The sequence below is a fragment of the Chroicocephalus ridibundus genome, chromosome 3 (assembly GCF_963924245.1).
Source record: "Chroicocephalus ridibundus chromosome 3, bChrRid1.1, whole genome shotgun sequence".
NCBI lineage: Eukaryota > Metazoa > Chordata > Aves > Charadriiformes > Laridae > Chroicocephalus > Chroicocephalus ridibundus.
The window spans coordinates 79,149,611-79,273,921 of NC_086286.1; the positions used below are offsets into that span (position 1 = coordinate 79,149,611).

At 46.9% G+C, this 124,311-nt stretch overlaps 1 protein-coding gene across 2 annotated transcripts; it reads right to left on the reverse strand.

The window, feature by feature from the left end:
• Nucleotides 1–4,222: 4,222 nt before the first annotated feature.
• FOXO3 (forkhead box O3) lies at nucleotides 4,223–100,703 on the reverse strand. 2 transcript variants are annotated; one of them, XM_063329834.1, is made up of 3 exons: nucleotides 99,906–100,703; nucleotides 20,954–22,388; nucleotides 8,325–8,462 (listed from the first exon to the last, which is right to left on the reverse strand). In XM_063329834.1, the coding sequence occupies exons 1-2, from the start codon at nucleotides 100,491–100,493 to the stop codon at nucleotides 20,988–20,990; spliced, it is 1,989 nt and encodes a 662-aa protein (XP_063185904.1). In that variant the 5' UTR covers nucleotides 100,494–100,703; the 3' UTR covers nucleotides 8,325–8,462; nucleotides 20,954–20,987. The 2 variants fall into 2 exon arrangements, with proteins under 2 accessions (XP_063185905.1, XP_063185904.1); XM_063329835.1 differs by lacking the exon at nucleotides 20,954–22,388 and having other exon boundaries at nucleotides 4,223–8,462; nucleotides 99,906–100,637.
• Nucleotides 100,704–124,311: the final 23,608 nt, after the last annotated feature.

Here is a 124,311-nt window from a genome sequence, read left to right on the forward strand (position 1 = left end):
TCTAACTGATGCTGCCCTTTTCCAAGGTGGTTACAAACAGTAGAAGGGGTCAGTACTGGGTCCAGTCCTCTTCAATATATTCATCAATGACCTGGACGAGGGGATAGAGTGCACCCTCAGCAAGTTCGCCGATGACACAAAGCTGGGGGGGGTGGCTGACACACCAGAAGGCTGTGCCGCCGTACAGAGAGACCTGGACAGGCCGGAGAGTTGGGCAAAGAGGAACCTTATGAAATTCAACAAGGGCAAGTGTAGGGTGCTGCACCTGGGGAGGAACAACCCCATGCACCAGTACAGGTTGGGGGCTGACCTGCTGGAGGGCAGCTCTGTGGAAAGAGACCTGGGAGTCCTGGTGGACAACAGGGTGACCATGAGCCAGCAATGTGCCCTCGTGGCCAAGAAGGCCAATGGCATCCTGGGGTGCATCAAGAAGAGTGTGGCCAGCAGGTTGAGGGAGGTCATCCTCCCCCTCTACTCTGCCTTGGTGAGGCCGCACCTGGAGTACTGTGTCCAGCTCTGGGCTCCCCCATTCAAGAGGGACAGGGAACTGCTGGAGAGGGTACAGCAAAGGGCTACAAAGATGATTAGGGGACTGGAACACCTCTCTTATGGAGAAAGGCTGAGGGATTTGGGTCTCTTCAGTCTGGAAAAAAGACGACTGAGGGGGGACCTTATCAACACTTATAAATACTTAAAGGGTGGGTGTCAGGAGGATGGGGCCAGGCTCTTTTCAGTGGAGCCCAGCGACAGGACAAGAGGTAACAGGCGCAAACTTGAGCATAGGAAGTTCCACCTAAACGTGAGGAGGAACTTCTTTACTTTGAGGGTGGCAGAGCACTGGCACAGGCTGCCCAGAGAGGTGGTGGAGTCTCCAACTCTGGAGACATTCCAAACCCGCCTGGACGCGTTCCTGTGCAACCTGCTCTGGGTGACCCTGCTCTGGCAGGGGGGTTGGACTAGATGATCTCCAGAGGTCCCTTCCAACCCTATGGTTCTATGATTCTAAGGATCCATGGTCCAATGCAGCAGATGAAGCTTCAGAGAGGTCTCGTGTGACACATGAATACCAGAGCTGCTGGCATCTGCCATGCTTCGCTCCCACTGACGTCCTCCCCATCCTCCTTCCTCGGCACCTCCCTGCACCAGCTGCGGGGGCTTACAGTGGCCCCCAGGGCATGAAACAGAGCTGAAGCCTGAACTCCATGTGGTGGCACATGCCACCGGTGCTGGCGGCGGCCTCGATGCTCATCAGGGCGTGCGCAGCAGGGTGGCGTGCACAGCCATTGGCACCGCCAATCCCCGGGGAACGGCGGCACTTGGGAATTGCCTTGTGCTTTGAATTTCAGCAAAACCAAAGTTTTAAGGTACCACGTAAAAAAGACTGAAAATTGTGTGTGCGCGTAATCCTGATCAGGATCATATTTGTCTTGGAAGTTGGAAAGATTTTCATGAGACGTCATATATTTTTACTGTTTTCCCCCATTTCACCACATGTCCTTCACAGGATACAGATACCTCTAAACCTGCCTGGCAAAATGCAACATTAAAAGAATGTTACAACAGTTACCTTCATTTAGGCCAATTGTTCCTACTGAATCGAGACATTTTATCTCATTTTCTAGATTAAATCGGTTTCTTGGTATGTCATCAAAGCATCAAACAATAAAAGCAGGAGACGCTTTGTTCTAATAAGTAAATGTTGTGGCACATGCAAAGCTACTGGTGTCATTAGTATGAAAAGAAAATCCAAGTGCAAAAATAAAAAAAATCCAAAATGGAGTTTCTGAATTTTGTCAGACAGTTCCAAGGTTTTGTAAAGATTTAAATAGCAGTTAAAAAAAAAAAAGCAAGCTTTTTTTTTTTCCTAATGGAATTTTCTATGTTTTGTGTTTACACGATAAAAGTATTTTCATTTTAAAAAAATTCCACAGGCAGAGCCAGTGGGAAAAAAGCTCTGTGGGCTGGGTCGGGCAAACAGAGAAGCGATGAGACACTGCAGAAGTTGCTGGCAGCGGGATGAATCTGTGCGCCAGCGAGAGCCGTATCTACTCCATCTGGCTTGGGCTTCACTTCACCCAAGAAGTCCTCCTTTTGAACGGGGAGATACCAGTCAGGATGACTCCACCAGAAAAAGAGGTAGCCTCCCAGGTTTGCTTATCTCAATCTTCTTGAAAGCAGCAACCCTAACTTCCTTGGCAGCGGTAGCCAAACAAGAGCTGTAAAATACTGTTTTCCCTGGTCTGGTTGAACTCGCAACTCAGCATATGTGGCGGGGAGCTCCCGAAATAGCTCTCGGTTGCCTCACCAGTCTCGGCAGCAGCAGCTCGAAAAGCCTTTTGTCTTCTGGGACAACTCGGAGAAGTTTAAAATGTTTGGAACTTATTTTGAAAGTACTCTGAAAGATAAGAACGATCTATTCCAAGGCCGGGTGAACTGAAGGTCACAGCTACAGGCGTTGCACAACACAACCCAGTAGGTTCAGCACAAAACTCGCCCAGGGTTTGATCAGCTCAACGTCGCTGCCACTGCCCCTGCCAAAATGCAGGTCAAAGCCGAGGTTCTTCCACCTGACACCTCACCAGGACAAACGCTCCCATCATTTGTCCTAAATACCAGTGGGGCGATGCCAACGAGGTGGAGGACATGGGTCTGGCTCCCTGCCAGAGCACTGTTGGAGGAGCCTTCAGAAAAATCAAGCAAACCAGCTCCATTTCCGAGGAGAAGCTGGAATTGCTGCAGGACGAGCGCGCTCTCACTCTGGGAAGGCGAACGCACACTTCATCCTGGCCAAAAGCTATTTTCTGGTGGGATCTTGCAATATTTCAGGCTATCTCTAGTTAGGACAAAGCCTGAATAGCTCTTGCTGTGCTAAACAAGGGATATCCCCAAGCTGCTCTTCATACTGCAGTACTTCAGCTCCCGTGGGCTTTGCACGGACAACACGGCCCTTGTCCCCGCAGAGTCATGGGAAACCCCTCCCTGCTGCGCAAAAAGGCTCCTCTTCCTCAAAAATTATCATTTACTCTTGCAAAATTACTCCGAAAACCCATATACATCTGTGGCTCCCCGTCAGTTTTTTGTCGACATGGCTCATGTTTCTGAGCACGCTCTCCTGTGCCTTGGCCAGAGCCCTCGGTATAACTTTCCGCAGAGTCAGGCTGCTGGTTTTCTTATCCCAAATCCCAAACGGGTGGTTTCAAGTACTCCAGGCATTTTTCAAAGACAGTTTGAAACCCAGCCAAGCCCACAGTGGGGGAGTGTAACTCTTCTTGCAGTTGGGCTGCTTGTCTCTCAGGACGGGCTAGCTGGGCTGCAGCTGCCGGGTGACGCCGCCATCCCAAGGGACAACCTCCCACTCCCCCATCAAGTGAACTTTGTGATTTTTAGAAGCAGTAAATCATAGAATCACAGAATGATTTGGGTTGGAAGGGACCTTAAAGATCATGTAGTTCCAACCACTCTGCCATGGGCAGGGACGCCTCCCACTAGACCAGGCTGCTCAAAGCCCCATCCAGCCTGGCCTTGAACACTTCCAGGGATGGGGCATCCACAGCTTCTCTGGGCAACCTGTTCCAGTGCCTCACCACGCTCATAGTAAAGAATTTTTTCCTGACATTTAATATAAATCTCCCCTCTCTCAGTTTAAAACTGTTACCCCTTGTCCTATCACTGCACTCCCTGATAGAGAGTCCCTTCACACCTTTTGTGTAGGCCCCCTTCAGGTACTGGAAGGCCGCTATAAGGTCTTCCTAGAGCCTTCTCTTCTCCAAGCAGAACAACCTCAACTCGCTCAGCCTGTACTCATAGGAGAGGTGCTCCAGCCCTCTGCTCATCTTTGTGGCCCTCCTCTGGACCCATTCCAACAGTTTCATGTCCTTCTTATGCTGGGGCCCCCAGAGCTGGATGCAGTACTCCAGGTGGGGTCTCATGAGAGCAGAGTAGAGGCACAGAATCACCTCCCTTGACCTGCTGGCCACGCTTCTTTCGATCCTGCTGGGAGTTATTTGACCACCAAAACTACGTTGACTTGGCTGAAGGGTTGCAGTGCAGAGGCCCACATAAATATGCATTGAGAGACTCCAGAGGATGCAGGACAAGGCCCCCTCCCCAGCCCCACACTCCCCACCAGCTGGTTTCACCCACTGCTTGGAAGTCACCCCTTCTCCAGGTCCTGTGTATAGATGTCTGTCTGCTACACAATAAACCAGAGCAAAGGCAAATGTGCAATGTAGAGATCCATTATGCTTTATTTACATGCGTCACCATCTCTTTTACAAACTAGATTACAATTTAAAATGGAATACACAAGGCAATATCTACTAACACCAAGTGGAGTAAGCACTGCGTCTCTACTTCCTTTGGAAAGGGGCAGGTTTTGCTCCAAAACAAACTTCCTTCCAACCTCTGTGTAGTAAGGTAGTATATTCCTCCAGGGCAGCATCTTTTTTCTTTTTTTTTTAATATAAAATCCTCAGTAAGACTGCAACATGAGAGTGTCTGCTTTCAAATGAAAGTACAAGATAGCCCAAATGAAAAGTATAAACTGTTCAGCTCTTCGGTATGTAAAGACGGCCATGCGCGATAAGGCTGTGGATTTAATATTCTTCCAATTTACATGGCTTGAAACAAAAACAGATAAAACAGTTTTACAGATACTGTATACATATTTTTTCCAATCATGCAACTTTTTTTAAAAAAAAGTTAAACATGTGAAGCCAAATGTACAATCCATTTTTTCCAACCCATAGTAACGAAATGTATCTGGTCCCCCTTCGCATCTGTTGGCAATTCCTAAGGTATACCGTGTACTAGAAACACTTACAGGACACCGATTGCCAAGCAATGACATCATTTTAGAGAAATACATGACCTAAAAGGTTAACTTTTTGAAGCGGTGGCACAAACATTTCTGGAGTTAAGCAGTGGTCAACTATCCAATGATTCTCAAGAGAAAATTTTTTTACAAAATCATTAAATCAAGCCCCAAACCTGTGACTAGGAACTGCATGAATGTCACCTTTTTAGATCTTTTGTTTAGACCAAGTGTTTAAAAGATAACTACATAATTCTTCCGGACCTTTATCTGTTTTACACAGTTTCAGAAGAAAAATGTCTAGGCATAAACATGTTCAAAGAGTTAACGGCCATATTTTCCAAAGGTAGGTTCCCAAAATCAGCCTGTATTTTGACACCTAAGTAAGTGACCCTTTGAATTCAGGGAGATTTATTTAGCACCTCTGGAGAGGAGCGTGTTTGCTGGGCACCTTGGCAGGCGTAGAGGGTGCTGACCTTCTCCTGGGACTGAGGGAACCTGGCACCTCTCCCTCCTTCGAGAAGCGGCGAGGGCAGAACAGCTCGCTCCGTGCCACCATGCTGGAGTCCCCCACGTTCGCTGCCTGACACCAGGCACTTCCGTTTGAAAATTTTGGCCCCAAAAATGAGCAAGAGAAACCAAATCAAAATGAAGAGGCTGGCCCAGTCCACCCCTCTTCCGCAAGTGTTGGGATGTTCTCCAAAGCAAGGCGCCCGAGGTGTCCCAGCCACACCAATGGAAATATTTTCCTTAACGTTGGTGGGAGGCAGGTTAAGCCTTTCAGCTGCTAATGCTTTTAATTTTTTTATTCTTGTTTTAAAAGAACTTCTCTGCCATTGACAGGCTGTCTCCAAATCAAAAGTGTTTTTTCTCCATTTTATGAACAGAGGGGACCATAGTTTTCTCTCTCATTTCTGCCAGGGGGAGCTAGCTCCGTTGGACTCCGGGGGCTAGGCTGCCGTAGCAGACCACAAGTTGCCCCCATTTGGTTAAAGCTAACGGGCCTTCTCTTGCCTTTGACAAGAACTGCATCCCTACCAAGAAAAAAAAAATAAAATGATGGATTTTGGTCACCTTGGCCATACCATCAAGTCAGGCCTTACTGGTTGCTGTCAGTGGCCTGGTTAGTGGTCTTTGGGCAGGTACCTCGGGTCTCACTGGAGGCTCACTTGTTCAGGGGACAAATTCTGTGCCCTGGCACAGGGAGCCACTGAGTGAGCTCTGCCGGTGGCCAAAACCAAGGGGCAGGGGCACAAGCCCAGCCATAGGATGGCAACCGTGGAGGAACCTCGGGGAAAAGAGCACCTGAGGGATGTCCTTCAGCATACACTCGCATTTCGGGGTGTGCCGGGAAGCTGAGAGCTAATGCTACGCACTCAGGGGAGGCTGGTGATAAAGTGCTCGACCAACCTTAGTAAAAGGTGCCTGCAACTGGACTCCAATAAGCAAAGCGACCTCTAGCCCAGGTGACCACTGTGCTACTTGAGCGTCCTGGGTAGCTGGCTGCTGACAGAGAGGGGCAATGAGCATCAGTTAACTCCAATAAATGTAATAAACTGGTCCCCACGCTGTCAAATGGACCACCTCAGTGTAAAAAGAAAAGAGAAGTTTTTTTAAAAGGCAAATGATAAACCCTTGGCTGCTTGGAAGAGTTGATATGCTACAGGGCTACGATAACCACAACGGCACGGAGGCTACACAGTCATAACTGCGGGGAGAAACCAAGAGGTGCATCTTTACGAGAGAACAGCGTGGGGGTTACGATACAAAAAACAAAACTTCCATCACACTAGGAGCTGTTGTTTCACTAACATCACCTCGGGGACCTGGAAAGTAATGAGCGAGGAAGGGCCCACGAATGCGTGCGTGCGTGCGTGTGTGTGTGTGTGTGTGTGTTTGTGTGTGCAAGACTGTGCGTGTGCGGTGGCAGTGGCGAGAGGGAGTCACTCCACATTGCATGGGACACGGGTCGGTGGGAACTCATGCACTGAGACTTCGGGTTAAAATGCTAGTTTGGGGTTGTTTTTTTTCCTAACATCCATGCATAATGATCCATTTCTGTACATAATAAAATATATTTATATATTTATATGCATAATGCTTTTATGCAAAGAAAAAAAAAATTCATATATCGCTTTGGAGAATTATGTATACACTGTCCTATTCAGAACCTCTTCATACCGAGTTCCTATGTACCATTGGTGTTTTCCCCTCTTTTTTTGTATCCCTCCCCCCCAAAGATACTAATAAAAAGTAATCAAACTTCCCAGATTATAGAGAGGATCTATACAGCACCATACCTTTTATTCATTATTATTATTAATTATTATTCATTTTACAAAAGAAAATCTTAGAAGCAAAATATATAAAACTGCCTTGTCTTTCAGTGTCATTTATCCTGTTACAATCTATACCCATACGAAAAGCCATTTGTATGATACTGTCACCTTGCCATTCCCTCTCCTGCTTCTTCTGCCACAACAGATTATACATAATGAGAAGGAAAAAAATAATCAAGGATATGTCCAAAACAAAACAAAAAAAACAACAAGGAAGGATCACTGATGCAGTAACACACCCTGCAATGACCTGTGCCTCAGCTCCCGGCGTCGCCACTGCAAGTCACCTGCCGATGCCCAGCCTCTACACTTAGCTTTTCTGCGAAGTGGCGTTATTTCCCTTAATTTTCGCTTTTTCAAACACAGCTTTACAGGTGGCTATGTTCCACTTGTCTGCCAGCTCAGCTTTTTACCTCCTTACTAGCCTGCTGTGGCAGTAGGGGGCTAACAGAAGGCAGGAGGGGGGAGCCCGCTCTGGCGGGTGGCAAAAGGGGCTCCTGCCTCAGCGCCCGTGGGGGCCACGGCACCCGCCATCAGTCCATCCTCACGAGCCAAGTGGCAAACTCGCCAGTTTCCCTCGGCTTGCAATGAACCCTGGTCTGACGCTTACGGAAAACAGGGGTGTACCATGCAATTTAAGGGAAGGATAAGAAAGAAACAAACAAACCAACCCAACAAACAAACAGACCACACTCATCACCTCTCTCTGGAATTCAGACGGTTGATTGGTAAAACAAACGCTGTATATTCAGAAAACCCTGACGTCTGAGCAGTGTTGGGTTACGATCATCTCCTTGCGCGGGCACGGTACTTTAGATTCCCCAGGGAGAGAAAGCAAATACGGTCAAAAATCTAAGGAAATCAAACTGGAGGTTGTAGGGGGGAGGGTGGGCAGATGGGAAAAACCTCCAAAAAGAAAAGCCAACTTAAAAACATCCCATAAACCATTAATATATTGAAACACCACATACTCATTGACAAGTAACTACTGTAAAGGCTACACAGTGTGTTCTCAACAGGATGGTGCTGAACATTGTCTCCACAGCAGGTGCTTGGCCATCCCAGAAAAGGAAGATTTTGCATACTTCAGAATGAGTTCAATTCCCAAAAAAAAGAGAAGGAAAAAAAAAAAAAGAAAAAAATAAAAAGAGGATCTTCACTCCGGTAAGGGGCCTATTAACAGTCTGCTTCGTTAGGAAAATAATGCAGGGTTCACAAAGGTCGTAAGCTGTAAACAGTATCACTGTCCACTTGCTGACAGCAGATTTGGCAAAGGGTTCTCTTTCTACATCTCGTGTCAGTTTGAGGGCCTGGAGAAGAAGAAGAAAAAGAAGAAAAGACAGTGAGACTGCTGCATGTAGGAAGAAAACACAACAAAAAAAGGCAACCGAGCAAACCTCCAAACCCAACAACAGCTTACACTGACAATCAATTTTGATTTGTTTGCACCCAGAAGCTTCACACTTGTAGCAAGGAATAAGCCGTGCTGTGGCCCTGCCTGAAGATGCTTCTCCCTTGCCATGGTTTGAGTGTGCTTCCTTGCTGGCTCAGCTGCTCCCAAGCAGGAAAGAAAAACCCTCTTTCCAAAAAAAAAAACAATGGCCAAGTCTGATTTACAGAAATCCAGTGCATCATCTATTTGCTAAGCGTATTTCCAGGTGAAGCATGGAAGGATCCTCCATCTTTTCTCCATTTTTCTTGATCACCCTTTCTCAGCATCACCAAAACGCTGGACAAATCTTCCATCAGTGTTAGACATTGACCAGTGCCCTTGAAGGACAGCCAAAGGAGGCTGCTCAAGAGAAGCAGGGAAGAGCTTTTGCTTCGGACTTTGGAGTTCTCCGTTTTCCTGCTCATGCAACACACCGTCAACAGACAGAGTCCACTCGACTTTAAAAATGGGGTTAGGGTCCAGCTTATTCTGTAGCCACAAAACTTCTCTGCAGACGGAAAAACACTGGGAAGACACCTTGGATGCAGCATGAAGATGACTACGAAGGGACATGGCAAGTAGGTAAACACTGAAAACAGATGAACATTTCAACCAAGGGGGCCAAGGGGACAGGTTTTTAAAGTTACTCAGTGGCTTAAAGACACAGGCAGGCACCAAGTAAAGTTTTGGAAAAGTATATACATTTAAATATTCCCATGAAATCCTTTCAGAAGGCCTACTCAGTAGCCATCCGCGTTGCTGGGCATTTAACTTCTGGCTATGAAATGGCTTCTGAAACCAGGGCCTAGTCCCCCATACCACTTAGAACCTGTTAAGGATTTTCCACAGGATGACTCATTGGTGACTTCTTTATATAGTGCAAGAACAAGGGGACACTTGTTGAAACCAAAAAGCCATTTGAGTTGATTACAGGAATGTCTTTGCCATCGAAAGATCCTGGTATCAGTCACCCTCATGAAAAATGATGGACTTAAGAGGGACTGCTGGATTAATCTGGACCCGCATCTCCTGCAAGGGGGATCACTCAACGGCTGTCACGAGATGACTCTCTACCACTACCCCTCTCCTTTCTAAGGTGCCAGGCACTGATCCTATGATAACATTTTATTTAAATGACCTATTCTGATAATGCTAAATGATTGATGGAAATTTAATCATTTTTTGTCTCATGGTTATTAGAGCAACAGCGTGACAGCTGCTCCCTGCACCATTAGGGGAGAACTTCATTCAGCAGAGCTTAGGGAGCAGACAGATTGCATGTTTTCACCCAAACAAAATTTGGCTTTAGCCTTAATTATGTGGAGGGGCTTGGGGTAGACTGTTTTGTGAATAAAGGGATTTCTGACTGGATCAACATATTGATTTCTTCATTTTCAAAGGGCAAATTAATGCTAGCCGTTCGTTAACGTGACTGCCTGGCAACGATTCCATTTGGTAAGTGTGTCCTGATGCCCGTAACAAGGTCAGCAGAAGACAGACAGACAAGCCTGGTAGGCCCCAGTAAAACCTGGCTAGTGGCTCGTATGCAACTCAAAGGACTGCATGCCCTTTTCTCTACTTCTCCCTAAAGCCTCAGCGCCAGGGGGGCTGGGAACAGGTGACTTCCCAAAGCACAACCTCATCCGAAGGCAAGGCTCGGGTCCCGCACGCCGCAGCCCGGCAAGCCGGCTCGCTCTCCTGCAGCCACCACTTATGCTGAGCGTAGCCTCAACTTCAGCATGTGTGAGAAGTCTTGCTGACTTTGAACGGAGCTATTAATTAAAAGTCAACGAGTACAGAAACTCCTGAGGAAGTACCAGAGTCGTGTTTAACGTTTAAATTAAAAAATGTATGTTAAACATTATACTATGAAACAAAGTGACAAGAGAAAAAAACTGGAGGACGGATGATGATGAGCATCATTTGTGGAAGTGGCATTGCCTGACATTTTTTCCTGGGGACACCCATCCTTCAGACAGTGCCAACATTTAGGAGACAGACACACAGCTGCGGTGAAATTTGCTCATAGCAGAACCAAACCACGCTCCCTTTTCACAGCTCTGTTTACATGGACTCTGCAAATGGATCAAAAACCGAAAAGTAGTAGATCAAAGTCTTAACCTGCCTGCCTTCAAATTACCCCATTAAAGTCTGTAATAGACCCACACACTCTCGCTTTCTGCCTCGCCACAAAACGCCTCTGTTAAGCCTGAGCTAGCAGCCTGCTGCTTCACAGCAATGAAAACTGTATCGGGCAGGGAAGCAAGGACTCCAGTTTATCAATGGTCCTCAACCACAACTCCCCAGTGTTCCTCTCTTCCTGCCCCCAAAATCTCCAGCTGCATCCTGAGCCACCACGAGATTTTCTCCCATTCCTGACGGCCACGGGTAAAGTTCATGCTCTGGAGCGTCACCCTGAATTTGCAGAGGCAGATGGGGTTTCTCCTCTGGTGAGCCAGGATGATGCTGTCCTCTAAGGGCAACATGCAGCTCTCCAGGTTAAGTACTCCAGACTCCACTTTATCCTTTTTCCTGGCCTTTACTATTGTGTTCTGTTTTGGGGGTAAGAGCCATAGAAGTATGAGCACAGCGAGTGATGAAAGAAATACATAGAAAAGAGGTGAAGGAGGGATACAAGAAAGGTGAGGTCTAGCAGGGCTGGTGGGCTAGAGCAGCGCTTGCTAACTTGCCACAACAAAGGCATAGAGCCCCCCTCTCAGGTGTGGTATGGTTTGCTGTTTCTTAGGCTGGAGTGCCCCAAAAAGGGCACTGCTGGAAAACATCATCTGCCTGTACCTCTTAAGCCACTCCCTGGAAAATTCAGTTCTCCCTTGAAAAGCTCCTCTGCCAAACCTGAAGCCCATTTTCAGTCCTCAGGGAGTGGAAAGGAAGGAGGAATTTTAGACTTTCTCCTGAAGTTTCTTAGACTTCCTTTTCTTGAGACTTTCTTCTGAAGAGGGTGAAGGCTTTATTTTGGAGTGCGGTCTTCACAACTGCATTGATACCCGGGCTCTGTCCCACACACATGCACGCACTGAAAGCAGAGGCAATTCCAGGACGGATGTTTTGCCCCCCTGGGTACAGAAGGCTGGAACAAGATACCTCTGCTGGACATTAGAAGAATCCATAGTATATATCAAGCTATAGCTTATGCAAGTATTATGCATGTGGTTGGTGAAAATAATGACTTTAAAACAGAAACAGAAAAAGTATTAAGTAAGGGGTGAGGATGAACTCCTGCTTTGTCATGTCCCACAGACATTTTGAATGCCAGATGCTAAATCTGTTTATCCTGTTTGGTGGAAGAGTGTAGAACAAAAAGCAAGTGTTTCTGTATTTTATAATTCTTCAGCTTGCAAGCAGTTATGTGGGAAATTAGATGCCCCTCTCTTCTGTCATTTTCCCTGCCCTCCCATCCTCTACCTTGCTACTGACGAGTTACAACTGCTACTCTTGCTTTACTCTGTGGCTGAGCTGTTGGTTGTGATTTCCCTCCAGCAACATTTCCTCACCTCCGTCTCCCATCATTCCACCACTTCACCGGGTGGCCTTCTCCCAAGCCCCACGCCAGCGTGGGCACCATCAGATCAGCTCTGAAGGATCATCTGCTGCCTGTTGCCTTCTCCCTTTGATTACCAACACTGCCAATTATGCAGCACTGGGAATTTCTTCAGAATAGAAAGGTGACACATCAATGGTCCCCAGAGCACAACACAGATAACATGCAGTGGTGTTAAGTTTATCAGTAAGCTAATGTAACAATCAGCACATACAGTCTTCTGTTAAAAGAAATCCTATGTGCTCCTTTACGTAATTATGGCATGAGAAACTGCACTAGCAACACACAGCTCCTCTGTACGGCAACCTACCAAGGACCTCCTGATTTGCTGAGTGGATCACATCTTGAAAAATACCACCGCTTAGAGGTCTGTAAAACAAGTGTTTTCCCTGGGTACCACTCTGTAACAACTCCCCAGGGACAGGAAACCCCAATAATTACTTTTACTGTCCAGAGACAAACATTTTGAAGGAAACTTGCGTCCTTTAGTGACAGATGTGCATTCATTCTGCTGCCTCTGCCCCTTCATGTGTCATCGACACCAGCAGTATAGCTTCTAGTCCAAAATAGGGGTAGGCTTAAAAAGCAAGACTTGATTACGTGTGGTTACAAGTTAATGTTCTGCCTGAGGTTTCACAGCTCAAGACTGAAGAATACACCGTATTTGTTTAGAAACAAGTAAGGAAGATAACTACTGTGGCCAATCCTTCTATAATGACAAAATTGCAGCATGAGATTTTTTGTTCAAGCAGAATAAAAATGAGGAATCCCGATGCCATGGCAGGTATGCCACAGCGACACCCTAGAGGCTTAGCGTTGGCTGCACGAGGAAGGTTCTGTGCTGAGAGCCAACGCTGAGGTCCGGGTGTGAAGCCCAATGGGAAAAAAACGGCTGGCGACTTAATGCGGTTTCTTTCATGAACTTTCAGGCATGTTGCAACTTCACTTTTTAAGTTCTACTCATAAAAATAGATTTTTTTTCCAGCTCAGAATCGGGGGCAGCGAGTGAGGGAGAAGGGTGGAAAGAGGAAGAACGCCGGCCCAGAACTAAGCCTTATGGGAGCTAAAAAGCTGCTGTGCTGGTACTTGCACAGGCACGTAAAGCAGGAAAGTGTCTCTTTTCCTTCTGTTGCTGCTCTTCCACTCTAAGAAACATTGTAAACGATAGCAGATAACCAAGTATTTTGAAAGTAAATGTATCCAAAGACAGCAGATCATTCTCTCACCCTGTATCAGCTCCCTGGGACAAAAGGCTTGCCCAGAACTGTAGTCAGGTGCCACAACTATTGACAGGCGTGTTATTCTGATGTCCCACTTGCCTACAGAATCATCGAGAAGTCCAGGCTGGAAGGGACTCAGCATCACCTGGCCCAACCTTCTGTTTGAAGGCAGGGCCTTCGGTTAGGTTATTCAAGGCCCTGCCAAGCCAAGTCTGAAATATTTCCAGCAAGGGAGAGTCCAACACTATTCTGGGCAGTTCATTTTACCCTCAAAGGTGGATAAGGTCCCTTCTACCCACTTTGCAGATGAAAAGGAGACATCCAGAGAGAAACTGGTCCACCCATACTCACACGTTTAAAAGGAAAAGCAGATCGGGGTTTTGCTAATGTATCAGGACCCAATACTGAATACTCAAATTCACAGGAAATTCTGCACTTGCTCGCAAGAGGAGCAGGCACATGCAGACTCCACCACATGTGTCACTGCCTTGTTGCCGATACAAGAAGGCCGTATGCTGACACACTTGTTTTTACACCTACAGACATGTCAGTGTGCAGTTACGCCGTCTTTCCAGCACAAGCACTGCTGACACCCAATTGCTGTTGAGAGCCATCATATCTGGCTGGGTTCAATCTTCTGCCAATCCTGGCCAACAGAGAAGAGTTTAGGTACAGGACATCTCTCTACAAAGTCTCCAGGCTTCTTACATGACATTTTTATGGTAAATTCTACCCCTTCCCTGTCTTTCAGGGGCCTGAGGAGGGAGGTGGAACTCATGGGAAATTATGGGCCATTGACTGAGAGACATCAGCCTGGAAGTCCAACACAGCAGTTTTTAGGCAGGATACTGCTGGATTAGAGGAAGCAGGCCAAAAATATTTGCAAAATACAACTTCTGTTAGGGGTAAAGTGCATCAGCTGGAATAACAGTGCTTTTTTTAGGCATCCAGGAGCTTTAGGAAGGAGACCTCTACCACGGATCAGAAAAGGATGGGTAACTACTGCACCTGAGCAAAAACACAGAAGGATTGTGGTCACACTTTTGAATCTGAAGAATAAGAGCCACTGTTTAGAGCAAAAGGTACCTGCATGGCTGGAAACATCCTGAATTATGCGTTTACAGCACTATGGAAACATGCTACGTACGCTTTATTCTGAATGTCCCCACAGAGTTTCTTTTTCTCTGCCAGGTACCAAGCCTGTTTTAAAACCACCCTCCCTGCTAAGGAGTCTTCTCATTTTCCTCTGCAGTAAAATGACAGGCCAATCGTGCTCACACAGGTCACACAAAAGGACTTCCACCATGTTGATATAAGGCAGGACATCCTCCATCATGACTTCCAAGTGGTAGAAAAGGCAAGAGAGAGAAGGTCCTTCCTCAAAACCAGATTTTCTCTATATTTGTATGAAAGAAATTACCTACGAAAGCCAGGAGAAGCAGGCAGTACAAGGGAAAAACAATGGGCAAGATATTCAGCTCAGCTGTAAAAGTGCATAAATGCAAGCCATTTGCCACGGCATCATCTGGGAAAAGTGGCTTTTTTCCTGGTGAAATGGCAGACAACCGCGGCTACACAGTGGCCTCCGTTAGCTGAGCTGCGTCTCCGTCCGATTACTGCTCAGCAGATGTCCGCTCTGCCAGACTCCAACAACTGCCACCCTGCGTGGTAATCTGAGTGGAAAAGCTGATTAAATAGCCCCCGTAGACCGGACCAGAGCGGAGCATTCCCACCACCCAGCCGCAGGTACCTGATTTAATGGGGTCAGTGTCCCCATGCACTGTGTGGGACTCGGTCAGGGGCAGCGCTGATGGGAGCATCCTGCTGGAGACTCTCCACCAGCAGCGCTGGGTGCCCAGGGTGGTGGTGTGTGAGCATCCTTCCTTTATCCTCCCTCCCCAGGCCAGGAAAGAAAGGCCACCTATTTACGTACGATACTACTCAAATATGTGCACTCCTGCTGCCTACGCTATACCTGTGCTCTTTGGCTGTCATCAACACAAGACTTAAACCTCCCCAGCTGTCAGTTCATCACCTTGGCTGAGTGCTGAATTGCTATGAAAAAAGATCTCGACCTTTCCTCAGCCGCATGACGTTATGTTTCTAAAAAGGATCTCTTATTATGCGCTTCTTCAAGAAAATATGTTTTTAGGGGGGCTATTTAAAAGTCTAGCCCAAAAGAAGGAAAGAAAAAAGAAAAACCACCTGTAACCATCCCAGCTATCAGGCAACAGCACATCTGGGGACCAACACTGATCTGCAGCTCTAAACAATCATTACGGCTCATTCACATGAAAAAGACAATTTGTGAAGACTCATTCTGTAATAAAACCTGCCTGCTGCTGATCCAGGGAGGAAAGCACTGGGGAGACCAGTTGATGCAGGCTGTTCTAAAAATATCAGTTTGTGCTGTCATCTGGTGAGAGTATGTCATCCTGTAATCTTGGCATCTGCAGGGACAGCAAGTTTCTCCCTAATTATTGCTGCTGAATCACATGACAAAGCATGAGGTACTAAAAAATATATCTATATAAAACACCAACAGAAGAACACCCAAACCACAGGATCAGACCACTGTCCTGGCTTCAGCTGCTCTATACTCACAACACAAGCCTGCGGAGGCAATCCTAGTTTTTATATATCTTTTTCCTGGGTTAATAAAACCCCAAAGTATAATCCCAGATTAAAAAAAACAAAACACCAAAACCAAAAAGCCCTACTCCCAGAGGGAGTAAACAATTCATTGTGTTTGTGTGTCAGCTCCTGCTGCCTTCATGCAGCAAAAGCCACAGCATCCCTGCACGCGTAGGGCTGAAAGTGTAAGGCCCTGTGTCGAGGGCCTTCGAGGGCCACCGTGGCCAGCGGGACCACACGGCGGGCAACCCCAGCAGGGTTTGCTGGGCTTTCCCCTCTCCTCCTCCCCAGTGGCCACAAGCAGCAAGTTTGCTCCCGTGCCACTGGTGTGTGCCTAGGGAGCCAGAAGCCTGCTCGGGGCAGGCCCTCCTTGGAGTTAATGGGATCCCTGTTCCCAGCGAAATACGCTTTCTACATAGATGGTTTTGTTCAAAGACTAAACTTGGCGTGCCTGATGTTCAGCTAGTCACAAAACCACCTTTCAAAACTTGGGCTGGCTAAAACAACACTTAAATGTTAGAAGCGCGCCACCGCCTTAACCACTAACCTGTTAGAAATGGAGCAGAAGAATTTGCTGCTCCTGAATTTCCTTTAGATTTTTTAAAGGCAGACAGCCCCATCTTGGCTCCATGTAAGAAACCTGCCAGCCCTACCCCTAAGACCTCATTTTTGAAAATAAGAGATGAGGAAAAGCAGCTACAGTCCTGAGGCTGTCGGCATCCTCAGGCAAGAGGTCCATCGATTCTGGTTTCCACATTTCAGCTTTAATGAGCAGAAAACAAGGCTTCTGGTAAAGAATAAAAATCGTCTTCCTTGTGGTATATTGTCCAGAGGTCTCTGATTCGAAACTCCACCCAAATGGAGATCTTTTCTCTATCTACTTCAACTTTTAAGATGGTGTTGTAGTGAACAGTAAGTCATCCACAGACCTATGCATTCGTATTTGGTACAAATTTCACCCACAAACAGGTTGAACACCAATTAACAAATTGGCAAGCAGCCCAAACTGGTAGGGACTAACGAAATACCAACAGGCATTTCGTTACGTTTCCTAGGATTTTGCTTTATCAGAAATGTTAATCATCAAATTGTGTGAATGTTACATGACGTGGCTATCAGTCGCTTGTGCACTCTCCTGCTACAGTAAGATGACGTGGGGACCCAGACGATGCTAGGGGAAAATGAGTGACACTAACTGATCTGTGAAGTATTTTAATTGTAATTTTCGAAAAGGTCAACCTGACTCCAGCACTGTTCTGTTACAGAGCCCACAGGCATCCTGCTAAATGGCACACTGAAATCTCTCTCAGAAGACGCAGCTAGATGAGTTTTTCAGATGGTGAAACCAGCTCAAGTTCCTGCCCTGCTCGCGCTGAGCCGTCCCTCCAGCCCCCACCCAAGCCCTGCCAGCATCGCCACTGTAAACTGGATCACTGAAACAACCAAGGTTAAATCAACTTTTTAGATGGGTCTTGATACCTGAGGAAATGTTTGCCCAAGCGGTAGTTTATCACCAGGCTCCTGACCTTCCAGGCAGCAGTAAATGTCCCGAATAGTCTCCCCTGCCAGTTTGCTTGGGACTACTCTTTGGTGAATGCCAAGTCCCTTGGGACTTGCTGTCTGAGGACCACAGAGGGTGCAGAGTTGTGGGAACCCCAGGCTGAGCGAGGACCCATTAAGTTCAAAATAAAAGGTATTCTAGAAACAGGCAAGGGAATAGCGATGTCTTTATTTATTGATAAACAAGCTGAAAAACCAAGCTGGTCATAATCTGAGGGGGTGGAGTGCTCTTGGGAAGCAGGCAGAGACAGAGGAACAGAGGCCCCAGCCAGCTTAAGAGGGGAAAATTATGGCTGAGTAAAGCAAGAAAAAAGCATATTGATTTTCTCCTTTCCTTCTTGTAAGAGAAAAAAAAAAAAAAAGAAAGAAAAAAAACCCAAACTCGTTTATATGCCTCAATTAGGGCCCTCTAAAAGGCTGGGCATGGCCAGCCTCACAGGCATAGGGCCAGCGTGGTGGGACCAGGCAAGGTTTTCTCCATGGACTGTGCACAGGCTTATTGCAGTGCAGCAAACGTGCACAGCCACGAAACCCACAATGGTGGGTTTTTTCACTACCCCTATGAAGAAATTGTAGTTGATTCTCTCCCAAAGTAAATGCCCCTCTATACCTAAAGTATGTATAAACTAAATACCTATGTAATTGGGTTCATTCTTTTCTTCCCGAAAACTGACACCAACGTTTCTCTTCTTTTTCATAGAAAACACATAGAAAAAACTATTCCCAGGTATGCCAATAACCCACTGTAACTGCTTCTGCCTGCCTGCAAAATGCACCTGGCTGCCTTCGTGAAACGGATTTAGCGTGAACAAGCGCCAGGCTGCTCTGCTGAAAGCATTCCCCAGTCTTCAAGCCTGTAAAGATTCGTTATTGGGAACATGACCACGGCGAAGTGAGTTATTTTAATTCAGGGGTCTCTGTTGCTACGGCAAAGCAGAGAAGTAACCGAGAAAGCAATTCGGAACGATCGCATCCGATGTCATGAGAGGCGTCCCTATGAAAATACGAGATGCTCATAGGGAGGCAAACTCTGAAACAGCGCTGCTTAACAGATGACGAAGGGTGCATGATGAACCACCTCAGCAGAAATCATCTGCGCTTGCACCTGATACCAGAGGCACCCCGCAGCAGCCGGTCCGCTTGTCAGAGAGAGGGAAAGAGGCTTCCACAGATGACTGGACAGTAATCCACCGTGGAGAGCTGTCTCGTTAATAAATCTGTCCTCTGCAATGAGACTCCGCTCACACAGATGTGTCAGTTCCTTTATTCAGAGGGAGCAGCCTGAAAAAGATCGCGGTGGCTATGCTTTCCATGAACGGCACAGGCCGGGGTGAAGGGGCAGCAGCGAGCATCGGTAAGGAGGTGGCATGGTGAGCCTCCTCCACACCGCCCAGGCAGGTCTCCCCGCAGGCATCTTCTACCTACACACAGCAAATGAAGACAGGAAAGCAGGAGGCTGCCCTATTTGGCTGTGTCAAGCAAAGCTGTCAATAGCATCTATTTTTTAGGCCCCATTTGGCAGATCGTACTGTTGGATGTTTCACAGCGATAACGTTCCTACAGCCTTTTTTTTTCACCTCATGCAAAAAGGGTTTATAAATCCAAACAGCTCATGAACTGGAGGAAGAGAGAACTGGTCAGCAAGTGTGACCTTCTGCCAAGTTTTTGCTTTCTGGTTCATGAGTCAATTCTTTTTTTCCTCTTTCCTTTGTTAAGTTCTCCAGCACTGGAACTGAAGGAAAACTGGAATTCGGCTGTGGCCCTGGCCTTGCCAAGCTGCTGTCCCATGCAGGGTCAGCAGGACGTGGTGTCCTCTACAGCCCACCTCTGCAGCCTGTCTCCTGGCCATGCACTGCAACACTCTTGCTTTGAGCGAGAAGATGTGAAAGAACCAGAGGAAATCCTCCCACCGACAGAGAAAGGACTGCGCAAACCAACCGCTCCACTGGAGCGAAGCAGCTTTGCAGAACGACTGAAAGGAGGACTCCGGGGCAGTCTTGTTCTCCTTCACAGACATCAGACCACAGCACACGTTTCCTGTGGTACTCCATACACACAAGAAGACATTCAGCAGGTTCACCACTGCTGTTCGCCTACCACAAAACTTCCCCTTGAACACCTAACTGTGAAATAGAGAATGAAAACTCAATTAAAGATGAAAGGGGCAAATTATGCACCATAAAGTCAAACGACACTGACTCCTTTCCATCCTTCATCCAGGAAATAAGAAAGCTGGAAGTAAGCTGAAAACTGAATGAATACTTCATTTAACCTCACCGCCGGGATACTCTACATACTATTCTGAAGTTAAGAGAACACGTTCAATAATTTATAGCTAACCTTTTATCCTACTATATTTTGAAATCTACTCCCTTATACTAATAAATAAACAAAGGAGAAAGGGCACTTTGTGTGGCACCTACCCTATGAGTCAGTGAATATGTACGGGTGAGCAGGCAGAGGCATGGGCAGGAGCCTGCAGAATGACAAAAGGATGACAGAAACAATGTTTAAAAGTTCAGATGCCCCCAGTTATGGAAAGGAAGCAAATGGAAAAAAAAACACATCAATGTGGAAAAAATTAACCTGAAGAAACTAACATTTGAAAAGCACCTATGTCAGAACCCAAACCTACGGATATTCTCTTGATGGAGTCCAAAAGAAAATGACACCCACCTCAGTCCTGGGGGGGCCCAACAAGTTTTGCATATTTAAAACATTAAACCCAGGATGTTCCTGGGACCAGGATCCCACCTTTGCTATTTCAAGATATAATTCCTCGATTTGCTATTATTTTTTTTTTGCCAAGAAACACGGTTGAAAAAAAAAAAAAAAATTTTGCTAGCATTGCTGTACCGCAGCAGCAGTACAACCCTAATTCATTCCCGATCTGTCCCGCACACCCGATCCTCGGTGTGTTCACTGATCTTGCAAAGATGCTCTTCCCCCTCCCCTGCAGTACTACTGCTCCACTGACCGCAAAGCCCCTTGCCCCATCCCTACGTAACACAGCTTGGCTACGTGTGGCATCGGCTGCAGAGAAGAATCCATCTGTTGTGACTTCAAAGAAGAGAAGTTGGAGCTCTGTGATTCCTAAAAGCCACAAATATTCCACCTTGGTCTGCCTGATTTGTCATTAACATTTCTCATGCCTAAATTAAGAAGGACGCATAGCATCAGGTGCGTGCTGACAGTGTTGCAGCCGAACAGCTTTTATAGCTTAGCCTCGTTTCCCTCCACACCTCCAAACGTTTCTTGGTTGTGCCTGTTGCATACCAACACACAGCAAGCCATCGCAAATTAATATTATTAGTGTGCACTAACTATTAAGGGCTTGGTGCAAACTCCAATAAAACTATGGAACCAAGTATTTTACCACATCTATGGGGCACTGACCTGTTTGCCCATTTTCCCTGTTCTCAAAGATCCTTCAGCCTGGTACCCAACTCTGTGATGAAGCCTGTTTAGCACCAGTGAAGTTCCCCACATTCAGACTGACAACGTTCTGAGCTGAGATGAGGGAATCAAAGTTAAAATCCAGCCCATCTGCATCCATGAGTTCACTGCGGATAATGGACTCCATGTCACACTCCAAGCTCCCATTGAAAATATCCAAGTCCAAGTCACTTGGGAATTTCTCGTGTCCCATGACCGGGAGGTTCACGCTAGAGGAGTACAAAGAGGAGCCTGAGAGCGGGTCAGAAAGTGTTTGCATAGACTGATTGACAGGTGACTGCTGATGTTTGGTAGATCCCAAGCTGTTCGAGTCACTCAAGCCTATGTTACTGATGGAATTGGACAAGGCACGGCTGCCACTAAGAGAGGAGTTGTGGGACTGGTGCTGGTGATGAGGCAGGCTCTGATTGACCAGACCGCCCTGGCTGGACTGTGCGGCAAACGACATCATGGGGTCGTTGCGGAGCATTATATTCCTGCGGGAATTCTGGGCGGACACAGCTGTGCTGGCTTGTGACATGAGTGGGTCAGACTGTGTCATCATGACATCGCTGTGACTAAGTGCATCAGAGGCGAGGAGATCCTGCAGCGTCTGGTTGTTGTAATGAGAAATGGAAGAGAAGGTGGCTTGCTTGTTCTCCTGAATGGTCTGCATGGGCGACTGGCGGAGGGAATTCAGGGACGACGGCCCAAACACGGCGTTATTGAAACTACTCGATGGGGAACCCAGCCCTGAACCTTTGGAACCATACGGAAAACTGGAGCTTCTCTGCATTATCCCTCCTGTGGGCGACTGCTGGGAGGGAGGGAGTGTTATATTGTCCAAGAGATCATCCATGAGGTTATCTGTCAGTCCATCGTTCAAATTCATTGTCCCAGCCATATCAGTCAACCTAGGCAACTCCACAGTACACGGTTTGTTTACCGATGGGGACAAGCTCGATGGACTACTGTACAGCATGGGAGAAAGCGGAGCGTCGTCGTCTTGAACATCATCTAGTTCGGTGCTTGCCAAAATTGGTGACAAGCGGCCACTGATCGTACTGGCGTTGGAATTTGTACGGGAGCGAAAATCTGTCCATGCATCCAGCTCGTCGCTGCTGCGGGAGGTGGGACTCCCTGGCCACTTGGAGAGCTGAGAAGGGCTGTCCTCGCTCGTCTCCGGGGCGGTCTGCAGGGCTGCCTTTTTCTTAGCCGCCCGCCCTCTGCTCTTCGTGTACTTGTTGCTATTGTCCATCGACACAGCGCGTCTCCGGGGCGCCTTGCCACCTTTTCCACCATCGGGATTGATCATCCACCAAGAGCTTTTCCCGGTGCCTTCGTTCTGCACCCTGACGAATCGGCTGTGGAGTGACAAGTTGTGCCGGATCGAATTCTGCAGGAAAGGAACAAAACAAAATGTCAAGACCCTGCACCCTACTTCTTTTGCTACCCAAATCTCAATCATTAAACCAACATCACATGAAAACAGCAACATGAATAAAAGCACTGGGCCCTCCTGGGCATCACCACGGGTTTCTCGGGTGGTGCGTACGGGAGGGCTGCAGTGTGGCTGCAGGGCGCCAGCGTGCTGCTGTAAAGCAAGCCTCGTGCTTGCGCTAGCTGTGTATTCCTGGTGCCCACCTCCACACCCCCGAAAGCTGCGTCCTAAGGAAAGGAGCGTGACGCAGCTCCATTCCTGCTAGCAAGAAGCAAGATGGTTCTCCCTTACTTTTGACTCAGGACAAACCTCTACACTATCGGCAATCTTGCCATCAGTTCCTTGAAATAAAAACTGCAAAGGCACTGCAAAAATCTGACTCGGAGGGGTAGTCACACTCATCGCAGCCTCTGCAAATGTCTTTTTAATTCTTCACGGGCATGTGTGTTGTGTGTTTGTTATAATAATCCTTGATAAAACTGCAAGTGCTGTTGCTCCTCTCCCACAGGCACCCTGTGCATGACTGAGCTGTACTTTCTCTCCTGATTAGAGGCACCAGAATTACTCCCATACCACAGTAGCTGGCCCGCCGTCCCCTCACCATAGTATCCTCACAGTCATCAAAACGTGATGTGACACAGTACACGACGATATCCCTGTCCCTGTAAGCTGCTGGATACGGAGTTGTATAAAGCTGCTGTACACAGTCAGGTACCCGTTGCTGTACAGGACGCCACGAAATACAGTGTTTAGAGGGGACCCTGAGCACTGTCTGCTGTTGTGTATTACCCGCTTGCACTAGTCAGCAACATCTGTTGTTCAAAAACCATGTTGGCTCAAATTGATGATAATCACCCCAGAACGAGAAAGAGGCAGAGAAAACCAGCCCATGGTAGCCCTAGTGAAATGACTCCAGATTTAAACCAAATAACGGAGATGAAAATCCCTCTCCACTCATCCTGCTGATCTTGGGCTTAAAATAAGGCTCAAAGAAAGGACAAGCAAGTAGTATTTGTCAGTGAGAATGGTTCCAAGTTTCGTTGTTGTTTTTTTTTTTCCATGTGCAAGTCAAGATTTTTGGAGCTATTCCATATTCCTTTAGAAAACAGTGCGCTATTCCTCTAGGTTAAAGATGATCAAGTTTAAAAAGTCGCACAAGTTCTTTTTTCTTAAACTTTGGCAATTACCAGCTATATCTATAAAGAGGATAAAATCACATTTGTTCTACCAGTATGCTTTAAAAACACAAAGTCAACAGGATCATAGCATAATCACACCGTCCAAGATAAGTGTCCTTCATTTACAAAGCACTGAAGAAAATTCCAGATTTAAATGGGCAAAGAATGAACCAATCAACAAATCAATTCACGAGCATCTTGACATTTGCATCGTTAGGATAAATGGACGTTTGACATAAGTGAACTGCTGACACATTGGATGCATAAAGAGATACAGCCCAGCTTTTCTCAAACAATCCTTTTCAGTATAAAAGGCCTTTTTTTCCCCCTGTAAGTGTTGTGGTTTTTGTCAGATCGTGAAATGGAAAACACGCCTGAAGTTCTTCTCGCATGCAGACAGCAGACGCGGTTGTGATTATCACTTAATGAAAAGAGAAATCATATGGACCATGGTTCAAAATAGCAACTGTTATGTTTTAAACAATTCGCACAAAACAGCAGACCAGACTTCGCAGACATACTTCAAGAGAAGTTTGGGTCAGTGCCTCAGCTATAAACTTGTCCATTTCTAGGGGACTATCATGCCTTCAAAATATGGTGGATTGAGTTGCAGCATAATAGTTCTTCAGTGTAAGGAAGGAAAGAGCTTTTTATTATTTAACTGATGACATTTTAACTATATTTTGAGTCTGGCAACAGTCTGTTTCTAGCTTCTAATAACTAGGCACCACTGCTTACTTCCTCAGGTTTCTACCAACTGGCTGGAGAACTGCTGTTTTTTTGAAAAATAACCTTTTTTGATATTCCAGCTTGTACTGCATCAATGCAGGTAGCTCTCACATTCATTCCCTGTGACCTTCATGGGCAACTGTATGTGAGAACATCTGCACGGGGATCTCTCCTCGCAAAGAGCCAGCGGCAGGACGAGGACAACCACAGCTAGACCAGTACACCAAGCCAGGCTACAAGAGCCGTACAAACCATGCTGTTCCCCACCTAAAAATGCTGGGTATGAGAATACACACCACCATGACTCTTGCTAATGAAAAAAAAATCTTAGAAAACACAGAAAAGAAACACCCAGGGTAGTATAGGCAGCATGCCACATAGCTTCAGATATAAAACCACTCAGCCAAAGTGCCAGTAGCTAACAGTTTTCAACCTGTGGTATGCCCATAAAATGGCTTATTTCTGCTGGTGGTAGCTGTAGTATGACACTAACTGTACTAAAACCACCAAAAATCCTCAATGATAAAACTGTGAGAGTGAAGCACCTTTCAGGATGAGGGCTGCTCCTGCATGTATGGATATGTGTGCACATGTGTAATTTTCTTCTTATTATATCTTTTTTCTCAGTGTTGGTATTACACAAATAATAAAAGAATGTAATAACACTTTTGCATTGAAAATTGGCGGTTATAAAAAATCCAAGCAGTTTGTTTTCCTTTACATTACGCAATATGCCACTTATGCTCTGGCTTCTGTTTTTCTTTACTTTTCTGCTGTAGGAAGACTGTTTTCTTAAGCATAATTACGGGCCAATTTATTTTTGTGTACCCCATCTCCACCCTCTGTTCAAACACCGCCTTAAAACCCACTTCTTTCACGTAACCTCCCCCGCTAACCTCTTCAGCAACAGTATCTGAGTTTCTTGGTTTCTCCTCGTGTTGGATGCTCTGCCAAATCAAATTAGGGCTGGATTCCATTATCCCTTCATGTGCAAGTTTTGCTACAGAAGTCACCAGGATTGACAACTCACATCAGTAAAGGCTGTTGCGCTGTGCTACCAGGCTGTAATCTGGGTGGAAATAACACTATTTTCTACCTGGTTTCTGAGCTGTCACAGAATGTTCCCGTCTGCTTAAAATACTGGAAAATATCGTGGGACAATCTTTGCACACGACCATGTGCGTTGTTAGTAAGATATGACCATGCGACAAACCGCAAAGGAGGTGGGGAAGCAAAGAAAATACAGTTTATGATTTGAGCCTGCTGCTGTTCATGATGATGGAAACATAACACATTTTTCCACGCCAAAATGCAACGAGAAACTTTACAAGATCTATAAAGGAACTTCCACCAATCTGTCCTGGAGACCATATGTAGATGGGACAGATGCTAGCCAGGCTGCAGACACCTTGGAAAGAGCTCAGACACCACCGATGGGTACAACATACGGACGGTACAAGAGCAGAGTAGAAAAGAAATATGATGAGCTCCTCCCTTTATTAGTGTTACTATTTATACCGGACTTGAACGCTGTGCACTCTGCTAAAAGGCAGAAGGACTGAGGTTCCTGCAGATAAGATCAAGAGCATCCCGTATGGCATTGAGCCCAGTCCCGGTCCCCTGGGGAATTGGTGCTGCAGGGAAGAATGACCAGCCCTGGAGAGGAGGAAGGTCCACCAAGGGCAGAGGAACACACAAAGGGCGGGCAGATGCGGTGCGAGCAGAGGGCGATGCAGTGCCACAGGCAAGTAGCACTGCTGCCCTACCTTGGCTCAGGCTGATGGCACCAGGAGAAGAGGTGCAGCTGGCTGTCACCAGGGCAGCAACACGTGTGGTGACAGCACTTTCCCCAAAACCAGGGCCACGCTGCACCACATTTTGTCCAGTTAACACACCTTGAGGGAACCCAGCCACATTTTGCTTGCAAAAAAAAAAAAAAAAAAAGGAGAATATTAAATCAGCTTCGACGTCCTAGTTACGTGTCTCTCTTGATATTTTGATAAGACTGCAAATGGGTAACCTCCCAGAGAGGACACTCGAGCATTTCCAAAGTGCCGTACACCTGATTTGACGTGAACAACTGAACAAGTCTCCCAGGGCAGCTGGGACTGCGTATGATTTCGACACTTGGCCCCGGTCAGCCAACAGCAGCAAATGCTTGAGCCTTTAGAACGGAGAAAATTTCCCCTCCCTGTGCCTGTTTCTGCCTCTTCCAACCCGTGTTTACCTTGTGGAGCCCGTCCATTAACTCAGACACCAGCTGCAAGTGCTTCCACTGCAGTACAGAGTCTTTTTTGTCTGGAAGCAACATGTGGTATCAATTTATCATCCTCAACAACGCAACAAGGAATCCACTCACTTTAAAAATAAAAGGAGAGTTGTGTAACTTAACTCTTAAAAGCCCCCGCTATTTAAAAAAAAAAAAAAAAAAAAGGCTAAAGATTAGCAAGATGAGGTGCAGCTGGTGGCTGCCGCGTCCAAGTTACACACTGGTCTGTTTTTATTTCAGTGTTTTGTAGTGAGTGGCTAATTCGTTATTTCAGATACAGGCTCCTAAACTGCACACTTACAGCTACAAATCAAAAGCAGTTGTTTATTTTAACAATTGGGGGGATACTAGGACACCATGGGAGAAAAACAAATGTTATCTGCAGACCCATAAACGCTGCTAATGCTCACTTGGGAGAATTATACTTTATTTTATACGGTACTAACATATTTAATGTTCTAACTTCACCATGTGAAGTTGTCTGGTAGCCACGCAGTAGGGAAAGGCATCAGGTCTAACACCAGTGAAAAGAACCCATGAAAATAACCAACTTATCAGCCTCCAGCTGACTGGAGGGAGCTCCGCTTCTCCGTGGCTCTGCGTGCTCCCTTGAATTTCAGTTTCCAGCCCATGCCACCTTGCTCAAAATGCTGTAGCATAAATCTCCTTTGGCATGAACACCCCTACAGCGGGCCTCCACCAAAAATTAAACAAAAAATGAAACAAACTACTTTCTTTGCATTCAGTTGTCGCTGAAAGAGGTGGTTGCGAATAATCCAACACATTTTGCCCGCCCATCCAGACCGTTATCTGTGCCTTCTTATGAAGTAACTCAAAATTTGCTTCAACTACCAGTTTTACATTTTGTTCCCAATGAGATTCAATTGCAAGAAAACAGATATAGTGACTCCAAAATTACAAATAATTAAAGTTGCCAATTACGTGTACGTACGTAGGAATTTCTGCTGAAAGGGATTTCCGAGTCTAGGCAAGGAGATCTTTAGGAAGATCCAATCTCTTGGTTCCATACAGTCATTTTCTGCCTTGCTCTGTAAGACTGCAATGCTGCACTTCCCAAGGAACTCAGAAACCACCAACCCAAAGAGGTCTCTATTCCTCTATTCCTCCAAAAAGGGATCTACTCCTCTTTCCCACAAGTTCTTGCAAACCAGAAAAATATATGTAATTTAATAAAGTAGTGAGGGTGAAGAAGCAGAAAAAGCAAGAACTAAAACATAAGGAAAGTCCTCCCACAGTATCTATCCAGTTGTACCGATATACAACTTTTTCCATATAAAACCAAATCTTATGTATTCCAGATTGTTGTATTTGCCCTAAATTATGGAAGTTGCGGGGGGAAAAAAAGCATTAAGCATATTACACACCCAAAGAAAAATCTTTCCTGACACCCAAATGTTTTCAATGCTCGATGTTTGGTATCAGCTGCAAGTTCATAAGGCAGCTCCCGCAAACCCCACCAGATGTTCAGCAGAAGTAGGCGGTGAGAGCGCACCAAGGTCCCACGGGGGACAACATCCCCTTTGCACCCGGCTGGCAAAGGCCACCGTCCTCACAGCCTGGAAAGGATAAGTGGGATGACACAGGCTCAGCCCCACCAGCCAAGCATGCCCTCCTGCAGGAAAAAAAGGGGAAAAAAAACCCCCACAGATTTAGGGGGAAAAAGTCAGCTCGGCGTCTGAAGGGTGTCTCTGTGGATTCCCTTCCTCGTCCTCTCTTCAAAGGAGCATTTCTGACCTTGGTGGTAGGGGAACGGCTAGAAGAGGCCCCCGCTGTAATTAGCACTCTGCCCGCGTCTCCGCCTGTCGTCCCCCACCCCTGGGAAGAGGGGAAAGCCTTGGGGGTTATTAAAGCCCCTTGGGAGAGAACATTAAGTCCGGCGAAGATTTATCCTCCGAAATGTGCTGGCTCAGATAGGAGTGCAGTGCACGGATCTGCCTCCGTCCCGCACGCAGGGCGCCACGCTGTGCCAAATTACGACAGGGGAAGGTGATTAGCGCAGGGAAAACAAACCCTCCCTAACGACGCGCGCCTCGCTCCCCACCGCCCCAGCTGCTCCTTGCTACAAGGGCAGGCGGCAAGCGTCGTGCCCGCCAAGGAGGTTTATGCCCTCCCTTTTAAAAAGAAAAACATCTCAATGCACGGAGCTATGGGAACCGAGTCGCTACTTAATCAAAAGTTTTTCCTATTAAAAATAAATTAAAAAGTTAATTCTAGCTAAAACAACTGCTGCCTCACTCTTTGCAAACAGTGATACGGCAAATCACTAAGCTGACGTAAATAAAACTTAGCTGAAAATGCACACTGCCTGGAAATTGTCTCAGAGCATCACGCTTCCAGTTAGCAGAAAAATCTCCAGTTATTTTACAGTCAGATGTCCTCTGACCACAGGAGTACTCTAATAAATAACATTTGTTTTGCTGCGAGTAGAGCATGCCAGTTGCCGTTTATTTTTTTTCCGCTGGGTGTTGGGAGATGGGAAGCAGAGAGCGAGGAAAATGCTGATACTTTAACTAATGCAGCTGCGGAGCAAGAAAAGGCTGCGCTCTCCAGCAACTCTTCCCAGCGTCGGGAGCCACATAACCCAGCACCCTTTGCTATAGGAAGCCCCCTAAAAAGTAATGCGTTAGCCTCTGCCTGCTATGCCAACACTTTTCCACGTTAAAATGGGATTTGGGAACCAGGAGGCAGGCACCGTCATCGAGAGGTTAGTAAAGGCACCTTGTCAAGAGCTGCCTTTTTCACTACCTTCCACGTGCTATGTACCATGGCTGCCCAAAATTCAAGAACACTACTCATTTCAACCAAAGGATTTAACTTAATTACGAGCACGCAAAAAGAGCCGCGTACAAAAAAGCTACAATGGATGCACACGGCTGGGTCTTTGCCGAGCCAGATCAAAACAGTTCTAATTTATGTTAAGGAGTAGTGTCACCAGCAGATAACATCTTTTTTTTTTATTACTCTTTTTTTTCATAATGGCAAGCCCCAGCACTTAAAGCGTTTCCACTGTAGGAACTTTGGAAATGACACCACGCTGTATTTGTGGAGCCCCTTCAGCACAGCATCACTGTGTTTCTCCTCCTCCATGCCACGGAGCCCCGAGAGAAGTGCAAGCACACACAATTAATCAACCCCAATATTATACGTACAGTAACTTTTGTAGAAATAGCTACCACTGTCAGCACAGCCCCAATCCACCAGCTGCCGAAGCTACTGGGAGAGTCCTCACAAACCTCAGTGGTCACCCAGTGAGACCTCAATGAAAACCACGCAATTTTACTGCGAGGCTGACTTTCACCCTGAAGGCTTTGGGTTTGTTTTGCTAGAAAGAAGAACTAGAAGGAAAAAAAAAATAATAAAAAAATTTCCCTCTGTTTTCTCTTTCTTAGATGCAAAGATCCCAGCACAACCCTCACGCAGCGCTGTGGAAACCAGAATGCTCAATTCTATTTTTGCTTATTCTCAGCATATGGCCGTTACTATACATCGACTATTTAGAAACACGTATGGGCGTTCTTTCATGCCTTTATAAATAAATGTGAGTGATGCTACTGCTTATAATAATTCACTAAAAATAGTAGCTCCCATGGAAGATCACAAAAGCCTCTCATTGCTGAATCACCTATTATAAACCTTTATTTCTTGAAATTCTTTTGTGATCGTGTTGATTCATTTTAACACTTCCCAAGCCTGTGCAATGCAACTAAACCAGCAACAACTTAACACCCCACAGTGGCAGGGAAAGAGTAAAATGCATGTGCATGAAGAAAGCCTTCCAGGGCTCCTGCCCGACCGAAGTGCAAGGCTGCCTTGCACGTGGCTCTGTAAAGCGCTAGCTCTGAAATGATAGATTGTTAAATACCCGGGCCGGATTAATTGGAACTGTTGAGCTGCGCACATTAAATTGCAAATCCGGTGACAGTTACGGCTGACATGTGACTGATGAGGGGAACAGATCTGATACGCTGTCGCCTGACCGAGTTTGATCAGGCCTGAGCAAGCCCTTCAAAAGCCAGCCCAGGCACCCGAGACCTTCTCGCGAGAAACCCTTCGAGCCACCTCCGAAACAGCCCCCGGCATTTCTGCGACGTAGACTAATCTGAAACAGGACCCCTCGCCTGTGCTATTTTAAGCACGTAATTAGTTTATTATTGAACCAGAAGATACTATCTGATTTTTTTAAAAAATAATAAAATTAAAATACGATGTGCTTCAGTCGTCAGCTGACAAAGGAAGACCACAGACCTGAGCACTGTGGGAAGCCAGGGATGAACCTAAGCATAACTCTCAGTGGGTCTGACCCGCTGGCTTTTAGGGGCAAAAAAGCCCTTGGGAGCCCCACGGAAAGGGGAGCCGGTGTGGGAATGCTCAACCGCAACTCCAGATATTCACCGAGTTACTGCAGTGCCGGCACAGACGGGGTGTGAATTAGGAGACAAGGGATGAGCGAACAGAACAACTTGAAAAACAGGTATCTCCTCCTTCACTCGGGACTGGGTAGCTATGGCACTACCAATAAATACCTGCGCACTCTTCAAAACGTAATGGCAGCTGTAAAATATTAATGCCTTCTGAAAGTAGAAAGTGATCAGTTTGCCTTTTGATGTATTCTGATGCACATTCTGCTCTTGTCCTGAGAATAACACCCGGGTCCTCCCTAGCCTCTCGGTTTCTTACGGTTTCCTACATTTTCCTTCTGCATTGGGGAACATACTTTAAACGCTGTGTTTAGGAACATATTTAAAAAAATGTACAGACTTGCTTTCTGTATACACAAACCAAGCTCATGCTCATGCCATGCCAGATGACATGGCATCTCTTCACTGTTTTAATCCATCTCCTCCTCACTGTTTTAATACGAACAGTAGTGAGGTGGGTTTACTTCAGGAGTCTTTCCCCAGCCTGTTTGTTAATCTGACTTCCATGGGTGCATCGCACGGGGTCACCCAGCCCCAGAACCAGCCTGCCCACAAACTCACCACCAAGGCACGTGGCTTTAGTTTCCATGATGCGATGCCCCAGCTGCAATCTCCAAGTTGACAGCATTTGATTTGGTTTTGGTTTGTTTGGGTTTTTTTTCCTATGGAGAAAAGCTTTTTTACGGCCTTAAAATTTAGCTCTCCTTACCCAGCCTGGGCAGCTCCAAATCAGACCTTGACGTCCAAGCTAGTGGCGTTGGTCCTCCTTGGCACTCGGTGGGGAGAAATGGGCACCTCCAACAACGGAGCCCACCAGCCCATCTTCCCATTTTCCTCTGCAAGTGCCTGACCATCTCTACTGGTGGATCTCACCCTTCCCACAGGGAGGCTTTGGGACTGCGGATGCTTTGGGACATTGCTCCCAGCACCTCCCAGGGCATGGCAGCTTTAGAGAGCTTGCCCTCACCCAAACCAAGCTCTCCCTCTACCCCTATGGATTCATCCCAGCCTGACCCAACCCCACTTACGAACTGTTTTAGTTTTCATCGAACCTCACCTCACTCGGATGACTTGCATGTTACTGGTTTTACTGGATTTTTTAAAATTTGTTTTCTGTTCACTGCAGGGGTAAAATACACCCGAGGAGCTGACAAAAGGGAAGATGACACCTATTACGCTGCCAATGAATCAGCCCTTTGCTAGAGCAAGCAGGACATTCCTGTTTCACATGCAACTGGCAGCAGCACCATCCCAGAAACCTCACAACCCGGGTAAATGCACAGGTATGACGATCATCTCTTTTTTTTTTTAAAGCTATTTACTTAATCTGAGAAACTAAGATCACCGTCATTGATACAATCACAATCACAAGTGCTAAATGTTGAGCCTAAAGCTAGGCTGTGTCAAAATGCTCCAGCACTTCCCGGTGCTTTGTTCGCACCCCACCCTGACACCGGAGCCTGAATAGCAGAAGGATGAGTGGAGGAGCCCTTTCATGTTCCCGGTTTGAACCTGTATATGTGAGTAATCCCTCCTGAAGCCAACACTCGGGCCATGCTGGGGCCCTTGTATCACTCAGTACACAGGCCAGGACATTTTTTAGAGGCAGCTGCGGAGCCACAGGGTGATGGGTTTCAGGACCTTGACTGTGTCCACAGCCAAGGTCGTCACCAGGTACAAGGACAAGTATTACCTACCCTGTAGGTTGCAGTCTGGTTGACCTCCCATTGTGGGAAGGACTGCACAGGTAGAAGACGTTTGCATCTGGAAGTTTACAGCCTTAGAAGCGTTAATTCGATAAATATGCTACAGAACATAAAACAGAAAGGCTCACTTTGGTTTCATTTGCTAGCACAAAGCAACCTTGCCTTACCTGTCCTTCAGCACACGCATTGAGGCAACCTCTCAGCACCCTGAGATGGTGTCACTTCAGACACCATCCCCTGCTCTGGAAAATTGTATGTATTGACTTGCTGGATCAAAATCTATGTGTCTTGTGGTTGCAGTAGCTTTATGTATTCCGAGAAGGCCCCACAATCCCTCCAGACAGGTGCTCTCTCACAGTGCCCGACAGGCGGATGAATTTCTGCTTCTCAGAGAAACTGGTTCCAGACCCCAGGTGGGCTGGGTGGACACATGTCACATCCCGCTTTTAGGGGGAAAACTTTGAGTTCTGTTAGTGGAACTACACTGTGTGAAATAAGCCCTTTTTCAACACCTACATGTTCAAGACACAGGGCAAATTTTAAAGGACAATGCTAAGAATGATGGTGCTGTTGTACATCATGGGTTTTTTACGACACTGATCACAGTATTCATAGCTCAAGAATGCAAGGCCTCCTCAGTATGCCAGGTATCATTTTCATAACAAAAGTACACAAGAAACAAGCACCTTCAAGTTGCAGCGGAACAGTTGAGGACTGGAAGAGTGAGCATTGGCAAATGCTTATGGGGATATTTTTCCTCCTTCTGGGAAAGAGAAGGGACCCACTACCAAGCACCCTGAGCAACATCAACATGCACACATTATGACAGGTCTGCTAATACTTTCGTAATACGAGCTGATATGGAAAATACAAAATGAGCTAACACAAACTAGCTTTGTGCTTTTTTTTCTTCTTCCCCTCGCCCCCGGCCCTGCCCCATGATTAAAGTTTAGAGGAGATGGGCTATCTAGAAAAACAGAAATTAACCAGGCGACTTTTTGGTTAAGATCTGCAATGTGGGGAATGAAAAAAATTAAGGAGATGGAAGAGACCACGCTTGTCTCTAGTCAGACTATTTTCAGAGCTGCTGGAAACTCGTTCTTGTGCATAGGACCTGACCACGTGCCCTGTTGCAAAGTGAAATTCCCACCTACAAAGGCTTTTGCACGTACCTAAATGCATACCCTGTGAGCTGCTTTGTGGACTTGAACAGGAATGCCCTCAATGTGTAGGGTTAGATATGCACCCGTCTTTGCCTTGTTGACAAGGACAAACAAGAGGAGACACAGAAATTTCCAATTTTGTTCACAGGCAAGTTTCAAAGCTTGCAAAAGTTGACGAAAAGCTTCTTCTAGTTTTGTATCAGGCTCTTTTTGAGGTGAAAATGCACCATATTAATTATTTTCAGCAGAAATGGGTTCTTGGTGCCATCCAATCACAGCTATAACCCCAGCGGCCCTTCCTAAGCAGAGTGACAGCTGAGTCACTAATGTTAAAACAGGGATGAGAAAAGGAAAATGAAAAAGAAACTAGGCTACTTCCCCCGAGGAGCTAAATACAGCATTTAATGGCATCTTTTTATAAGGTTAACAAATCAAATGCTTCAGCTATGAATTGTCGCCATCATCATAACTACAACAGGATGACCCTGCACAACCTATCTCCGTCTAGGTTTTTTCCTCCTGTGACACATAAATAAGGAGGAAGAGGCTGGGAGGCAGCCCAGCCCTTCACCATACTCTGGGCCGCTGGGAAGACGGGTAGTGGTAGCCACATAAGGATTCGGCAGGACAAACAGCAATTCTGTCAGCGGAGGGGGAAGACAGTGGGAGGCAGCAGACGGGCACTTGTCTTTTCCTGCATCTGCAGCAGCTGCCGTCTTCGTCAGCTGTTGCCCCCGTGGCACTCTGCCTGTACAGGCAGGAGTCGGCAGCACTCGGGTTCCTCTTGTTTAACTCACACTGAAGAGTTGCCCCCCCCCCCGACCCACTGCCCTTAAATTAGAGTGTCAAAAGCAACTGAAGTCAGGACGGCGAGACGCCTTAATGCTATATGCATAGAAGAGCATCTTATCTTTTTCCCAGCGCTGCAGAAGTGGACTTTGGACTCCATGTCGCTCATAAGTTGTATTTTAATTAGTGAAGTAGCTTGATATGGGAATATGACAGAAAATATCTGTCCAGCAGAACAGTAAGGACTGAAGCTGATTTTCCAGGAAACCAAGTGCAGCTACCTGAGAGGTCTTCTGTATTAGGAGACCCTAAATATACTCAGAAGGCATTATGGCACAACAGGGTGACATTTCTGCTCATTTTCAGCTCCCTCCTGCTGCTCCAGTGCCACGCTTGTAAGCAACGGGGCTTGGGCGAGCTGCTCTGCGGCTCCAGGCCCCAAGAAATGGTTCCCACTGCAAGAGCCAACAACGTAATCACTAACGCCAACGGGAGTACAGGGTGGTTCGAAGCGCTGCCTCCTGATCTGATAAGCAGTGCCAAACATGGGAGTGCACAAGGTACCGACCGGCACACAGGGAACTGGGACACCTGGGCAGATCATTCCTGGAAAGATCACGTGTGCCTGGACTAACCTTCCTCCTCGGGGCTGACGCCAGGGAGTGCATATTGGACACTGGTGGCACTGCATTTACATGTTCTTTTTAGGGAGTCACTTTCTCCGAGTTCCAGAGTTTGGCCCAACTCAGCCCTGCTTGCCAAACAAACAAAATTTCTGTTTAATTAATCCCACACATGTCTTCAGCAGCCTCTCTGTTCAGTTGGCTTAAAGCACCCCATCCATGCCTTATCACAAACTCTGGCCCATGTTATTAAGATTCCTTTAAACATAATCCAAGCATGATGCTGAATAGCAAGTAATCGCCATTCGTGCAAAAAGTCTGGCTGACCTCTGCAGGACTCTTCATGGGAGAAAAAGTTTGCAGGATTAGGAGGGAAGCCTGGAGACAGGGTCATCTCTTCCCTCTCCTCACCCCGCCTCCCTTGGCTCTAACATCCAGTACATGCTGTGCTCTTTGCTACTTCGACGCAGTCCTTAAGGCTTTAGACCTGAATGAAGAAAAGCGGAATGAGCAAGCGCTGTGATTCAGGGGTATTTAAAAGAGGAAAAAAAGGGCAACTGTTAGGCAGAATCTGCCAGGAGGAGAAGGAATCGGTCTGTGTGCCAAGAGGCAAGAGTCCATAGTCGTTGAATTTCAAAGGCTTTCAGGAAAGACGTCCACAAGATACTTTCACAAGCTACTTTGAACGAGTCACAGTTTGGTACTCTGCCGGTTTTTTCCTCCTCTCCTTTTTTTCCAGCTAGATAACTTTGGTTTTTTCACTTGGTGAAAGGCAAAATAGCTTTAGTAACTTTGCATAACTTCACTCCACCACTTATGGGCACTTACATGTCAATTAGCTCTCGACTGCTGCTATATATTGGGACGGTACACATTATAACACTGTAAAATGCCTTAGTGCTCAACCCTACCCCATCACTCTGGTACGCCGGCCAGTGAACACAGTGCTTTTCTTCTCCTGTGTCCCTTCTCCGTACCCGGCTCCCTCCCCAGAATTAGGACGCTGCTGGAACTGGGTACAATGCTGTTTGCAACCATGCACGTTTAAAATAAAAAAGGAAGTCCTGTAGAAAACCAGGATCGTATCTCAGGCTGCCTGCAATCCAGCACCTTTACGCTGCCCAGAAACACAAAGACAGAGCTTGCATGTTTAGATAACTGCTGGAGCAAAATGAAGACAAAAACTGCAGGCAATCCCTTTTAAATGCAGAGAGGGCAGGGAGCGGCTGCCAAGACACGCTGGCGCTAACTGGGGCCTTATGAACGTTTGACTTGTTCTCTCCCTGGTTTCCGCCCTGAGTCCTGGGTGGGTGGAAGTCATCTGGGGACACAGGCGGGCACGGGAGAGCCCCGCACCTGCAGCTCCCCTCCCGCTGGGGAAGGGGCCAGCTGGCAGAGAGAGAGGAGGGCACAACGCTGGGTGCCTCCAGGCCAACAACCCGGCCAACGCAGGGAGGGTAAGGCCAGGCGTGTCTGCTTGGTCCCAGGCATGGACCGAGAGAGGTCAGCCTGATGCTGGGCGTGATGGAGACGTCTCTGCAAACCCAGGGCTCTGCCTTGCTGAGGAGCAGCGCCAGAGCCCGACTCCTGTGAGTATTAATAGTCGTCACATGGTCGTCAGGAGGAGCATCTACCCTTTCATGAGCGCACGCTGCCAGTAAGAAGTCTTACCAGCAGCAGATCTGGGACACCCCAACAGCCAGCATGATTTTCTAGGAGAGCACAAGAAAAAAAATAAATCCACAACTCTAGTCATGTTGAAAACCGGTCCCTGCAATGTGCTGAACGTCACCTGCCAGGTACTGAATGCCCCAGTTCATGCTGACTCTTACTGGAGAGAAAAGCAACCTGCTACATCACCTACCTACCACTAACAACAGGACTGGGTTCACTACTGAAGAACTTCTGGAGACCCACGTGTCAAGTGACAGCGGGCCCTGCTGCTTTGGTGGGGTTTTTGATGTTTTGGAAGTACCCGGAGAAAAGCTGGGGGGGAGAGTCCCACCATCAGCTAAGTTTGCAGGGGTGCTACTGAGAAAAGGAAATAAACTGGCTGCGAAACGCCATGGTGTCATGCCATTGTCCTGATGCACGGATTTTTCGGACATTGCCACACAGGCTGCAGCGAGGTCTCCACCCCAGAGCCCAAGCACTGCGATACAGGCACTTCACGGGCTACATCATATCAGTCCTCCAGACCGGCAGTGGTTTGGGGAAATGGTCGTCTTCAGCAACAGGAGAAATTCAAAGCATCCTACAAGACACGATCCTTGTTCCTCCGTGGCTATCCCAACAAGTAAGGGTAAAATGAAAAGGCTGGGACAGACGTCAGCAGCTCTCGGGGGCCTGAGAAGCGCTGGAAAGGAGTGCTTTCCAGCACCGAGAAAAGGCTGGGAGTATCACCTTCCCCTGGGTACATAGCAACTGTTGCTAGTTTTGGCAGGCAGAGAGATGCAGCGCAAGACGTGAGGGTGACATCATTTGATTATCACCTCGCTCCTCTCGGATTCAATTGGATTCCAATAAGAAATTATTTTTAGTATCACTACAGACAAAAGACTCGAAAACTAATTTATTACAGATTTGGGTAGAGGAGGCTGGGGACTGTATTACTAGCAGACAAAGCCTCAACAAGGCCCAAGTATTTGGAAACCGAAACCACAGCAGAAATAATCATGTACATATTAACAGTGAAGGTAATTAACCTTCTGAAAAAACACATTTGAAGGCGATGTGGATTCTCCACTGCTTTAAGTTTTTACATTTAAGGGTAGATATTCTTGCAAAAGGTGGGATGAAGCTGAAACTGAATTTGGGATTTGCTGCTGAAAGAACTGGTGGGAGCTCTGAAGCTTTTATCCAGAAAGCCTGCCCTTAAAACATTAAAGTTTGCCTGCTGCCTGTATTTGGGAAGTTCAACTGCGCTTTACTAATGCAGGCATTTGCAGTTGCGAAGAAAATTAAGAATTACTAGACGATATCATGACATATGACATAAATACTCCAGGGAAAGCAGGGAAAAAAAAAGCTCTCCAAAATGTTAAGCCAGAGGTCCATTGCTTCTGCCCCGGACACAAGACGTCTTGTTACTCCGTGCCACTGAGAGCTTGAAAGTAATTGATCTTGCCTCCGATTTCAGGTTGGCTGTGGTGTTTGTTTAGGAGAAGAGGTTCACATGACAGGCTGCAGCTCCTGAAGGAGACCTTTCGCTGAAGTGGTAGCAGCTCTCTGGAAATAAATAACTGCAGGGATTCCCGGGCAGCCACGGGTTTGTCAGCAGCGGTCCGCTGCTTGGCGGTGCACAGCACTTCTTCATTATGTTTATGCAACTACAGGTATTAGTATTTACAGCAAACATCTTCTTTTTACATCCCTTACTTTGAATATTTGATATCCTTTATGAATTTTAATGGACCGTTGTACTGTCTTGTGTTTTTTAGCTTGTCATTTAATAGGCTTGTACAGTGACAGACTAATGAACTACTGAGTGATGTGAGGAACCGCGTGGTATGTCACAACAACGTGTTTTATAAAATAACAGGGCAAAGCTTTATCTACTTTTATAGGAAGGACAGATTCTCTGCTCTGCTCGCCCCAAATGACAGCGAGAAAAAAAACATTTTGAGCAAGAAAGAAGGAGAAAAAAAAAAAAAAACTAAGACAGAAACAAAACTGCACTGTCAGGTTTTCATTTTGTTACAGCCCTCATAATCAAACGCGGGGACGCTACCCAGCGAGGGGCCCTGGACTATCACATCATTCCCAGTGCAAAACTTCTGACTGACGTAAGCAATTGACTTGTCTGCTAATTTGATTTCTACAACTCACTGCGCCGGGACGTGACCGATAAGAGCTGACTAGCAATTCCCACAGATAGGGATTTTGCAGAGCCTTGCACGCCGTACAGTGCAGCCAACTCCACCCATTTCTTTCTGCACATGCCACCGTCACCCGCAAATCTGAGGCAGACACACAGGACTCTCTATCAGCAGGACCATATGCGTCTGCAGAGATAGCAAAAGCCAGAGACTGCCATCATCTAGCCAAATAAACAACTTCACATACAAGAAATGACACGTGGCAGGAGAGATCCAGGAAAGGACACGGTTTAAGCCTCCTAAATTCAGAGACTGTTGCTTCAAGTAACGCCTCTAGCAGATGGAGGGGGCAACTCAATAGCCACAGATTCCTCCACGACACAGGTTCCTATTATGGAGAAGTCAAAGTCAAGAGGGACAAACCATACCCAAAGCAGAGGAGATGGACTTCTTTCAAGATTTTTACGTGTGTGGAAGGCCTCGGATAAATACTTTGCTAGAAGGGAAAGAAGAGGAGAATGGGCAGTAAAAGGCAGGCCAGCAAGTAACATGAGTAATTTGAAAATATTTGGTGGGGTAGGTGGGCAATAAATTACAAACCATCAGGCCCACAGAGATTTATGAGAGGCTGTCTGCCAGTGAGGCCAAGCAACTCCTTTTTCTGGAGTGGGATAGGCAAGGAAGTGCAAGGGGAAAGACTGAGACTCTTGTTTACTGGAAAAGTGGATTTTTAAAACCCTCAGAGAAGGCAGGACAGACTGAAAAGGAGACTGCTGAAGAAGCTCAGGCTTCCTGAAGCTACACGCCTTGAACTGAAGGCTGTGCTGGTACCCATAGCCATAACTGCCTCCCGCAAAGGATGCGGCACTGCTGCTGGAGGGCCAGGAGGTGCCTGACCTTCCCTGCCCAAGGCCCATCACACCCTCCTCCCCAAGGGACAGCAAGGATTTACGGCTTCCCCTGCAGTGTGCAGGGTGCACAACAGAGCGGTGAGCAGATTCAGATGCGCTCCCCAGCACGGCTGCATCCCTTCTCCCTCTCCAAAAGCGCCCACCGGGGCTCAGGGACCGCAGCTCTGCGGGGTGGCACTCGGGACCCCCAGGGCCCAATGGCCGCTGCTGCCAGCAGCCCCACGAAATGGCTTTCTCAAATCAAAATACGGTTTACGACTAACAGAAGGTAGGCAGCATAATGTTTTCTAAAATCGATACAAAAGGGGACATATGTCTCTCCCAGCTCGGTCCCGCGCCACCGCATGTTTCAAGAGCTGCTGAGAAGCGGAGATTCCTGCAAACTCGAAGGCAGGTGTCTGCTCCCAGTGAGCAGCTCCCAAACAACTGCCTCCTTTCTGCCTGGAGAGGGTTTTTTTTTTAACTGTTTATAGTTCCTTCCTTTGATCTGTTCCTCCTTAACACTGGCAAAACAAACTGGAGCTGAGGAGGTAGGATCTTCCCAGTTACAGCTTCGGCATTGTATCTTAATCCCCCCTGAGGCATCTTCCCAGAGTCATTTTACCAGCAGCCACTGTCTTGCCTGCCTGGTTGTTTTTAAAACTACTTTGCTCTTAAACCAACCCCACTCAGCCCTACAGTAAACATCCCAATACTGGGGCGTACGCCCTCTCCATCCCTGGCAGGAGATGCGCACCACAACGGGGACAGAGGAAGAGCTAGGAAGAGCGGGATGAGCCACGCTGCCACCTTTGGGCATCATCTTGGATGTCCAAGCTGGGAGTTGAGGCTCCTGAGGCATCCTTGGACCTGAGGCTTGTTTCAGAGCCGTGGAGATCAAAACTGCCCCACCGCTCATGTGCGGCACAAAGGCACCTCAAATCACACCATGACGATTTTCTCCCCTCTCTCTCCCCAAAGTCATTTTTTCCTTTAGCTCCTCCCTTCCCCTCGCTAAGACTGCAAGCTCTGCGCAAGCTGTTCTCATCTTTGCACGCCCAGAGAAATAAACCAAATGATAATAATAGCATATGAAAAAGGAGAAATTAGTCTAAAGACCGTGGTGTTTCTACAAAGTGACCGGAAGCACAACACACATGCCCCAAATGAGGGGGGAGGCAGGCAGGCAGGCACAGAGGTATAGAAAGAGGAATTAGTGCTAGTGACACACGCGATAATTCATCCAAACCAACGGAAAGGGGCTACAGACTTTCTTCTTGCACTTCTCAAGTAAATGACTTGTAACAAACAATAAAGGTTTTTCTACCAATAAAACAGACAAAACACTTAATACCTGTAATTTTAGCCTCAGAGCAGAAACTATTTAATCCTTGATTTTTTAATTTCTTTTACTTCTGAAAAGATCACTAGCTCCTCACTCTGGTGCTTCCACAGCAATTTAACAGGCATCAAATGACAAGATAACAAACTAATAAACCTCAGTCCAAAGGAGAAATCTCTCTGCTCTCATATAGAGCAGGAACTTTCCTATTCAGCTCCCCCTGAGAAAATCCAGCACAAGTAAATACAGTGCTTTTCCTACCCTCTTCATTTAGAAAAAACCCACCACCGTGTGACACAGCCTCAAGGCCACGGCTTTCTAGAAAGAAAGGCCAAGTGAAACAGTTGTTCCTGAAGAGTTTGCCTGACTGCAAAAACAGGGTAACACCAAGCAACGAGCAGCTGGACAAGTGCCTTAAATCACACACCACAAATGCTTCTCGGTCTTCCATGAAGCTAACATAAGGAAGCACAACAAGTGCTATGGCCGGCGAAGGAGAGTGGGGAGGTGGGTGAGGAAATGAAGGGAGGTTGCCACAATTTTTACGCTGACCGTACTTCTGCCTGACAGCTCCTCGAAAAGGCAAGACCGCCTGGCCACCAACCACGGTCAGGCGATGGGTCAGGCAAACAAAATCCCTGTACCTCCTTTCTGTGGAGGTGGTGGCGTGACTGGGTGGCAGAGCAGGCGGGAAGCAATGTATCAAGTGGAAAACTACCATGAATGAAAACCCAAACCTTACCACAAAAACACGAAAACCTTGCGGGGGGAGGGGGGGAGGGAAGTTTCTGTGAATATACTGTTAATAGGTCACCTTTATGTGGATGACTCTTCACGCTCGCCTAGACTGAGTCACTCTGTGAACTGCCTCGCGGTTCATCTGTCTGCCAACTCCTGGCTAAACTTGAACATCCTGTGGCTGAAATGAATGCATCAAAGGCTAAAGCACCGCAAGGTAACAAGGTTTTCTTTGTCCAGCACTTCCAGATGCACCAGCATTCCCCCTACGCTAGGTCTTACGTATCCTCTGGGTCTGTATTTGGTGTGTTTCTAACTTTCAAGGCCTGCAAAAAAATGGTAGACTCGGACTCTGCCTTTCACCCTACTTTTACAGACCTCCTCAATCCATCCCTCCCCACGTACCGGCGACATCCCCCCGCAGCCCGCTCAGCCCCAGCACCACGCTGCCGCCATTTGCAGAACGCGCAGGGCCAAAAACTATTGCACGCCGTGACTTGCCCTCTCACTGTTTTGAGCGCTTTTGGTGCAGACCTTACCCAAGCACGGCTGACAAAACCTGCCCTCTTCGCTTGCAAAGCGACGCAACGACATGCACCGTGTCTGCTGCCCCCCTCCCGCCGTGATCTCCACAGCCCCTGGTTCCACCTCCCTGCACCGGTCAGCACGCACCTTCACCAGGGCCAAGTCTCCCTGGAAGGAGGCTTGCGGTATTTCACGCAAGAGACACTACAGGGGAACAAAAAGTACGTTTTCTGACGTGCACCTGTTTTCTATTTTTTCGTTGCTTCGGCCTGCAAATTTTGCTGCCGCCGATGTAAGCAATTTCCAAATACTGGAGGACACAATTGCCGCAGACGAATGCGGGCGCAGAAGTCACTCCGACATCATTTCTTACAGAAAGCAATCCTGCATCACTGATTCTGCACTTCCACTGTCTGCCTTTCAATCTGCTTGCAGTTGTGGTGGAAGGGAAAAAAATAAAAAGAAGTATTACTTACATTCCCAGCTTTCCTCCCCAAATCAGGAACACCCTCCTATCTCTTGGCTGACTATATAAATTTAAATCATTTTTCCTGCCCTCACTATAACCATTTTAAAACCAGTAGTCAGGAACAAAACAAACGTCCCAGCTAATGTAATGTGTATTACTCAGTGATGATAAACACTATACACCCACCTAGACTTTTCACTTGATGTGGTTGGAAACTGCTATGTAAGGTGGAAAAAGTAAGGTAGGCTGCTTTTATTTTTGGCATTTGTTTAAGAGTTTAGGCTTACTGCAGCGGTATATTTACTCTGGCTCCTCGTGCTGCTCGCAGCCAACTGTGTAAAGGTATTTTGTGGGCTAATTCGTGGGGGGGGGGGGAAGAGGTATCACCCGCCTGTGTCTCATACTCCACCGCGCTGCCAGGCTGCAAGATGGGAGCGCAGTGGGGAGGGGACCTCCTCTTCCTCACCCGTCAGAGCAGAGCTCTGCAAGGTAAAGCTCTGTCTAGCCAACAAAGCTCTTTACCACGAATATCCTTATTAAACACAGCCTTATCAGAGACCAGTTTCTGCAGTATGAAGCAGTCAGGAATTAACTCTGTCAATATTTAAAATTTCAAGCCAGGATTAGTGCCCAGACCCAAGGGGATGCGAGCAGGCGTGTGAGCCACAACACCGGCACCCAACCATGCTCGGGGGCTGCCCGAGTGGCTGGGGCTCAGGCTCTGTACCCACCACCTTGGTGGTACCCCAGCCCCCCGAAGGGCTCTCTCCTGGGGGCTGCTGCGGCAGGGGGAGAGGGATGCTGGGAACTCTCCTCTCTCATGCTTGCCGAGGCAGGGACAGGTAAATGCCACTAAGCGTTGAGGCTGTGATGGCATGGGGGCTAAAATGAGCCATCGTGGCTTCCTCAGAGGATGTGCTGTCTAATGCACAAAGGGTCGGGCTGGGGAAAGACCCCAGGTCCAGCGGCATCAGCTGTGTGCAGAGGGCAGGGAAAGCCATCCTGGAGGTGGGCAGACAGCACCCCACAGGCGTAGCCCAGGACTGTCAGGATGGGAGGCTCACCAGCGCTTCCCAAAAGGGTGCCACTGGCCAGCAAGGTGCCCAGTCGGGATATAAACTGATTCAGTATGCTCCTTCGGCAGCCTCTGGCTGTAATCCCCACCCACGGGATCAGGCTATGTCTCCTGCCTTATCCACAAGACAAAGCCGTCTGTCCCTGACACAGCCCTCGGGGCAGGGCTGGCAAGACCAACGCCGTCTGTCTTCCCTCCAGGGTGAGCCTCCACTGGCACGGCACGGCTGCCCAGCATGGAGAAGGTGTGAGCTTCACCCCACCGCCTCGTGAGTCAAGGTCTTAATGGAGACCTTGCTCCTCCTGCTACATATGGAAAGCTGGCAACGCTATTGACGGAGGCTCCATTAAACACGTTCTTAATACTGTGCTAATAAGGCAGCGGCCAGGCTATTGCGCCCTGTCATTAGCAATCCCGGTGAAGAGCCTTCACGCTGCCCTTTCCAACAGAAAGAAATCTCTGCAAAAAAAAAAAAAAAATCAGCGTTGCTCCACTGTTTTTGTCAGACCTACCAAGCTTGGCACAGAGTCCTCAGGTGTAGGTGCTGGGCTTTTGCCAGAAAAAGTCAGCCTGGGTAAGCAGTGAAAATAAACAGTACGTTACGGGAAACACTGCAGTCTGCATTTTTTCTTTTCCCCTCAGATAATCTATTCTCCCAACCCAATACGCTGCTCCTTACATTTAGTGCAACAGAGGATGCTCGCAGTGACTGGCACTGCAAAATAATAATTCACATGTCATGACATTAATCTTAATACTCATGATTGTAATAAGGGGTATTCCAAGCCTGTAATACACTCTGTAGTATTGCATTGCCCTCTCAACTGAAAAATGGAACCACCTTTCCTGGGACTCACAGTATTGCTCTTAGCACCTTTCCACTGAAGACATATAGAACTGGTAAAAAAAACCCAGATATAAATAGGTGGAATGACATGAAAATCAGAGGTTATGCCTACTAGCTTTTTATATTTTTCCACCGGCATTGTTAGGGAGCCCAACAAATAACTGGAAGAAATGTTAGAAAAGCTGCAGGAATAAAGGAGAAGAGAGCCAGTTTTGATCTTACCTTCATTTGTACTGTATCAAGCCTCTTAGCTGAATTATACCCTTGGCTCAAAAACCAGAACATGTATTATTTCTTGTATATTAATCTACATATCAAAATCATCCACGCTAATGACTGCCTAAGATTTCACTGCGAGTTCCCCTGTATTTCTTACTGCCCAGAATATCTGCACCTCCCAGTAAAGGTGAAGTAAATATATTTCAGTACACGCCTGAACTACAACCATTTCTAAAAGCTTCTCCTTCCCCTGAGCTTGCTCTACAAGAGGAATTAAATGGTTAAACTCATTACTGAGTCCAGTTACGGACATGGGGAAAATACTTCCATTGCTTTTGGCATAAAGCAAGTGAGAAAAGTTGCCTTTCTGCTTGACTAAAAGCCTGAAAAACAAACAATGCACACAGCATACATTGTTCAAGAAGTGAGTGCAAACAAGCTTACAGGCAGAAGAACTTCGTCGGTGTCCTGGGGGAGCAAAGCGGGCAGAACCTCCTGTTCCCACCCCACCACCCTGGGCAGCGGGTGCCGAAACGGCCACTCAGCGCCAATTGGGATCCTGACCATTAACCTCGGTGTCAACTCTGGGAAATCCAAACTTGGATCTCAGAAAATAAGCAACTATAAAAAAAAACAACCAACCAAACAAAACCAACCCCCCCAAAAACCCCAAACCAACCAAAAAAGGCATAATCCTGGTCTCTCCTGCAGCTCTAACAGGCCCTCTGTCTCACACTGGCGGGAGCCTGGCAAGCGGAGCGAGAGCAGAACGTGCCCCATGATGTGGAGGACTCCTGTAAATGCCTGGGTGTTAAACCCAGCCGCAGACAGCAAAACAGAAACGCAATTATACTGCATGCGCAATTTTAAATTATTAAATGTCTTAACTTACTCTGATTTAAACATAACAGCACCCAGGGAAAATTAAGTTTTTATGGTTTTTTTACGCTATATCAAGGACTGGCTACTATAAAGAGACAGGAAAAGATTTGAGATAGAAAGTACAGATTGCACTACGCGAGATGTTTTTGCTTTCCTTCAAAGTGCTTCCCCGTTTAAAAACAGGCTTTGGTGAGAGCTTTTGAAACCTACTAACTATGCAAAACCTGCTATTACCTGTGTGGTGTTATTCCTCCAGCGCTTGCAAACTCCTCGTGCATCTAACAGTCCGTGCCCCCCCCCGCCCTCCGATGAATAGAATAACCAGGCTAAACTCCATTAATCAAAACAAAAAGTAACTGAGAAACTGCACTTTGGTGTTGCAGGAGATGACCTGGGAAAAGGCGTGAGGCTCAGAAAGAGATCCCAAGGAACAGCCATCACACAGAGAGCACAGGTACGACCCAGCTTTGAGTCCCCCTATGTAAAATCCTGACCGTAAGCCTCTCTCCCCAGGCTCTGGTGAACCCACACTAGAAGCCAGCCTGGTGTAGCAGCCCAGTGGAGACACAGTCCACCATCACCAAAATTTAACAAAAGAAGGAGCCAGGCAGGGCAGCAGAAAGTCCTGGCCGTCAGCCTCGCTCCCTGCCGTGGGAATATGTGACTAAAAAAAAATATCACGTAACGAAGCTGCTACTAGCCCAAGCATTTAAGGCTTCATTCTCTTCAGCTTGCATACTGAGAGCTTTAACAAGACAAGGCCTTCCCCCCCAACGAGCACGCACTCCGTATTTAAAGACTTATTCATCCTTTTCCAAACAAAATGAAGAAGCTTTCAGGGAGCCAAAACCTGTGGGAAGATTTTCAGTCACCAGAGGCAGCAGTAGGTGCCTTGATTCCTACTCAAGTCAGCAGAAATCAGGTGCCTAACCCATCCGTGCACCCAAAATCCCCTCAGTAATAGCTTAATGCACCAGAAGGGAGAAGCAAACGGGTTTTGTCTATAGGCTGCTTCTCAAACAAAGAATACAAATTGCCTGTGACAGGCTGCTGTGTGAGTTTGACTCTACGTGTCTACGTGCGAGTGGAAGAGCGAATGGAGAAGTATGCCAACTTTAGAAGGGCATATTGCTGCCAGTCATTTTTAATAAAAACAAAATAAAATAAAAGGTATCCCAGAGATCCTGTAGGCCCCGTTATGCAAGACCCCTTGATTTGAGCAACCTGCAATTTGGGAGTAGCATGTGCCACTGCCTACCCACGGCCACAGACCCCACGGGCCACACAGCTCAAGCATCAGGGCTGGCTGCCCTTGTTGGGCGCGTCACGCTAATGAGGCTCCCGTCCTACTGTCCTAAGAGCCAGCCACCCCCAAACCTTCCTCTTTCTCTTTAAAGGCATTCATCTTCATGTCCCAATGCATCTGTTTGCAGCAGCCTCGCATCTCTGCTGCTACAGCCACAAAACACGTACCTGCCAAGCAGGGCGAAAGCCACGCTTTGAGGAACACGTTCTTCGGAGGCAACGCTGCCTCAAGCAGGTCTCTTCTCCCACTGCCCAGGCCTGTCCCTGCACTGGCCCTCGGGAATTTTTGGAGATGCTTAGGTGGTTGCATGAGTGGGTAACCAGTCCAATGTAAAAATACTCTTGATTTTCCCCTGGTGTATCGCTTTCCACCCCTGTCTAGAAAGCTGACTGCCTACACACAGCTCCACCATCACAACGCGAGTGCAGGCTCATGTTGGCTGCTACTGGTCCAAACAGGGTGCCCACAGTCCTCTTTTTTTTTTTCTTCTTCTTCCTGACAGATTTTGGCCAGATCAGCTCGCTGGACTGGCCTGCTAAACAGCAGAATAATTGACGTTGGTGGAGAAAGGGAGGAAAGAGAAAACCATGGGGAACGTGGGGAGAAGAGGGAGGACGCAGGACAACCAAAGCCCTTCTTAGGGTCAGCATACATTGCTGTGGAAGATGTGGCTGTCAGAAGCAGTGCTCCTCTCTGTGCCCTGAGATGAAGCCAGCCTCAGTGCGCACGGGAACATCCCCAGGGAAGTTGTGGCCATTGCCTCAGATGGAATCAGGGTGACCAAGCACCTCAAGCTCAAGGACTTTCTTTAAAGTTTTGGTTGATCTTTCAAAAGTGGAGAGAGAGGAAAACACAAAATTTAGATGCAAATTTTCCTGTGTAGGATGCCGGGACTAAGGTAGGGGGCCAGGTCAGGCACCTATTAATTAAAAATCACACCTTGACCCTGCTGGCTTCCAAAAGGCTCTTCTGCTCATAACTTCAGAGAACTGCAATTGAATCATACATACACACCCCCCACCTTTATCTTCCTCAATTCTTCCTGGGTGATAAATAAGTTTGTAAACACACTGGGATTTTCATGTGGTTTTTTAGTTCATAAAAACATTTGAAGGATCACTAGTATTTGGCAATACTGGAGGAACCATAGACAGAGAGTTACGTTCTCACACTGAGCATCTGGGGAGAAACACCCAGCAAGGTGTTGGTGTGCTAATGTGAAATCAGATCATAAGAGCCAGCACCTCCCTCAGTTGTTAGCATTTAAAAGAGGTCGAGGCTTTCAGAGGGACCCAAGACAATTAGATGCTCCAGACTCACTGAATTTCAATTAGGTTTGTGCACCTAACTTCCTTCAGGTTCTTCTAAAATCATATCCATCACTTACACCTATAATCATACTTAAGTTTTGAAGCGCCTTTCTCCCTTTGTGTGTATGCAAGTCTTTATTGGGGAAAATCTTTTCTGTGGATGATTAACTTCAAACCTCATTAAGCATTTCTTGAAGTAAACACAACTTAAGCACATTTAGATTTAAGCAGGTGCTTACCTGCTTTTCTGAAGAAAGATGAACTTCATCACATGTCTACCCATTTTTCTAAACAGGGGCCCTCAACACATCTAGTATGACTTTTTGCATGTTTGAGGGTTTTTTTTAAACAAGATATTCACACCACACTACAGAGTTTAGAAACTCAGTTCTTTTTAGATCCCAATAATACTCTCAGACTGGGATGTGTGAGTACAGAATATACTTACTTATTTTGAATATATTAATTTTCATCTGAACAAAACCATTTACTCATACCCAGTTTCACTACAAACTTAAGCAGTATACGATTAGCACTAATTGTTGGATATGCCATAATACTGTGTAATATGCTGATCTTCTAAAACCTTGAGTTGTAATCTTTAATAATCTGTCCCTAAACAGCGCTCTAAACTCGGCTTCTCCACATATTTTGTGTTACTTATTTGACTTGTTAATAATCTTCCCAAAAGCTGCACTCAAAAGGCAGTAAAATGTAAAGATCTACGTTAAGATAGACAGATTTGGAATCACCTCGTTAGAAATCAGTAATGCTAACTTTCATATTCTAAGTAATGCTTAGATGAAAGACGGGCACTAAAGTATTTCCTAATGAAAAGTGGGAAGTCCTCGGCAGTGCCTTAAGCAAGATTTAAAAAAAAAAAAAAAAAAAAAAAGAGAGAGAGAGAAAAACAAAGCACAAGCACCGCAGACACCGAATGACCACCCTCATATACATCTACGTCTAACTTCTAGTCTGAGGAACCTGTACATTGAATCTTTCCAAGCACGGAGCTTGGCCAGAGCACTGCTGGGAGAACCCAGGACGGGGGTAAGGCAGGGACACCGGCTGAGGTCAGCTCGCCTGCTCGCACACTCCATGAAAATTCCAGCCGCACCAGAGTGGAGGTTTTATGCAGAAATCAAAGTGACTCTGCCCTTCTGCACATCTGTGACGCAATGCACTATTAAGCAAAATTAACTGATTATGTAGCAAACATGGCAAAATGAAGCACTGACTCCTCTGACAGTGCCATCTCCTTTTTAATGAGGCACAGAACAATCTGTTACCAGGACTAGCACTACAGGCGGTGTTTATGGTAATGGGTCCCAGCTCATCTATTTTTTTAGAGTTGAGTACGTACCTCAGATGCCAGAAGTATCATACATTAACTGCTGAGCCTACAGGGGCACAATATCTGGCCGTGTCACTGGAGTATTAACAAACTTGTACAAAGGACTTCCAACAGTTTAATACGTTTAATGACATCTACTCTAGTCCTGACGGTCTGTTCCAGAGGCCTCCACCTTGCCTTACAAACACTCGGTCCAACCCATTCCTGCCTGTAGGGCTCATCCTCCTCTGTTACCTTGAACTTTCCTTAACTCCAGTATGTTGTGCTGGCCATGCTTAACTTATTGGCCTTTTCTAAGCCAAGGAGCGGCTGAGGAACATTGCTAGGAAACCCTACAGGCAACTGCAGAATCAGCTAAACTGTGCACAAAATAGGTCACTTCCGCATTATCGACTGTACTTAGTGCAATTACAATCACAGAGAACCATTTTAAACTGAAAAAAATATGGTAAGGAACAGAGGAGAAGGGAAAGCCAGCAACAGCAAATGGTAAGTCCTATTCCTTCACAGGACAATGCCATCCACAGGTCACCTTGTCTAGAAAAATAATAGGCTTTTATCACATAATTAAAGGCTGCAAGAGGACACATTTAGGTTTTCTAGTACCATGATAAACACTGTAAGCAAGAGCATGGAATAAAACATCAAAAATCTGTAACAGCAGCCTCTAGAAAGGAACCGGATGGGAGCTGCTACCCATGCAAGAATCTGGGTGGGAAGCCATTCCTTCCCAAGAACTCCACTGTCTTTCCACAAAGCCTCCTCGGTGCTTGAAACTTCTCAGAAGAGCAGGTTGGAAAGCAAAATAACATGCTTTGCAGGGCTTTTAGCTTGTAAGATAGAGTAAGAAACAGTTTTCCATTCCCAGTTCTTGAGGGGCCATGCATCTTTGTAAGAAGATCTCTGGAATCTGCTCCCCAGTGGCCATCGACACCAACTCTTCCGCCTGGATATCCTGCTTAAAATTCACACCCAACCAACTCTGGTGAACAACTCTCACTAAAGTGAGGCTCTTCCCCCAGGGAGCCAGAAAAGTCTTGTATTAAACATATCCTGACATGTGAGTGCCTTGCATTAACGAAGCATGTTGGCAGAGAATGTGAAGATGACAAGTGCATTAGTGAGCATCCCTTCTTGCACAAAGCAATCCACAAGCTGCACTTCTTCCCCTTGCAGCCAGACTGCCTTGCAATCCATTACAGGCTTGAGTGTTTCCTTATGTGAAAACACAAATGCGACTTAATGCCTTTAAAAGTAGTAAGGGCTCACCTTGGAAGTTGGGACTTAGACCGTTTTGACCGAGACAACCAAGCGAAGGTGTGCCATGATGAGTACAAGTCTTGCAGTGTAGCATGCAGACTGACAGGAATGCATCGTGAGGTACAGGGTATTTCATGTCAATCAAATTTTTTCATGTTAATTACTTCATGTCAATCAAAATCACTCTCCACTCCGTTCTTAAGACACTCTCTAAACAGGCCATAAGCACTACTGAAAACAAGACTCCTTCGTTTTCTTTGCAGCATGGTTTCTTGTGCAGGATGAACGTTTTCATCATCTCAACAAGTGGGTTTTGTAATTGAAAAAAATGTGTGAAAACAAAACTATTCTGATTTCTTGTTTGGTTTTAGTACTTCACTTGAGAAATACAGGTCTAAAGATTTCATACAGGATAGCACTGATGTAGAAAGGGCCTGTGACACCACACAAAATCATAACGAGACTAATTCTTCCATCTCCTCCTAATCCCTCTGAGAATACAGAATATTTACTTTCATCATCACCATCGTTCGACTTCCCAGCCCTGACTGCTGGTTACAGTAGTACAGTATGTACTGTTCAGAGTTGCTGAGTCAAAGAAAAAATAGCCCAAGTAATTAGAAAGCAAACAAACAAAAATAGACTTTTCTTTCTCTCCCTCCCCTCCTCCTCAAACAAAGCAACATCACAGACTGTGAATCACACCGTGACCACCATTTGTCCGTATCAAAAGCCTCGTACTTGCTGTTTCTTTTGCTGTGCATGGAGACAAGAGAAAAATATTTCACTGAGAGTTAGTCATCATAAGGTACCTGCTGAGTCAAACATTTAACTTTGCAATGCAGGGTATCTCAAGAGATCTGTTTCTGGAGTGCAAATTTTTGGAGGAAGGAATATTAATTCAGGAGAGGTCACGTCGTATGTTTGATCCTAATAATTGTTAGCTTAGGAGTGGCATGGTTTTGTGTGACTTGTTCAGTTTTAAAATGTACCTGCTGACACTGAAAGTAATTTTATTTTTACAAGAAAATCCATATGTATAATATACTGTTTCATATACACACTCTTTCTCTCTCTGTGCCTCAGTTTGGACCACATATATTGCTGACACATAAGCTGGACCCCTATAAGCTTCTCTAGGACTGAAACTGAAAATTAGCAACGTGCAAGCATCCCAAACAGCAGGCGAGCAACAGTCACCATTAGAAGAACACCAGAAAAACTGGCATCAATTGACAGTAAGTTTTCCAAACCAGCATTTAGCGCAGCCATAAAGCCTCTAAGCGACATGAGGATGTCCACTTCCAGGTAGAGATATGCTCCGGCACCGTCAGAATGGAGAATGTACTCACTTCAGCCAACTGCTGCCAGTGTATTTCTCTCTAAAGAAAGCAAATGGCTGAATAATCAACTGCAAATGACTTCTGGGTCACAGAAGGAGGCGGAGAGGTTGAAACCTTGAACTACTGCTGCTGATGTATAGTATCTTTATCTCCCTGCTCCCTATGGCGTGTAGTTGCTGGTTATCTCAAAGGATGAATGACCTGCCTGCAATGAATTATGCCTGCTTATCTTCCAGACGGGGTATACACTAAGTCATTAAGTCATCTAAGAGTATAACCCCAAGGGAATTACTAAATGAATGCAAAATCCTGTCCTTCTCTTAGCCGTTGTGTCAGACTTCTGCATGCTTCTAGGCACCGGGGCCGGGGGGGGGGGGGGGGGGGGGGGAGAGAGGAGGGGCTGGAATGTCTCTCACCTGTTGGCTACCTGATTTTTGCTATTGACGTTTTCCTGCTTCTGCCGTCGCAAAGTTAGATGATGAGAGAGTAATAACAGTAGCCACTGGCTTCAGAGGAAAGGAAAAAGCAGCCCCCTTTTGACTACCAAGATTTCCAAACCACAAATGCAACAGCCGAGACTAGCAGAGAGCTCACGGCTACTGTTAGTGCGTTGGGATATAATGGGTTTTGTCCAGATGAAAGGGTGCGCCACTTCTGAAAAGCAGAGCATTTTTTTTAATTAAAAGAAATTGATTTAGTGACAGGCTTTACAATAGGGTATCTGACAGGCCCACTGACCTTCACACATACATACAGATGACTGAGGCTTGATGCGTTCAGAGAAGCGGATCCTTGTTTGAAACAATAAAACTGCTCAACACCGAGACCACCAACTCCTGCAGAAACCGAGGAACCCCCCTAGAGCAACGTATATAGGGTAAAGACTGATCTGCACAGTGAGCCTTTCCAGATAACACCTCATGAAGTCTGGGGGGATTAATAGCATCTTTAAATAGAGAGGAAAGAGCATGTTTGGCAAAGGGTCACCCATGCTTTATTACAGCCTGGCAAAGCTTTAGCTCACCATTTGCCTGGGATGCTCTACTTACTGTTCCTGCTCCCATTGCTTCTCGTACTCAGTCGCGCAGTAGTTAAATAAATATCTCCTTTCAAGTATTTTCGGTACCCGCAAAAGAAAGAAGCTCAGCAGCACCCTTAATGAGAAGGGATCGCCCCAGCACCTCCAGACAGCGCTAAACTGTTTGGCACCCAGCCTCTAAAGCAGTTTTCAAGGGGCTGTTGCTCAGGTGAGGTTTCAGTTTCCCATCCTCTGCAGCCAGGGTGTTGAGGACCCTCAGAAGTGTTTCCTTGGAAGTGGTGGTGTGGCAGCCTCCATGCTGCACCCTGGCTGAACAGCAACTGGACCTGAGCTTTACGAGGAAGGAAAATAAGGAGACTCCTCTGGGAAAGGAAGCAAGCCTGTCCGAATGGAAATCTGTGCCTTTACCAAAGGGCAACAACAATCTCTAACCTTCTGCCTGGCAATACCTACACCATACACGAAGAAATGATGCTTAGCATCATTTCAGCACCCTCTCCTAAATTTAAAATGATAGAATAAAAAATAATAAGAATTTAAAAAAAAAAAAAAAGCTCAGTTTTCTTCTTGGCTTACAGGCTTTACTAAATGAACGCCCCTCCCAGCCTGGTCACTCTGATAGGTTTCCCTGAATGTTACCAGATAAAAAATAAAACTTAATCCTTGCTTCAATGTTCCTGGGACAGGGCCAGGATATTTATATCTTTCCAGGGCAAAACTCAAACTAGGCCTTGTGCTGTCACTTGTGCCAAGAAAAGTCTTGCTAGGACATGGAAAGAGGAAATTGCTCCCGTTTCCATGTGGACATCAGAAAACTTTGTCTGGAAACAGAAGATGCCACACAGACGGTCAGAGAGCAACCAGATTTCCTTTAGAAAGCTCCATGCACCACACTTCTCAAAATTTTTTGGAGGACGGTTCAGGCTTGTTGTTCTCTGTGTGGGTTTTTTTGGGTTTTTTTTTTTTATTCAGGACTTTCTACATGAATAAAAAGCCTTAAGTAATCCATGTTCCTTTTTCAAACAGTACTTCGCACGCAGAGACATACCGGGCACCTCCGGAAGCGTGATTTTAATCTTATCTTCCTATGCATAGTGGTTTATATAAGGACTTAATTTTCGTTCTCTTATATAACGCCTATTTTTTCACACTGTGCCTCCAGCCACTACCATAAAGGAGGAGTTAAACTGCACGATGGTGAAAAGATTTCATTAATAGACTAGCTTCTAAGCTTGCGAGCAGTCTGCTAAAAGAAAAATAAAAGCAACAGATTTTCAGTTTTAGTGGACAAGGACAGCAAGGGCTCCCTTGTTAGCTTCTATTTATGGTCCCACAGCAGATGACCTGAATCTCCTCCATACTCATCCCCCTCTACAGAGCCTATAGCTTAGATTATTCACTTCTTAATGAAAACACCACCTGCCAGATGGACAAGAGAATAATTACATTACACTTACATTAATAAAATACATACGAGTCCCGTTTGCTGTGCACAGAGCGGTGCTTTACATCTGGATCTGTGTACAGTAGAAAGACTCTCAGAAATGGGATTTTCCTTGCCGTATTTTATGGTAATGAAGATCAAGATCTGATTCATGCAATTGCCTGATGCAAATCTACTTGATGTGGGAAAGGCAGCTCTTGGAGTAATAAACTGTCTTTCCTTATCATCTGAGCTCGCCGGGTTTTGTAGGCCAGGGTTGCGCTATTGCATCCGCAATGCACTGCCATTCCCACCTGAAACACCAAGGAGATGGAAAGAGACACCACCAGGAGCTACACAGAAGGACAGAGCTCTAATGGGAGTCAACTAGAGGTAGGGACCTTATCTGAACTTGATAAAAAAGCTTTGGATTTAATTTGAGGGGTGATCAAAAGTTCAAGCCAATTATGCCCCCGTATCCCTAATATTATCCACAGTGTCGACCGACAGCATGTCCTACCCTGGCGGTGTGTCTCAGGGAGCATTTCCACCTCTCTGCTAAAAGCCTCATTGTTCATGTTCCTGGGAACCAAGGGAAGAGAAACAGAAAACAAAATGCCTGAATGGGCGATGTAGCACATAATAGTTTCATCACTAAAAAGATGGCCACAGAATGATTCACTCACTGTATGGCCACAGCTGCATCTGCGTTGCATTGAGGAGTGCAGAAAATTGATTTCCCTCCCCAGGAATGTCCCGAACTGTTACGGTTTTTATCCAGGAGGACGAGAAGACCAGCAGGCGCTTTCTGCTGGTTGAATCCATTTCTCTCTTCCCCCAAGAGAGGCTACATCTTTAACAAAGAAGGCTATGCTTTTAAAGTTTAACCTCCAAAAATTCTGCCAACATAAAAATTGTGTTGATACAGTTTCTTTCTGTCTGTCCCACTACTCCAAACAGAAACACTCTCTGGGCCTAGTGCAGCTTTTCCAACCTATTTCTACTTTCTTGGCTCTTGTTCCCTAGATGAAGCAGAACTGCAGAAGACACTCCCTTTGGGGACTTACTTGCTTGCTGACACTTGAGGAAACTACTGTTTGCTTTGAATGAAGACTTAAACTCTGCCATTCAGTTCAATGGTACCAGAAATGCAGGACGTTTGCATCTCCTGGATGGCAGTTGTCCTCACAAGGAGAAAGAACAGGAACACAGCCTTCAGTTTACAGCTGGTACGCTCCCTCTGCTGTAAATAGTAAAGTTTCCCCTTAAAAGGACTATCGTGATTTGGGCAACAAAACAAGATGGAAGAAGCCCAGGGCTAACACTACGCAGTGCTGCAAAAGCTTTGCACACAAGCCATCCTGTCTTTCTGGCTGACAATTAAACGCAGACTTCCTTGAGGGAAGAAAACATCTCCATCAGTTTGCCTGAGACCCGAACACCAGTCCTAGCCAGACGGCAGTCCTAGTTTTACCAGGAGCCAGACTCCAGCCCTGGATGGTTTCCATCAGGATCCCATTAAGCCTGTGCATGTGCAGCTCACTCAGAATTTGCAAGAGCCACGTGCGTATTCAAGAGCAGATCTGGATGTTGTGTTTGTTTCTGGCTTCGTAATGGTTCTCATGTCCCTTAAATAACAGCCTGTTTTCTGGAAATTCAGTAATTTCTTAAACATGTTCACAAGTTCATCCCTCTTACCTGGCAAACAATATTGAAGCTATCAAATGTCTGTAGCTTTTGCTTTTACATTTGAAGACAAAACACTCTGAGAAAGATGTTGGTTAGACCACGTACGACAGTGCTCAAGAACCGTCTTCCCTTACCATACCAATGCCTGCAGAGGTCCTGCTATGTACAGCTCCTGCTTTGTCTCCTAGGTTTCGCTGAGTTAGTCTAAGCAGATGCGAGGTGTCACAGAATTGGACTAACGCCTGTGTCACGAAACCAAAAATTACCTCATAACACGAAATATGGAAAGAAGAAAAACTTTGCGCAGAGAGCAGAGTTTAGGTAGCCCCTGCTGCAGATCATCTGTGATCCCAAGCAATTCCCAATGTTCTTGGCAAAAGCAGCGTATAGATCTAAATTCCCGAACGCAGCACTGTTTATTGCACTAGGTCGGTGATTCACTAAGTACAGGATGTGCCCAATTATTCTGTGTATTTTTCCAATCCTATTTCATAAACTTCAGTTGCACAAGTACGGCAATACATTCTTTCCTGCTTGTCCATTAAAATTCATTTTAAGAAAGGCCATCCGACTCGAACAATAAAGTTACCAACTGGCTATATGCGTGGTTTTTTTGGTTTTGTTGTTGTAACCATGGAATCAAAAAAGCTCAGCTGTTAAGCACATACATTCTGTGATACAATCACTTTCCTTTTTGTCTCAACCTGCTGAGAAAAGTTTTGCTTTTAACTTAGGATGCTGGGTTTGTTCCAAATCCAAAAATTAAAAACAGCAGTTCTGAGGGACACAGATATCTAAGCCAACAACATTTGGCTGCCTAACATAAAAATTAGCAGAATTGTTATTACTAAAAACAAACCATTAGATCTTTCCAAGATAAATAAAAACTTAGAATTTTGACTATCAGTCCACAAACAAAGCTCCTAATTTAGTTTGTTTGAACACCGCACCATGGATAAAATAGATACAACTTCAATTTCTCTATCTCTAAAGCTAATTTCACTACCTTAAGCAAGCTGGCTGGAAACTGAAGCTTCATCTTTTTTTCCTTCTATGATGAGTTACTACACGTAAACACACATCTTTCTATTGCTGTTGAAACGTCATCGAGGTAGCATGCCTGACAGTAAACCATACCTTGACAAGCATGTCCCATACTCGGGGCTACGTGTTCGAGATTTTATGAATGAAGTGTAGGTTTTGTTGTGAAAGCAGCAAAGATAACAATGTGAAAGATGAATGTGGTGCAGGGTCCCCATCTGCCACGACAGCACGCGTGCAATAACGACAGTAGTTTATAAATAATGAACCAGATTTCACCTGGAGAGCACACACCACCCGGCTTGAAGCAGACGGGGCAGTCTGAGGTGCAGTGGTCCCACCAGCCACACAGCACCCATCGGTGCCAGAGATGCAAAGGAAACCTGGACTTCCTAAGCCTCCAGCTACGATCACCCTGGCTGTGTCCACATGAGTGGGTGGGCCAGAGCAGTTCTGAGGCAAACCCCTCTGGCCGTCCCTCCTATTGCATCCTGGCTTCATCCACAAAGTGGCTCTGCTGAGCTCAAACCAGATTTCTTTCAGAGAAAACCAAATGGGCAAGTTCAGCTCTGGGGATGCACCAAACACCCTCCTGTCTTTTAACAGAGATTGAAGGATCTGAACCAAGTGGTTGCTTGGACAGGTTAGAGTAAAGTAGAATAGACTATTTGAGTTGGAAGGGACCTACAACAATCATCCAGCCCAACTGCCTGGCCAATTCAGGGCTGACCAAAAGTTAAAGCATGTTGTTAAGGGCATTGTCCAAGTGTCACCTGAACACAGACAGCCTTGGGGCATTTGACCACCTTTCTAGGAAGCCTGTCCCAGTGCTTGACCACCCTCTTGGTAAAGAAATGCTTTCTAATATCCAGTCTAAACTCCCCTGGTGCAGCTTTGAGCCATTCCCACGCATCCTAGCACTGGATACCAGCGAGAAGAGCTTGGCACCTCCCTCTCCACTTCCCCTCCTCAGGAAGATTCAACATACATATGGCAGTGGGGACATTTGGTCCAAAGGACCAGACTAAATCTAGTCTGGAATAAAACGGTCGGTTTGAATATGGTGTAGACACCGGAACCTCTGCACCTGCTGCTTTGATCTACTCATCCTCTCCCACTGTGCCAAACAGCACGATAAAGGCCCAGTCTCTCTCGCGCAGAGAGCTGCCAGGCCAGCCAGTGCCTCTTGTCATTTGTGCAGGACAGACGCCTACTGTATTTTTCCTGGACAGCCACGTATTGCACTAACAAGTCATTTTATGCACTAGATTTGATGAAGAAGGTACAACTGACCTTCTTCAAATTCCAGATGCCAAATTCACAAGGCAGACCGGACTTCTGGTTTAACGGTGTTGAAAATGCGGGGAGATTTTATCCCCTGGTCCCGCTCAGCAGTTCCCTCCTACAAACCTACGGCATCTACATCGCCGAGCGACACCTGAAAGGGAACTGCTGTCATTTGATGTGACCCTTTAATTAGGCCACCCGCTCTCTCCACAGAAGACAGAAGGCAGAGACCGAGCTGCTTTGAGACAGCAGGATCTGACAAACCAATGCCATCTAAAACTGGCTGGCCAGTTTGAAGCAAGCCCCGCTCCCTCTCCGCCTCTCAGCAGACGTTTACCTCCGGCAGCCGCCCAGCACTTCAAGGAAATTAGTGTCACCTCACCACTTGGTGTGAGCACCCAGCAGTCACTGGTCAGGCTTTGCAGCCTCACTGGAGAGAGAGACGAGCGTACGACAGGCCAAATTAAAACCCTAAGCCCATTAATCACACCCTCATGAATCCAGATAATGCAACGTGCAACGTGCACCATATGCTTATGTAGGTCTTGCCTTCGGCCATAATCTAGATTATGGAATAAAGTAGGAGCGGGGCTGCGGTGAGAAAAAGAAACGACACAAGTGAGGAGGGACAGGCCAGGGTCACGTGAATTCACTCCCTCGACGAAAGGCAGTTATGCAAAGAGTTCATACCTGAACTCAAATGGCTCGATTAACATTCCTGAAATGAAACTCATCAATTCTCCACATAAAATGAGGCCAAAACTGATGGCACGTACCCACTCTTTGACACGCTCAACGCTTGAAGTGGAGTTCAAATGGATCACTGCAGCTTCACAAAGTTCTCTGTGAAGAAGTGCCAAAGGAGCAAAATTATGTGAAATACCACTTCATCATTCCTACGGTGGAAGCAATGCGCAATCACAGAAATGGCAGCAGAAGAATGCAGCTGAAGTAGTTCTTCTGACCTGCTGCAAGGCACTGACAAAGCTCTTCAGCCTCGCCGGCGAATTGCAGGGAGCTCAGCAGCACAGTCATTTCATGCCTGTATTTGCAGACAATGTTGCATGGTATTTTAAGATCTGCATTAATAGAAATCCTTTAAATAAAAAAAAAATCCAATGAAAATTAGACGTACTCAAATTACATTATTTCCATGCTATGTTAAATATGGATTCTGTTTGGTATAACTGCAGAATATCTCACGTGGAAAAAAAAATAATTTTGAGGGGGAAATGAGCCATGTGGAGATTTACGAAGATTTAAAATCAAATGCATCAGAAAATGAGTAATCCTATTAGACCAATTGTTCGAAGTCCATGTCTTTCTAAAAAATGCGCTGCATTTCCAACAGATTCCAACCTGATACAGGAAGGTTTGGATAAATTGATATGGTACACAGCTACATGGTTCTGACCCTCACATCTGTCTCTGCTAACAGCTAAGCTAGAACACACCTAGCCTGTTTCCATCTCCCTTGCACCAACAGAGAGCTTTCTTAGGGAGTTTCATGAACGCAAGCTGCTGAAGGAGCTTGTTACCTCCCGCGGCAGTGGCCGTGGAAGACGCAGCCTCCAAAAAACCACCGGTGGGTCCTCTTAGTGTTGGGGCAATGTTGCGGGCTGCCCACTGTGTCAGGTCTGGGACAGAGAGGTGTCAGAAGAGGGGTCTATTTCTCACTTGGCTTCCAATCGCTGCTGTGACTTTCAATCCTATTACTCGGTGAGAGAAACGTCAAAAGATAGATACGCACTAGCAGAAATTGCAAAATTTGTTCCACTTACACGTGGAAACAAATCTGCAACAGACCCAGATCGCTGTGGAGTCCCTGACAATGGACACAAACAGAAGGTGAGGTCGAGAAGAGGAAGAACTGATACCAAATATGCGTGTTTTCTGGATGTGTGCTCCTCCCCAGCTCCCCCAACCGACTCACTGATGTCTATGCCCAAATCTTTGCAGAGCAGGGTTTACACTGGGGAGAGGACAAGTCCCACAGGGAAGCTGTCCCCATGATCTTTTAATGCTTAACATGTTCTCTTAACAGCCTTAGTCTCCACACACAAAGCATCTGAGTTTCTATTCTATCTCCAAGAATCGTTTTTTGCCTGCAGATGAGAAAGATTGTTTCTAGGTGATAAAACTGTGTTAAATCCCGCAGCTCCACCTGGCAAAAACAGCAGGACACTTCAAACTATGGGGTTTGCGTGGAAGACATTTACCTTACATGGGGCTTTAATGAACACAACAGCAAATGTCTTTATCTTCATCAAAGACCTGCTATCAGCTCAAAATCCCATTAGCTTAATAAAATAGAAAAAGAGAAAAAAAAAACTGGGGAGGGGGGAAGTTGAGGAAGGTGGGACAGGAACTGCCCAGAACCTCTTGTGTATTTATAATCTCATTCAGCCCATCTGAAAGAGCTTGTTTATACCCTGGTGGAAAGCTGAGACTGATGCTAAGATTGGGAAGAAGTCTTTTTCTGACCTAAAGAGACCAGATTTAGATACCTGTGGTACCTAAGTGGTACCTAAGTGCCAGAATGGGAAAGGTGGGGAGCGGAGCAAGTTTTCTCGAGAGCACGATTCAACCCAGTGGAGATGTGAGCTGTGATGTGGAGGACCCTCTCTTCTCTCACCCAGAGCGAGGGCCTTGAGCACACACAGCTCTTGTTGGGTGCCCACATGTCAGGGGATACAGCATCGCCCGGAGAAGCTGATGGGGGAGAGGCAGCTCCAGGTGACACCGCTTCCCCCCAGTGAGTCCAGGAGTGCAGAGGAGATGACAGGGAAAATTGCGGAGGAGACTGTGTTTGCCTGAGCTCTTTCAGTTAGAGTAATCGTAGATAATATGAGTGACAATAGTAGGTAATAAACAAATACATAAATATCCAACCCTAAGCCTCCTGAGCTCCTTTGATCATGTTGAGCCACACCATTAGACCCTTGCGACGCTGCAAACCCTGCCAGGAGGCTGCGAGGAGACACCAAAAACACACCACCAAGCATACCATGCCGTATGTCAGTGAAAACCAATCTGTGCTAGCTGCTCTGCTGAAAAGCAAGCCACGGAGCGGGGGAAAGGAGAGCTCGCCCTCCAGAGCCAGTGCTCTGCCTGGGGACAGACAGCAGCCAGCCGGCATTCCTGTGTCCCACACACATCCCAGCTGCCACCACACAGTGTGGGTGGGCGTCCCACCTGCCCGGCCGGAGCAGGCAACCCACATTTGCTTGTGTTTAAGGCAGAGAGGGCTCACAGTCTAAATATCTTTCCTGGACAGGGGCTGCAGGGACAAACCATGATTTTTATGAGCAATTCCTGTGCAGCAGACTGATGCTTTCTCTAACCATGTCAACATGCACCATCAGAAGCGTATGATGTTTCTACCCTTCCCCAACCAGTCTTATTAATAAAACACAAAGGCGTCCTCTTAAGCGACCTTCCTCATGCAACTCCCCCTCAAGCCAACAGTAGCCAACCACTAAAAATAGTTAAAGGTAAAAGCTGCTCCATGAAGTTCCTAAAGACGACAGCAGTGCCGCGTGCCTCGAAGGAATCATTTGTCCCTAACATCTCAAGCATTCAGAAATGGACAGAGAGACGCTTGGCTTAATGCTCCTTCTCCTCTCCCCCTCCCCTCCTTCTTGGAAAGGGTATTATGGTTGAACACTTTGCTCCAAGTAGTCGTAACCGTCCCTGGCTTTAAATGCCTCTTTCCTCTAGGAATCACTTCAATGTAGGCCACTCTATTTATGCTGCTCTTCTGCAATCGGGGGATGAAAGAATATCGCTTGCAAGACACGACTGCTTGGTGCACAACCCATCTCCAGGCGGTGCCAACAATAGGACTGCTTACGGCTAATCCATTTACTCGGCTTACCTGTTATACTCCCATCCTCTTAATAAGCGCTACACGGCAACTTCACCGAACTTGGAAACTGCTAAGTGACCTGTAGTAACCTCCCCTGTGCCACTTACTTGTAAAGCTGTGGATTTGGATTAAGACAGAAGCAAACCAAAATTGTCACGGAGCTTCCAGTGGCCTGCTGATGAGAGAAGATGTCTACACCTTTCCCTGCATGGAGACAGAGCTGTAACCATCAGTGGATGCAAGCACCTCCCTCTCCATGGCTAACCCTCAAGGAACAGAAGCCAGACATGACACAAACAGCAGCTCCCTCCTCAACATCTGAAAAAAAAATATCACATTATACTGCACTCTGTCCCCTCTGGCTTTGTACCCGCCCATGTAGGCAGATGAGGTTCCCAACATGCTGCTGACCTTGGTGGTAAAAGGACTTGCAGCCTCCTGCAACCGGCTCTGCTACGCCAGAGCTCACCATTTGAGGGTGGTGAGACACTGGAACAGGTTGCCCAGGGAGGTGGTGGAGGCCCCATCCCTGGAGACATTCAAGGCCAGGCTTGATGAGGCTCTGACCAACCTGATCTAGTTGAAGATGTCCCTGCTTACTGCAGGGGGGTTGGACTAGGTGACTTTTAAAGGTCCTTTCCAGCCCAACACGTTCCATGATTCTATGATTTCCCTTCTTCTCTTTAAGAGCTACAGCGCTACTTCCCCATGCAAACTGCCGAACAAGGTAACAGGCAAACAAAAAGCAGCGGGAAATGGAGGCTGGAAGCTTCGGTGGTTTTAGAAAAGCTCCAGCTCCTGCATCTACAAAAGGCTAAATTCGTCATCACATGCACAGCAGAGTAGGGAAATGGATCAAGAATACAGAAAAAGGAACGGAAGACCCACATTATTTCCACTTAAATCAAAACAAAACACTTAGCATATCTGGGTAGGTAAAGAAATCTATCTTTGCCTACAGAGAGGTGTGGAGAGGGAAGCGGAGGTTTTGGAACTCTGACATAAGGCATATATTCAATGACAATGCCAAGCAAACAAAAATCCAAAAACTATTAATTTTTTTTTAAAAATCCAAAAACCTAATCGTGACAACAAAATGTATTATTAAAAGAAAATTTCTAATAGAAATGAACTTCCATGGAGGGTCCCATTACAAAGATGGACACTACCAGTATAGCTGTGGAGTAAGAGAAAAGACTCAAATACTCTGAAGGTCTTTGCAAGCACTTTTCGGGCGGTAAGAAAGGAGGGGAGTTCCCGACCCCAGTCCCGCAGGGCACTGCTGCACGCCAAGCTATAAAGCAAGCCTCTGCAAAGGCAGGTATGCAAAGAGGGTTCTGCTCCCGCAAACTCCAGATCAACATGGGCAAAGGTCCCCTCCTACCACCAGATTTGGCCACCTGAAAGTCACAGGCGTCCATACAAAGCTATGGGTCACAACTGCCTCAGCTGCCAGTAACGTGGGTATGAGGAACCACCTTGTCTCTGTTTCCACTGACTACAGGGGCCGCTGACTGTGGATTTCGACTTGGTGCCCACCCTGTGACTGTTAAAGGTAGGGAGATAGGGAAACAGGCTTGACCTCGATGTGTCTGTGCAACAACAGCCTGCTCCAAGCCTCACAGTTAAATCCGAAGAGCAAAGGGCAGTGTGTGCCTTAATGAACATCTAATGGAGACTTTTGAAATTTCTCTGTTCAGTAATATATTCACCCATAATGTACAGTAACATTATGGATCCATATACTGAACATCCATAATGTTCAGTACCATACTTATCCCTCTAAGTCCTTCCTGGATATTATTCATGCACTTAATTTATTCATACAAATTACTGTAATACAAGATAAAGAAGTGACCAATAGTACTGCGTCTTGTAGTTCACAGTGAACAGGTTGGTTTATCCAACAACAAATACAAACTTTGGTTTAATTTCTACTGTGATATAGAACCATCATGATAAATTCCACCACCCTCGGTGGGACCAGCGGTCCCTCTAGCCCAGTAACCACAAGTGGTCAACCAGAGAAGAGGCTAAGAGGAGGGATGGCACAGGGTGACCCCTGCTGCTGCCAGCAGCTCAGGGACTCTGGAGAGCAGAGGTGAGATTTTTGCGTTGTAAAAAAGCCCATCCACCAAGCCTGCTCCATTAACTTCTGCCTATTGAATTCCACTAACTGTATAAAATAGTATTTGTTCCTTTTTGTCCCATGTAAACAAAAATCTTTAAAGAAGAGAAGTCACAATTAGGAAAAAGAAGTAATTTGTAGATAAGAGCTAATTTTCCCATCAAGACTGCAGAAATGCTCTGGAGCCAACACTAACCTGCGGAGCACCAGCACTGCAGGCTATTGAGCAAAAGGAAAGCCCATTCTACCTTTAGCTTCACAATCAAACTGAATTCAACGATCCTGAATCCCTAGCTGCGAGACGCAATTTATTCATCGTCTGGTGTACACAACACTTGACACTACAGAGGGCAGACTGACTGGCCTTCACTATACATAATTATTACCTGTTAGACCTACAATTTATCCTGAACTATCAGTCTCCAGATAATTATTCTGAGCCAGGGAAGGGATGGGGGAGAGAAGTTAGAGAGAATTTTTTAAAAACACGATGTATTTGCCTCTCATTACATCACCTGGCACACCTACCTCCCATATCACCCTCCCAACTCTTGGAGCAGCTGAAAATAAACAGTTCCTCCATCACTCAATGCACAAATAGTGGCCAACACACACCCTCCACACCTACCGCACACAAACTATACTTTGGAGAGCCTACAGATGGATGTGGAACTATGACTGGATGGAACGATAAATAGGGTTTTAGAGAATTCCAGTATTTCAAAAAGCTTAGGGCATCTGTAATAGAAAAAAAAAATATAACGAGTAATACTTACATAAATGATATTAAGAAGAGTAAAGGGCAACCAGAGTAAAGTCCTAGAAGACACACCTTTCAGGGAAGGCAGGAGGAGTCCAATTGATTCAGATTACCTAAGAGAAGACCAAGGGGTGACCTGGTCTTATGTACCTTCCCTAAGCAAACATCTCTGATGCAGACATCAGCTCAAGTTAGCACACAAAAACGGAATTAGAAAAAAAAAAACCAAAAACACAAAAAAACCCCAAAAAAAACCCTAACCAACAGTGTCTTGACAAATCCAGAATGGGAGAGCAGTTTCGAACTTCTGAAAAAAAGGTAATTAACTGCTGGAAAAAATTCCAAGAGCTTTATCGTCTGAAGTCTTTAAATCAGAACTGGGTGCCTTTAAAATACCCTCAAGCTCAGCCAGAATTTACATGCTTGATGCAGGAATTATTAGATGAAAATCGATGTCCTGTAGTCACACAGACGTGAGACAATGAGCATAATGGGTCTCTCCAGCTTTAAAATCTATTAATTCTACTCTGTATGTGCTAGGAACTCAGTTACATTTTGTAGCTACCAAAACCTATACAAATCTTATCACATTGCTGCAAAACACAAGCTAAAGAAGAAACAGTTTATAAGTCACAAAGCATCACAAAATGAGGCTTCTTAGTGTACTTTAAGACAGAAGTGCACTAATAAATTAAAAAAAAATATATAAAAAGATGCTTTATAAAACTCATCTAGATCTAAGGCAATTTCTCTTCACACTACCCCAGTGTTAACACACAATTTTTTTAATAACATTTCTTGATTAATAATTAGTATCAATAATTATAACAAAACGTGTTCATCTATTTTCTGAATATGACTGGAAAAAAAAGAATAAAGGGAGGAGAATTCTCTTTTCAAATCCAACACCTGGACCTTAGTTGATAAGAAGTGCTCTCTTTCTAGATGCTTGATTCCAGCATGGAGAAAAAAAATTCTTAGAGAATAAAATACTTCTGAGTTGAAACAGCAATTTCCATTATTAGCACTAGCAGACATTAGTAGTTAATGTCTTTCTCATAAGGATGCATCCTACCTTGTGCCTGGCCTGGATGAGGGACTCATAGCGCTAACTGCTATACGAACTCGGAGTACCAAGAGATGCTCGCTCTCTCAAACAGCTTGTTTAGAGTAAGCTGTCTTTTTTTTTTTTTTCTTTTTTTTGAGGAAATGCAGGTAGGTGAGAGAAACACAATTCTCAGAAACCACAGCGGCACTTTGCATCATTCCAACATCGCTCCTTTCCCCTTTGTGCCATCACCTCCCGTACCTTCTTGCTAAGGTTGAATGCTCCGTGCTTGCTTACACTTGCGAGTTGATTAATCAAGGCTGCTGCTACATAAAATGAAGTAGATAGGGCTCCATCATATTTCTACATTAATGTCACTGCACTTAATCCGATCTCTTTACTATACTCAATCATTAGGCATAGTTTTCAAATTTGCAGCTAATTATTAATAGAAGAAATTTGCTGGTGATTTTTTCCCCCCTAACAAAGCAGAAAAAAAAAAAAAAGGACTAGTCTGTCTTTTTTTGAGAACAGGCTTTTTCTTAGTAATAAAAAGGATCATATGACAACAGTTTTGCAGTGTATCGTGCGAGCTCTGTTGGAATCAATCCAATTTCTATACAAGTGCTGCCATTTGTACAACAAAGCCGCCTTATTGAAACGGGCAGGCTTCATCTTAATTCTGGCACTACTGAATGGAGAGTACACACTAGCTGGGGAACAATGAACCAAGAAAAGAGTTACAAATCTCTCGTGACAACTGCACGCCAAGGAAGAGAAGATGCATTATGATAGCGTTGTTTGCTCTGCTCCTTCCCAAGACCACTGTCAAACAAAGATGGCTTTTTGCACCCAAAACTGAAAGCTTTTTCCAGATTTTGCACGGGTATCTTCCAACCTCATCACCCATCCAGTGAGACCCTCCATTACAGCTCCGCTCCTTGGACAAAGGTGAGAAAAAAGAGGCTCACACCTCCCCACTCCCTTCCCTGTCCTCACCCATCACCCCTATTATTTACAGCCTCCCATGTTATTTTCGTGTTTAAGGCACATACAACCAGAAAATTGTATTTTTGGGGGGTGTGGGAGGGGGAAGGCGAATTTACCCTTTATTTGATTTATGTTACTTAGTTCTCAGTGCAATTTAACTTCTGAACTCCTGAGGTTTCCTTAAGCCTAGTGCAGGAATGCTTGCCTTCACCTCAGCTCCTACAAGGCATGGGGGTAACTTGGCTCACAGTGGTCCCCAACTCATCTGGGGACACAAGCTGAAACTCCTTATATGACATGTTTTGATGCATCATTACACATGGCTGTAGAAATATATGCTAAATATATGCTAAAGTGTACAGGTGATGAGATATATTGTTCAGTAGTGTGCATTAAATCCCTTACAGCACAGGTTAAAAAATGCTGACTCTACTGAGTGCCTCCTTCCAGCACGTATTTTTAAGTGGGAGCAGAGGCAACCAATGTAACTCCACAAAGGGGAAAAAAATAAAATTTCAAGGTAGCAGAAGATCACCTGTGCACCTCTTACTTGTGCCAGCAATTCTCACGTGGCTGCGTGTGACATTACCGAGGGGAACACATGCTCCTGGGCAGAAGGGGTTGGCAACTCCCAGCCTGGCTCTGGCTTGCAGCAAAGCTCTTCCACTTTGCTTTTGTTTGCATAGGAGGAAGACTCAGAACACCTACGTAGGAGTAAACCAAATCTTTTCCCGCGACTCAAGACAATTTCACCAGTGTTTGCAGTAGTTCTAGAAAACACGGCAATGCGTATTTATCCCGACCGAGGATGATTACAGCTCTCCAGGCTGCTTGCTTATTGGTAGGGTAAATGCAAGGACACATATACACCCATATAAACATGCACACACACATAGGAAGATAGGACAAAACCTTGTGAAACCTGAGAAACAGGCCAGCTCAGTCCCTGAGCTTCAATGTAATGAGTTTCTTAAAACCTTTCAGGTATTTACTCTGGCAAATACAACCTGATAATACAGGTATTTGTAATATAAATCAAATACAGGTGCGTGCATGTTTTTTTTTAATTAAAGCAATTACAATCTTTTAAATATTTGAATATAAAGCTTTGCTTGGTAATTCTGGTAAGAAGTTCAGGAAAATACCAGCTTCAAAGACGCCCAGAAAGAAACACCAACTCATCACTTTTACAGAAAGATTTTTCAAGGACAGCGGCGACAGCTTTTTCTTCATATCCCAGTAAAAGCCAACACGAGCTGAGAGACCAACTCTTCCAGTACACGTGAAAGTCTCCTCCTTACTGTTCAAATGAAACACTGGAAAGCATGAATGACTTCAAATTAAAAGGCATTTAAATTAAAGCCATTTCTGTCACACCTGGTTTCAGAAGCCTGCTAATTCTAATGCTGATTTATACAAAACGTCCCTTGGAAAGCGGGGATGCAGGGTCAAAAGCAGGACCGGTACCCTTTGCATGCCCACACATACGAGATGGGAAGGAGAAAGATCTTGCACTTTCTTTTCCTTATTACTAAATAGCTCTGAATTCTCACTTAGCAAGAATTTTTTTTCTTTGGTGGATTGCAGCGTCTTGGCAGCAAACACAGAACCCAAGTTTAATCTTTCTAGACCAAGTCCTCAAGCTTGGATGATGTGAATGAAAATGTGTGAAGGGAGTTCTTCTCTCTGTGCACAATTGCATGGGGGGGAGATGAAGCAAGTCACAGACCCAATAAGCAGATTTGCCCAGCTCAGCCATTTTGCTGTCCGGAGAGGGACGGACAGCTTTTGTTTTCTTTGACGAAATGGGATTACCACTCAAATTTCTTCTGAGACTAGGAACCTGGGTCCACAGCCTACAACAACCACTGCTCACTTGCCTCTAATCTGAATTACCAAAAGGTGGGGAAAATTAAAAGCCCTGGAAGCCAGGAAATTTTGAGAACATCAGAAAGACGTAAAAAAGTAAAAAGTCCACTCACTCAAAGTATTCGGAGAAGCCCCTGGAGCTAGAAGGGAGTTGGAGGAACATGCGGTCCAGGACGGGGTATGTCCTTCAGTATCACTAAAGCAATGGGCACAGCGAGATGGGTCCTCCCACCAGAAATAAATTACAAAATATGATGCAAAAGGTACCCTAAGGCAATAGTGACCAATCTGCTAATAAAGGCAAAGGTTGTTAAAAAAGCTGCTAGACCAGCCACATAAAGATCTCAACTCTCCACTGAAGACTGTGTGAAGACCACAGCTAAAGCTGGCTGACACAAATCAGTGAAGAGTTCACCTTTCTGTCCACCGGAGCTGGTGCTCAGAGGGCTTAGAAAACCATAAATATGGGTACAACACACTGCACAAGAGGCACGCACATCAAAAAGACAGCTGAGGTTTCCAGCAGCTCTTAGGGATCCTGAAAGCCCTGCAGGACCCTGCCTTTGACTCCCAGAAAGTACAACAGTACCGAGATGATTTGGGTCCAAAGGCTCGGACTGTTCTCAGAAAAATCTCCAAGGAGCTCTCATCTCAACCGTGTCAACCTTGTTAGAGAAAAAATGCCAAAAAACTCCAAAGAGTCCATCACAAGTTCTAACTGAAAAAAGTTGCTGATGAGAGAAGATACCAGGTCCTTCAATTTTAGAAATAAACAAAAGATGTGCTTCTGGTAAGAAAAATCTACTAACTCGCTCCTTAAAACTTTTGACCAAAGCTCTGAGAGAGGCAACTGAGTGGGGAACACAAGCACCTCCGTCATCGTTGTTCAACACATTTAAATCCACAGGTAATCACTCTGATAAAATATACCAGATCTTGGACTCAGTTCTATTCCGCTGCATGTAATCTCTAAAAAAAACCCGGAAAATAAAGAACACCTTGGAAATTTATCATAACAAGTGCCTAGAGAAGAGGGTTCAGAGTACAAGGTTACAGCTACCTTTAAGCAAAGGAAGATGGAAGTCAGGTGCCAGTGACTGAGAAGTGCAACGCAATTCAAAAAATTCAACAAAGAGAGTTTGTATACTCTATGTGATTATCAGGTATCTTAAGATTACACTTAAATAATCAGATTAACAATTCAAAAGGAATGCAATACAGCTTTGGCAAAAGGGTTTTTTTTAGTGATCTTTTTTGTTCAAGTATCATGGAAAGCACGGATAAATTTCCAGCACAGGAATACTGGAAATCTCCTTCATCTGATTCAGGAATTCCAGAAAGGAAAAGAAAAAAAGAATCTGTAAAAAAAGGAGACATTTAGAAGTGCCCAGTCTAGTCAAGGGAACTTTTAAAGTTCAAGAACCAGCTCTTTTAAATTTTCTGCATTTGACTTTGTTTCCAGTGTTACAAATTCAGTGTTATAAACTTGTTTTCAGTGTTATAAATTGTTATAAATTCAGCCCAACCAAGGGGAAATGAACATAGATTTAGAAAGAAGTGCTGGGGAAATAAGACGAGCTCTTTATGATGAGGTCCTAGAGCTCCTAGATGAGGTCACTCTCTAAAACAATGTAAAATACGGTATTAATTTCAGTCGGCTTGTCATAACACACTGAAGGTCTGAGCTACTTTCCAGCAACATGCCGAGACAGACTGAAAACAATAATAATAAAAGTCCAGCTCCCAAATGACATTCTTCTTGAGCTCAGAGGCTCCCGACACAGAGAGGCAGGCAGCAGAGCCTTTCAACACCGAATGAGCCAGCTTTTGTGCTGCCTTAACACTGCTGTCGTCCATGCACAGCCGTGTCCCAGTTGACTGCAAAACCACCCTAGGTCACAGTGATGTCCTCTCGTCTTGTCCCTTCCCGTCTCAAGAAGAGGATGCTTCTGGGAAAGCGCCCAACTTCTTGGACAGAACTTCTTTAAGCACAGCCTAAAACCTCTCCCCATACCCAGCCATACTGACTCCGATGGAGCCACTGTCACACTACAGCACAAGTTTGTAAAATGCTGCCTAAATGTGGTAACTAGAAAAAAAATAGTATCTCAATGTGTTCTTTTATTGTTTGGGAAAGTTGTTCTCACTGTTCCGTAAGAGTCTGTGGAAAAACAGAATTGTAGTCCAAAATTAATGTCACATTATGACATTCACTCAATTTTCATTCCCTCCTTTCTGAGTCAGAAGACAGAGGAAAACATCCTGCATTAAAGCAAAAATATATCGCATATTAGGTACATCTAAGAGATTTCTAGCATAATCCTGCATCTGTATTTGGATAAAATCAAAATGACAAGTATGCAATTCCAAATTAATTTTCCCTTTTTTCCTGCTTTGAATCCAAATAACTCCTGTCGGGCAGCAAACTACGACCACCACACGCGCAGGGCTAATGAAACAACCCCACACAAAACTAATCACTGGAGACAAAGAAAAGGGAGAGCTTACTGGAGGGCAAATAAACCTAACACTGAGAAGTACCTAAAATAAGCAAGGGATTTACAAAACTGTTCTCAAGTCCATTCCATTAAATCTGAATTCTGAAACGACTTCTGCCAAGGAGGGACCATTTCACCTAGCATATTATGCACTGATGAAGTCAGTAATACGTCTTCATTCTGGTATGCAGAAGTAGCTCCTGACCCAAAGGGCGACCCAATGATAATGGCAACGTACTAATATTTGCTATAAGAAAACGAGGCACAAAATATGTAGCCCGTTGCATGTTTGTTCTGAATACGCCTAATTGCTTACAACAGAACGGAATTTTTAAGATATTGCAAGGGAAACGTTTGGGTCTTTGAGTTAGCTGCCTGGACGCTGCAATGAACGGAGCCTTTTGGTCACTTGGCTCGGGCTGACCCCGGCACCTCCCGCCTGAGGGAAGATAGCTGTAAATCACACCCTGCGAGACCGCGTCAACATCCTCCATCTTCAAATGGCCTGGTAGGATCACCCCATACCCGGCAACGCCTGTAAGATCACGTAGGCAGTTGCCTCTCAACCTTTAGGATTTAAATTTTGCTGGCCCGACATGCAAGGAAGTCAGAAAACCTCCGAAACGCGCGGCCTCCGAGCAAAACCGCTTACACAACATGGAAGAGGCTGGGAGGAGAGCGGAACGTCTTCGGTTTTGCTTGTCTTGCAGAATACTGAACCATCTTAATTGCTTCATGTATTAGAGATAATAACGAAGGATCTCACTTGACTCTATGTGGAAGCACAGCACTAATATGAAATGAACTCTCGTGATGAAAAGAATAGACACAACTGCCTAAATAAAATATTAATTGGAGGTGGCAAAGGCAAGCAAAGGTGGGAAGACCAACTGTGTCCCAGCACCGTAAAGAAATATTTATTTCTAAAGGAAGAGGTTTGCTTTCCCTGGGTGGCTGGGGGAAAAAGAGGCAGAAAGTTCCTAAAAGACAGGTTGCCTTTGATCCTCTTAATACACTAGATTAAAAACAATTTAATTTATTTTTGCCAGAGGTCTCAGGAGCATCTGTATCTTGGCTAGCTTTAAAATACTTAAAATACAATTCAGTCCCATCTCTTGCTATTTATTCCTTTAAATGACCGTGTTAGGTACGAGAGGCTAGCTCCTGCAGCCAGAAAGGTATTTAAACACAGACATGCTATTTGATGGAAGCATCACATACATTTACTTCTCTTCACAGCTCTCCAGTCCCTAACTCGGACATCTCCCCATGGGAAAAGGGGAATCTTGATGAAGACAGGAGGTGCCCACCACCGGGTCTCCCAAAAGGCTACGGAAGTCCTGGTGGACACAGCACTGCTGTCCTCAGCATCCACCCCAACTCCAATGTACCAGCACCAAAGTGTTCTACATGCTGGGGCCAGGTTGTCCTGACAGCTCAGGGTGTGGGGGCCTTCGCCCACAAGAAGGCAAGAGATAGCAGCCACTAATTATCATTTTGCCATCTAGCAACCTTCTGGCATTAATATGGCCGATTTTCACATTAATTCATGCAGCCTGAAACAGGGAAGGACTGAAGTTCACCGAGGTGAGCAGTAGGGGCAGGGTGAAATATTTCCTTGGCTTCATCTGATAGCGTGTAGAGCCAACACGTTATCTTCTGGAAAAGAAGCGCAGCCTCGTAAGAAACTGCGTTGGGACCATGCCCAAGACATCTCTGTCCTCACGGCCCAAAGGCTGGTGGTCATCGTGTCCCCTTCCCAATTCGCCACCCCCTGCAACCACAGCCAGACCCTCAGCTTTAGCGAGGAGGTTCCCCTAACCTCGCTGAAGCTACAGCTGCCAAAACACCCAGCCAACAGGGCCAGCCAGGAGGCAGCCAGCAAGGGAAGGGAGCACCTATGGAAAGGGTGATGGGGGTGGACATCTCACACACGTGATGCGTGGCCCTATTTGTGTTTGCAACAGCCTGCTGGGGACTACAGACCCTTTTCGTTTGGTTGCCCCTAGCAGGAGCGGGGAGACCCGAGCAGAGGGGATGGAAAGCTGCAACTATCCCAGCTAAAGCTGCTCTGCCCTGCCTGCCAGCACCCTCCTCCCACAGCAGGAATACCTTCGAGGCGCAGCAGCTGCTCCAAAACAAGAGAAAAGTCTCTTATCTGGCGCAGCATCGCCTCGGCAGAGGAGCCGGCGAGAGGCACGCAATAAAAACAGGGTGGTAACCATAAATCGCCAGGATCTTTTTGGCTGCGTGGAGGCCTTTCAGAGCCACGAGGCAAGGCAAGGCTGCTGCCCCAAGGGACCTGGAACCGCATTGGGGCTGATAACCACACAAGCACACACACACAAATGGGCGCAGAGCTAGAAAAGCCAGGGGTGAAGGGGAATCACATTTTAAGGATTGAAAAACAACAACAACGAAAAAACTTTCCTCCCCACAAAATCATTAGAGGGCTTTGAGTCCATTCAGTCATGGCATTTTCACACAGGGTTTGTTTAGATAAACAAATTGCTTTTAATAAACTTTGTTAGCCCTCCCAAGCCATTCATTAAACGCAGGGTAATTGCCGAATGTGGAGGTGACAGTTTTACTGGGAACATTTTCCCGCTAGCAAGCTCCTTCACTTGCTGCTAAGAAACAATCTGCACTTCGTACAAAGACCATCCTTAAAAACCCACTTCCCTCTTTTGGGAGAAAAAGAACACAAGCTCCAAACTGTCACCCTTTCAGAACTAATTTCAAAAATACTAAATAGGAAAACTTGCTAGCTAACACCCAAAAGGGTTTATATTCATCAGCAAGGTAGGTCAGGCTGCCTTTTCTAACCGAACTGAGACAAATTCAGCCGGTGCAGCACCAGCCCAGACTCCTTCCCTTCCAAGAGACGGACAAACTACGTCCTCGGATGCAGCATCAATCCCTCCTGAAACCCACGGATGGCACAGGGGCTCACGCCCTCTCAAAGCTCTCAAAAATACTCTGAGCAGCCATTTCAATCCCCTCTCCAATTACACATATCGAAAGGAAGGAGAAAAACACCCCAACAAGCCCCACCTTGTCTCTCTGGGGCTCGGCCTTGCCATGCTGCGCTGACTTCAGGCATACAGCAGTATTTAAGACGAGCTGGTAATGGTCCAGATTAAACAAAAGTGGGTGCGGGACGGCGCGGTGGCCAAGACCAGGTTGCTGTACTGACCTTATATTCATGCCCTGGCAGATGAGCAGGGCTCAAATCATTTGGCCAGCGCAGGGGGGGGGGGGGGGGGCAGGCGGAGAAAACCTGCAGCCCCTGCAGCCCAAACCCAAATTTCTTCAGAGAGACAGGTAAAAGATCACATTCACCGAACTACTAAACATTACACCTGCAGCACAGCTCGGCTTCACGCAGCAGACCGTACGTCTTCAGCCTTTTGGGAGAGCTCAGGCACTGCGGGAAATGCTTGGGTTGTGTTTGCTTTTGGCAGAAACCGCATACAGAGTGCCGCGATGGGACCGGGGATGGGGAAGGGCCTTTCATTTCCCCAGCATCAGATCACAGTCCCACCCAGGTCAGCTTCTGCTTGCTGCCTGATAGCTGTTAACGAGCCTCCGTAAAACGAGTTGGCTGTTTTAATCCAGTTTCAAGTGGATTGTGCTTAGATCCCAAGGTGGTAAAAGCTTCAGCCACCATCAAGTGGACGGGCACATACTCTCCACATAAAGCTCAGCACAACCAGTACTAATCAGCAGCAGCCACGCAGGAGAGAAGCCAAGACGGAGAGGAGGCTGGAAATCCAGTTACCCACTCCATTCCTAGAAATGATTCAGCTAGATTGGATTTACAGCAAATGGGCAGAAGCACAACAAGTAGCTTGTCTTTGCTCCCTACGTTTTATGAATAAGTATTTCAGCTCCTGAACCCTTGATCTTTCTTCCCATAAAATGCTATTGCAAAAGCCAACTCATATTTTCCACACACATGGAAAAGTATTTGCTACCCATTCAATTTCTTAAACAAACACACGCACTTAGGCACCAGCTTTCTCCCTCCCCCCATTTGCATTTTTTCTTACAAAAATGCTTGTTTCTTCTTTTCGGGTCTTTCATTTCAATATTACAGTATTCTTTTTGCCTGTGCCATCACTAACTTTTGGAGGGCAGCAGACGACTTCAGGACGATGCGGTAAGCCATTAAAAGTAATACCAGGATTTCTGCTTTCTGTTTACAGCCTTATCAGAGCATGGCATTTTCCTGAGAGATTTGCACGCTTGCAGCGCCATTGACAAGTGAATGAGAAATAAGTAAATGCTTCGTCTGTACTGTAATAAAATAATTTTTTAAAAAGTCCTAAAGCCTTTAAAGCACAGCAAATAGGAGGGGTTGAGGGTATTTTGGAAATTGTACATGCACAGTGACTACATGTTACTTCCAAAAAGCTGCTTCCAGCTGTTAGGTACAAATATCGACTTGAAAACGAAGCCCTAGGCGAAGTGCGGGCACTGGTGGAAGCTGCTGGCTGGCAGGGCACTGCTCCACTGACACCACGTACGTTCCGTGCTGTCACAGAACGTGCTGGTCCCTCCTGTCCTGGTCTGTCACTGGCATTGCACCACTGCCAGTGAAATAACGCAGCTGCCTCGCCACCTTTTTTTTTTCTTTTTTCTTTTTTCTTTTTTTTTTTTTTTCTTTCTAAGGTACAGGGAATTTCAAGACCATAAATCTCTGAGCCTGTGCCCAGCTCTGTCGCCCAAGCAGGCCAGCTTCACCGCAGCACCCTGCTTTTTAAGACCCTTCTTTTTCCCCTGCCGTGGCCTCATTTGGGAAAAATAACCCCCTCGCCGCCTGAAAGATGTCATGATTAAGCTTGAAGATTGGCAGCCATGTTATTGCCTGTCGTTACCCACTTTAGGCCTCTGGGATTACTGCTTTCACTGACCATTATCGGCGCGCTCCCAGGAGCTGCGCCACGTTAAATGGCCTCTCCGATGGCCCCTGCAATCCACCACAAACCCCCGACGCTGCTAAAAGGCCCCAGAGCAACGGCTGGCAAATCTCAGCAGCAAAACACATGAAACTTTTCTGGGTGCTAACACAGAGAAGCTGCAATAGGTGTGATAAGCACCGTCTCACCAGGCTGCTGCCCTCCGTTACTGTTCAGCAAGCAAATGGCCATGGCCATGGCCAGGCTGCCCACATGGCTTTCAAAGAGCATCTCAGTGCTGCGATCGCGATGCAGAAAAGTTCATTTTTCCAGCTTTGCCCACTATTTACCTGTGGCAAACCTGCCGAGTGCCACGCTTTATAATGGCAGAGCTACACGTGGCCACTGCTTGTCATTTTATTAGGTTAGCAAAAGACACCAGAGACCATGAAAACATCCTACCATACGGTTCAACCACAATTTTAGAAAAAAAACACTGCAGTTTCCTTCAAAAAATTCATAAGAAAAATCCCTTTCTTCTATATTTTGACAGCAGAGATAAAATCATTTTGGGTGAGCTTTCAATAGTGTTTCCCAAATGACGGACACAGAGAAAACACTGCTGATTTCTCCAGAGCACCTTCTTTTAATTTTGACAATTAAATACATTAGCGTAAGGTTCAGCATCGGTTGCAGCTGCAAACGCTCTAGCTGAAACCTGCAAGCTACGTACTTGTTCAACCAGATTCATGTTATTATCTTTTCCCTTTCCCTTCGTTGTGGCAAGAGTAACAATTTAATTAGATGGGGAAAAAAAAAAAAGAGCCCGTATTATTTATAACTATAGCGCAAGACATTATTTTTAGCCGAAGAACTCTTAAGAAAGAAACTGTGCCCAGACCGATTTTCATGTACAACTTCCTGAATTTGTGATTCAGAGCCAAATTTCAGGGACGACTTTAATTTAGGTTTTGATCCTTTTGACCTCAGTGCATGAGCAAGGGCTCCGGTTTTAGGTGCTTGAGGCTTCGCTGCTTCCGAGCTCTATAGATCTAAAACTCAACAGGTCCCTCAGCTGCAAAACCAGCGACGCCTCAGAAAAGGCAGCCTTCGGAGAAATAAAGCTGTCAGCCTCCTGCGGTTCTCGGGGAAATTTGGGAGGCGGGGGAGCGTCTACCCGGGCACTATACCAGGCTGATGGGAGTGGGATGTATCCCGTTACGGGAACTGTGCGTTCGCAAATAAGCGCCGGAGTCACAGGCTGTTCTGTGCCGCGCGGTGGAGATAACACCGACAGGCTTCACGCTGCAAATCCACCCTCCCCAGCAACTTCTTTTTTTTTTTTTTTTTTTAACCTAAACTATATTTGACTTTGCTGTCAAGTATTTCAGCGCAGCTGCTATTCTCAGGTTCTCTTAAAATACACACAGTAGGTACTGTACTATTGCACATATAAACATCTACCTTCCTACCACAGCTATTTATGACTAAAATAACTTTTCTCCATTTCTGATTTCATTTCCTCTCTCTGGGTCCCGTTCTACGTTGCACAGGAGGTGCTTTCAAGACTGTGCCCAGGACCAACCTCTAGCATGAAATAAAGAAGTAAAATGTTAGCCTAGTTCGAACTTTAGAATTTAATGTCCAGTTTCCCTTATGGGTGACCAACGAGCAGGACTGGCTCTCTGACGCTTCATGGTTTAGGAAAAAGAAAGGACTGAAAGTCAGCAGTGGGCTGAGGGGGTGGTGGAGGGGAGGTGCCTGTCGTCTGCTGTTCCTCAGATACAGCAACCAACCTCAGTGTTGGTTCCAGTCTCTGCTGGGCTTAATACATCTCTTACTGGGGCTTGCACAGGGCAAGTCCTTTCTAAGGATCTGACCCAACTGCAGCTATCACAGCCAAAAATTGTGCACTTGCACAACAGCTACACTTAGCAGTGGTGGATCTTACTCCACCTGAAAACAAACCCCTTGGGTGAAGAAGAACACACATGCTTTTTGGCTGCACTGGAAAAGAATAAAATGGTAGTGTGCAATTTAACAGGCTCTTCCATTCTTCTGGGACACTTTCATGGTTCAGGGGTTCTCCGCTGATGTGATGCATGACAGGGAGCCAGTGGCTCCTCTGCGCTGACACCCACAGCATCACCTCCTAAACTCACCTGTTCGGCTTGGCAAAGCGTCTTCCTCACACAAACACCTCTTGTTTCCATCCACCCTCATACCAGGCAAGTGTGGAGGTAAAACATGGCAGTTACAGAGATGAGGGGGCCATATATAGGAACAGATACCTCCACCTGCCCAGCCACTAAGTTTTCAGATGAGCTCCAAGCAGCAGCTCTCTACTGCACTCAGCACTCAGTGGTCAAGATGTTGAGAGAGATGTTCCCAGCACCCAGTCCTCATCCAAAACCTCACGCAGAGGTACCGGTTCCACTCAAGACGATCTTGCTGTCAGTGCACATACCCTTCCATAATCAAACGCATTCATGTCAAATGCTTCTTTTCCTCCCCAAGCTTTTGAACAATCCATAACTTCAGCATGACATTAGCTCTGACACTTCTGGGCGGCTAAGGATAACCATTCCCTCCTAACTCTCAGAAATGTTACTCTGGACGTAGCTGAGCAGCCTCATGCCTTGTCCATGACCATCCTGCCTACTCAGCCAGCTATTAACAAATAATTAACCCACACTGAGGCAAAGGCTCCTTTCTGCCTGATGGGATGGGGCCTCAAGCTTTCAGCGCGAAACTCCTTTGTACTGAACCCACTACGTCCTAGAAATCTTTCTGCGGGCAGCTGTACTCTGTAAAAACAGTGATGCAAACAGCAAAGATTAACGGGGCTCATCTCTTGCTGCTAAAGGAAAACGAACAGAGCTAGCACAAACCATTTCAAGACGATAAGGAAACTGGGGTGACCAAGGCTGAACCCGGACTCCGTGACCTCATGGCACATGTCCAAGCACAGTCAAGAGGAAGCTCCCGCCCCAGGGAACTGGACACGAATTATTCAGTTCCTGAAGCTGAGCCACAACCCACCCCAGCAGGTCCCAGCTGCAGGCACGGGCGGCAGCACCGCTCTGCCTCCCATACGGCTGCTTCCACTCAGTTACCAGCGCTTAAAATCGGCCGCATGACCAAAGCAGCATGGGGAGACAAGCAGCAGCTCCATTTGGTCTCAGGGGGAATGCAGAGCATGGGAAGTGGCTGGCACTGGTTCGTGTAATTTTTGGTCTTTCTCAGATGCTAAGAAAAGCTGCCTATTGCTAAGATTCTTGCCGTTGCCACTAATTCACAACCACAAAAAAATGTTATTTACCTGGTCCCTTCCTCAAACACAATCTAACCAAGGGCCTCATCCCACTGGAGTGGAGATGGTGCAAATTCACAACCCAAGTGGCACACAACCACAGAAGAGATACCTTCATCCTTTGTTGAGCCCAACCAAGCAGCTGGATACCTGCATACATATGCTGAACCTGTCACTTCCTTATACAATTCATCAGTTTTCCTAAACAGCTGTTTTTTCACAAGAGCCTTAGTCTTCCTTCTCCTTGCTTTTAAGTTCCTCTTTATTTATAATTAAGGACTTTGAGGACTTTACAGAAATATGCACTTCTAGGATGGAGAAGTGAAATTTATGATCAGATGCTCTAGATACCCCTATATGTCGGTAAATCAGGGAGCAGGGGTTGAAAAAAAATAATACTTGTCTGTGCTGCCTGTTCTCCTTGCTCCAAAGCCCATCGCTGGAGATGTGAGGCTGGTACTCTTCTGACATCCACCCATTTAAAACAACTGCTGGATTTGTGGTCAGAGGAAATCCCCCTCCTTTGTCCCGCCCTGCCCGCAAAATCAGACTGACAAGGAAGGCTACTGGAAGATGTTTTTGTCCTGACTTCTGGCATGGGATCCTCTGCACACCTCATTTAACAGACGCTCTGCACCCGCAACGCCCTCGGTTTCCCCATGTCTTTGCATGCAGTACGTAAGTGTTGTGTCTTCTGTATTTCAACGATGGGGCTTTGGTTTGTCTTCAGGTGACAAAAAAGCGTTTTGTCTGACATGGTGTGTGAGATTACCCGGCCAGATGTCTGTGCACCCTTTGGAGCAAGACGCTCATCGCTTGTCTGTCCTCCGCTAACAGGGACGGGGCTTAGCAATGCAGGTGACTGGTCCAGACCCACCAACTTCAGGTCCATTAAAACCTCTTTCTTTGTAGAAGAGAAAGGTGCACATATATCGCAAAAAGAAATTTACTCACACCTCAGACCCCGAAGTCATATGGTTTTCTTTCAATTTCTTCTACCTCCTTTTCACACCTTTTAACTGAAAGTAGAAGTGGTTTACAGCTGGGACACTCGCATCAAACAAAGCTCTGTTTGATAGCCCAATCTCAACCCAGGGCATGTTAACTCAAGGTTCCTACCTCTCCCAGCACCTTTCCTCACACACTGGAAAACGCGGAAAACAAACAAAAACCACAAAGGACAGACACATGGAAAAGCCTCGATGCGATACAGACAGGACAGATTTTCGGATTCACCTTCAACCTTTTCACTTTTCTGTTTTCCTCAGACACTAGGGGATGTGTCCAGGTTCTTGTATGTACATAGGTTGCTAATTTCTAACTGGTGTAGGCTTTAAGGCACGATGCGCAGCATGGAAACAAATGTTATTTAAACTCCTCCACCCTCCACAAAGGCATAGGAAAGCCTCAGCTGGCAGCCAGAATGCTGCAGCAGTGACACCGTTTCGAAAACTTACAAATCAGCCCCCAGCATGTATTGCTATGCAGGCACTTACCTGCACTTTAAATACGGGCATTTGAATTTTTCAATGCACAGAAAGCACACAATGTAGAAGGAAACAATTTTAACAGGACACAGAGCTGCACGGTAATGCTCCCTCCGTGTTAACGCAGCCAAAGCTTCAGCCGACAGCACCGGCTACATGACAGAAATACTCCATCAAGCCAGTGCTACGGCTCTGCAAAACTGTAAATGATTACAGAATAATGCCCTGCAATCAAAGAACAAAATGTGTGCTGTAGATTAATCACTTTCCAAGAAGGGAAAGGAAAGATAGGCTTGAGAGATAAATCTGGCTGGGGTGTTTATGCAAGCGTATCATGCTCCTTAGTACTGAATGTCCCAGAACTTACAGAGGAAGTAAACACTGTGCTGGGGGGGTGTGCGGGGGGTGTGCGAGGGGTGTGCGTGTGCGTGTGCCCGCGCTCACAACCCGAAACGGGACAGCTTGTGAAAAATGCCTAACTTTCAGTTATGAAACAGGAGCCTCAGAGGTTCCCCTGACTGCCTGCTCTATTGCTACTGCCCGGGAAAATCTAAAAAAAGGACCCGCTCAGACACAGCCAACACTTCTCTGCGGCATTGCAAACTTTCCTACAGAATTCCCCAGGGATGCTGACAGACTCCTGAGCCCTCTCCCAGCAGCTGTAGCAGGCAGGCAGTGCATTCGAAGGCAGGGGCTGTGAGCGCTTCTGGTTGGGATTTACTTCTGGAGGCACGCTCCGGCAGCCTACATTTTCAGTGTCCCTCTAGCATATAATCACGCTGCTTTTGGCTGTGTAAGCAATGCCAGCTTTCATGCATTCCTCGTTTTTGTGTAAACATATTTACATTTGTAACTCCTAACTGGCTTAACGCTACACAGGCATTTTAAGGCAAACCCTACCAGCACTTGAATTAAAAGCAACACTTGGTTGATAAGAAGCCCAACATGAGCCGGCAATGTGCGCTCACAGCCCACATTGGGGCTGTATCAGAAGAAGCGTGGCCAGCAGGTCGAGGGAAGTGATTCTGGCCCTCTACTCTGCTCTCATGAGACCCCAGCTGGAGTACTGTGTCCAGCTCTGGGGCCCCCAACATAAGAAGGACATGGACCTGTTGGAGTGAGTCCAGAGGAGGGCCACACAGATGATCAGAGGGCTGAAGGCACCTCTCTTATGAGGACAGGCTGAGAGAGTTGGGGTTGTTCAGCCTGGAGAAGAGAAGGCTCCAGGGAGACCTTATAGCAGCCTTCCAGTACCTAAAGGGGGCCTACAGGAAAGGTGGGGAGGGACTCTTTATCAGGGGGTGTAGTGATAGGACACGGGGTAATGGTTTTAAACTGAAAAGAGGGGAGATTCAGGTTAGATATTAGGAAGAAATTCTTTACTGTGAGACACTGGAACAGGTTGCCCAGGGAAGCTGTGGATGCCCCATCCCTGGAAATGTTCAAGGCCAGGCTGGATGGGGCTTTGAGCAACCAGGTCTAGTGGGAGGTGTCCCGGGAACTAGATGATCTTTAAGGTCCCTTTCAACCCAAACCATTCTATGATTCTATGACTTTGACAGTCAATTGCAAACACGGTGAACAATGGATGGACCAGCTGAACGAGGGGGGACACATTTCCACAGAGGGCTCCTGGTAACTTCAGCGCCAGCACGAGCAAGGGCTAACCCAAGCGGGGGCTTCGGCTGAGCAGGCCTGCAGAAACACCCCGCTGCCCTGGCACGAAACCCAACACTGAAGGAAGGAAGCAGCCCCAAGCCTGACCCCGATCTCTCAGGGCAAAACTGTGCAGCTCTAAACTGGTGCTGGTGAAGCGGGGTCACCTGCCAAGGGGCACATTCACATATGTGAGGTCGTAAGTTAAATTGCACCTGAGAACATTGTGTCACAACTGCTCCATGCCACCTGACGGCGACGGGTGCAGGAGGGGCCGGCAACCTGGATTTGGAGCAGGGGCTGCACATAAAAAACGAGGGGTTGGCTGGGCAGCCCCTCTGCAAAAGCTCGGCAGGGGCATACACCGCATCCCCTTATCATGATTCAACACGTTACAAAAACGTTACAGAACCTCCAGGCAGAGAGTTTCAGTTGACACCACCAGTTTTGGAGGAGGTCGAGGCACCACGCCGCAACTCCTCACCTGAGGATGACAGTTCTACACCAAACGTGTATTTCCACGCAGGAGCTGATAAAAATTTCCCGAAAACAAAAGTGAGATACGGTGCCAGGGTACGCCCTGCAACAGCACTGCACACAGGGAAAAATACTTCACAGAAACCAACTATTTAAGGTCCAGCCTCCCTGCAAATATCTCGCTTTATATTAAAACCAATTAACAATACTCTACTAATAACAAGACTGTGATGTAGCTGCGAGATTCCCCTAAAGCAAAATCCTGCCAATGCTAGTAATTGATTCGGCAACGCGCACCAGCTCAATGGCACAGGCGTCTCCAATTCTTGGAAACATTATATCCAGTCTAATTCCCCACCAAGGTCACCACAACCATCAGAAAAATCCCCGTACATGGTGACCCAGAGAGCTGCGACTGAACAGCTGTTATCTATAGCCAGGGAAACCGGAGTGTGGTACCTGAAAGGCATCGGCCACCACCAGTGAAGCCCTCAGCCGACCCAGCTGCTGGAACAGCCTGGGGAGCAGTGGCGGAGGATGAACCCCAGATTTCTCCTGCAGGAGAGAAAGCAGGGCATGCCATTGTGCTATTCGTTGTGACGCCTGCTTGCGTGCACTTTATTGCGATGGAAAGAGGACAGGCCCCCCTGTTACCTGATTAAAGTTCCTTCCTGATAGAGCTCAAAACAAGGGACTCGTAAACTGCACGCTCTATGCATAAGCTCTTTAAAAGGTCAACGTAAGGTTATTCACACCATTAAACGACTTGATCTAGCCACCAAGTCCATTGGAAGCTGCCTACTGACTATGACAGAAGCTAAGTCGTACCCAGCGAAAGCAGAAAAGGTGCCCACCCTCCTATGCTCCAGGGCATCACCTTACAGTTTTAAGCAACTCTTCAGCATGAGTTTCTCAGTCTAAGTGTGATAACTAAAACCCTAATTCTGATAACAAAACCAAAAATGTTTGCCACCTAGATGTGGAGGCATTTGCCAGAATCATTAAAGACCAGGCGTGAAGTCAGCAGCAGAGGCAGAAGGTACAAGAAAACCAGGGAGCTATGCAAGGAAAAGGCTCTTTACATTTTCCAGTCTAAATACACCAAGTCAGAGGGCACCTAGTAGAGGATGCAGAATATGGTGTGACTACGGACTGTGTATTTTCATGTCTTATATTATCAGTGAGGAACTTGTATGTCTCCTCTGTTCTCACTGATAGGGAAGGAAAAAGGATCAACCCCTCACCATGGAAAGGAGAGCAATTACTACACGTACCATTAACTATTCTAGGGACAGCTCAGTAGCCCAATGAGCTGCATAATCTCAGACACTGTTTGCTGTCTAGTACAGGCCACACCAAAACAGAGATCGAAGTCTCTCTAAAGCTGGATCCTCCATCTCTGACACAGATGAGCAATCCCTCTGTACACAGTATCAGCAGAGGGCACAGGACTACCCAAATGACTAAGGATTTGCACACCGGGACTACTTACCTAAGGGTGGATTAGTTAAAAAAATAAACAATGTTGTAAATTATAGGTGGTGCTGTGAGCCCCACCTACACCTCAAATTGTCCAACACTTCCTCTTATAAAACCCTGTTCCCCGTTGCTAATAGCTTTGCAAACCTGAAGTGAAACTGGAATTAGAAACAGAGTATGTGGCCCGCGATAGGCAAGACATGGGAAATAGGGGATCCTAGGGCAGGGGAAAAATGTGGAATGGGGAGCTGGACAGAAAAAAACAGGCAAGCTGGACAAGGACAGCCGATCTGGAAAGCAGAGGAGGTAGGCAGAAGGGCGGGAGATCCCAGGAAAAGGAAGGAGGAATGCGTGGAACAGGACTGGAAATGGCAGGGAAGGAGGCTGGCACAGGAGACCACTGGGGATGAGGAGCTTGGGCAGGGGAGAAGAGGATGCAGGGCTGGGACGGTGCCCATCAGGGAGAACCCACGGGTACTGGGGGAGGCGAATGACACAGACGAGCACACCGGGAAGGGCGTATTTCTTTACTGAGAGCTGAGTGCAACCAGTATGGCATAGGGCCCACACGGAGATGACGGGGCATGAGCCGAAACCCTGAATACCCCTTGAAGCACCCAGCCCGACAAGGAGACTGGGGGTGGATAGAGTGTGTGAGCTCGTTACTAACGATGGTGTCAGAGCCAGCATGAGAAGTTATTTCAAGTGTTAGGGGCAACTTTATTCGTGACACTTTGTACTTCCCCGAGCACTTGGCTTTTATATCGAAACATTTTTTCACTGTAGATTTTCGTATAAATGAAGTGCACTCTTATTTAGTACTTCTGCTTGGCACTTCACTGAACAGTGTTCCCTATCCACAGGGATGCTCCAGTGATACGCAGTTAATGGTCAAGTCATGCGAAATCCAACTTTCCTACTCCCTGTCTGCTCCTGGAAAATGGAAAGGGCCCATCACTGGCATTGCTCGAACCCACCCGCTTCTAAGGAGAAAGCTGCTGGTCCCTGCATGCCCATACCCACCTGGAAAAATCAGTGGTTTGATACCTGACACAGTTTCCTGCAGAAAATAAGGAAACTACCATCTGTTAGACCATGCAGAGCTTTTTTTTTAAAAAAAAACAAAAACAAAAAACAAACAAAGCAACAACCATCCAAAGAAAATGTCAAACCAGAAACCAGGCACTCAAGACTGGATAAATTTAGTAAGATGTCATGATTCAACTACAATTGAAGGAAATCCATACTTAATTTCTCAAACAACTGCTATCATACAGTTCAAGCAAACTGTTTTTCCTTCAGGCTGAGGGGACACCAAATCCACACTACTTCTCAATTTACTACTTTTTTCCTTTTTTTTTTCCTTCAATTAGAGAACATTGTCATTCCACATGCTTAGTAGGAGCCTGAATAAAAAATGACACGTGAGAAGCTTTTGCCAGGGTTAAGTCCCGACACAGCTGTTGGAAAAACCCAAAATGAACATTTTATCCTAGCCAAATCAGTGTTCTTTTCACTATTTATACTCTTGGATGCAGCAGCTGCAAGTGACGCTACAGGTCATGTTGTCCTAAACGGACAAAGAATCTGAGGATCCTCTCAAGTTTTGGAGGCTTGTTTGTACTTCTGTTCTCCCACTCAATACTTCGCAGCGCTGCTGCAGAGATGCCAAGTTGCTGCGAGTTTAAGTAGGGTACCAAGCTCAGGTCAGAACAGATTTTTCGGCTAAGATTTTCCATCTTAAAAAAAAAAAAAAAAAAAAAAAAAAAAAAAAGAAGACTATTTTTCCTGCTTCCATTTTTCAGCACCATAGGATCAACACTGGCTGCTCAGCTGATAATACCCCTCTTTATTTGAAGTTATTTTTCTCCTTTCACCACCCACATTCATCTGGGACTTATTCAGTATTATTCTGCCTGACACCGGTCCAAAACCGCAAACAATTTCTGTAACAGCACAATAAGCAGAGCGGACCCTAACAGAGGCGCTTCGTCGTCTAAGGATCCCCTTATGCAACATCCAGTTATGTACCGAAAATAATGCTGAAAAACCTGTAAGCAGGTTAGATACAGCTGTGCCTTTAACAGAACAACTTCTCTGGTATCAGGGCCAGCACTTTACAAGCAGGGAAAGACTTCTGCTGTACTTTGGCCTTCTGTCATCAGAGAGAGGTGGAGATTTATGCCCTTTCTCCTTCTAAATTAGACTCCTTCAGTGCCCTATTTTATATTCTTCCTGACAGGTCCCTATTTTGTATTTAAAAAAAACTGCTGTCACTGCGTTGCATAGCAAAAGACCTTTACAGACGAAAGAGAAAACTCCTGCCACTGATTCAAGCGGCAAGAGGTAACTCTGTGGTTAAAACTGCGAGGATAAAATACTTTGCCCAGCAACATATTCATTTCCAGCAGGATTTGATAAAATTATAATTCGCTGTCCAGAAAAAGACTAAAACATTAAACGTATTATACTGAGAAAGTCAAAATAGGTCATTCAATCAGCGTTATTCCCCCTTCATTTCAAACATAATACAAAGCAGTTAAGTAGTTTCTCTTGCAATTAGCATCATCTTTGTCTCCTCGGTGTCTAAAATACACTGGAGATATGGAGCTGCTCTGACTGTACAGCCGCCCAGGCCTTGCTCCCCACCATCCCCGACTTCTCAATAAATACACAGAGATGAAATCCTACCTGCAATGACTTCAATTATGATCACTTTCTTTGGTTTTTTCCAATTCCTTGGTCTATCACCTCAAATGACAGACCTTTTCCCACTGATTAGAGAGGAGTACAGATGCGCTCAGGAAGATCTCCAGCATCTTCAACTGCTAATGCACATCCCACTCCATCCTCCAACCAGAAGGACTTGGTACCCAGCAGAGCCCTGAAGAAGGTGGGCTAGAAACAGCCTCCCTGGGGAACGGCAGGGTTTTAGAGATCTTTCCTGGATGTGAGAAGTCTGACATATGCTTCAGATGCGTTTTCATTTAGAAAAAAATGTCGGAAAGATTTTATTTATGTTTCTAATTAGGTAAACAGTATGCTTCTTCCACCTGCTCCCAGCTACCCCACTAGGCCCAGTAGACATCAGATGTCTGTGAACATACATCAGGTTGATTTACTCCCTACTGCTAGTTCACAGAATCCTTCCTCCTCCCAGCCCCATATGCCACTACCTCATGGCCTACACACTTTCCCTCTTTTTTTGTATGTAAAATGGCTTCACCATTGATTTTCAAATACCTTCTTAAGCACACAGCTCCCTTCCCCAGAGCTTTCTAAAAAACAGCTCCTCATCAAAGATTTCTCTCCTACCCCAAGAGTGCAAACCTCCTAGTACATTTAAATCAAAAGTATTTTTGCCGTGCATGAACCAGGCTGTAAGAGCAATGGGGCAAGAAATAAGTCTCAACATGCTATGTGAAGCGAGAATTACACTGTCAACATCATGATGAAAATAACAGTATTAGGTTTGGAGCTTTTGGCTGCTACACAAACTAGGCTGGAAACCTCTGGCCCGATCCATGCAGAGCTCTGACACGATTTCCATTTTAAAATCGAAGATTTTAGATGTGGACCTTTTATCTGGGCCACGTGCATGGCTCAGGCTACGCAAATGCAGAAGTTGCTTGCACAAGATTCACAAAACACTTCAGAGTTTTTACAGCTCCTCAGCGGCAGCATCATTCTTGGTGCCAAGGCTGTTCTACAAAGGCATCGTAGGACCAGCAGCCTCCCATTGTAGGTCTTGATGAATACTTAAAGAAGCACCATTCACCCTGAAACCTGACATCTCAGACAAATGGTTTTGAGTTCCCCCATACAGCGAAACTTCTGAACATAACAGATCGTGTTGCACAAAAACAGGGACAGCGGCTCTGCGTGTCTCAGCTTACAAGCATCTCAGGACACGACTTGAACTGGCGTCACCTTCTCCTACGAATTCCTGGAAAAAACCATTCTTTGAAAATTAGTTAAGGTCCAGAGCAGTTTTGCAGAACAAACAGCAGGTTATAGGCTTTCAGGAAACCATATCACTGCTCTCAGCACAAAACCAATCAGCAAAAAAGGTGATAATGTGGGAGCCTGTGAGAGTCTCACACAAAGACATTCTTTGTTGAGCGCTGTTTTCACTTATCAAACGCCAAATGTTATGTACTAAGCATATCTAGAACTTTATATATGAAACTGATAAATCCTCCATGAAGTACTAGCAAATATATTTACACAAGATAGGTGTTCACTGCCTAACTTCACAAATACCCGCAAAGTCAGAAACTTTTGATTTGGATTAAGTCTCACATTTTAAGGCATGTTTACACTGTAAATTTCATGTGAGAAAGCAGGGCTAACTTTGGTCATAATGTGTCTTTGGAGAGCTGAAATAGCTGCTTGAAGAGCTAGTGTAGAGAGAAATAAAAAAAAATACAGCAGGTTTTAAGAGCGCTGACACATAACTGGCATATATATCAAGATAATTCAGTCCACATTCTAGATAAAACAAATATGGCCCTGGATGTTGTGTCCTAAAATGATCTCTTTAGAATAATATATTTATTCTTCTTCATCCTATTTTGGAAAAAATGCAGAAACCAACATGGTATGGCACAAGAAAACACTAAGTTGTAATGGCAAATCATCTACAACGTCAGAGGTGCTGGCTGCCTAGACTAGGAGAGTAGTTTGTATTAGACTATTATTAGGTAATTAATATGTCTTTAAACAAAGCTTTGTTTACTTAAGTGCAACACTGTTACTAACACTCCCTGGTCCGGTTCAGTCCTCACCGGGAGTCCAGGCTCAGCTGCAATCAGGATTTTAAGCACCGCTGGCTTGAGTCTTACTTACGTTAATGCAAATGCACACTGCTGCAGCACCACAGGAGAGCCCCACTCCGCTGCTTTAACATGGCCTTTAGCAGGGGCAAGAATCAGACCCTGCTCTCTTTACTTTATCTACCCGTAAAAGTTGCACCGTCATAGACTGGGCCGCATCCACGCAAACTGGTTTCCCATTCCAACTGGGAACTGCTTTGGACTGAGCAGTCACAGCACCCAGGAGGCAGAGCGAAGCCCAAGCAGACACGTGCCGATCTCTTTGGGTTGCTCCTTTATCTGTCCTCCCCCAGCTGGATGCTCTCTGTCCTCATCAGCCTTCCGACTTATCTGCTGCCTCCCACTCCTCTGGGGTCAGGATAAGCAGATGTTACCTCCCTGTCCAAGTCCTGGCATCCAGCCCGGACCTGCCCTTTTCTGCTCACGCGACTCAGGAGACAGCAGACCTACCAAAAACTTTTTTTCCTAGGACTGCATCCCACACGCTGGTCACTATCACGGGTGTCCCCATGGCCTTCGCTGCTCCCTAGGGAGAGCCAAAGGTCTTGGAAAGCCAGGGATGGGGAGGCAGGCTGGCCTGAAGGTGCTGCAAGGCTGAGGGATGGGTTATGAGCAGCCCCCAGGCAGACCCACAGCACAACACGAAGCGTGAAGGCAGCCTCAGAGGCAGGTGTCAAAAGAGAGAAACAGCGCCTTCGACAGCGCTCCTGCCTCCTGCCCTCCTTATGGAGCTCTCGACGGGATTTTCGCATGGAGACGTCAGCACAGACCCACCCTTCACCTCAGCATGGCCAGTGGGTGAAGGGATGCAGAAGTGGTATGATCCAGTGACTCACCCCATGGAAACGCCGCGCCAGACTGTCCGCAGCACTCAGGTGTGCAGCAGCCAAAGGCTGCACCCCCAGAGCCCCACCTCCACTGCAAGTAGCCTACTGCCCCCCCAAAACTGGCAGGCAGCACTCTCCGGGAGACCCAGAGCTGTTAGTGCCACACACCATCCTCCTGGCTTCAAGTGGACCTTCCTCCAGCTCTGTGGCAATGACCCCCAGGCTGCCTCTGCCCTCCTGTACCAGCACACACCTCCCTCACATGTCCCTTTACACTTGATGAGTGGCAACTTCACCAGCAGGGGAGAAAATCATAAAGAAAAGCAAAGAAACACCTTGCCAAATAAACATATTCAAGTGAGAACACAGCATTTCATAATTCAGCTCTTAAGTACATGACATGTTGCGATCAAGCAAGCAATCCATACAATTCGTTAGCACAAGTCTGTTATAAGAGCTAATTTTTCACAAGGCATTTCTTTACCAGTACAAATACCCAGAAAGGCATTTCTCTGTCATTGAAATCTTACAAAGGTGTATCAGTAGAAGTATTTAAATAGCCTTTATTTTTAATAGGTACCAGTGTACAGATAAAGAGAATTGCCCCAATAAGCAAAGTCCAGGTAGGACACAGAGTTATTAACAAGACACTAATGCTGTTAACTCCCGACATGCCTAAAATTCCCTGCAAAGCCGCGTTAGGAGCATATCGGTCCTTGAACAAACGTGCAAGGGGGGTGGCCTAGAGAAAGGAGTCTAGCTTTGCACAGCAAGACTGGCTCCTCCCGGACCTCACAGCTACGCACAGTATCGGGAGGAACCTTTCTGGCAAAAAGCAATGGTGACACAGTGATGCCTTCCTCCAGCCCCGCTGAAAGGCAGCTCCCTTGCTATTTCACCACAGGGATGAGGTAGAGCACTAATGCGATCACTTGCTTGTTCCCAACCCCATACGCTGCCCTGAAATTGCTCTTCATCAGCCCAATCGCCTCCACGCTGTATCCCCAACCAAAAAGCAGCTACTTGCCATGCACAGCTATGAGCCAGCCCTCCGTTTCCCACAGAGGCACCCCATGCACCACGCAACCCCCCCGGCTGGTGTTAGGAAAGGAAGGATGGAGAAGGTAAAGTAGGACGTAACATCCCTGGAGTCTGACAAGACAGGAATGCGGAATTGGGGGATGGGGAATTGAGAAATGGAATATTTTTTTTTTAAATATTGGTATTTGGAAATTGAACAAGTGCTCTCTGCATGTTACTCCCCTCATCGCACAGGTTTTAGACCAATGACTTGTGACAACCCTTGCCCAATACATTGCCCAGGAGAAAACTTGGATAACGCAGCTGATGAATACAGCAGGACATAACCTGCTGCTGTTGGAGGCCATGCTCCACTCCAGCGGTGGCCTGCGCTCAACAGCTGCGAGAGCCTCAAGGTCCATCATCCTCGGAGAGCTGAAGACGCCCTCCCTGCAGGGCACCACAGGGTGCCCCAACAACTCCTATGCACCCCCTCTGGCCTTGCACACCTGAGCTTTTCCTACTCCTCCACCCCAAACACGGGCTGGCGCCACATCACCGCAGGCCTCCAGATCTCCCTGCAGTTCCTGGCAAGCTGAGAAGTGTGGCTCTTTCTCCGGCTGCCTCAACCAGAGCAGCAAGAGCGGTACCCACCGCTAACAAAAACCACTTGGGAACACACTGGTTTGCTTGGGAAAGCTAAGTTGATGTCAAATAATTGTCAAATACACACGGGTAAGGAGCTGGTGCCTGTCAGTGGTGCAATAGTATCCCACACACACAACTGGAACATCAGGAAACCGGTACAGCCCTGCAGAAAAGCATGGGATACCCCATCCTGATTTTGTCTGAAGCAAGTTAGAACAAAACATCTCACTCCGAAGGAAAATCCCCGTCTGTAGACAAGCCACTTTTTAATAATAAGTGCTAAATGGACTATTCAAGCAGGTAATTAATGTTAATTAATATATGTCAGGCCATAAATTGGCTAAATGCACCTCATTTTCCAAGCTTAGTGTGTGGCAATGCTCAGGAAATTGTAACAGAAAAAGAACAGCCTAAGTTTGTAGAAGCACAAAAAAAAGAGCAAATAAAAGGTTAAGTATAATCTTTACTTAACTCATGGTGTGCTGAGCCAGCACTACCGAAAACTGTATGACTGTGCACATTACCTGAACACTTCGTTTTGCTCCTGAACCACTGTGCCACGCACGTACTTGTCAGCCCCAAGAAAAGCCACATCAAAAAAAACCCTGCGGCTCCTCGAGCGCTGTGTTATCAGGCAGGCCTTTATCGGGATGCTCCCTACGTGCTGCGGAACCTGGATGTGACTCCTGCCCTGGGACCTGGTGAGGCTCATGGCCCCTTTCCAGCGCCGACTTGGGAATTTTTTGTGGTGGAGGGAAAGGAACAGCAGCAGGAGGATGCTCGGAGCTCACCCCCCTCCAGAGAGAGTCTGCCTCGAAACGCAGAGGGCCTCGTGCCTTTGGAAGAAACTAATGCTGCCATTTTATAATCCTGCCCTTGGGCGCGTTTTCTGTGACGGAGATAGTAGCAAGGCTTTTAAAAAAGTGGGAGAGAAAACAAGAACATGCAAAGATTTTAGTCTAAGTAACAACTTGCATTAGGAAACACTTTCAGTTTCTCCCTTGGCAAGCCGCCACTACGCCAAGACCCACTGTAATTGCATTGCAAATAAGGAACAATCCTCACAAAAGATTTTCCATACTTCCACGCAAAATTACTGGCTGCCAAAATCTTGCAGGGCACCTTTAGGAGGCTGCCACCTAGAGAAATGCTTTGGCTGTTAATCCTCAGTCTTCCCTTACCTCCAAGGCAATCCATTCGGCCTCCCTTTGAACCCAGCGCACCCACCCGTAATTTTCTGGAGTGATTTCATGCTTGTTCTCCCCCATCCACCCCACACGAGCTGGCTGAAAACAGCCCGGACGCTGCAGGAAGGTGTGGGGGGGGGGCTGCACATTCCCCCTCCCACCCCCCAACGCTGCCTGCCTTCTGCAAGGGACGCCACTGACCCCAGGGTTCTACTTTGTCCACCTCAGCACAAAGAGCTTTCACAAAACCACCGGGCTAACCCTAATCGCTCGCCTTTCTAAATGCACCAGCACGTGCCCAGCCTCCCCTAATCTCCCAGGATTACAGCAAAGTGGTGTAGCACCACCAAAATGACCCGAATACAAAATGGCCTGGTGTGTAAGACACTGCTCGTGTTACCAGGACAAAACCAAGCAGACGCAGGACGTTCCAGGGCAGCAGAGCCAGGACGTCCCTCCTCCCCAGCCTGATAAATCTCAGACAGTGTTTGTTCAAGCCAATACAATACAGCGGATATAAAAGAGACTAAGGTGATTTAATTTTTAGTAGCATTAACCGTGTACTTTCAAACACACAGGTAAGTGCAGGAGCCAACCTCTTCACTCTCAAGCTTCCTATTTTAAATACACTCAAATATTGACTCTAATAACCTATTACAGACAACGCTGACATTGCATGACTGTTCTAGGTAACCTTCTGCCTCTAAAAAACTGAGGAACATCAATTCCAGTATTTGTCATGCAGGTCTACCTGACAGCGATACTCTCCGGCATCATTCACTGGAGGTTTCCCATTCACATCAAAAGTTAAGTTTCTCAGAGCCTGCGACTCTTTGCAGCTGATGACATTCACCAAGGCGATGTGTTTATATCTGCATTTAACAAGTCCTTCGGTGGAGGTTCTCCTCACTGTCTCACTGTGGATCAAACAATGTCAATGATTCCGGGAGAGCTACTCGGTGTCTCTCTCTCTCTCCTCTAATAGCTGTCGCCTGCATGCATGAGCTGGGGAAAAGCGAGATCTTTGATGTACATTACAGATATCAAATAATCATGTGCGCTAATATCTACATATGGTTTCTACTGGAAAGTTTAAAAAGTCATTTGTTACTTTGATACTAAAGTAGACTCCTCTCTGATGCAAAGAAGCTTGTTATCCAGTGGTTTTCACTCTGGGGCCGGAACCGCACATCTCTCTACGTTGCTCAGCACGAAATTCACTTACAAATGCTACTGAGTATTTTGTGAAAGCACAACATAGTAAGGCTTTGATCAGGTAAGATGCTTAAGCAGTAAGTTTAAGCACACAAGTAATCCCAGTGAAGTCCCAAGGATCCATTCACGTGCTTAAACCCGTGCTCGCTTCGGTAGATCAAAACTTAAAATAACTGGGATACAGTGTGCAACACAAACCCTTCTGTACAGATGAACAAGGCAGCTCAAAATCAGAAAAAAAAAAGTGAGAATAAAATAGAAGAGTAATATTCATACTAGCAGTTAACTGAGAAACAGTCTTTAAAAAAAAAAGAAAAAAGAAAAAAAGACAACAGAGAAAAAAAAGAAACTGATGCAAACTCCAGTTTTATGCTGTCGCTCCTGATAAAGACGCTGTATGCCACTTCAAGGAAGGAGACATAAGAAGAACAGAGAGTGGTGTTGCTTCCTTCCCACATCCTTTGCAAAAAGATGATAATAAAAGTCCGACACGTCTTGAGTATCAGCATCTGGCAAACAGATTTAGACATCTGTCTACATCGCTTGCAAATTTCTCAAGTCTTTTCAAGTCTCAATAATTAGAGAAGAGACTTGCGCGTTTGCTACACTGAAGGGACTGCAGCCCTTCGGTACGTATCGGTTGATAAAACACGGTAAGGAATGATGAAATGTCCACGTACAAAGTTTACAAAAATCTCCCCTTCAAAGTAAATATCCCAGCAGCTAGTTAGTATTTATCTTTCCAGAGGAAGATGAATGCAACAGGTGTAAAACAAATAGGCTTCTGATACAAAAAACAAATCAAAGCAAATCAGCTGCATTTAAATTTGGGAACTGCTGGTATCTGCGTATAAGGGACCGGATTCATCGTCTTGCCATACCGCTCAACGAAGAGGAAAATAGTCCCCCTAGTGTACTCTACATGTAGAAAAGACTGTTTCAGAAGATAGTGCTGCAAGAAATTACAAAATAACATTACAGGAAGAGATATGGAAGTACTTAAGCTATAGTGAAACCGGGCACCTCTACTATATACACGGCCACAAAGGTGTTTCAGTTTTCTATGTCAAGATTATTGAGGGAAGTGAGTGACTGCATCCTAAATATTTTTTGGGGAACATTTGGTTTTTAAGTCAGCACAGTATTTTTGCGACTGCAGGACATCGACAGGGTAAAGGATACCCGAATTTGGAGAGACGGGTTGATCTGGTCATCGGGGAGCTCCGTGGAAGTACCTGCAACAGCCGCCTGGCACAGAGCACGTCACGAGGGTGAAAGCAGCTCACCCTCAGACCCTTTCTCCCACCTCCAAGTGATGACAAATACAAATACCGACGCTCCATCAGGATCCAAGACAGTAAGCGGACATTGAAGCATGCACCTAAGCCCCTCCCGGTGATTTGGAAGCATACGGGATCATATGAAACCAGGCTGCCCGTGGGACACAAGAGTGTCCGCAGCATGCCAGCTCTGCAGCCATGCACCGTACGCTACTGCCCTAGTTAGTTCTCAGGCAGTATTAGGTTAGTTAACATCCCACGGAGGGCCAGGGAGAGCGGGAAGCAGAGAAGATTGTTGGGGGCAGGGGGGGCCGGGGGTGTGTATTGGGCAAACCTTATCTGAATTAGCGGAAACGTAATATATGCCTTCCTAACCACATCTGAAACGTTCACTTCTGCCTTAATGCCCTAGGCAAAAAAAAAAAACTGGGAAAAAAAAAAAGAAAGAAAAAGTGATAGTTGTAACTTTAATTTATAGCTCTTAAAATAATTGTTTTGAGGAGTATAATCCCAGCTATGTTTACGGATTATGGCATTCAGCACATGTCACTGGAAATTGTATTAATATTTCATATATAATAATACAAAAGATAATAAAACCAAGTTCTCTTCTTCCCTTTGTTTAAAATGACAATTTTCCCACTCAGTGCCAGCGCAGAATACTGTTAAATGGGCTTGCTGCCTTCAAAGACGAACTTAGCTGCGTAAAAATATTCTAAATTAAGATAAAAGCTTTCTGATACAGAAGTATCTTCTGTTCATTTAAAATCTCAGTGTAACTAGCAATCTGAAAAAAGTCTGATGTGAAAAGCTGACATTAGTTCCTGAAGAGTTGTATTCATTACCTGCGAGGGAAACAAAGATGATAATAACATATAATGTGTTTTAGCATCGGAAGACTAAGATGGAGTCTCTATTTAAAGAGTGTTGCCTCTGCACAAACGAATTTACTTTCCAGCCAAAGAAACTGAAATAGTCCTCTCCTGAGATAGTCGTCTCCTGAACGTATATGCATACATTAAAAGAAACTCTAGCCCTGCTAAGGAATTAAAAATTTGCCGTTTTGGCTGCCTGGCAAATTATTAGCTCCTGACCTCTCCTTTGCCCCTTTCAGAATGCCCCTGCCACCCACGCACAACTGCACCCGCCGTTAACGTGATCAAACACCTCACCCTAACTTCCAGAGACGGCTCCCAGTCATTAGAGAGGCAGAATTTTCTGCTACCAGCATGCTTGCCTCTCCCGAGAAAGGTCATCTTAAAGGCTTGTGAGAAACTTCTGAACTAAATTATATCAGAGGAATCTCAAGGGATCCAAGTTTTTAACATTTTAATTAGCTCCAAGTACCAGTTAATGCTGCTCAGCAAAGGAATCAATATCAAATTAACAGTATAAATTGTCAGAAAAATTGTGACTGTATGAAGCATACTAATCAATGTGAGCACTTTGCATTGTAGCCCAAATCCTGCTTCTGCTGGAAGCGAATGGGAGTTTTCCCACCAAATTCAGCCGAAACAGTATCAGCCCCATTGTTCGATAAGTCTTCCTTTGAATCGAGTATCGAGAATTTACTGAAAACTCAAAGTATCAGATAAAAAGGCTGGATTTGGCATAGCAGCTGTCATCTAAAGCCACTGCCTCTGCGTGAAACAAAACAACTTACGAAGGCACGGGCTGTCATCAGAAGACGTAACCCTTTATCACACTCCATGTCGCACTTGTAAAGTCAGATCAAAATTCAACACCTTAATACAGAGGTAAAAGCTGTAAAAAGGATCTGTGTTTTTTTAAGAGACTTGTCTTGAACCAGCTAAAATATAACGCCGATAAAACTTTGTGTTTATATTTTCGCCAGCCTGAGACAAGTCTGTCAGTGAAATGCCTCCTCTACGGTGCTCCGTTTGGAAGGTAAAAAATCACACAGCTGCACTTCAATTCCTAGCAGCAAGCCCTAGTCAGGCACCAAAATAGGAGACAGGGCTGCTAATATGAAAACTGCCAGAAAGGTTTCATCCATACAGTATTTCCGACTGACTTGTATACTGTCAGTTATCCCCTGATCCGAAGCCAGAGAGATTCAAAGAGAAAATTTAATTGCTCTGTAACACAATAAAACTTCCCGGCAAATTCGCCTTCAGCCATCCATTCAAAAAAACTGTCTCGGATGCTGCCAGCATCGGCCCTCGGCAGCAACTGAACCGTTCTGGGATTTCCCTCTGCAAACAGTATCGACATGGAGCAGCACCTGCATTTCTGTAGAGCTGCAAGTATGTGACATTTCGGTGTCCGACAGACACTAATAGATGGACGTGGAAAACGAGGAGAAAAAAGCAGTTCTGGAAATCACTACAAATGTGCTTTATGTGCAGCACCGGCTCCTGTAGGCCTTGTTAGACTCTGAGAGCAGAAACCCTGCCTGCCTGCAACGTGCTTTTGCCCGCGCTAAGTAAACAAGCCACAAAACCAGATTTATTTTGTTTTGTCACTTATTAAAACGGTAGTAATCTTAGCTGCTAACTGTCACAATGCTGGACAGAAAACACTCGGATATATGGGATTTATCAGTGGACGGTGCCCTAATAGATTGGCACCACAGGAAGCGCAAACCAAGCGTTCCTGTGGCTGAGCAGCCAGTAACTCCACACTTTGATTAACTTTACGAAGAAATGTCAAGACCCGAATTTCCCTCTATTGCCTTTGAGGAACGTGTGGGAAACCACAGGGGTATTTCTTGACACAGAGTCGTTCTGTATTTGAGCTTTGAGACTCAGACTGACCCCGCACAAAAGCAACTCTGCTTACTTCCAGTACGAGCTACACCAACGGTACCTACAACTTCAAAAAACAAAACAAAACCCCACCCTTAAAAATTATTTTTTCTTTTTTTTTTTTCCCTTCTTTTTCTTTCCCTGCTTATGTGTTCGTGCACCAGAGAAGCCAGCTCCGCTCCAGCGTCTCCCCTCCTCCCGGAGTTCGGAGCCCTCCCCGCTTGCACACAGCAACAGGAAAGCGCCAAAACTTTTCTTACCCCCTCCCATAAAAAAAATATAAATAAATAAAATAAAACAAGCAAAAGGCGACATCCCGACCCCCAGCGCGGCCGGCGGCAGCGCCCGGCCGGCTGCCGTCGGGGAAAGCCGCCGGCACCCCCCACCCCCGTCCGCCACCGCCTCCCCCGGGGGCGGCCCGTCCGTCGGGGCGGCGCGGTGGGTCCGCCGGGACCCCCGCCTCACCTTCCATCCGGCCGAGCTGTTGCTGTCGCCCTTGTCCTTGAAGTAGGGGACGCAGCGGACCATCCAGTCGTAGATCTGGGAGAGGGTGAGGCGCTTCTCCGGGGAGCTCTCGATGGCGCGGGTGATCAGGTCGGCGTACGAGAGGTTGCCCCACGCGTTGCGCCGCGACGAACACTTCCTCGGCGCCGCCGCCGGGCCCCCGCTCAGCCCCCCGCCGCCCGCCGCCGCCGTTCCCCCCGGCGACAGGCTCGGCCCCTCCGGGCCGCCTCCGGGCAGCGGGGCCAGCAGCCGCGCCGACTCCTCCGGGACGGCGGTGGTGGCCGCCGCCGCCGCCGCTTCTCCCCCCGCGGGGGCCGCGCTGCCGACGGCCATGGCCGAGCCGCCCCCCTCCTCCTCGTCGTCCTCCTCCTCGGGGATCATGGAGGCGGCGTCGGCGGGCGGCTCGCCGGCGGGCTTGGCGGGGCTGGCCTGCAGCTCGGGCCTCTGCAGGGGCCAGGTGCAGGAGCGAGGGCGGCTCTGCGGCTCGAACTCGGGGTCCAGCTCCACGTCCAGGGGGGAGAGCGGGGCGGGGGGCGACGCCTCTGCCATCTTGGCCTCCCCCGCGGGCGGCTGCGGCGGCGGGGCGCTGCGACGGGGCGGGCGGCCGACCCCGCTCCTCCTCCGCCGCCTCCTCGGTGCCGACGGGAGCTTTAGCAGGCGGGGGGCCGGCGGGCGGGCATGCCGCTCTCCGCTACGGGCTCGCTGGCCAAGCTCTCCCGCTGCACCCCGAGCCCCGCTCGCCGCTGGCGATGCGCACGCCGGAGCGGGGGGAGGGGGGGGGGGTTGGGGGGGGAAGGGGAGGGAGAGAGGGAGGGAAGGAAGGGAAAAAAAAAAAAAATCAGATTAGGAGCCGGAGCGGCAGCGCGGTGCCGGGCGGTGCCGGGGGTGCCCGCGGCGCTGCCCTCCGCGCCGGCGGAGCGGCGTCCGCTCCCGCGGTGCGTGTGCGCGTTTGTTTATGTTTCACTCCATGCGGATGCAGAAGTCGCTCCAGCGGGAACCGCGCTGTATCCAGCCGGGAGAGGACACCCTCCCCCCCTTCCCCGGCGAGCGAGCTCCTCGTCGGTTCCGCAGATACCTTCCCTTTTAGGGGGGGGTTGGTCCTTTGCCCCCTCCCTCGGCAGGAGGGCAGGGAGAGGGGTCCTTCAGATTACGCCGAAGACTTTTTCTTTTTTCCTCCTTCAAAACGCCCTAAAGGCAGCCGAAGTCTTAGCATACATCCAACTGCATACTAGCGCAAGCCTGTCACTTTGCGATGCCCCCCCGAGCCACACGCGAGCAGCCCCCCTAAAATCTCACAGCCGACGGAGCCGGGGGCAGGAGAAGGCCACCCCGGGGGCTAGTCATTTAAAATAAAAAAAATTTTAAAAAAATTTAAAAATCCTCCTCCTCGCAGGGAAAAAGCAAACACAACGGGAACAAATCAAATCGCCAGTCTTCCAACAGGTCCAGAAGCTTTAAGCCCTCCCTAGGGCTGCCAAAGAGAATAGGTTTTGTTCCAGCATCAACACCACATTCATAACCTCCTTGCTCCTGCTGCTGCCATCTTGACAGTTTTTTTTCCCCCTTCACTCAAGTCATTTAAAAAGCGCAGGCAGAAGAGGCAGGGAGAGCCACATCGGGAGGGGAGGCAGGCGGGGAGGGGGGGGAAAGAATCAACAGCCACCTCCACGCCGGCAGAAATCGAGATCCGAATATCACGGGAGGAAGAAGCAGCGCTGCTGCATGGTTCCTGCTCCTGCGCCTTCAGCTCCGAGGAGCCTTCCCTTTAAAGGCGAAGGAAGGGAAAGCGGCGATCCCCCCGCTCCCTCTGCGAGCAGCCGGCCAGAGGCGAGCGATCCGCCCGCCGCAGCCCGCCCGAGCAGCCTGTCACCCTGCTCGCCGCCGACTTCCACATCCCTCCCTCCTCCTCCTAACAACCACCGGCAGCAACACAAAGTTATAGACACACGCAGGGAGCCTCAACCTAACTGCACGGCACGGCACGGCCCGCCCACGGGCGGAGGACGGGCGGGCGGCGCCGCGCAGGGGCCGCCCCGACGGGGCGGGAGCGCCGGGACGGGCCGGGGCGGGGGGAACCGGCAGGGCTGGAGAGGTGGTTGACACCCGGCGGGGACATGGCCAGCCTGCTCGCCATCCCCGAGCTCCGCAGCGGCACCGGGGCCTGGCTTGGGTTTCACAAAGCCTACGGTGACTCTTTCCAAGGGTTTACTAAACTTTAAACGGCAGGAACAGACGGGTACCGTCTCGTTTTTCCCCACTTCTTCACTTTTCCAGGCCCTCCGGATCGGGAGGCAGCAGAGCTGCAGCACTGGCTGCCCGTACTTCGCCATAAAACCAGCTCCGGCTGCCAGTCGTGGTGGAGGAATTGCGCGCTGTTTCTTTTCTGACTTGTTTCCACTGGTCATCAATTACTGGTGCACAAGTTATTCTGGTAAACTTTAAATTCAGAGTCCAGTTTAGCCATTTCTTGAAAACGTTCATTCCGCCTGCGGGTGATACGGGAGCATGTTCAGCCACGTCCACATGTGAATGTAATCCCGCTGCCCGGCCTCATCCGAGGCCGTGCCCTGGCAGAAAGCCCTCCGAAGTAGCTCACTTGAAGACATAGTTAATTATGGGTTTCATAAAGGGGTGACCCACAAAGCCAAGGAACATACAGCTATTAATATAGCTGTAGTTAGAAATACATTACATAGCAATGTATATGTATCAGTTCTCACCTAGCTTTGCATCGACCTAAACTAGGGACTAGATTTAGCACAAAAATAGTGTCGTCTCCGATACCAGATACAGACAACCGCATGCACTGAGAAGTAGGTGTGCTTCTGAAGCATCGCTAGGTAGAATTAGCAGTCAAATTAAATAATTCCTGATTTATTTAGCATTATAGACAAGCAATGAGATTTGAAAACCATGTGGTTTGATTAGAAAACAGCAAAGCCCTGATCCTACATGCCCTACACGTCCAGCTAAGTAAGGGCTAAGGTCCTCAGGGTCTAGTTAGGTTCTGAATTCAAGTGGCACTCAAGTTAGGAATAGTTCAGCATGATTTTATTACAAGGGACAAGCATTTCAGCACACATACAATTAATCCCTGGTTATCTAAATATAGTAGGAGACACTGAATTAATCAGAATGAATGCAGGTTCGAGTAACGGAAATAATTTTCACTGCAGCTCCATTTTGGGTCACGACGTTGCGTGCCCTGCTGTGGCTTTTGTTGTAATGTGGCCCCTTATGGGAATGCAAGGCAGCTCAAAAGGACACCAGCTCCTCTGCAGTTGTGATACTGGCATTCATGTGCACGACTTAGTGGTCAGTAGGGGAGGAGAACCGCAGTAGCACTGAAGAGCCAAGATCAGACAAGGTGAGAAGAGGCTTAGTCCAACGCCACGTCTCCGAGGAGCCTCTACTCGTGGCTTCCAGGAGCCTCTACTTGTGGCTTCCAGCAGTTAGCCAGCGAAGGCCGGCTGCGAAGCTGCGACTGACGCTCAGTCCTTTCCCAAAACCTGCTACTGCTTGGCGCTGATTTTGACCAGTGCAGAAACCTCCCTGCGGAGCGCTTCCTTAGGTCCCGAGGTTCCAGGGAAGCGTAGCACTTTGACCTTGGGCTGGATTGCAAGCTGCAAATCTAGTCCTAAATGATACTATCGTCTTCATTTATTTATTTAATTGGTATTGCATTGCTGTAGAGGCATTGCCATTAGGTCTCATTGTACTGGGTGAAGGCCCTGCACGTGGTAAGAAATGCTCCACTCCCTGGCAGAATTGCAGCCTAAGTAAGGCAGGCCAGGGCGGGAGAAAGGAAATAAGTAAGTAGTAACCCTATTAAAGAGATGATGGACTGAGGCACCGAGCAATTACATGACTGTGCTGAGGTCATACAGGAAGCCCGTGTCAGAAGTGAGAAATAAAACTGGATCTCCTGAGTGCCAGCCCTGGGCCTTTTTGGCAAGATTATCTGCCCTCTTCAGAATTCACTGGTCTATCGGCCGTACAGCCTTTATCGCTTAAGTCACGGTACCAGCTAGTTCTTCACAGCTCCACACAGCACGTGTGTGCTTGTGATACTGCAGTTTAGAGGCAAAATTAAAACCACAGTATAATTGTTCCTACACATTTTACTTACTGAACGTGGATGCACAAAACGGAAAGACAGAGGAACCCTTCTTATCGCCATTCCTTGGCTGGGCCCACAGAAACACGTATGAAAACTGATCAAAATTGAATCTAAAGCCTGCATGATTTCCAGACTCTTCCTTTAAGTACTTCAACGCCCCAAGGGTGGGATTTTCAAAAAGGCTCCGTTTATGGGAGTTTTATCGCTGACTTCAACAGGAATAAAGTTAGGCCAGCCCTGAGGCCATTTGAAAGCCTCGCTCACTCGGTGTGCCTACTTAGACTGCAAGTGTTTCAGGGCCGTGCTGCGTCTTCCTCTGCATCACCTTTTATCTACTATCCCCACTCAAGTTGATATCGAGAAGCTGTGTACCTGTCATGGTACCTGGTTATATGGATCTGGCGGGGTCACAGTTACTTTCCAGCTCCCAATCATCCCTGTGGGTGACCTTGGCCATACATGGACCACACAAGACCCATGAGACGCGGGGCCTGTGGCATACTGCTTCGGGGAAAGTAATGTTCATATGACAACACTCTGGGTGAGAATCCTCATAAGAGATTTTTGCGTTGAAATTAACTCTTTTAAGCTTCTAGTGTTCCACTACCACAGGCTGTCGTCAGCTCAGGTTTTATTCTCGTTCTTCCATTTTGTCAATTCAGAGCGTCAGCTTCCCATAAGACAGGAGTGCACCCGTTCATGGTGGTAACCCAGATAGGATCGCTCCTTCATTCTGCCATAACCCACATTCTCCTGGGCTGGCAGCTGGAGAAGCACAGGTCACATTTCTGGCTTTACCTCTCTTACACAAATATCTTACTGGCTGAAGCTAAAGTTGCAATGGGGGGTGGGGGAGCTGAAACTTCTCCTCGTCATTACATCGTTAGAGAAATCTGTAAAGTGTACTGCCGCTCGATAAAACAATGTTATATTGCAGTTACATTAAACAACGGCTGCATTGTCTACATGGACTTCACACAACAGACACCTGCAGCCTGGTCTGCCAGAGGTTTGTGTCCACAGCAATAACCCTGCCTACCCCTCCCATCCACCCCGTGAGAGAGCGGCTCCCTCAGTGTATTTTTTGTTCTTCCCACAGTTCCCTACTATGTCCTTTAAACACAGACTGGGTAAAGGGCAGTAGGTTTTGTGTCCGATTCAGAGCAACCCATGTGCTGATCAGAAAAAAACGTCATCCATAAGCCAGCCAACTTCCTACTTTGAGACTTTAACCTTTCTGCCCAATTTGGCTAAAACTGGCTAATGGGTTCCACAGTTACTAAGGGGAGATTGGCTGACTGGCAGATTGACGCAGAGCATGGGTCCAAATTGTGCCACGGAGATATGAAGGGTTTGCCAAAGACGGCTACAGAGTTCTGACTATAAAATTTTCCTCAAAGTGATGAACAGCAATTTAAAGATCAATTGAAGTTGGACTTCAGCCTGTAAACTGGCTGACTGGCCGCTGTAAGGAAGGAGAGGGGAAGGAAGAGAAGTGCTGTAGCAGAAGGAAACGGTGACATTACTACTGTGGAGAGAAGAACTCTTTGCTCAATTGATCCTGACAAGTTGGGGACCAAATTCTAAGGCTGGAAGCATTCAGCTCCATATACACCTAAACTTGAGCACTGAGGAGTTCTTGACCTGTTTTTGTACTATGTGGAGTACGGTGACTATGGCATCCACACTAAAAAAAAAGAAGATCACCTTTCTGGAAGAAACAACGTTTACAATGAAACCTCAAAAAACCTGGTTAAAGTAAGGAACTGTGAAGCTGAGCAAGTGGGAAAATTCAACCCTGTAGCTTCGAATTGTTATTAAAGCAGCCTCACGTCCGCATTGCCAAGGCCCACCGAAAAGCTGCGCCTTCTAGGCCAAGAAAGCCTTTCAGTTTCTCACAGATAGAAGTGGCAGGTTTCTAACAGTGTTTTGTACATTTAATAACAGCCACAAATAGCAGCGCATAGCGGCGTTGCCAGCTCTCTCAGCTTTATTTATGAGTCCTGCAATACTGGTGTTTTCCTGAAATCCCTGTTCTTAAAGTCCCATTAAAGGAGCATCTCAGCATCCATTTTAAACCAATAGCCAAGTTCCTGATGTACCATGGACATGACCCAAGTATACTTTCAAGGCCAGGAAGAAAGTAGGGGGAAAAAAAAAACCCACCTAATTGCCTATTTTAAAACCTTTTTAAACCTGATTTTTAAGCTGACATTACACTACTCAAAAGCTTGCATCATAATTTTGAATACTTGGGAGTACATGCAATTACTGAGTTTATATCATTAGGGTGAAATGAGTCAAACTGCTAAGATCCGGCAAGAAACTCCACCTTTTCTTTTTTTTTTTTTAATTTAACTTAGATGATATGACAGGATTTAATCTTCGCAGCAGCAGTTTCTGTTAATGATTCAAGGAGACATTTAATCACCTCTCCTTGCCTCCTGCCCCATCAGGACACCCCCACGGACCTCTCCAATACCTGTGCAGACAGACAGGCACACAGCTCTCCCGCTTGGCTCGGGCTGGTCCGGGCGGCCAAATGCCGTTCTGCCCCGCCACTGACTCGTTGTGCAACCCGGGGCATGTCACTTAACCCGTCCCGGTTACCTCACAGGGGCTTAATCATACCCGCTCGTCGCTTAATTACTCCATTATTATAGTTTAACACCTTCCTTTGCCCACACACCGGGGGGCACCGGCCCTGCCCGAGGGCGCGCGGCGGGTTACCTCAGCGGGGGCGGGGGGGTGTTGAACCGGAGGTTGGGAGAGCCGCCCCTCAGGCGCCGCGATCCCAACGGACGCGGCGCCTGCCACTCGCAGGGCCGCCTGGCGAGCCGGAGCGACTGGGGGGGGGGCGTCACCGACACCCTCCGTCCCGCCGGCGGCACGCCGAGGGGAAGGGAGGGCACAGGCCGCGGCCGCCCGCCCCGCCAAGGCCTCTGCCCGCCCGCCCACGGCCCGCCCATGGCCCGCCCCTTCCCTGACGCCCCGCCCCCTCGCCACCGCCCCGCCCGCACCAAGCTAGGCTGCGCCGTGCAAACAGATGATGTCATGCTCTAGAGCCGCGCGTGACCGCCGGGGCCCGCCCCCGCCGGCCATTGGCCGGCCTCCGTCGCCCGTCAGGGCAACGGCGCTTCCCATTGGTCAGCGCCTCCGCCCCGCCACCTCCCCCTGGAAAATAATAAACAATCGAGTAAAATGCGGCGCGGGGAGGGGGCGCGAGGCGGGGGGGGGTGGGGAAAGGAGGTCCCGGTCCCGGTCCCGGTCCCGGTCCCGGTCCCGGTCCCGGTCCCGGTCCCGGTCCCGGTCCCGGTCCCGGTCCCGGTCCCGGTCCCGGTCCCGGTCCCCGACTGTCTGTTGGCCTGGCCTCGGGGTGAGCGCCGGTCGCCAGGCCCTGGCTGGCGGGAAGGCGGCGGCTGGTGCGCGGGCGGGGGGGACTCCGGTAAGGGCCCCTGCAAGGCCTGCCCGGGCCCCGTCGCATGAAGCCGCCCCTTCGTTCAGCCCGCGTGAGCTGCGGGCACCGCCTGCCGCGGCGCCGGGAGAAAAAGCCTTTCCTGAAGGTACCGTGACACCCGCACTAGAAGTGGAGGGTCAGGTGAAGGGGTCCCTCGGTTTCCTGGTTCCCCTTATCTCAATGTGAAGTCGAAGCCCCCCTCTGGGGGTGGTGACTTGCAGCCCTGCGTGAGGGAAAGGGACTGGGTACCTGTCTGGCAGTGGGGCCCGGTGTGGTCAGTACCCAGAGGTAGGGCACCCCTGGGGAGACCTGAAAGCTGCACCTCTGAAACGGTGGTGTTGCTGCTTGCCCGCATTGGGACAAAAAAAAATGTCCTTGAGGTGGCCGTCCTGACTACGTGGAGCTGTGCAGGGATGTAGCCTCAGTCCTTGCTTCGTTAGAGCTGCGCTTGTACATCACGGCCTTAAAATAACTGCCTTTCACAGTCCTGCTTCCCTCTACCTGCAGAGACAAGGCACGCTGGTACAGCTGCGGCTTTAATTTGGGATCGGGTGAAGAGAGCGGGTGGCTGCAGGAAAGGGTTTCCCTTTGCTGGGGCTGGCAGCCTGGCCTCGCCTTCTGAGAGCAGGTGCCTACGTACAGCCTATTTCAGTTCCTTCAAAGAATTAATTATTCTCTCCTGTATGTGGGCCCTGGAGGATGAAGTCCAAGCACCTCCCTCCCTCCGTCGTTCTGTCTCTGCAGTGATCAGACCACTTGCTTAGGAGCTGGAGATGTGGCTCCTGGTCCTTTTCCCAGAACTTTGTGTTTTGTCCTCTGACAAAATGTTCGATGTATAGTACATAGTGCAGACTTGGAAAAGGGGACTGAAATCCAAGGCTGTTCCACTCCCTTCCCCGTGGCAATGTTATTATTGCTAGGTCATGGCCTCTTCCTTGATTGCTCCCATGAATTCTGAATCCCCACCCTCTCCCCGAGGCAGCAGTACGGGTTCAACAGGCTGGTTGAAAATGGAGCATGTATTTGGCTAGCCTGTCTCTCTCCCAGTGGTGGGTAAGATATTCTTTGGAAAGGTCAGAGGGAGGCATTGGAACCCCATCGGGCAGAAGTGGGCGAGAAGTTGACCTTGGGTCTCCTGGCGTGGGGGGCACTGCAAGGCACATGGAGGGGTGGGGGAAGGAAGTTCCCCCTCAGGGAGTTGAGAAAGGGTTCAAAGGGGCTGGTGGAGCGTTAAGCAAAAGCAGTCAGCGGCTCAGCACATGGTGGGGAAGTTGATGATAAGCATTTGCAGCTGGTTCTCTCTCTTCCTCCCACCCGGGAGGAACCGGGTGGCTGCTGACTCAGGAGCTGCATCAAGTCAGAGGAATGAGACTGGGGGTCACGTTTCCCGAGTGCCTGGGACACGCTGCAGCGAGCTATGGCATAGCGACGGGCACCTCCTACCTGCTGTCCCGTCTTGGAAGAGCGATCAGAGCAGCGTGCTGTGAGGAGCTGGAGCCTGCTGGTATGTGGTGGATGTGGTCTGAGCGGGCTGCGCAGCTGGGGCTGTGGGTCTCGCCTTGCACCGAGACGTGTCTGAGCTCCGAATTCCAGTGCTGGGCCCAGGGATAAGAGAGGCACAGAGCTGCCCAATGTGGGGTGGTTCTGGGTGTGCCAAAAGCAGAATGTCCTGTATCTTGGGATGCTGACAGCCTAAAAATAGGACTCCAGAGCCTCCAGGATTAGACTTCGGTTGAGCTGTGGCTTTTGGGAGGGCAGTTCTGAACTTTAATACCTCAGTTCTGCCCCGGTCCTGCTTCTGGTATTAAAGGCCTTACATTCCTTGTGGCTCATGTGAATGTCACTTAAACGTGCTCGGGGCATGCAATTATAGCTAACTGCTCTGCAAACTTCTCCTGGAATCTGAAGAGTTGAATTCTTCCATTTGCGCACACCCTCGCCCACCTTGCAAAATCATTTCCTTCAGTTTAGCAAACGGCGGTGTTAAAGGTGTGCATCTCCAGCCACTCACTGCTGTTTTACCTGTGGAGAGCCAATGACAGCAAGAGTGAGACCCAATTGTATTTTTTTTAATTATTTTCTGGGGGTATCATTTACGTGAGCACACACGATTGAATACACACTGAGAACCGATCTGCTGAAGAGCCTGCTGTTTCTAAATACAGTAGCTACCCTTCATAATAGGCATTAAATATATAAAGCTTAAAATATATCTAGGTAGAGGTATTATAAGCCTTGTTTTACCAAAATGGATTTTTTTTTTTTCCTTGGAAGTAAATACGGAAAACTGGGGAGGAACTGTAGCTGAGGTCTGACAGATGTTCAAGTACGTGAAGCTTAAAGAGGAACGTGTGCTATTCAGTTTGCTCACAGAGGCTTTGTGACCTGTGTCTTCGCAGTAATGATGACACAAGCTTTTTTGAATAAAAGGAAGAAATTAACTGCCTTGGCTAATTGTACCCTTGCTAGCTAGCTAACCAAGGACACCATTTGACTGTGAAAATTGTTGGTGCACCCAAATCTCTCAGCTGGGAAGAATATCTGAAGTGAGAGTGTTGCTGTATCTGTGGGTTAGAAGGGCTATTTAAAAATCTTCCTAATTGGAAAATTAAACACTATTGCTTTAAAACAGTGGTGCACTGCCTTGAAAAATTAAGACCATATGGAATCATTTATTACTTTTCAATATGTATTCAATCTCTGGTGCAATTTTATGTACCCACTAATGCATAAAGTCTTTTGGAGCAGGAATAAAGCACCACAAAGCATGATTTAATGCTATAGGGTCACCAAATCTGTTTCAGATTACTGGATGTTTCAATCTGCTGAAAAGAAGGGGATGTCCCTGAACCAATGAAACAATGACTGGGGGAGCGGGGGAGAAAACCATAAATCTGAAACACTTTGGAAATATAGTGCACATATCAACAAAAACTTGTAAAGGATGCAGTGGGGTTTTGGTCATGTAAGAGATACAGTTATGAAAAAAATTATACTAAGTAACAGGAAAGTTAAAACAAAGTCAGTATTAATAGTATAATACTTGGTTGCAATTTAAGGTGTCTTAATGAATTATGTTTTCAAAGAGTACAGGGCCACTTAAGCATGTGACTGTAAGAGAAAATAAGAGCAAGTAATCCATGAGTGCACAAAAGTGCTTTTGTTTATAGTTGTGCGGTCACTGGAAGTGCTATTCTTGTGCTTATTCACAAACACCTCTAGCTCTTTCTTCCAGAAATCCTATCCAAACATTTTTGTTCTGACTTTGTTAGAAGAGGACTTTGTGCTTCGACTCTTTTCATACAACTTCTACGAGGTTCAGTCTTACAGTGCTGTTCCTCGGGCAAGGGGCTGAGATGGCTCCAACGCCTTAGCTGCCTTTTTTTTTTTTTCTCTTTTTTTTTTTTTTTGTGTGTGTGTGCTGAGTGACAAGCTGTGGAGCAATCTTTGCTCTCAGGGCCTGGGCATTTTCTTTTCACTGGTTCAGCAGGGACCAAGAAGAGGCCAAGGCTGACAAGTTAACTGTGCGTGGTCCGTGCCACCTGGCAATGAGCTCTGTAGGCACAGGAGGCAATCTTTATGCCTTTATCATGAACCTGAGAGCAGTATAACCCTCTGGCTAGTTATACTTTAACAGAAAGCCCATTTTTCATCTTGCTGTGGTGATGTGCTTTCTTTTAAATGTCATCTGTAGAGTCTCCCAGTGAGTGGGAGCTTTAGTTTTGCTTTGTAATTCTTACAGCTACAAAAAATTTTCATATGAACCTGATCCACTAGGTTACTGACAAAGAACCAGATTCTTTCTTAGAGGCATAAGCAAGTTAAAAAGAGTTTGCAGTAACTTTTACACTTCAATCAGACTATTTTGTCAGTATATATTTGTCATAACCAGTAGATTAATTGACTGGTTCTTTTATTAAGGTTGAAATCTTACATTTTTAGAGAAGTTATTAAGCAAGTAAATTAATCTTCAGCTTTCCTGTAACACTGAAGCTTGTTCATCACTGCTGTGCCTTCCATCATTCTTTAAACATTTGATAATTGATAGTAGTAATTTCAAATAAATTCAGATCTTTTGTTTAAAATATATAGAGTATGTGTACTTCTTTTGGATTGACACCTTAATTTGACCTCTCCCACCTGCTCAAATTCTAGCATCAAAATAAAATTCTTTAGGCAAAATGAAGCCAGTTGAATGAATGCATACTTAGGATTAAAACAAATACCATGAGAAGTAATTGCTGTCTGTGAATAACTTTTATCCAGATCCCATATCTTAGCCACTGGAAAATCTTAAATAAAACCCTCTTTAAAGTCCTTTAAAACTTTGCTGAGAGTAGTTGTCAGCTTAGGTATGTATTCCGACTTTAACTTGTAAGTATGACTATTACTTGCCCATAGATGGCAATAGCATTACACCATTCAAGTAGCCCCCAGCCTATGAAATGAGGCTGTGGTGGTGGTGAATATTAACGTGGGGAAAGGAAAGAAAAAATATCTTGCCTTTTTTATTTTTGGCTGCAGCAGTGGTGATGGGGACTGTTCTACTTGCAAGAATGTTGGGACTAATCATGTGAGAAAAGATCCTGGAGTGATGAGGCAGCGTATTTCCCATGTCTGAGGTCAGGATTTGCTCTGTGAAGCTGACCTTTAAAAGAGCTTGAAAATGAGGAATGTGGCACCAGAGAGCAGAGCAGGAAGCATGAAATGATGTAAGATATGTTTCTTCTGCATATGAAACACTTTTTTTTTTTTTTTTTTTTCTTTAAAGCTCCAGGTTTGTGATTCAGCATTTTCTGCCACTGACAGAATATAAGAAAGGGGAAAATTCTGTGGAAAAGGAGAGTTCTTATTGTTCTATTAAAAAAGTCAAATAAAATATTAGCTATCAAGTATTTTTGTTCCCCTCTGAGATGGGGGAGGGGGTGTATCTTTTCCCCAAATCACTTTTCCCTCAACCTCCTGATCTGAGAACCCTGGAATGGTAGAAAAAGTGGTATTTAGGCTCAGCCTGGACACCTCATCTACCTATATCAGGTGTGAAGTGCCACCAGCTTTGTTGGCGTTGCATACCTGGGGTACTGCTGTTTCAACTCTGACAAGTGACAGCAGGACAGGTCTGCCGCGTGAAGGCTTCAGGATGCCATTGCTGGCCGGGTGTTTGATGCAGGACGAGCAGCTCAGGGACCCCGCCATGGCTAAAGCATCAGCCCATGGGAGGTTGCCAGCCTGGTTTTTGTCCCAGTTGCATGGTGATGCAACACCTTAGACACAAGCCCTCCTTTCTGAGCTTATGCAAAAGTGCCTTTACTGCCTTTTCTTCCTTACTTCTTGCCTTTTCTTCCTGTGTCCTTTCTCTTGCTGAGACTCGTGAAGCTGCACTGAAAGGCCCGATTTGCCTGCCAGAGGCTCTGCTGTGATGGAAATTGTTAAAGAAGTTCTGAACCAGTAATATTCCATATTCCTTTACAGCTATCTTGCCTCTCTGGTGTCAGTGTGAGCCCTTAGACCACCACTGGGCAGGAAAAGGATGCCCCAGCCTGTTGCCACCTCTCTGGTCTGAAACCCTGATGACCTGTCAGGAAGGGGGGTTTAGAAGGAGACAGCGAGGGAGTTGCTTCATCCTCCACCCTTCTCTGTCAGTAAAGGGGGTGGCAGGGGGGAGCACTGCCAGGTGCTGGAGCTCAGCTGGGACTGTGGTGAAGCTGCAAAATTGTCCCTGGCACAGGGTTGGCCCAGGTTGCTAGTGTTTTCCCAAACAATTCCTAGGCATGGATGTAAAAAGTCTGGCTGCAGCCACTCCGCTTAGATACATGAGAGGGTTTAACAGCCTGGACGTGGCTGCTCCGTGCCTGTTGGCTAGTTTATCCCTATAGATGTGGTCTGGGTGTGCCCGGGGTGATCTGTGCTCAGGGCAGTATCCTGTGCTGGGGCAGCCTTGCTTTCCAATGGTGACTCACATCACAGCGAACAAGCAGGGAGACAGCCTTGTCATACTTTCTCTTTACCAGCTGAGGTGGCAGCACCACCAGTGAAGGTGACTGATAGCTGTTTTTCGGTTGCTCCAAATGCCAGCCAGAAGGAAGCTAGTTTGCATCTGCCGAAGCTTCTGAATAGATTTTTTTTTTTTTTTAAGAGTCCGAAGGGACAAGCAACTGGATTATGAGCACGTACTGTATTCATGAGACCGGCACTGGGATGGCTTGTGTGTTTTAAATTGATGCTGAAAAATGGGTGGTGGAACATTAGAGCCACATGAAATGATTCAGAGCCTGAAAAAAATGCTTTGCAATGTGAGACATGAAGCACTCGGTCTCTCTAGCTTATCAAAAGAGACTGAGCAGGGAATTGATTATGGTGGTGAAGGAACTTCCTTGGGAGAAAAATATCAGGTACTGAAAGGCTCTTTAATCTAGTAAATTATGGGAATGTGTAGCAGCACAATGAAACCAGATAAATTCATATGAAAAACTGGGCACAAATTTATTGGAATGAAGGTGATTAATCACCGTAACAAGCTGTCAGGGCGGTTGGCGCGTTTTCTAGATGTGTCCAAGCCAAGACGGGCATGTTTCTGATGGATGTGCTCTAACCGCAGTTAAAAGCACGAGTGACCCAGTAGTCGAGTCTCAGGCAAGGTAAGCAGGTGAGGTTTGAAGGGCCATGACATGCAAGAGGTCTGACTAACAGTTCCCAAAGGAGCTGCAAAGATCTAATGGTCCCCATCTGTCCTTAACCTCTGAGAGGCTGAGGAAAAACAGCACTTGGCAGAAAGGGGGAGAGTCAAAATGACAGCCCTGTCACTGGCACGCTAATGTGCCCTCTGTTTCTGCAAGGACTGTATCTTTCACCTGCTCAGGGCTTTACTAATGTATTCTCAACACCTACCGCAAGACGGATCTTTCTCCAGTCCACAAGCCCTCTGTATGGATTGGCGTCAGTGTCTTTCATCTTAGGAGAGCATAAGCAAAAATTTGTGATGCTCATTGGCTCATGTGGTAGCTTGGATAAGTATTTTCCTTTTTGCTTGTTGTGATTTCATCTTCTTGAGCTTTGGACTTGCCTGTTCTCCATGCCTCCTAGTTTCCTTAGTACCCATTTCCTTGTATTGCCTTTGTAGCCACCAGGCTCAGCGCACTGTGCTGCATCTATAATCTCTGTTGCAGTAGAACTTGGAGGCTGCTTGTTTCTCAGTCTGGCACAATTTGTTCCTCATAATTTGACAAAATGGACTCTGTCTTTCTTGCACAGATTTCACACGGGACGGATATGTCAGTGATGTGCTGCATAGATAAGAGCTTGTCAGGAACTTTTTGATAAAGTGCCTTTCATCCAGAAGTGTAAATTTGTAGATGCTGTAGCTATTGACAGGAATGCACTAAGGTATCTTTGCAAAATACCTGCAATCTGTATCTAGAAAAGTGCTCCAATCTCATTTTAAAAACAAGACTTCTCTCCTGGAAAACCAGTTGGTGGTGGAAATCAAGAATTTCTCATTCCCGTTGCCTTTTCCAGGGTCCCAGTGCTTTCCCGCTTCCTCCCCATCTGCTCGGGACGGTGCAAGAATTGTATTCTCTCAAGCCCTGAGTCAAGTCTGCTTACTTCTCCCTGCTCCAGAGGGTAATTTTGTACAGAGTCGGAGCTGAAACAAGGCAAATGAAGGGGTGGAATTGTCATCCAGTTGTCATCAATACCCACGAGCCATTAACCTGGTGCATGGACTCTCGAACATGGGAAGTCAGAGGCAGAGCAGGATTTTGAACTGAGATTTTCAAATAGTGAGAGGCCTGAGCTCATTTTTACATGGGGCGGGGTGGGACACGACTTTTTAAGAATATGAAATGGTTTAAAATCTTTTTTTTTTTGAGGAAGTGCAAGCATTCTCCCATGCAGTTTTCCAGAGGCCCATGTGCCTCTGGAAAGCAGTAGAAGTATCCACATGAGCAAAAAGCTCCAGCTCAGGAAGGTCCAGAGGCCGTGAGAAGAATAAGACTGTAGCTGGAGAGACAGAAATGGCTTATTTGGGGCACCAGGTGAAGTTCTGCAATGGCTGATTTTATTGGCAAAGACTGCAGCTGAAAACAGACACAGGCAGGAGCTGATCCAGACTATTCCCAGCCCTTGGGGAACATTCAGTTTTGGAACTGAACGACCCATGTTTTAAGCCTAACTGAACCCATGAGTCTGAACTTCTTCAAAACTCTGGGCAGATGTTGCTTTTCACCTCACTCTGTAGCTTGGACCCATTTGCTTAGTCACTAACCAGATGAAGATCATTCTCAGTATCGGGAAAAGATCTGCCTTTGCTTTCTGGCTCAAATTAGTTTAATGTCGTCCCCCCCTCCCCAGTTTATATGCTTTTATATGCACATCCTGCTGCTAAATGTGGTAAAATAAGGGGCTAGTCCTTTTACTCTCTTTCCTTCAGCTTGTTGATCGCAGGATTCAGTCATACACATAGTAATGTGTAATTGAAGGATGGTAGCTTTGCCCAGCTGTCTTAGATCTCACCTCTAAGCCTGTACTCAAAAAGACCTACCTATTCTGAGCGACGTGGGAAACTCTTCAGGGCCCAGAATGTGACAAGTAATCAATTCTTGTAGAAACGTTTCTGCGATGCCGTGGAATCCAGCCAAGAGACATGATGAAAGTAAAAACTGTTTTCTAGGACATCCAGTTTCATTTAATTTTGTCATGCCCCTAGAACTTCTCGGCAAACGTCTGTACCCTTCCATGTGCTGATTATGTCCTGTGTCCTTTTGTGATTTGGTTACCTTGGCAATCCAGCTAATTTTCCAGAAAAGTCAGCTCCATCAAAGTTCATTGACTTGTTACATTAACGGCCTGCTTGCTCCGCCAGTAGACTTCAGCATCCATTGATTGCAGGTTCTTTCATGGTCTTGGACCCTTATGAGAAGAGATCTGCAGAGAGGGTTATGCCCTGGCATGCTTGATTGGAGCTAGTATTTTTTTTTTGCTTGTTTCTTCTTCACTCTAGCCAGACTGATCATCTTGTTTCTTGAAACAATGGGGCAGTTTTTCTACGTATTACCAGGCTTCTGTTCCAGCAGGTTCTCTGTAGGACTGAAGTTTTCCAGTAAAAGTCTCTTCTTACATGCCTCCCTTCGACATGTTTGTACAATAGTTCGACTTGAAAAAGTCTCAACATCATTTCTGCCTCTAGGCAAGCCACAGAGGGACCAATGCATAACAAGCTCATCTATATTTTCCACTTGAATTTAGTTTTTTTTAGAGCTTGCAGATAAAAAGATAAAGCCTAAAACATATTTAAAGATGCCACAACACTGAGCATTCAAATGCCATGTGGGGTGCTTGTACTCCGTATGGGGAGAGTCAGCTGCCTCAAAAGAACAGAACTTGCACCAGCTGGCAGAGAATATGAGCCTGGAAGGGTAAGTCGTGGGGAAGTCCGGGCAGTCAACAGCTGTTCACATTTAAAAAATAAAAAATAATTTAAAAAAAACCTAAACATGAAATGTTAACCAGAGGTTGACCCATCTCTTTTGCTATCTTCCTGGCTTCTTTGCCCATGTTTTGGAGAGGATACAGTCTGCATGTTCTCGTCAGGATAGCGGCAATGGAGAGGATCACTGCAAGCTGAACCACATGGGAGGAGGAGGAGCGGAGACACTGTGGTGATGGAGGGGTGGCAGAACAGGACCGGGGAGTTTCCTGAAGCTTTTACTGAAGCAAGCCCAAGCAAGGGCCATCTCTTTTTATAGAGGCATAGTCATGGGGTTTTCTTTTAGGAGTCCACTGTAAGCCATATCCTACAAGTGCTCTGGATCTCAGAGCATTGGGGTTTCAGGTTTGTTCAAAAGCCAGGCTCCTCCCAGATGGAAGGGCACTGGCTTGTACTACTGGGGAAGAAATGAGGCTGTATCAACCCCAAATCTGCTCCAGGTGTCATGATTTTTTGAGAGCAACGTCAGGATCCCAGCAGATGAAGGAGAAGAAACATGGCATTAAGGAGATCTTTTCACCGAGATACAGAGAACACCTTGTCATCTCAGCTGCCCTTGAAGTTGAGTAATTCACAGTTGCACATGAAGTTGGGTGAGTCTCCCTTTCTCATAAGACCACTTGTATGCGCAAGGAGCAGTCCAGAACTAAATACAGTCCCAGGCATGGATGGCACTACTCACCAGCTCCACTTGCCAAAAAATCCCCGCATGCAGGGGCAGCAATGACTCCTCCAAAGAGCTTCTGCATCCCAGGGTGGAGAAGGCCTCCCAGCACCAAGCCAAGGTGGTACCAACACGTGCTAAAAAAGGTAGGCTGGAGACAGCGATCCAGGCAGGGATATGCCTGCCTGGGAAGTCACAAGGTAACTATGCAGAAGCCCTGGGCTTCCCAAATGCTTTCGGGGGCCTGCTGGTCGCTTCGCTCAGGAGCACCCATGCCTCGTTCCCCGCACCAAGGCGTCCTGCGTGGTGCTGTGGCTGGCTGGGAGGATTTGCTGGAGCCATCGCAAGGCAGAATCTGGCCGTGGCGGGGAAGGCTGGGACAGGATCAAGTGATCCACGGCAGGGCCGTCGGACTTAGATGATCTTTAAGGTCCCTTCCAACCCAAACCATTCTATGATTCTATGACGTGAAATACCACATTTACCTGAACGTAAGGCAGCCTCACTTCCAAGGAAGCCCTCACTTCACAAAACTGAGTAAGAATTGCCTGCTTGTGGCTTAAAAACATAAATCTCCCGTGTCCTGGTGAGGGTCAGGTCACCCCACTCCTGCACGGGGCTCCATTGCCCCCCTGCCCCACACAACCGCCCCTCCGCAGCCCCATGCGGAGCCCCCCGCGCCCTGTGTCTGCCGTCAACCTGCCCGAGAGGGGACAGGGGTGTCCCCAAGGTGCCCGGTGCCACCACACGCCTGGCTCCTGCCCCCGGTCAGCCATCCAGCGTGCCCCAGAGCTGCTGCCCAAGGGCCCTGCCGAGGCGCTTGCGGGGGGTTTATTCCATGCCAGGAGCGTGGGTGTTGGAGTCTCCTTCCCCCCCCCCCCCCAGCACTTTCTGAAGGGAATCTCTACCGGGCATATTTCATCCACGTCTTTTTAAAATTGCCTTTGCAGAGGCCTTGTGCCGTGGCACCTGTTACCCGGCCAGCGGGGCCGGGGCCGGGGCCTGGTGTGCCGCGGTGCCGTCCTGCCATCTTGTGGGCCTCGCCCGCCTTGCAGGCCGCCCGCAGCACAAACCTGTCTGCTCATGCGGCGTGGTGTTTGGGTTTTTTTGTTTGTTTGTTTGTTTGTTTGTTTGTTTTTCCCATAAGTTTTCCAAAGCAGTTTTAAAATTTGGAGGATATTTTAAAAATAGGAGCCGGGGAAAGCCCCCCTGGGTCACGCAATCCGTGTAATTAATCACCAGGGAAATGACTGACTGCAGAGCAAGTGGACGGGACAAGTTAGTTGCAAGCTTTGCGGGGGTCATGTACCGTCCGGATGCCTCCTTCTGTTATCCTAAGGGCATGTATCCCAATATATCTTTGCCAATCTAGAATTTTATAACCCCAGATCGCTAATTTTTTTACCATCGGAGAGGCAAGCTCTTGGAGAAGGCGAGTGAAGGAGAACAGGGAATGGATTTCAGTTAAAAGTGCTACCAAACTGCACAAATAACGAGCATGCTTTACGTGGAAAATGCCTGCTTGGTGCTATTGGAACACACCACTGAAGAGAGAGCATTGCTAGTGCTTGCACGTCAGCGTGGGAAAGGGTGGAGAGAAAAATTCCGTCCCCTGTGGCAAGCGGAGAGATCTCGACGCATGGTGGAGCTAGATGATGGCGTATGATGTGCCCAAGCACAAAGAAGATATTCCTACAAAACAGGATTAGAGACTAGCTTTCTCTTCTCAGTCAGCCTTTCAAGCTTAATTTACTGCTTATCCTCTCTTATCCGGGGTTCTCCATTTTGCCTAGATCACGGAACAGTGGTGCCTCAAGTCGCTTAAAAATACAGCATTGAACTTCTCTGTTGACACTGATGCACCAAAGTTAGGGGAGAAGGAGCCACAAATCCCGACTGTGTGTCTAGCCTCTCCCTTTGTTGGGAGCATCTTAGCACAAGTGAAATGGTAAAATCTCCCCAAGAGCCGCAGCGCAACAGGGCTTTGTACATCTCCCTTGCACGCCCGCGGGAGAGCTGTGGAGTGAAGGCAATGGGAAGATGGGAGTTTGTGTCTGGTTTTAAGCCAAGAAATGGGAAGCTCTGCTGAAACCCACATTCCTCTGCTTTTAGCCTTTGCTTACCTTGTTATTAGCAAGACAAAAATTCAATCATCTTCCTGTTTAAAGGACAGGAGGTGCTAAAGCCCAGCTCCTCCTTTGTAGGGACCTAACTTCCACTCTAGCCAGGTACCCAAGAACATTGCAGGATTTAGACCCAAGGGCTGAGGTTTTTCCAGCTCTCTTCTCATTTGGGACACAGGCAGAAGCGTGTGGCATTAACAGCTCCAGTGGCTTCAGCTGCAAATGAGCTGGCAAAGGTGTTCTCAGCCCAGAAAGCTTTTCTCTTTTCTTTCCAGCTGTCGGAGTTGATCAGAGAAGCAGGTAGTTTACCAGGCGGTTGTGCTGTCCTTGCAAACTTTGTTCCTCTTCCACACCAGACACTTCACATTTCTTTCATCGTCACTTTGCATTTTGGAAAACTTAAATAAACCCTGGACCAAACAGAAGAGAATTGCAGGGCTGCCTCCTGATGTTAGGATGCTGAACTGTGGTGGTGGATGGTTAAACGGGAGGCGGCTGGCTATCAAGCCTTTGAGTTTCACAGAAGGAAGAGCTGAGGTGGAGGAGTGGGGCTGCGGGAAGAGGAACGGTGGATGCCCAAGCAGCACTGTACAGCCGACCAAGGGCAAGCAAAGGGATGGCAGGTGGGTCCCCACTGGGCAAGGGGATGCTAGTAGACCAGGAAAAGGCAATCTGGCAAGGACAAGGGCATAGCTTTGTAATGGTACAGGGGACCCCTGGAAAGACCGTAAAATGAGAACAATCAATTAACAAGCTGCTGTGGTTTCAGGAAAGCTGTTACAGACATACTGGTGTAATGAGCACATCTGATGCACAGAAGATATTTAACCTTCAGCCTTGTGCCTTATAAAGCACCTCTGGGGCACTGAGTAAGGCTGTTAATTATTAGGGTCAACCTTAGCAGACGGAGGTGTCCTCAAGTATGGGTTGCTGTGATACACTCAGATAATTTCTCCATTATGTCAATAACTAATTTCCTAAATAGTTCAAGAATTGACAGACTGCGTCCATTAACCAAACCTTAACTCATGGCTATGGGAGCAGTTACAGGCCACAAGGACTGCAAAACGCATTCATAGGTCCTTGAGTACGTCTCTCTCTGTATATATACACACACACACACGCATACATACACACTACTGTTACAGCTTAGTATTAGCCATTAGTAAAATAAATAACCAATGCATATAAAAAAGCTAAGTAGACAATGACAGATGTTGGCTTGAGCAGATGTCTTGATGCTTTCAGTGCTCTCAGAGGATGCTCTCATCAAAGGATGAAGTCAGTCTGGCTTTTAAAGAACTGTGTATTGAGAAACTGTAAATGAACAGAATCACAATCAGACAAAAATACCATTATATTTACTACCAGAAGTGCGTAATTTTTTTTTCTGAATAATATTCTGTACAGCAAACATTTCATGGATTTGATACGTTGTGACTCATTACATCGTTATGTTGCAAGACAAATCTCATTGCACTTATTAATACAGGCCATATCATTTTTTGTACTTAAATTCAAACATTTTTTTCTAAGCGCAGCCTGTGAAGAACCAGTACATTTGGAAGCTGCAATAAGTAGGCAGGAAATCCCATTGATGCACGAAGGGGTTTTATTGTTTTGTCTCTGCCTTTTATTGTTTTCCACGCCTGGAAAAGCAACTGTCCTAAGCGGAGCTGTGGCAAAGGGGCACAGCGCTGAAGGCTTTGCTGCCCAAGCTGGCACGCTGGCTGCACGCAGCTCGTGGAGGAGAAGGGAAATGGCCGTGTTACTGAGTCACAGCGTTACATGTGTCTGGGCTTACCTGCCTGAGACTCCTCTGGCTGGCTGCCTGGAGTGAAATCAAAGGAGGCTGAGGAAAGACAGGAGAGAGGAGGAAATGAAACAATGATGGCCATAGAGCCTAATAATACCGATGGTCCTTCAGGGGATCAGTGGGGAGCGTGGTTCTGGAATAACTGCTGCCAGGCTGCTGCCAGAAGGGTGACAAGCTGTTTTTCCGAGGCCAGTGATGAACACAAAAAGATATTAAACCCTCTCGCAGCACAGATGAAAGGAGCAGGGAGTCGGGGTGTGGAAAGGAGGGAAGAGCAGCCTCTTAAGGAGAGACATCACTGGAGTTGCAGATGCCCCTGGAGCCTGGGTTTGCAACCAAAGCCAGGGACCGATGGGCTGTGGGGGGGATTTCAGGGGCTTCGAGCTGCTGGAGAGGTGATGAGGGGGAAGCCCCAAACACCGAGACCTCCCGCAGGCTTAGCTCTGTCCCCTGGTCTGTGGTGGGCTTTCCGCTGTACCACCAGCCATTCTGCCCTGAAGGGACAGTGACAGCTGTCCATCGCAGGCTGTTTGGAGGGGAAGGGGCTGGCAGGCAATGGGTTCAAAAACAGCAATCCTGTTTATATACCAACACTGGGGGGGGAGGGGGATGGGAGGGACGGACAGACAGACAAAATGGGGGTGCCCAGGGGGAGGTGAACATGACAGCAGCCCCCATCTACTTAGCTTGTACCCTGGCAGAGATGGCAAGGCCGGGGTGGGGAGGGACACTGCTCCCCAACCTGGAATGATATCTGGCTTTTTTTTTTTTCCCCCACAGACATCCTTTATTAGACCAGCCATTACCACCTTTCCCCACAAACCTCATCTTCCCTGTGTCCTTAGACTGCCACGGCCGCAGCATCACTGCCGTACCTGTGAGCCGGGGGCAGGTGCCCGCGGGAGAGGCTGCCGGGGGGAGAGCGAGCCCAGGTGCACCATGCGCTGGAGCCATCTTCCCACCAAAACCGGCCAGGCGTCTGTGACTGAAATTTAATTTGCCTGGTGCGTTCAGTGGACATTTTAATCAGCATTTCCTACAATCTACTTGGCAAAGAGGCTCAACTGGCAGCTGCCTGACTGAATGGGCTTTGCACCCAGTCTAACCTTCTCCATTCGCAATTTCCAGTGCTGGAAAACCTCTCTGTCTCGCTCTCAGAAGTTTCTATAGCAATCACGGCCGTCCTAGCGAAGCACTGAAAATGGCAGCCCATTCAGATTGTAATTTTGCTGGTCAGTAATTGCTCCTCTTTCCATTGGCCTCTGAAACGTCACTTTTGGGGAGCTATCAACCACAACTGGAGGAGACCGGTCCTCTGCTTGTGTTTTCAACAAACTTCACTCTCCCCAACCCCAACTAACTTTGTTAGCTGTTTGCGGCTTGTTTGAACCTTGACTAAGAGGGAAGTGGTGTTGGGCACATCGCACCTCAGCTACAGGAAAGACCTGAGGTGAGTGATGCTCTTAACAAGCCTGCAGGAAAAAAACCTCGTTGCCTGTTGTGACCTGAACATTATCCACCACTGTAAGTAGACAAAAGTTACATGTGCCTGTTTGGCTTTACTAATTGTAAAAGACCAGAGGATACGAAGAAAGCTTTTTCTTCATGTCATTGAGCTTACTTTTCCTGGTTCAGTTAACTTCAGCTTAAACGATCACTTGATCTTTTGTTCTGTGCTTCATCTTTCAGCAGCTGTCATCGCTCTTAATTACCGTGACACTGAAGAACAGCACGCTAAATATATTTTAAGTAACAGAACGGAAGGTTTTGCTTCTTGCAAGAAGAGGATGTGGTAGCAACACACCCCAGCTTGTGAAGGAATCGATCAACCATTTCTCGAGCTCTTCTAGTAATCTTTCCCTATACTTTTACGGCTATTGTTGCCTGCTGGAAAAAATTAGCTTAAAGCTGAGTAAGGGGAATTGTGGATAAGTGTTTGCAATTTGGCTTTGGACTGACACAGTGTGATTGCACTCAAAGAATGTGAAGTCTTTGCACTGGCAGCAGTACTCAAATCTGGGAATATAGGATTCGCATTGGAAAAAAAAAAGTGGATTTTTATAACGATTTAAATGAACAATTTCAGCTAGAGAGTGGATTAACAGAGCCAACTAAACCCTTCACCCTGACAAAGAACTGGCGGGAGGACTATAGAAACTCATCCAAAATTTTACCAACATGAATGCAGAGTAATAGGTCAGCGAGAAGCATTTCTGTATTTTAATGGCGCTCTTAGAATTCAATTCAATTTAAAACAAAAGTTGTTTTACAAATATGTGGAGAATGCAGAAGGCTGGAGAGGGAGCAAGTGGCCTGCATCCTCCATCTGCTCCATCCTCCCTCTACTCTGTGCGAGGGACGGCCACTGCGCGTCCTCCTTCTCGACAGACAGAAAGACAAACGCAGGCACTGCCCCAGCTCAAGCGTCAGAAACGTCTCCCATTCTGCAGAGGCAGGGGTGCACCCCCAGACCCCACACCCTGTGTTTCATCTGCGCCAGAGACCTCAAGGCCCAAAGCCAAGCAGCAGGAAACTCCAAGCCCAGGGGTCTAATTGGCTGACAGCAAAAGCAGATCTTGAACAATAAGAATCCCAAATTAACAAAAAAAAAAAAAAAAAAGGCACTTTAACTGTGGCTTGCACTCAGCCGGAGCCCCCCGCCCTCACATTGCTGGAGAAGAGAGTCAGAGGCATGGAAAAAAG

Excerpts from the sequence above, each read along its gene's own strand:
- FOXO3 (XM_063329834.1), bottom strand. The coding sequence starts at position 100,493 with ATGGCAGAGGCGTCGCCCCCCGCCCCGCTCTCCCCCCTGGACGTGGAG. Across the intron at positions 22,389-99,905 it reads ACAGCTCGGCCGGATGGAAG|AATTCGATCCGGCACAACTT; the intron begins GTGAGGCGGGGG and ends CCTTTCCTGCAG.